The sequence below is a fragment of the Numenius arquata genome, chromosome Z, assembly GCF_964106895.1.
Source record: "Numenius arquata chromosome Z, bNumArq3.hap1.1, whole genome shotgun sequence".
Lineage (NCBI taxonomy): Eukaryota > Metazoa > Chordata > Aves > Charadriiformes > Scolopacidae > Numenius > Numenius arquata.
The window spans coordinates 65341002-65485180 of record NC_133616.1 but is presented as its reverse complement, the minus strand read 5'-3'; the positions used below and the strand labels follow the sequence as shown (position 1 = coordinate 65485180).

The following is a 144179-nucleotide window of genomic DNA, read 5'->3' as shown; positions in this document are numbered from 1 at the left end:
CAGAAAATTAGTGTGGAGTCCTACTGATGTACCTCAGACTTCTGGCACCTTCAGAATTGCATTATCTTTATTCATTTCAACCCACAGCTTTTATAATCAAATACTCCCTTTTCCAACAATAAATGTTAAGGGCAGGAAAAATGTACTTAGTATCTGTTGGAATTAGGGTGATAGAGGAGACAAAGCAGTGCCTAAGTAAGTTGCTGTTGCAGGTATTTTCATCTCCTGAAAAATAAAATCAGCCTTCTGTTCTTAATACCAAAGTTTGTGATCATATCAGGTAATTGCTCTTCCCTTTTTGCATTCCTTGTCTCCTTGGCAATTCTGTTTTCAAAAGGCAATAGTAGCTTCTGATGGAAATTTCTGGTAGTAGAGTATGATTACAGAGAAGAGTAGCGAGTATCTCAAATAACTAGTAGAAACTATACAGCTGTGGAGAAAAGTGTTACTGAATTCTTGTTTTGTTTATTTTTCTGCTGGGGAAGAAGTCTGATGGTGGCCAATGTCAAAGGTCAAGAATATATCTTCAAGAAACAGTTTTGTTAAAAAATAGAAGCCCTTTTAATTTGCAGGTAGAAATCCATTCTAAGCTTCCAGGTGCCTGACTTTTTTTGGTATGTATCCCCTCAGGACTCAGTGGTTCTGAGGCTCTGGGAAACTGGAGATACTTTTGAACAAAATGCCATATTGTTGTCCCAAGAAGTAGTTGCTCGTCTGCAACCAAATTCTGCATGCAGCACTTAAACAAAAAAAATATACTTGGCTCTGATTTGTCTCTTCTTTTTTTTTTTTTTTTTTTTAATAGAGCATAGGGTGAGGAATAGGAGGAAAGAGCCTTTCTTAAATGCTTGTTTCCTTCAGATATTTCATGCTATATACATGCTATGCTAAAACTCTGCTTTATTTGCTTGTTAAATAAACTTTGTCAGCAGTTTTAATTCTAGTTATGTTATTTATCTTGCCTTACTATGAAAGCTTTTAGGCTAATTCAAATGAGAAAACGCGACACTTCAATGTAATGAAGGGATAATATTTGGTTGAGTTCTGCAGCCACTCAGTTGACCTTAGATTGCAACAAAGATTTTCAGAATAGGTTTGAGAAATCTATGTAATAACTGTGCTCAGCAACATTAACAAACATTAGAATTTCATGTCATTGCTATCTTGGACTTTTTGGAGGTTTTTTTTTTTTGTAGATCTAATCTTGTCTCTCTGAATTTGCACATGCCTGAAATGTGCTGTCTTGCAAAGTCCTCGTGGTGACCTGGAGACTCATTCAGAAAGATAATTTTTTTATCTGCAAAGAACTGGGGGCAGAACGAATGCCAATGTCCACTTACTGTATAATCACTGTGAAGATTTCAAAACATCTGGTGAACAACTCTTGCTTATGCTATCTAATCTGGCAAAGAAAAATTTTAACTAGTATCTAGTGTCTGGTAAATACAGCATGTGGAAGAGTTGGTGGCAGCGGTGAGAAAAGGCATTTTTGTGTATTTTTTGCAGCTTTTCCAGGGTTACTTTATCTCAGGCATGCTCAAAGCTGTAATTGTTCATATATATTTATATTAATAGGCCGCATCTCTGTTCCAGAAGAAAGATGGGTTTGAGCTTTCCAGATCAGCAAACTTCAAACATGATCAGAAATTCTCTTGATATGAAAAAGATCACACAAAATAGAACCAGCTAAAGAATAAATGTGAAGTACATAAATGAACTTGAGAAGGGTTGTCCTCTGCCTGCTCTTCCAAAAGCAGTAAGAGACTACTCTTTCACCTAGGAAGCAAGCCATGTGTATGAGAAGCAACATCTGGTCAAGCGTGTCATACGAAGCACATGCCACTTAATGTCTAAAGCTTGTGTTGCACTCTGTCAAATATAATAGACTTTCACCAAATGACCATAAACAAGTCCTGATAATAGAAAACTTGTGTTCTACTGGAAGAAAACAAAGAAAAGTTGGGAAGTCTTTCTTAAAACAGAAACAAAAAAAGCAAAAAAAAGAAAAAAGAAAAAAAAAGATGACATTCTTCTGTGTTTTTGTGGATTACTGTGATCCTTTCCAAACAAGGAGAGTATTCCTCTGTCAGCTATAGGCCACAGTATTTTATATATGTAGAGATGCTAATAAGTACAGAGCAGTGGCTTCTTTGCAGTGTAGTTGATGCCATAAGTATGCAGAGGAAGGCAAGAAGTGCAATGGAGTAACTGCAAAAAGGCAGAGGCTTCTATGGAAGCACAGCAGTTCCCACACGTAGAAAAGAATACCTGGGAGACGTTGAAAAGTTCTGGAAATATATTCCCCACCCTTCTGCACAATGTTGTGGGTGCTTTCTACAGTAATTTGCTGAGAATGAAGTTCAGCTGGGACAGAGTAGAGTACAAGAGTAGATGAGATGATTTTGTTAAATGAAAATGGATGTGATGGGGTGGGGAAGAATAGAGAGACTATCAAACTAAGAACTTCTTTTAATAACACTGAGTGACTTCTGCATAAGGAACAGTAGTCACGAACCTTAGGATCCAGTGCTGCTGCCAGCTGGACTCCTGTCAATACACAGCAGTTGTTGTTGAAAACAGAATCTTGGCCAAAACGTGTGAAAAACTTGGTATATATGAAAGAACAGGACTGTAATGTCTGTGCTATTAAACTAGTATAATCCTACCAATTGCATGGCTAAGCCATCTTAAACTGTTTTCTTTCAGAAAAGTGGTGTGTGGGCAACTCATTGCTTATACATAAACAGCTGAATTGTTTGAAAATTTAATGTTGCATGTTAAATATTTCTGTTTCTCAAGGAAATCAGAGTGGAAAAAAAAAGGTTGAATTTGAGAGATGAGATAGCTCGGAGTAGCAGCATTTACATGCCAGCAACTTGCTGAGGTTTGTGTGATTATGGTTATGAATATGGTGCTGCATTTTTAAAGAGCACAAAACCTACATGCTTACCATAGCAACCTTTTTGCTACATAGTTCACATGCTGAAAAGACACATGGCAACTTGCTCAAGAAACTCCCACACATGCCTTTGCAATGTGACATTACGTATTTCAAAAGATTTTGTGGAGATTGGTCAAAGAAAAAAATCCCAGCATCTAAATACAGCCATTGGGTGACAGAATAGAAATGAGATTGTTTTCTATTCTTACTGTTCAACAAAAACTTATTTCTTAGGATCGCAAAAAATTGCAAAGATTCACTGACCTGGATAGCATTTGATTTTTCTGTTGTGCTGTATGAAAGTGGATAGCGAAGTAGCAAGTGCCTGATCTACTGGAGATGATCAAAATCAGCAGCACTTTGAAAGCACTCTAGATTAGACTAACTCTCCCGTATAGACAATCCTCAAAAGTTAAAGAAATGAAAGTCGTCTAATGGGCATTTAATTCTCTGGAATGATTGCAAACGGTTCTCAGTGAATGTCTTCAGGGATTTCTGACAAGTTCTGAAAACGGAACTGAAATTACTAGTTGATTTGATGCCTAGGGGCTGCAGTGCAGCAGAACTGAACAAATACGAGAGGGGGAATATCCCTTCCCTGAAGCAGATATAATTTGAGAATTCATCCTGATTTCTGTTTTTGAGAACTCCTGGGATCCCACACAGGCTGTGCAGGCTGATTGGCATGCAGTTTTACAGGGAAAGTGAGAAGATCTGCTCTTCAGTGGATTTCCCCGCCTGCCACCCCCACTGAAACATGAACAAATTTGAAGGAACACACCAGGCTGTCCTGCTTTCTGTCCCTGGCAGGCTGTCTTCTTGTTAGCCTCCCAAAAGAAAGTAGGCAGGGAGGGCAGCATAGTCAATGCTCAGAACACTTCAGGGAAGGCACCCCTGAAAGAAAGTGCAAAAACAACCACAGAAGTGGTGGCCTGGTGCCTCCTCCAAGCAAGTTTGTGATGATGATACATGATACATCTCGCTCTGGCTCAAAAGCTGTTTTGTTTTCAAGACACACTTTGCCAGCGACCAGCTGCTCCGCAAGTGCTGGGAGCCAACGGTGAGAGAGGCAGGCAGAGACATGCCCTTGCCGACAAGGACGCAGGACCACAGCACCCCAACAAGCAGATCTGCACAGGGCTGGGACAGCGAGGAGGGGCAGCCAGGGGACCTGTGGCCACGGCACCATCCCCACCAATGAGGCTCGTATGAGGTCAAATCAGGCAGCCAAGTCAGCAGACCAGGGTCAGCAAGGTGCAAGGCCAGGAAGAGCGTATCTGCTAGATGGCTCAGGCAAGGATCAAGGAGCAAGAGCCTGAGCTTAAACACAGCTCCTGAGCCAAGGAGGAAGAGGTGCTTCATGAGGCATCTCACAGCTCTTTCTTGCAACATAGCTGTTTCTACACAGGAGTTTCATCCAGAGCTGCACTGTGGCAGAGCCGACCTTGGAACACAGGCAGCTAAACTCTGAGGAGCAGGGTGGAAAGATTGTAGAGTCTCCCTTCCTCACACAGGGCCCTGGCATCATGCAGCATTTTCAGGATCTTCTTCTCACTGAATTTTTGAACTTAAACAGCTCCAACCTCATAGCAATATGATATTTCATGGGTTCTCTGTTATACTAATCTTTCAACTCATTACAGTACAGATTATGGACCTGGAAAACATACTGCAGATAGCAATGTATCAGGCATGCTAATAAAGTTGATTTCCTCCATATTCTCAGTTGCCAGTAAGCAGAATAAACATGTATTATGAAATGATATTCTTCTGACTTGCTTCTCTCAACAGGGCACTGCATCCGCAGAAAGTATTAGAAGTGGAAACCTCTTAGCTTTGTCTTGGCTGACTGCCTTGCCTCCAGTACAACGTGCTGCCAATGGAGATCTGTGATTCCCTGCTCCCATTCCTGCTGAGTCTGCTCTCCAGTTCCAAAAAATGAAAGTGGCAGAGACACAGTCCTTCTCTGAACTCTTCCCTTCCAAACCTCCTTCTGGCACTACTTCTTCTAGCAAACCAGGCAGCAGAAAGGGATGTGACAGAGCAGCTGCAGTAACAGGGATGGAGGCTTTGTGGAGGCTTGTGAAAGAGGCAACACTTTGCTCAGCCTTGACCCTAATGCTGTGCTACCATGTCAACTCTGTTTGTTACCATGTGAGCTTGAGATGCCCACATAGGCGGATATGTGCAACATTGTGAGAACCGAGTGTGAAATGCTGTGAAGTGTTCAGATGGAACATGTTATAAATGGGGAAAATACCACTTAAGTTATGGGAGGCAAAGACTGCTTATAGTCAAACGAGCTTGACGGTTCCCAAGGATGAACTCCCATCTTGCAGTTTCTTCTCTCCTACTCTCCCCTTTTGACCTGATGTAGTATTAAAATGATACAGAAAGTAGAAAGGGCAGATTTTGAGGGCATACTACACTGACAGCTCTGTATTTGTGAGGGTGAAATCAGATTTGATTTGAATTGGTCAGGAAAAAATATCCCTCTTCTTTTCCCTTGTAAATGTGTCTACCTATTATTATTTGATGTTGATTTTTTTTTTAGCTTTGGGTGCTGTGACAAACCGCGGCTGGCTTCTGACAGGCCTATCTAAATGCCATCTTCCGATAAATCTACCCAGGAGCAGATGCAGCCATCATGTTGGTGAGCCAACCCTTGTCCTGTCTTGTCTTGTGGCAAATGACAGGTGTGAGACTGCAAACCAGGCTGCGGACGGCGAGACAACCTCTGCTCTGAGGAGCTCCGCAGATACAGACCCCTTCCTAGCTGACGGGAGAAGAGGGCTGGGAAGCTTGGGACTAATGCAGGGAGAGAGCTAAGCACCCTCGCTATGTTTCTTTGCTCCCTTACTCCATCCACAAGCTGCTGTTCTGAGTTCAGAGCTGGAAAAGGGTAGAGGGAGGATTAATGCCGGACTCCTGGAGGCTGTCGCTGTGCAGAACTGCTGTGGTTTGTTCAAATCCCTTTGAAGTGCTATGCTTCTCAAACACCCTGAATCAGGGTTGGGTCCCAGACTGCCAATTTGCCCTACCCACACATAGCTACCTCCCTTATTGCAAGTATTGCGAAATTTGTGCAGCCCTTGTACACCCATGTGCTTTCTGATATCTGTGCAAAGAATTGTCATTTGGACTCTAAATGGCTTTATGCTCTCTGGGTGTTTTTTTGACTGCGTATGCATCTCTTCTTGCCCCAAATGTGCCAGCAGTTAGAGAAGACAGAAGCTGCAGCAGATGAGGTAGAGACAGTGCAGAGTGCAACTGCTGCTCTCAGCGGCGCTTCCCGGGACCTGGGTGTGTTGTGTCTCTGCAGATACCTCATCAAGGAGATGGAATATAAGGTGATTTAACTTGCATTGTAAGTAATCCTAGGTTTTTTGTTTTTAAAATATACAAGGTCAAGTGTTGTCTCCCTGGTAGTTACCTGCTTCAGTCACATACCAGTGAGAAGACTGCTATCAGTTCTTGAAAGTCTGGTGGGTTGGTCTTACAAAGAAATCGAAACAGATAAATGAGCTTTCTGACCCAGGGAGGTTTTAAAAGTTCCTCTGACCCTGGTGTCGAGAGAATTCTTTTCTGAGGCTGGAAAAAGCTCTCTGCGAGGAGCTCGCAGTTTAAAAGCACTGAAGCTGAACTCCTCGGACACAGCTGCTCTTTACAGGCTATTCTGTTTCACAGTCTTCCCTCCAGTACAGTTCAAGTTTCATGGTGATTTCAACAAGCCCTTACAAACAGCTGCTGCATTTTAACAGAACAGACTCCTGGTTTCTGACACTGCCCAGCTTTCCCTCTGAGTTACTGACAGAACAGCTAATTTATATTAAAAAAAAAAAAAAAAAAAGCACAAATGTGGTGTTTCTTCATTATCTCATTTTCAGAATATGATTTTTGGGACCAGTCTGAGCTAATTGAACCTCCCTCTTATGACACTGGAATTGACAGTATTTATAGCAACCTAATTTAAGTTTTCACTTCTCCAAATGGATATGCTGTTAATACTAAGTTTAAAGATTACTTGGATCTCCCAGCAGGCTCAGTTTTCTGGCCTAGAAGGCTATTGTAGGTGGTATTTAGCCAGCTGCTGGAAGACAACCTTGTGCTCTCAACAGTTCAGCTGGTGAACTGGCAGTAGTGTTTGCTTTTCTCCTTTCTTAGTCAATTTGCTCATATTAAACTTTTCTGGAATTTCAGTCTGTTGGCAGACACAAATATTTGCTGTAGGGCTATGGATTGTGAAGTAAAAAAATTATTTCTAGGTGTTACAATATTTAAATGACAGGTTTCTTCTCTTGGGTGTGCTGTGAGTGACAGGGAAAGTTTTGGCCTTGATTATGATTATGAGCATCCCCTTACCAACCACCTCTACCTCCCCAAACCTCTTTAAAAATGAGTTAAACTTCTTTGATATAAGTTCTGATTTGAGATACCATGTTCATATTCTCATGTTTTTCATTGCACCCAACACTTGCAGTAGGTAAAATAAACGCTAAAGTAATTCTTGGTCAACAGGATTCCCCGTCACAGATTGAAGATAGTTCAGAAGCTGGTCACAGTATCATCATCTGCATTCTGTTAATAAGTCTTGTCATCTCCCTTATGTCACACCTTGCTCTGGTTATCTTCCAGCTGTGACTGTAGTTTCAGAAAAGTTAGTCCTGTTGACATTTGATGATCTCAATCACAAAACGGGATATTTTCACAGACTCTTCAAAAACTTATAAAACAACTTTTCAGGTGGGAAAACAAAATAATTCCAGATTTTTCAGTATTTTGGGTGCAAAGAGACAGATTTTTATTAAAAAAAAAAAAATATCTTTGCAGCTCTTCAGTGTTATTTGTCCTAAAGCAGCAGTCATGCTGTTTTATTCTGTTTTCTTATGTGCTTCCACATTCACAAAGCGGAGGGAAACGGCCATTGTCGATAGTTTAGTGGTAGTCACCAAACTCTTGATAATCTTTACAAATTTTCTTCTATTCTGCAAGTGGCCCTGGATTCTGGTTCTGTGGCTTTTGAGAGAAATGATGCTGAGTGCTGTAGCTGAAACAAAACTTCTGGGTGTTGGCTAAGATTCATACTATGACCAGAGGTAAAGGATCAATATTTGTTACTCATGAGCTCTGTTGTTTCGATGCTTCCCTCATTGTTTGTGAGGAGACTACGTCTTACATCCGCGCAAGGTGGCTTACCCGCATGGAAGCCGTGTTGGTTAGGTAACACCAGTGGCCGGAGCTGCAGTGCTCAGCAGCGACAGATCACAAGACTCCACCTGGAGTCCACTGTGTCCATCTCTGGAGTCCTCAGCACAGGAACGACATGGACCTTTTGGAACGGGTCCAGCAAAGGGCCATGAAGATGATCAGAGGGCTAGAGTACCTCTCCTATGAAGACAGGCTGAGAGAATTGGGGTTGCTTAGCCTGGAGAAGAGAAGGCTCCAGGGAGACATTATAGTGGCCTTCCTATACCTAAGGGGGCCTACAGGAAAGATGGGGAGGGACCCTTTATCAGGGAGTGTAGTGATAGGACAAGGGGCAATGGCTTCAAACTGAAAGAGGGGAGATTTAGATTAGATATCAGGAAGAAATTCTTTACCGTGAAGGTGGTGAGACACTGGACCAGGTTGCCCAGGGAAGTTGTGGATGCCCCATCCGTGGAAGTGTTCACGGCCAGGCTGGATGGGGCTTTGAACAACCTGGTCTAATGGGAGGCGTCCCTGCCCATGGGAAGGGGGAGGTTGGAAATAGATGATCTTTAAGGTCCCTTCCAACCCTAACCATTCTATGATTCTATGATAGCCACTCCGCGTCTGTGGAGGACTGCCATGTCTTCCTGCGACAGTCCAGTTCAGGCCAGAAACACTGCTGTCACCCAGACTAACAAAATCCAGTTATATACTTCATTTCTCCCTTCATTTCACACTTCCAGTTGTTGTCAGGCAGATACGGCTGTATGTGGCACACACAGTGCTCCTGCAGAGTCCTAAACCTTGTCTTTTTTTGTGGCTGCAAAAAGCCCTTAGTTGCATCAGGCTCTGATCAGGACTGTAAGACAACAAGGTGAGATCGTGTAGGGCTGGGACCCTCTGTCTTTATTACTACTTTCTGCTAAGGACAGACATACTGTGTGTTTCCTAATCTGTCCCCATGCTCTGAAGGTATGTAAGGCTTACCTCTGCACAGGGATCCTCCACTATTTAGTAGTCTGGGGGGGGGCTGGAGGGAGGGAAGAAAAAAAGTCTAGTTTATGCTAGAAAACAGTCCACAGAGGAACTTGCTGCTAGCATAGCCAGAAATTAATTGTTATTCTAGTGTAGTTATGGCCAGAAATATCATTGCCTAGACAAGTTTAGACTTAGGTAGTTATTTCTTTAGGAAGACAGAACAGCATTCAGTAATAATTACATCTTTAAAACCAGTGATTTTAGTAACTTCTTAAGAAATGTAATATCTCTGACCTACGCTTCTTGAGGTGCAATTTTGGAAGTCCAGTGCTAAGATGAACTTGCTTTGGTTTTGCCCTCTTCCTCTTCACTCTCTCCCCCTACCAGCCCCCCCGGCCCTGGCAGATGTCATACACCTGAAAGCACTTGGTTACCTTTTCCCTCATTGTCTCACACAGGAAGCACAAAGGAAAAGGAAGAACAGTGTAAGGCTTTTGATACATGTCTCTTCTGAAGCAGACTGCTTTGGAACTCAGAATATACTGATTTTCATTTTAAATGGGATTTCCCTAAATGTAAAAGAAGTTTTTGGTTGAATTAATAAAATTTTAAAAGAAATCTGTCTGGGATACCATATTCTACATTGGTGTCAGACCAATAGAGCAGGCTGAGTTTCTTTGGATGAATGTGATCCTGGTGGAGTCTGCCTTTGACATTAATATATTAGGTGACAAGAGGTCGCAAGAGAAACAAGTGCAGTTGTTCCCTGTTGTGTTTGCCATCATCGGATCTTCACATTAATTCTTGGTTGTAGTCAGCATTGTATCTTGCTCACCAGCTGCCAAGGTAATGCTTTGCATGAGAAGAGGTAGAGGGCTGCTGTCTACAAGGGAGACTGCAGTAAAGATTTATTTTGCAATATGATACTTAACATCCTTACTACATACTTAATATGACCTTCATATTTCCTTTTAGTATTAACTTATTTCAGGAAAACCAGTTCTGCAGCAACTCAAGTAAATTTGATTATACCATCTTGGCTTTCAAACACGTTTGAGAGAGAGTCCATTTCTCTGTCAGAGAATACAGTAATTAAGGCAGAACTATTTATTTTCATGTCCAATTTCACTTTATTGCTAAGGACTTGTTTTTTCTTTTTGTTCTCTGTTACTGTTCTGTCAGACGCTTAGCTCCAAGAATCACTGAAGTGACTGGAAGCACAGCTGATCTTTGTTCTTTCTGCAACTAATTTTGTTAGCAGACAACAGAAACCTTCCCTTTCAAGAAATCTTGCAGGAGGATTTCTGTCTTCTTTTTGTGCTCTAGTGCTAAGCAACCATTCCTCTTGCATTGCTGGTTATCCTGGATTTGCTTTGGAGAAGAAAAAAACGCAGTCCCCCCTAGCCCTTCCTGTTTTCTTTGGTAACTATGTACTGAAATTTGAAAGACTCAGAAAAATTCCTTGAGATGGATACAGGGTCTTAATTAAAATTCTACTTATTTAAGAGAATGGGGACTTAGTATCTGCAACGACAGCAGCAGATGATTCAAATAAAGTTCAAATTCAGTTGTGTGGAGGGTGCAACTAAAGATGTTGTAGTTGGTTGATCAAATTAGACAATGCTTTTTGCTTACATTACAGGCAGCAGTTTCACTTATTCACAGAACACATAAAATAGCTAGTTTAAACAGACAGGATTTTCAAAGTTTAGGAAGTTGTGTCGTTGTGTAGGGATGCAAACTACTATCCAAGTCCTACAAGATGTGAAGCATCAAGAAATTTGATAGAAGTTAATGCATTCTCCAAGATGTAAAATTAAGCTGGTTATTTATGTACTGGCATATGGATTTATGAAATACGTGGACCTCTTAAGGCCAACATGAAGAAATCAGTATTTCTCCACAAACTTGCTCACCAGAAATGTGTGACCATGTAATTGTACACAAAGGCTAATATTAAGTCCTGCTAATGGCATTAAAACTTTGAAGTTTATTTACTGTGTTTAGAAAAAACAAGGTTTTTTCTAAACATCTGTTTTCTCTCCAATTACTTTGCACATAACATCATCCTGACAATTTATTTTTTTTTCCATATGTGGCAAATAGAAGCTAGACAGATGTTCAGATTTAATGAAATAGGCCCTTTAGTAAAAACTCTTGAGGACAAAATGTCCTAAAAAAGAACCTTGATAACTGATTTGCCAAAGTTATATTTACCAAAGTTATATTTGCCAAAGTAATATTTACAAGACTTTTATTCCCAATAAAGAGCTAATGCTAACTGTTTCCTGGGAGAATAATTTTGGTGTGTTTCAATTCAATTCAATTCAATTCAATTCAATTCAATTCAATTCAATTCAATGCAATATACAACCTGTGCATTGAAGTAACACATGATCAATGTCTTCAGAAGTGCAGATTTACACTGCAAAGGAGCCGGTCTTGGACTTGACTGCCAGAGGGGTACACAAAAAGTTGAGAATTAGTAGGAATACCTGTAAATTTTTACTGGTTTTACATGTGCAGCAGAATGCATCCCAAAGATGAAGACATGTTTATTGGATGTAGGTGTTTAGGACAGCACTACTGTGGTTGTGGGCTTTTTTCTCCCATGAAAGCAAAAGTTGGGGGTATCTGGTAGAGTGGAGATGAGGGAGGAGGGAATGAAAATCTTCGGCTTCGTTGTTGGGCTGAAGATAACTGCACAACTTATTTCCCATTCACTGCCTGGCCTTCATGTCTTAAGATCTTTAGGGGGGACAGGTTGAGGTGTCCTACCATGACAGGGAACATACAAATATTGAAAAATAAAATTTATAGTTAATATCATGTTGAGGAGAAATAAAAACATTAGTGGTAAATGTGGGCTGAGAGAAGAAGGTAGACTTCTTTATGTGTACATGAGAAAATGTTGGTGTGCTTTAATATTTACAAGGCTAGATTGCTCTGGCCTGAAAAGCTGTGTTATAAGCTAGTGAGAGTCTGAGGTATTCCAGATGTTGTGGCCTCCAACTCCTAAGGAACTACCAATGCTTTCTGAGTAGGCCTGTAGTTTATGCATGAATCATGTTAGGAGTCTATAGGCAAAAATTCCATCTTTTTTTCTCCATGCCCACCCCCTAGCTGCCTCTGAAAGGTGGTGTGCATTTCATTGCCACAGGTCAGCTAGAAGATTTCGTTAAAAAATACCTGTGTATGAAAGGAACCTTTGGAGATGTCCATTTTAGGATTCTCTGCAGCTGTAGGTGAACCATACTGTGACTTGGGCAGTGATTCTCAGGAAGTCCTGTTAGTTACCAATTCCCAGCTAGCTACCAATAACAGTGCATCAGCTAGCTAGCTAGTTTCGGTAGAGATTAGTACCTCTGTGGGAGTACACAAAGAAATCAGGTCCTTTGACCTGGCTTACTAAAGCAGCAAGGCATGCAGGATTATGCAATCGATCAGTCCATTCTTTCCTGTTTCAAGAGTTGGCTAATTTCAGAAAAAAATCACATTGGAGTAGAACAGTAAACCCAAACATTTTTACAAAACTTCTAGGACCTTAGCAGCTGTGGGAAGAGAGGATCTATTACTGTACTGCTGGTGGAAGGACTGTGGCATGGCATCACCCATGCAAGAGCTGGATCCTCAGCCAGGGTCTGTTGGTCAACCAGTTTTGTGGCCCCTCTGCTCATGGGGCTGCTTATCTGTGAGTCTTTGTGAATCACATAGAGTGATTGAGTGTTGAGTAATGTGTTTGGAGAAAAGTGAAGTGATTTTTTTGTTGGTGGTGGTTTGGGGTTTTTTTAAAGCAAACAATGATGTGAGCCTGACTGATCTGGATTTCTACATAGTCTTTTTTGCAACTGCAGACACATTTCAGTCATCGCTTCTAGACCAGTTTGTGACAATCAAGCTAAAACCACCTCTCTAAAGTTTAGTGACAAAGTTAGTAGCTGTGCAGATCCAGCTATATATGAACAGAAAGGGTGCTGAGGTTCACGAGCATCCATGACAACTCAAGTTTAAGCTGACGTTCAGCAGTCCTCTGCCTCCTGTCATATGATTACGCCTGTTCATCTGAAAGACTCAATTATGATCACAGTCCACTTTCCCCCTCTTTCTGCTTCAACAACTGTATTAGAACTTGCAGGTATTTGTAATGAAAGTCCAGAGATATGAAAGGGTTTCCCAATAGTATTCTTGTCTAACTGGCAACACTGTTTTTAATTAGCATGGATCTCCTTCTTTCCATCTCCAGTTTCATTTGTTATCACAAGGATTTTTGGTTTGGGATCAGTAGAATTCCCCAGGTAAGCTTGCAACTTGTTTGGTCTCTGACGTCTCAGGGGGAAGCAACTGTGCAAGACTCTAAGGACTGAAATTCTTGGACAAAGTTTCAAAGAGAGAAATTCGATAAATTGTCAGGAATTAAGGAACAGAAAGAAAATACCAAAGACAAAGTATGCAGGTAAATTCATTTTAGAAATACATTTTTTCCATCTTAATTCCTGCAAACATGTTGTCAGCAACCAGCTTTTTATTTAGCTATCTTCATTTTAGATAGACAGCAGTCTTCAAATGCTTATGGTATTTAGTACCCTTCCAAGGTAGTTGCCATGACCAAGGAAGTTGCAGTGGATTTGTAGGCAGACCTCAAACCCCTAAGCCAACATAAATGAAAAATGAAGAGGAAATTCCATAAACAGCAGCACAAAAAACCTAAAGACTTGCCAGGTTCAAAGAGGTTCCCTTGGCCAAAAGATATCTTGGGCCTATCTTTTTGATAGATATCTTTTGATATCTTTTTGATATCATTGAGCTATCTCAATGTAGGGTAAAGGTGGTATGAATAAAATTGATACACTGGTATGTTGATCCTTTAAAAGAAAAAAGAAAAGGTAAGCAGGAACTGGCATAATGAAAGCTTTGGTCCTGTAAGTGTTGTGCACTTCCCTGTTTATCCTGTTTGACCCTGACTGCCAAAGTTAGGTGTCAAGGATTTGCAGGCAATGTATCTGAATGGTTATGTCTTTTTGAAATATGATATGCAAATTCCATGTGCTTAGCAGAGATCTGCCAAAAGCTTGTTGGTAGAAATGTCCTCCTGAGCAGCAGGTGCCCTACAAGCTTAGGGGTCTGGTCTTGATTGAAATCTCCAAATCGTGCCCTGGTTTTGTGTGGTGAACTTGGTGGATGAGTTTCCCTTATGCTTTTAAACTTATGCAGACTTTGGGAGAGGGTAGGAATAGTCTCACTCTGTGTGCAGTGACATGCAAAACACAAGACACCCCCAATCTTTGCAAACTGGAATAAACTTATTTTGCCCTATTGTCAATATCTATCACCCAGAATACTAGTAATAAAGAAAATAAAACGGAGAAGGCAGCTCATACTTTTGATGATGTGAGGATGCATTGTGTCTGATGATCACACCTATTCTTTTCAGGAGCCTGTTGCTTTGGTGTGCTGCTTTTTGTTCAGTGCTCTGGTAGATGTACAATAGCTTGAAGCAGTCAGTAAGGTAACTGCAAAGATGAACAGATTTGTGTAAATAAATGTGATTTTGTGCACCTCAAATAAAAGCCAGAGAAGCACTCTGCTGTTACTGAAGGGAAACAAATGAATAATGTATAAGCACCTCCATTAAGTGAAAAAAATTGTACCTTAAGGGAAAAAAATACTCTAAGCTGTACTTAACTGTAAAAAGATGTATTATACAATTGAATGGCTCTGGGCTCTTAAATAATGACAAAACTGATGGAGTAAGGTGGTAAGTGTTCTAGGGGATGAGGAAAATAATGCTGAGCACCTTTGTGTCCTGTGAGCCATGTTCCCATCTCCTCACTGACAAAATCTGCTGGTATGAATAGTACTGCTATTTGCTTCCCTTCTCATAAAAAGAAGTGTAATGGGTGTCACGATTGATCTGTAGCTAAGAGCAAATGAATTATAATTGCAAGTTTGTATTATGGGTCTGGCTTTATATACAGATGCTGGAAGTCTATAGTGCACTGCCTTTCTACCTTAGTCTGCCAAGAAGTAAATATTGCTCCACTCTGGATCTGTTGACCAAACTGTGTCATGGGAAGGGGCACACCCTCTGTAGAGGGGAGCATTTTCAGATAAATTAGTTTTTTCATTGAGGACAGATTATTTAATGAAGAAGCGTTGTTCTCCTTCATGACTTAGAAAAAGTGAGGGAGACTTCTGCTGAATTGCAAATGAGTATGTGTCTGAAAGCTGTCCAGCGCAAGTACAAACTACCATTATTTAATTTGTAGGAAAATGCTAGTCTTACACATGCTGCAAAACAAGTATTGAGCTAACATCTCCAAGAATACCCCAGTCCTGTGCTCTTCTCAGTATACTGCAGAACCACTTTTTTAGCCATGAATACATTTGAAAGGCTACAGTTTATATTTTGTTTTTTCTTTGTTCCCATACAGAATAAAATCACGTGTTAAAAGCTGATGTGGTGCTGAACTATTTCCCCCTGTCCTCAAGAATTCTGCAGTTAGATGGCTTTCCAGCTCCCTGCGACTGCAGCAGCAAGGTGGCAGACCCTCTGTGCCGTCCCCTCATGCTGGGGAGCCACACAACAGCCACTGCTTTGATTTGCTTTTCCTTGATAGATGTTATTTGGTAGAATCTGCAATAGTAGTGGAGTTCCCTTCTGTCCTCCTGGGGGATAGACATGCACCCAAATACCTTCTCTCCTTTGGAAGATGTAAGAGGTCATGAAGATATAATGTGCAAATACACAAAAGTTTTACAGGACTTAAGAGACTGTTAATGCCAGCTGAGAAGATGAATTTATATAGTGAGAGAGGTGTGTTAATCTTACAACAAGGACAGGTGCTTTAGAAAGTTAAATCTTAAATTAAAATTATTTATTCCTTTAAGTATTAATTCTTGACTGATTAACATATGTGTATGTATATAAATATATATAAAAATTGAAGTTTGGGTGCACCATTCTCTATTAATTTTTACTCATTTTCTCTCTACCAATGTCAGGGCACAGCTGCATTCTCTTTGCTTATAGTACAATAAGGCCCACAGCTAACCATACTCACACAGGGCACCAGTTATTTGATGTTCTAGTATTCTCCTGCTGGAGTGACATGACTTTCCCAGAAGTTAGCATTAATTGGTAAAAAATCCACTGGGAGGATTTCTAGTTAGCAAGTGGGCAGCTGCTGCTGAAGTTAACCCTTTACAACTTGTGGAAACAAGAGAGTCCCTTTGAGAGAGGAGTGAAGAAGGAGTTCAGTTGTAGAGCGCTGACAGTAGTTGTGTTAACTAAACTCCCAGCAGAGCTGAGAGTGGATACTGTTGTTCACTAGGAACTGAACAGACTATTTAATAGAAATAGTAATAGTAATATAGTAAATTATTAGTAGATTATAGAATATTATGTCTGTAATATATAGAATCTATATATTATAGAACAGTAAAAATATTCAGAGTTGAAAGGCTGTAGCTGCTACAGGTAATACAGAACAGTCTCAGCATCTGACCAAAAGGTAAGATATATTTACTCTGTCTGATCCCATTAAACCATTAAGGGCTTTGTCTAAAGTTTTTTGAAATCTATTTAAAAGGTTATTATTAATCTAGACTGACTTTGTTTCCAGAATACTTCTATGGGGTTTTTTTTTTGTTTTGGTTTTAATTAATAACTTTTGAATCTTTCTGTAATTCTGTCTCCTGTCCATTCCCTGTTATGGGCATACTGGATATTTTTCCTCTGGTTGTTATTGCTATGGAACTGATAGGAACTGGCTGAATTGAAATGACTGTAAATTTTCTGTAGTCCAATGAATTTTGAACTTTCTTGGCTGGGAGGACAAGTGAGGTGTTGAATAACAAAAACATGACACCGGATCAGTTGATGTGCCACTGGTACCCATTCTAGACTTCTATGTGTTTGTCATTACTTAAAAAAAATACAAATGTCAAGTTTGTAGAAGTCTGAAGGAAATTAGGTCATCAACAGTGAAGCAGGAGCCATTTTTTGTGTAAGGTTTGAAAGGAGCGTCCATATCTCAAAATAAATCTTAAAATTCTGCATGGACTTTTTTTTTTTTCCAAACCACAGCGCTCATCTCTTGCCATTAATTCAAGGAACACTGAAATAATGCAAATCTGAAAGAAGGGAGAAGCACAACATGTCTACTACTTTTAGAGTGTGGTATAGTTGAAAACAGTGATGTTGCATAAATATTTCAGCTGCAAATCCCCATGTGACACTTTTTAAGTGACTGGTTAATGCCCAAATGGTTTCATGTTACAAATTACCTCTAAAATTGCTGAACCTCTTGTAAAAGAAATCACTCACAGCATTTTACATATCATTAAATTCTTGCAATGTTTTAAGTGAAAAGTAAACAGCAATAACACTGGTGATTTAGCTTTTTCCCTTCATTTAATGTACAACCAAGTATTCTTCTAGCCTTTTTTGTTTGTGTGTCTACTACAAAAATTCCTATACTATACCCCTATGTTATGCTCTGGGAGTTTACAGATATCCCATTTGACTGAGGGGAAATGAGGTTTAAAAGATAATTTTAATTATATTTTAGAACCAGGGCTCTCAAAAGAGTTTGGATGCCACTTAACTTGTATTTTAAATACCTCCTCCCAAGGTAGTCAAGCCATTTAGTGGAATACTCAGATCTGGATTTGGTAGCCAAAGCATCTTGGAAAATCACAGGGAGAAGTAACTCATCATACAAAGATGGTATAGTGGGCCAGCTTGTTTTGGGGGCCGGCTAGGAAGGATGATTAGAAGAAAAATGCCCAGCTATGCAAAGATGAGTGGGTAAATTGGGGTGGAGGGAAAGGATTTAGGCATTTAACAAGTACTTCTCCCTAATTTGTTGAGTGCATCACTCCACTCGTCTTGGAGATAAGCTTCTTCTTGTGTTTGATTGCCTCCTAAATCACAGATGAAGAAACAACTCCTTACTTCCTACTTCATCAATAATAGGACAACAGGTACTCAAATCCTTCTATGAGAAACAGCACTAAAATGATAGTTAATGCCCTTAATCTCTGAGTTTAACAACTCAGTTTTTATAACTGTTCTGTACATTTTCATGTCAAAGCTATTTTAACCTTGATCAGACTAAGCTTTCTATAACAATCACTCAAATTCCATATGGCCTAACTTTAACCAGCTTCCTAGGTTTGACCCATGTGGCATCAATATACAGTAAAAAACAACTTTAACATTGTCATCTTCCTGTTTGCTTATTGAAGTACATGGAACATAACATTCGATAAAAATATAAACACATCATTTATTATTAAAGTCAGCACTGTTTAGTAGAATTTTAAGCATTCATCTCTGTGATCTTTTAAGATAATCTGTTTTCCTGAAGCAACAAAATGCACAGTATGGCACATTCTCTCTGCTGATTCACGTAAATACCTGTATTTCTTTACAACGGGTGTGTTTCATACGAAAGTTTCTAACTATAGTACTGAAATCTGGAGTTAGGCATCAGTTTGTGTTAACATAATCATCACTCGGTATCTAGGACTGCGATAGAAAGGTGGCTCCCATAATCTGATGGGCCGGATTCTAAGACGGGACATGCCTAGTGCCCCTCAGGGCTGCAACAAGGCTAGAAGAAGCAATAGCCGTCAGGCCAGCAGGCTGGCCAGGTGCTGCCAGCTACAGTCAGGGAGCAGCACCGCGTGTCCAGGCACCATACAAACACCCGCCAGGCAGAAGCTTCTGCTCCAATAGTTTGCTGGCTGATGGGATACATTTTGGTAGTGTTCTTCTGCGGGTTATTACTGCGTTCAAATACAGTGCTTGGACAAGTGAACAGCAATCTAACTGGGTGTTGGCACAGATCAGTATTTATTTTCCTCATAAAGCCAAAAGTATTGGGAACCTGTTGTGCTGGAGACACTACTACTGTTTCTGAATGCCAGCAGGACAACGCAGCGCCAGGAAAGCAAAAGCACTGAACTTGGTAGGGCAACTTGTGAAACTGCCCATCTTCACTGCTGGTTCCCTATGGGATTAGTCTCCAAAGTGCAGAATCATTCCATTATTTCTGGAAAAAAAAATAAAAATTGTTCATTCTTTCTGTTATAACTTTTTTCTCCCTCTTTTAAAAATGCTATACCCCTTTTTCTTCCCCCTTTCTTTCCCACAAAACCAAGGTGGGGGATAGAAAAAGCCTAGGACTAACTTCACAACAGGCATTTAAAAATGGCATTAGTTCTCAAAATGTTTCTGGCACTTGAATCATTGAGCTGCTCTTTTTCTGTTTTACTTCCAAATCCCACTAGAAACAGCTTCAATTTTTTTAACATTACACTTGCATGGTGTTTCCTGATGCAAAAGTTCAGACTGTCTCTGACTCCAAAGAGGAAGGAGCAATGCACCATGTTGCCGAGGCTTCCCCTCATCTAATAAGGCAAGAAAGAGGCTGTAGGGAAACATGTACCTAGTACTTTCTGTGGGAATCGGAGACCAACCTTCCTGTTTTCTAGGGGAAAGCATCCTGTCACAGGAAGGATGAAGCTGATGGATGGGTAGTCATTACAGCATGTACCTGGAAAGGAGCAGGAGAAGAAACCTGCGTGCCAGTTCTTGCTCTAATAAGTATCTTTATATTTGAGTCATCTGAGCACATACAGAAAATTAGACAGCTGAACCAAACCACCCTGCAGAAATGAAAGATCTGTTTTCATTATGAGTGTGATTGCCACCCCACTATTGGGTTAATTCAAATGCTCTCCCCCGTCCACCCCCCAGCCCCCCACCCCCTCCCCCACCCCAAAAAAAAAGGGAAAAAAGAAAAGGAAATATCTTCTTTTTTGGCAGGAGCAACAAACTTCAAGTATATTTACAGATGTGGATGATGTACATTCATCCCTGAGGGGTTAGAAATCAAATCTCAGGAAAAAGTAGTATTTCCTATAGATCACTTTGGATAGATAACTTTACTGTTCTCAGTGACTTTCTCTCCATGGAAGCTCTCTGGCTAAATAGAGAGCTTTGGCTGGAGCTCAGGAACAAAAAGAAGGTTTATGATCTTTGGAAAAGGGGCCTGGCAGGCAAGGAGAAATACCAGGAAGCGGTGAAGATATGCAGGGGGAAAATTAGAAGGGCCAAGGCTCAAGCTGAGCTCATCTTGGCCACTACAGTTAAGAATAACAAGAAGGGTTTTTTTTGGTATGTAAACAGTAAAAGGAAGATTAGGGATAATGTGGGCCCACTGATGAATGAGATGGGCACCCTAGTGGTGGAAGACACGGAGAAAGCAGAGTTGCTGAATGCCTTCTTTTCTTCAGTCTTCACTGCTAAGGCTGCCCCTCATGAATCTCTGGCCTTGGAGGCAAGGGGGAGGGTATGGAGAGAGGAAGTTTTTCCTCCAGTAGAGGAGGACCAGGTTCGGGACCACTTGGCCAAACTGGACATTCATAAGTCCATGGGCCCTGATGGGATGCACCCGCGAGTGCTGAGAGAGCTGGCAGATGTTATCGCTGGGCCACTCTCTATCATCTTTGAAAGGTCATGGAGAACAGGAGAGGTGCCTGAAGACTGGAAGAAGGCCAACATCACTCCAGTCTTCGAAAAGGGCAAGAAGGAGGACCCTGGGAACTACAGACCAGTTAGTCTCACCTCCATCCCTGGGAAGGTAATGGAGAGACTCTCCAAACAAGTTGAAGAGCGAAGGGTTATTGGAAGTGAGCAACATGGGTTTACCAAGGGTAAGTCACGTTTGACCAATCTGATAGCTTTCTACGATGCTATAACTGGTTGGTTGGATGAGGGGAGGGCAGCAGATGTCATCTACCTTGACTTCAGCAAGGCTTTTGACACTGTCTCCCATAACATCCTCATTGGGAAACTAAGGAAGTGTGAGCTGGATGAGGGGACAGTGAGGTGGATTGATAACTGGCTGTGTGACAGGACCCAAAGGGTAATGATTAATGGAGCAGGTTCAAGCTGGAGGCCTGTAACCAGTGGTGTCCCCCAGGGGTCAATACTTGGTCCAGTCCTGTTCAACATATTCATCAGTGACCTGGACAAGGGGACAGAGTGTATCCTTAGCAAGTTTGCCGATACCAAACTGGGAGGGGTGGCTGACACCCCGGAGGGCTGTGCTTCCATCCAGCGAGACCTGGACAGGCTGGAGAGCTGGGCAAGGAAGAACCTCATGAGGTTCAACAGGGAAAAGTGTAGGGTCCTGCACCTGGGGAAGAAGAACGTCAGGCACCAATACAGGTTAGGTGTGGACCTGCTGGAGTCAAGTTCCGAAGAGAAAGATCTGGGGATCCTGGTAGATAGCAAAATGACAATGAGAAAGCAGTGTGCTCTTGTGGCCAGGAAGGCCAACGGAATCCTGGGCTGCATAGGGAAGAGTGTGACCAGTAGGTCGAGGGAGGTCATTCTCCGCCTCTACTCTGCACTGGTGAGGCCACAACTGGAATACTGCATCCAGTTCTGGGCTCCCCGATTCAAGAGGGACAGGGAACTACTGGAAAGAGTCCAGCAAAGGGCAACGAAGATGATTCAAGGATTGGAGCATCTCCCTTATGAAGAAAGGCTGAGAGAGCAGGGACTCTTTAGCCTGGAGAAGAGAAGGCTGAGGGGAGACCTTATCAATGCTTATAAGGATCTAAAGGGTGGGTTGAAGGAGGAGGGAGCCAGACTCTTTTCAGTGGTTGCCAGTGAGAGGATGAGGGGCAACGGGCACAAGTTGGAACATAGGAGGTTCCACTCAAATATGAGAAAAAACTTCTTCACGGTGAGGGTGACAGAGCCCTGGACCAGGCTGCCCAGGGAGGTTGTGGAGTCCCCTTCTTTGGAGATTTTCAAGACCCGCCTGGATGCAGTCCTGAGTAACATGCTCTAACATGCTCTAGGCAATCCTGCTTCCACAGGGGAGTTGGACTAGATGATCTCTATGGTCCCTTCCAACTCTAAAAAAATTCAGTGAAATTCAGTGAAATTCAGTGAAGAGTTATCTAGCAGAAATGAATTCACTTGCCATCAAGATTTTCTGACAGTCATCTTGCAAATTACTTAGAGCAATAACACACATGCAGCTTCAGGGTAGCTTCTGGCTCTGTTTAAGTGAATCAGACAGAGCAGGGGGATGGTACTCTTCATTCACAAGACCAAAATAACCACATCCTTTGCTGGGCTCCTTTGTGCAGTTGCCTAGTACCCAGCCTTGGTACTCAGCCTATTTGTCATAGACTCAGCTGAACTGAGCCAGAACTATTCAAACAACTGTGAAACAACTTGTGAAGCAATGAAGGTGAGCTATGCTATAGGTCCTTCCAGGGCAAATAGCGTCAGTCAAGGTGGATGGAAGTTCATATCCTGAATCATGCATTCAAATGCCATCAGCTAGTATCTGGCCACTTCACACACACGTAAGAGGTGTTTTCTCCACCAACTTGGAAGGTTACAAAAGGCCTCTGCATCTGACAATGTCTTTTTTACATCTACTAGGCAAAGATCAAAGGGGGGGGGGAGGGTGAAGAAAGCTTTTAAAAAAAAGAGAGAGACTTTGCCAAGCTGCTTGTCATTTAGAAAAAGCTTAATGGATAAATGTCATGGAAACAAGCTGTTCTACTGAATAAAACCAACACTGTTCTTCATATTTCTTCCTTCTTAATCTTTTAAATGCAGAGGAAAAAGAAGGCAAATGTTAAACAGCTAAAAGCAAATATTTTCTATGGTAGCAGTATAGCTGTCTGTATTTTCTTTGTCTAGTCCTCTTCGAATATTCTTAGAGCAGAAACCTGGCAATGGAAGTAGATGCTCACATGGGTGAAGGGTGGGCTACCAACAGATGACCTCGTGCTGCCACCAGACACCAGACCATATCTACATTGTCTGCAGAGATGGTCCATGTCTTCTCTGTGGCAGGTGTGGATACAGCCTCCAAAGGACAATTCAGACCAATCCATTGACCACGAATAGGCAGGCCACAGGCTGTGCCAGTTTAGAATCAAACTCTCTCTCTCTCTGTCCTATTTCTACCTTTCTGAAATATGTTTCAAAACTTACTTGGAAAGCCTACCCACTACTTGCCCATCTCTCTCCTGTTTCCTTTCTGCTGAAAAGAGTATCTGCAGTTCTGGAAATGCACATATTTCATGCTGCTGTATTACAGCAATTGCTTCAAATTGAAAATAAATACAGCCAAATCACTAGACACATTTTATAGGCTGGAGAAAACAGGGTGGCAAGGCAGGAAATATAACCCTGAATATGGGAGTTCTGGAAAAGTAGTCTATTTCTTATGTACAATTTTTATGTTTCTTTTCAAGCACTTGATAACTGAAATAAGTATGGCCTAATTTCCTACCACTGCACTTTCAATACTTGATTAGCTTCCTCTGTGTGTAGATTGTAACTTAAAAGTCTGAAAGAACAGGAACCCTTTCAGCTATTCCTTCATTATCTTCCAAAATAGCTTGGGAAATCATCGGAAAGCTTCTTCTCTCCAGACCTGATCAGGGATGATGTGCTGAGCAGCCAGTCAGAGGTGTTAGAGCACCTGCTGACCAGGTGAATTCAACGGACATAGACATTTTCTGGCACGTCTGTGGAAATGGCCTGGCAGCGGTGCCAGCTGAGCCCCCTGAAGTACACTCCTCAGAGGGTCCTGAGACCAGCAGCAGGAGGTGTTTCCAAAGCATATTAAAACCACAGATAATGCAATGCCTTTGATTCACCATTATTAGCCAAACTGACTGAAATCTCTGTTTCAAAGGAAGCTGACAAAGCTAGATGGCTTGCTAGCACATTTCAGTCTTCGGACTGTCTTCAGAACTCACTTGCTCGGGAGTAAATCTGCAGGTCTTTTGTCTCACCAACACACAGCATAAGTGAGACTCTGAACTTCAGTCAACATAGATATCAAGAAGGGCTAACCAACGTCTCTTTGGACTATTTTTTTTCCCCTCTCTCATTATTTTGGAAGTAGACTGATGTTTAACCACTTAGAAGCTAAGCTCCTAAATCTCATTGCCCAGCCAAAACACCTTGCTAAGTTTATTCCCCTTGAATCTTGTTAACTGCTGCTGGTGGAGTGCTGTCAGTTTTGATCTCGAAAGCAGGGAGTTGTCTGAAACGGTCCTGCTGAGTGGCACAGTGTTGTCCTGCGCTCACAGTGGAGCAGCAGACCTTGTGCTCTCCTCACAGCAGTGGCATGGCCAGACAGCATGAGTGGGGTCTTGTCATGCTTGAGATGTGATAGGAAAAGCATTTTTCAGTCCATACAACCATTTGAGAAATATAAGAACGTAGTGATACTGTGATGCAGGAGGGAGAGCAGAGGGAGTCCATTGTAACCCCCCAGGTTACATGCCGCTGCCCTGCAGAGGAGGCTGTGGCCACCTTCGGGTTGGGTCTTGTTATCTGCTCTCTCCAGTTATGTGCACCGGGCCAGTGGCCACTCAAGTGCTCTGGGGCCCACCTCACCTTTCAGATCAGTACTGGCAGCTCTGTACCAGGCATGCCAACAGAGGCAGCCACAGTTCCCAGTGCTCAGCAGCTGCTGGAGGAAAACGCACAGACCAAAGGGTTGAGGTGGGCAGGAGCAATGGAGTGGGTATGAGTGGCATGCACTCTTGAGAGACTTTCTAACCAAAGTGCGGCGGTGTGTGTTGGTGGTAAGCGGTGTCTGCAAAACCAGAATCTTCCAGCCCTGATTGTTTCTGCAACGTTACCCGGTGTGCCACAACTATTTGAAACGACAGGTTAAGTTTAGGAGTGAGTCTTAGGACAGAATTCTTGTTCTCCTCACATGTCAGGTTCATGTGCTGACCGTTGGACATTTCTTACTTCTCCAGCAGGAATGTGAGCTCAGATGCTTTGGAGAGGCAGAGCACTGCCACACTTCATTTTGCAGAGATTTTTGCTACTCAGCATGTTGTATAGTTTGGGTTTTTTTAAAAGGGCAATTCCAAGTGTGAAAAACTGCTCCTGAGGTATTTTTTTGTTTGATTTTTGCTTGAGAACACCTGAAACCTCATCTCTTGCAATTTTTCCAGAGGCTAGATGCCTGTCTTTTGAGACAATAATCTAGCACAAGATTTTTCAGTTTTTCTTCTTATTTCTATTACAGAGTTCGGAGTTCTTTGCTTTATTTCTGTGTGATAAGCAGCCCTCGTACTCCTGAAATAGTTCAACAACTTCCCCGTATAAGGTGACAGACAGTATTAAACATTGTGTCCCTGTTGTTCCTTGCCAGGAAATATTATTGCACAGTCTTTTACTTTCCATCAATACCCATGACTTTCAGATGTGGAGTGAGGTTTCATTTAAACCTTTTCTAAGCTCTGAAGCCTGTAGCTGGTCAATTCACCTACTTGAATATTTTCTTTTAACTTTGTTATTATTTCTGGTGCCACATGACGTTTGACCATTCATCTGGACTGGAGATGCTCTTTCACTCAAAGAGCAGCATTGTTGTAACCACATAGCAGAACAGGTGGCTCATCTTCAGACTCAAGATACTTGGAAATGCAGGTTTGGAAGGAAACAGGAGGTCAGAATAGACATCGTTTTAAAGTAGAATCTTTTACTCTAACTAAAAGCTTGTTGTTTGCTTCATGTATAATTGAAAACAGTCTGGATTCTCCTAAATATTTGAAGATACTAATGGGTTTAAATTAATCTGAATGCAAAGGAAGTCAGCATAAAGCATTTTATGCTTCACTTCTCCGTCTGGTTTGGTTACTTGCCATGTTAGATCGCAACAGGTTCATGTTTGTGGCTTAAGGTTTGTCTTGCACTGCAGCTGTGTTGAGTATCCTCCATTACACAGAGAGGCTTTGAAGTCCTCTGCAGGAGAATCTTCTCAATATAAAAGCCTGAAAATTGTTGACCTAATGGAGCTTCAACTGCATCACTGTAACAAAGTCTAATATACAGCAGTATGGCCTTGCTAATTCTGGCAGCTGCCTGCGTTTTAGCTTTCCCAGAGAACGTCTAACACCCCAGCCCAGACTGTGCTGCACCTGCTCCATGCATGTGCTCTACTGCCCAGCTGCGAGTAATTCCTGGCAGGGTCAAGTGTCTGCATGCAGCTTGGTGCTATGCTAAGCCCTAAGTCTTGGGCAGAGTTGCATAAATTTTCACAGTTCTCCTCTCCTGATTATTGCCATCATCTTCCTCATCAGGGTGCTCTTGAGACAGGGCTTATCTGCTCAGTGCTGTGCTCACTCTACAGTTAGTGGAAACCCTGTGGTTTCTGGACCAGAGTTGATATGCAGATGGTGAGGCACTCGGGTGGGTCAGGACCATACCTGTGCACACCTGACTGCAAAGTGTCAGCATCTCTTTCTCTTTATTCCCTCAGTCATGAAGAGGGCAAAAATCCTTACCGATAACCCTTACAAGGTTTGGAGAAAAAACAGGCTAACAAAGGTTACAGCTCAGTCTGTAGGTATGCTGATGCAGGGGTAGGTTTCTGAAAGTGGGACATAGCAGTGTTAGCTCTTTCTTCCCTTCCCCTCCGTATTTGGCTGCCTTTCACCACTTAATAACTACTTTGAGAGGGGTGGATGAAAAAGGCAAAAGGAATTTTAGGACTTTCTTTTAAAAAAAGAAACAGTATGGGCTACAAAAAATTTGGCAGATGGAAAGAACAGACTTGTCAATGAGAAAGCCTTCCTTCCGTAGATAAAACTTACCAAGAATTTTTCATAACTTTTAGTTAAGGGAAAACAGCTTTCAGACTTTCCATTTGCAGCACTGACATGAGCAATAGTTTTTATTCTGAATATTAGAGGCTCATATTTAAAGCATTTATTCTTTCATGTTTTGATATGCTTCTGTGTGCGGTGTATCAATTTGAATGTCCACACATGATCTGACATAGAAGAGTCTTATAAACTGAGCAGCAGTAGCCCAGTGTACCCGTTACCTGTCTTTGACCTCTAAAGATGACTGATTCAGACCCAGTCTGGTGACCCACAGTTTTTAAATAGCTCACGAGGAAAGGTATGGACTTCCAGGAGGTGTTCAGAGCTCCTAAACTGGGTGCTTAACTTTGAGATATTGAAGATCCTTCCACATCAGATCCATCTTTATGGAGCAACAGGAGGTAAAGAAAGGCTGTGTCGCACAAATCTGTCTGGGAAGATCTGCAGGCTTACACTAGATAATGATTTGCAGAATTAAAAACTGCAGAGTATTTCCAAGTATAATATCTGTGAATCTATTATTCTTGTCCTGAAAAAATTTAAATGTAACTAAAAAAATACTATTTAAATTAATGTACTTAGTTTCAAGCATGGTGGATAGGCCTATTTGTGATCTCACATTTTAGTCCTTACAGGCAAGGCATCTTTGCTAAGTGTCATTAAAAATTCAGGGATTACCAGCAAGACTCCAAAGTAACTGATAAATGGAATCGCTGTCTGGAATGCAGTGAAAAGGAGGAGCTCAATAGCAACCGAAAGCTGAATTTTCCTATCAGTGACACTAAAGCAAGAGGTGCATGAAGCTTTTGAACTGTAACATGGTAAATATGCCATATACTTTGAGGAAGATTCCCTGTTGTTTGTAAACAATCTTTCAAGGAAAAATCCACATTTTACTACACAGGCAGTTTCAGAGATCTGTCATAATGCTACTTTTTCCTTTTGGTGAGCTCATATGCTGAATACAGTGAGGGAGCTTAAGTTTTGGACATAATAAATCAGTAATGGAAACTGTCGCACTACAAAACTCAAACAAGGAAAGACTAAAAGGAGTTTTGTATCAGGAGTAAGAAAATAAAACCCATATTGCTTTGTGGTATCCTGAATATAAGTTTGTATCTGTTTTTTTCTTGGACTGAATTCACACGTAAAGCTTAAGTGCTTTTCAAAACTAGTTATTAGAATAAAAGAATCATCAGTACCAAAACTGCAGATAAAATATTTGTAGTGAGCTTTAGAGTAAATTAAGACATTGAACTGGAGTATTCCATGGTGTCATCATTTGGTGTTTGCTTTAAAAACAAAGAAAAAGGAATCCAAAAGAATGTGACAGATTGTTACATGGAACCCTGCTGATGGGGATAGTCCTGGTACATCTCACAGCCCTGCTTGCATAAAGCTCCTGCAAGAATTTAGTAGCTTCAGCCTCCTGAGTCCTACCGTGTAAAAGAAATTGAGAGGTCAAAGTTGTCAGTTTCTCTTTCACATCAGAATAAACCAGCTCAATACTTATAGCTATATCTTAATTCAAACTTAACTCTTGCAGATTAGCAAGAATTTTCCATGTGGAGCTCAGTTCTCTAAAAACCCAGTTTTACAATCCAAAGGAGGGAAAACCCAGGTCTTACAAATATAAAAAAGATGTTCTGAACGGCGAAAGAGATAGTTCAAGCTGACAAGACAAAAAGGACTGTATTCAAGCTACAGCAAGTGTATTTCACATTCAATGACAGGAAAAATATTCTAAATTATACACAAAAAATGGGAGAACAGACAAACAAAAATCTTCAAAAAAGAATTCTGAAACCTGACTACTAAATTCCAATATTATTAATCACTACTGCTAATCCTGCCAACAGTGTAAAGCGGGTGGCCTCATGACCACGCAAAATCTCATCTAGTTTAGGACTGGGCTAGCACAGTTTTAGCACAATATAATATCCACCTTTTCCTTTGGAAATGAACTTCATAAAAACAAAAGCAGAACTGCAAATACTGTGCATACTGCTTATTATTTCCAGTCACAAAATACCACAGTCTGTAAACAAGGCACTCCAAAGACATGTAACTGTCCTGCTCATCCAGAGGGGAAAATGCTGCAAAGTCATCATCTTTCTCAAGCACATAAAAAGTGTTGGAGAAACTCTTGACCTTTTCACAAACAAGCAATGCCTCTGGATGTAACATATTCATCAGTTACATATTTTGTATCCCCAAAAAAGGCAGACCCTTTATTTTAAATAGGCCTAAAGTGTCTGCTGTTTTTCAGATTATGTATTTGGTTTGGGAAATTTCAGGTGCTGGGGAGAACAGCTCTTCTGTCTTGTCCAGCATGGCTCTGCCCTGACTTTCTGCATTACTATCTTCCCTGCCTGTCGCTACTGACCAGAACTCACAGTGTCTCACGGAGCCATCGGCATTTCCTTCAATGTACACGTTAGTTAGTTCCAGGCAGACATAGTATTCCTCGGAAACAGCCAGCCATGCCTGCTTGTTATACATAGCTATAGTGTCACCCTTGTCTGTAAACTGGGAGGGAGACAGGACTAGTATATTTCATAAATAGCAAGTACTATAAAATATTTCATAAAGTCAAATAATTTCCTGTTACAATTAGGAACTGTGAATGCAAGTTGCATGTGCTGAGCATTGAAGTTTACCTAGTTTTGCTACTCTGGAATATAAACCAGGAGAAAAGTCAGCCAGAACGTTTTCAGAAACGTGTACACTATGCTTTGTGTATTTTTTTTTTAAGAAAGCAAGAGACCTTATTATTTGTGCATGAAAGTAGAGTACTACAGATCCCCAACTGCCGTAACTCCAGTCTACAGCAGGTTTTTTTACAAGTTTTTGGAAATATTGCTAAAAGTGTCTTGCTAAGCTTGACTGCATAGCAGAAACCATAAGGATTACCCAAATGTAATGTATACAGAACACTGTGCTGCCATCACGCAATTGTGTATACTATAACTATACTATAACTCTGTGTGCAGTCATTCACTCCAGAAACATTAAACACAAAAAAGGGAGTGGAGAAAGTAGCAACCTAACATCTTCAAAATTCAAATAGCATTAATGGGAGACTTCCAGCTTTAAAGTGATGCTTCTGTCTGGACATACTTACCTGGCATAATTATGAGACTCTGAATAAATGAACAGGACTTTACCTGTGCTTTTCGCATGCCAGTAGCTTTACAAATAGTCAGTTTAAAAGATCTTTGCCATGGGCATTGCATAAATAATTTTATATACATAAGTATATATGTATATATATTATCTATGTGTGTGTGTACAAATGCATGTTAAACAAAAGCCCTAAGAAGATTTAAAAAACCCATAGCATACTTCATAACTTATTTTCTAGGATAAACTATATTTCTAATTAATCACTTCAGAAATCGAAGCTCTCAGTGACCTTTTAAAATGACTATATATACAGCACACTGTTAGATGAATATTGATTTTTTTCCCCCTCCACTGCAAGCAAAGTTTAGAGAATTAGTTTTCATATTGAGAGATAATTATTGAGCTTCAATTTTGTTTCTTAAGAGTTTATAATTAGGCCTTTTGATTGTGAGCTTTTTTTTTAGTTGTTAAGTCCAAGTAACCAAGCAACTATGTGCAGAAATTAACCTTTTTTTACATTATATACTGTAGTAGTAACAATTTTTTGAAGTGCATGAATAAAAAGTTAGTGAAATTACAGGAGGAACAATCTAATATAGCAATAATAGGTGCATTCCCTGTGCATCTGAGAGGAGGAGGGGGGAAAAAAAGAAGAGTTTTCACTCATTTTGGCCTAAAACGTGTTCAGGTTTCCAGGACTCTGACATCAGAACCCAGATAACACTGGTTAGAACCATAGGGCTTTACAATAAAAGCTAAAATATTGACCATATGATGGCAAAAAGTCTTTATTTTGTGGTTAACTTATTCTCTTCTAGCTACTCTCTGATGAAGTTGGTGGTGCTGTGGAGGATGATCTTCTTCTTGACAAGGATCGTGATCGTTCAGCACTGTAGGCAACATGCTTATCATAATTTTGTATCTGAGCCTCGAGGAAATCCCTCTGTTGCTGGCTGATTGTCTGGCTAATCAGTCCAGGGAGAGCTTGAATGCTACCAATCAAAGTTTCCAGTTTAGTTTCCAGAGTAACAATTCTCTTCTCAAAATCTTCGCTTCTCTCATTTAAGTCAGATATCATGTCATACATGATGTTTTGAGTCTGAAAGTAGAAGGATGGAAACAAAGGTTTAGAGAGATCTTACAAATATTCTAACAAACAGCACAACTCCACAAGGGTTTGTAAATGCTTTTGCACTTCACACACACAAACACACACACACAAAAAAGGATACGAATATTATAACAATATCTAGTCTTGCCAAGTAGTTTTCATTGTAGATTCAGAATAAACTTTCTACTAAATTTCCTGAGTAGAAATGTAATATATTTTGAGTAGCACTTTTGATACCAAGGTCTAAATGAATCAGACAGAATACAAGACCTATTTTGGAAGTTCAGGTGCTTAGAAACGTACCATGCCAAGCTTTGTGAACAGTCAGTTATGTAAGCCACCAGAAGAGCAAAGCCTCCAAGGCTGTGATCCATCCTTGGCTTTTCTGTATTTCCTCTGGTTTTAAACACGCTCATTCTTCTAAGCAGAACACAAATGTTGTTCATTTGCTTTCTCCTTAAACTGACCAGGTTCTATTGAACTGGTTGTACTAAGAGAAGCTGAGTGGATTGTTATTGAAATGTAGTGCAAGAAGTAAAAACTCAACTGTATGCTTCTCTACCGCATTCCCCAACCTATCTTCCCTCTACAAAACAGTGTTTGGTTACAGCAAGGATATAGGGTGTACTTCAAAATGGCATAGTGGTCAGTAAAGATGTAATCGGAAATTTTATTTCATAGAGACTTGGAACTGGTTAAAAATAATGACTGAATTTCTCCCTCTGATAGATTGAGTTTTCAGATTAGATTTACACTAGAATCAAAACTGGATGTAATTCAGTAAGTAGACAAACTGGCTGAAGTTTATAAATCATCCAAAGGGAATGAAAATTAATTGAATGACTGAATGCCTGAAGTGTAAAGCACTTCAGTATCAGATAAGTGTCAATAACCTATTTCTCTGCCCCCTGTTTCAAGATGCTAGCATAATCCTTGAAAGTAAAGTAGTCTACATTAAACAGTATCTGCAAAGTCCTTATCAGTTGCCAGAAGCATTAGACTGTAATGAATTTTCAGCAACTGAAGTTGTCAGGTGGTTCTCTAAAGCAAAAGGGGAATGAACACTGAAGAGTTTAATCTTTGCTTCGATACACTTTAAATTGAGGAGGGTTTTGAGGTACATGAAGAGGTGTACAAGAAACCCTTTGGAAAAGCCTATTAATGCCTCTAATGTAGCCTCAAATTAAGATCAAAGTAACTGCTAAATACCGAGGCCTAATGTGAAACCTGGAACGCTATCAACTCAGCCCTCTAACTCTCCAGTTATTACTTTATATTCATGAAAAATTCCAGCAACAATAGACAAGCAGTTTGCAACTGAATAGCCTCTTTTACCTCGTCTCAAATGGCTTAAAAAAGATTAATAAAGCCTTATGATACATCGGTAAAGTAGGCAGCTATTATTCATTATAAAAACTTTAAAAAACACAGACCTAAATTTACTTGTCTAAAGTCACTGCTGCATAAGACAGCAGGAACAGAAAACCAGAATCTCTAATTCCAGTCTGCATGAGAGAGCCTGTGTACTGTGGTCCCTCACAGCACAGGTGCTATTACTGGATGGGATCTCCTTACTACGCAGCACTGCACTGCCACAGCCCACTCACAGCTCAGCATTTACCATGACCACTGCAGTCACTTCAGGAGCTCTCAGGATCAGCCTCTCAATTGTGAAATCCTTTTCAAATGTACAAAAAAACACCCAAAACATGGTGTATTCCAACTTTGGTGAGAGCCATAAACAAGGTGTTCCACTCAGTAGGTGTTACCATAACACACACACATATTCTCATTTTCTACAAATAACAAACTTGGTAACAATATTTGAATGTATAATGCATAACATTTTCACTTACATACTCTTACTAACCTTTGCCAGGTCCACCAAAGTGTTGGCTTGATCATTCAGTTTCCTTTGTTCCATTTTTACACTTCTCAATCTAAAAAGTGGAATTTTAAGTCAGATTTTTTTTGTGTATGTGTTCATAGTAGGATTTCTAAAAAGCATGCACAAAACTTACAAGAGCAAATAACTGCATGGACAATGCCTTGAGTACTTTGTGTAAAGTCAGAATTGGTCATGTGCCTACTACAATGAGAAGCATGCTTCTTCAACACCGCAAAAAAGGAAAGAGCAAGGAAATGTGATGTCCTTGAGAATACCATTTGCCATGGTAAAAGTTGAATTCAAGAAGGGATATAACAATTTATCCAGACTATATGAAAGAAAGCCAAAACATTCCTCAAAGCCTCAGTATCGTGACAAGTAGATATAGGAAGAAACATAGAACAACTGGCTTTTTGTCATTAATGTTGTAGCAATCAAGAATCTTCCCATGCCTACATGACTAGATACAGGTATTAGCCCTGTTCTGTCGGAAATGGATTGGGTTAGCAGGTGTTTGAACCTGATGGAAATACAGTGATAAGTGAGTTTCTCATTACTTTAAATAGAACTTCCATCTGACCAGCAGCTAAATAACCAGCATACTTGCCAATACATTTGATTTTCTCACATAATTTGTGAATCTAAATATGATTACCTTTTAAACTTACATTAGACATTCCTTTTCAATGGGCTACTTAAACTACAGCATTGAAAGACTATGAAAGAAGCAGCAAGGGTAATTTTTTCTCTTTGACGCCTACCTATCTGCATTATTATTAGTTATGCACATTCTTTAAAAGATATATACATGACCAATCTTATGTGAAACAAAGTCCATGATTTTCAGATTAACTACTAGAGGAGTGGTTTGCAGATGGGATTTTCACAAATAAGCAATTTCTTCCTTAAGTACAAGTCATTTGTTCAACATTTCCCAACAAAGAAATACTTGGACTTTCAGTGACTTCTCTGGTGGCTATTCTAACCAGGAAATAGCATGTTTCGAAAACAACGTATCAATTTATAAACAATGCATGATAAGATACCACGCAGACTACTAGTATGTCAAGGGCCAACCAAGCTAACCATTTGGTTAGCTGTCAAATGAAAATAAGTTTGGCAGCATTTTGTGGCAGGTGGGTTGCTAAAGTGTACTCTGCTTATTTCTCAGTGATGGTGTTACTTAGAAAGCTAGTTCAAAGAAAGCCATCTTGGAGATATTCCAAAATCAGAAAGTTTCTGCTCATATCTTTAGATACCCAACATTTAATTTCATATCTAGGCTAACCATCATGAGAAAATAAGTTGTCAGGAGTGAAATATCTTTTAAAACACATGGAAATAACTCTGTTAAGGTAGAAATCATTGTTCACATAAAATTGACATTCCAGTAGCTTGTTACTGGAACGCCACACGCTCGTCTTCCCCTGGAGGCTTCCTTCAGAGCACAGCATAAATGCAGACTGTAGGAATGGTGCTTTCAGAGACTCTGAGCTGGAGCTATTCTAAAGCAAAAAATATGGAGGAGTTTCCAAGGTATGAAGTTATATCATTAAAGTCTCAGAACAGAGTAATTACTCAAAGGTAAGCATGTAATGATTTGACTGTAGAATGATAACTCTAGTGTTTTGGTGAGCACCTCTCAAATAATTTGCAGAATATGTTTACTGCTTTTGTAAAGATTCATTGACTCATCTGTTTGTCAGATAGTATTTTAATTTTGAAATGCCACGAAATCCATTGTTATTGTAGCAATACAAGTACCAGCTGACACCAACATGGTAATTCCTCATGGTAACCAACCCAATATCTATCACAGACTGTAAAAATGTATCTCTGGGTAGTGGCAAGTCTTTAGCTGCAGCAGCCGGATTTAAAGGAAACTGTCAGATTTTCGTTCCTAAATTCATTAAGAGAAAATATGAAACATCTTGATTTTATGAACTTCACTTATCACAGCAAAAGATCATGATTCTGGATCGCGTTTCCATGGCAGCAATCAGACCACTGAAGTTCACAAATAAAGACTCTTATTTTTTGCATGCAGACAGTGGTAAATTCTGCAAATTTAGAAAGGAACAGCTTATACAACTTACTTCCGAGCTCTATTTGCATTTTGTTGAAATAAAAAGACAAAACAAAAGAAAACAAACTGTAAAATATACTAAAGCAACCAAATGAGTACAGTGGGCTCGATTCAGCAGGTGGGAAGTCCTAGGGAGTTGCTACTTCTTTGAATCAGTAACTGCCTAAGGTGGAGTCTAACTATCTTGCATTCACGATGAAGGAACCTGCAATAGCTTCAAACCTTCCCATTAACTATCATCTGTAGACTTTCTTATTCATACAACACATAAAATGCCTTTTAATAGTATCGTTTAGACTGATGATTTCACCTTCATCTTATTTAGTCTGAAGCAAAAAAGACCCAGATCAGCTAAAGGCAGTTTTAGAGCCATGACTGTGAGTTTGAGGCTGTTATGATCTGCTCTGGTTTCTGGCCCTGAAACTTCACTCCTTTTATTTCTGTCTCCAGTGAAACGGTTGGAAAGGTGAAGGAGAGGGGTGAAGAATCCAGAAAGCTGGAAAAGAGCTGTATACTACCATGAGTCACTTGAGAAAAGTTCAAAGATGCAACAGGAGAAAAAATAATTTGCACCCACAGCATAGCAACTCTGCTACAGCTGGAAGAAAGCAAACTGCTACAGCAATGTTTTCATCCATGGCACATTCTTCAGCATATTGAGAAAATTATCCTTTGTTTCTTTTCTTTTATTTTTTTTTTCCAGAAGTACAAAAGTTTTGGTAATGGGATGCAAAGCGCTAAAGGACAGAGGGAAATGCATTATTAACAGAGCTGTTCAAAGTTTGGCTGGCACAGCTAGGAAAAAATTACTGCTGCCACCTTCTTCACCCCACCTGATTAATGAATTTTTAAGGCAGGTGCAGAACAACACTTTATATCCTGTGAAGTTCTTCGGGGCTTGAATGATACATAAAGCTGCAGATCGAGCCTGCTGTGCTTTTTAAATTCTTTTCTGAACATAAGCACACGCACACACATACACACAGATGCACACAGACACACACAAAATAAATAGCAAAGTTAGAAAGTTAAGGAATAACCTTTGCAATCAAAGACTCAAGTACAGCAAAGGATGCACAGGACATGCCGTCCTCTACCCCAGAACCCCTGCCACTCCTTTCCACCTCCCAATCCTTTAAGCTAAGCCGGAAGACTGTACTGGGAAAATATATATACTTTCTATATCCACATAAAAATGCCGTGACTTTTGTCATTTTTTTATTCTTTCAATTATTTCTGCAATAGCACAGTAACATTTAGCCCTGCAAGTCTGCTAAATATAATACAGTAATCAAGGTTTATAGAATACTTCATACCTTAAGCTTAGCTACCCATTGCTTCAAAATATTGCTATGAAACAGAAACAATGATTGTTAGCCTAAATTTACTAACAGGAAATATGACAACACGGCCCTCCTTTCCTGTCTTTCCTGCAAAACGATACACAGGTGTTCTTTTAATGATGGATGCTTCCCTCACATCTCCTCACAGGTTGTCTCAGACACAGAACCACACTCAAATGTTAGCAAACATCGGTTCGAAATTAAACTTATGTAAGTTATCTACATATCCCCAGTAATTCATGGAAACTAATTTCATAGGCTGTACAAATGGCTGTCTCAGGCCAGATGAGGACATCGAACAGAGCAGACAAATAGTGGCACGGGTCCTGACCATCCCTCAAGAAGAATTTGTGGTTCCTGGAGACAAAGGTCTCTTTTTTTCTCCCATGTCCAAGGAAGAGTAACTGAATCATTGTGCAATTCTGCTGGTTTTGATGTGCTTTATGACAAACATGTATTATGAATTTTAGAAAAATACTTACAGTCTGGCAATACCATAATTCATCTTAATCCTACTACTGGTTACAGTTCTCAGGCTTGTTTTCAACCCCTTAAGATTTCAGTAGAGGGGAAGAACTCATCTGAATCATGCCAGAGGAGCTCAAAGGTCACACAACAACTGTTGGCATATACTCCCGTTTTCTGGAATGGATGTCAGGGGTCACAGCTGACATACCAACATTTGATTTTATGCACTGAGAATATATGGTGGAGAGAAGCAACTAATTGTTCTTGGGCTATACAATGATGCTTTATGCATATTCTTTTCATTAAACACTACATGCATACTCATAGGCTCTTTTTCACCACGTCATTCTGATTTTGAATTATTAAAACTTCTACTACAAATGATACTTTTTTCATTTTCTTCTATTGTAGCATGTATCTTACTACCTGTAAGCAAATAAGTAACAACAAAAGATAGTCTCAGTGGTGAAAGACAAAAAAGTGTTAGATAATTCAAGAAGCATAGGAAACTCTAAAAAAAAATATAAACAAGTTTGATTTGCCCCATATTGGACATACACAGCCAGCATGCTTATTTATTTTTTTGTAAACAGGTAACACAGTAAAACCTTATTTTTGTCATACTCTTAGAGAAAAATCAACCTCAAGAGCAATGTCCTACGAACGAGGAGGGAAAGAGTGGGGCGAGAAGAGAAGGCAGGGGCAGGTCAGGACACAGGGATTAAGAGTGACTTCGAGGGAGAAAGAAACTAAGAGAACAAACACCTGCAAAGCAAAACCAAAGTAAAATAGTACTTACTGATGAATAGCTTGCAAGAATTTGCGTTGATGTTTCCTTACTTTCGCATGGTCTATCTTTTTAACCAGCTTTGTGTTTTTATAAATTAACCATGTTTCCCTGAGTACGTTGGCCGCTGCATTTTTCACCTGTTTAATAAAAGAAAAACACCAGGCTGACAAAAGTGGTGTTATGTCATGTTCTCTCTTTTCTGGTATAAACTAAAGCACTTTAAGCCCGGGCCTAACTGTGGTAGTGGGTCTATCAAGAAGCTGTAGCACTGAGGACAGAAAGCATTAACGGGACCAAGGGGACGGCTGAGCAATTTCCATTATTTATAAACATGATATTGGAACCATCTCTCTTTGCATTGGGGAATAAATTGTCCCTCTTTAAAGAGTTAGCATTGTTTGGTGTTTATGGCAATATAAATTACAGTGAGGAAATACTAATGCATCATCTGTATGGTAATTAACTAAACATATTTAATAGGATCATAAAATTTCTTTCTTGTTCTATGGTAAATACCTCTTGATTCTTTCAGCAATTTAAGAGTCTTTTAAATTTCCAGAGCTACTTCATCATATTTTTTTTTATTTACATTTTTATTCTTGTTTCTTTTTTACCATTCTCCGAGGATAAGAAAAAATATCTTGTCAATTAATGTGGCCAGTGTTCTATTTCATAAGTGCTTTGAACGTTTGTTAAAATGAGCCTTTCTATAAAATGTTAAGGGTAAGAGTACCTACAGTTCCTTCTTAGGCCCTCTAAAATTTTCAAGAATGCTTGAAAACAACAGACAAAGAATTTCAATGCAATGTTGATTAATGACAGAATCACTAGCTTATCTGCAAAGGAAAACTGTCCTTATTATTTTTCTTTATATTCTCTCCCTGCAACTTTATATCATGTCAGTCATTGCAGGGTCAGAGCTAAGTCAATGCCTAGGTAAAGGCATTGCAGGAATGCCATGCAGCAGCTCTTCCCAGCAAGAGTTCCCCACCTTGTACCTGTAGAAGTGATGGAGAACCTTGGTCCTGACTTCAGCGGAAGCACAATCACATTTTAGAGACCTCCTCACTATCTCTGCCTAGTCCTTGCGTTTCCACAAAGTAGGCCTATCTTCAGGCTATGAGGAAACCTCTCCAGTATCTGTGTAACTGATTAGTGATCTGATGTGCATCTCAGATTTGTTTGCTTGGTTTGATTTTCATGTGCTTTGAGTTTCATGAGTTTAAAGTTGCCAAAGCACCACTTGGATACAGTATTAGACTGATACTTAGATTTATATAAAGGATAACTGAATAAAATAAACTTTAAAAGGCACAAAGGAAGACCAGATTCAAAATCTGGCCAATCTTTACAAAACCTTTTTTTTCCTCCTGAAAGACGTTTTAAGCTCAGCCGTCAGATTACACAAGAAAAGTGCCTATGTTAGGAGGGACAAATTGTTGTCTGTGGTCTAGTATCAACAAGACCTTAACTAGGTCTATAAGACCATAATAAGAGTCTAGATCAACAATCTCATATAGACATCTCAAGTCAAACACCCTTTATACCTATATAAGAACCGCCTTCCCACTGATGCTTAGTCTTCCCTCACCATGACCGCTTAGGGAAGATACAGGCTGTTAGTGGTGACCAGCATAGAAACGAGGGAGCCAGCACAACCAGAGCAGTGTGCTGAGGTGTCCTGGAAACATGGCATGCACAGACAGGACACGGCTCTCCGCAGCAGAGAACCTGTCATAGAGCAGCACTGCACCACTGCATGGAGCTGTGGTGAGGCTCCCAACCTCCTTCCTTCCTAGAGAAGAGCTGTGGTTTCCAGCTCAGGCATTGATATCCCTCTCCACCCATCAGTAATGATGAGCTCTGCTGAGTTCCTGTTGTGAGCGTAAGGACCTTCCTCTCCTTATTGGCTCTTCTCAATAACAAAGATTGAACAAGTTGAGGGTAGCTCCTACTCATTTTCTTGTTCTCTCAACACTGACATGTCTTATTTCAATAAAGGAATTCTATTCCCTTATTTGCTGCATTCTTTCATCTTCCAAGATGTCATTGTAATCTAAATTTTATTTTATACGGAAAAGTTTGGGGTTTTTTTCTGAATTCTAATGATTTCTAGAGGGTGTTTTAAATACAATCTCTTCTAAAAATATTATTATCTACTAACATCTTTCAAGCCACTTCAGTCCTGTGCACCACTAAGTGAACACTGTGTTGAGTACACCAAGCAATTGGAAAGGCTGTCTCAATCACAAACTGTGACTATGTCTTCTTCTCAAGAACGTTCGCCATAGCTTGAAATACTTGTACATATCAGTCATTTCACCTATTTTAGCTACAAAAATTTTATATATTCTTCTCATATGCTGCATGGCAGTGTTTTAATTTAACATAATAGTCTTTAGTTTCACAGCATTTAACTGTTGGTTATACCAGTTATCTTCCAGCTGCAAGGACCATCTACAGAAGAATATTCAAATCCTCAAAATCTGCTGAGAACTCACAGTTGCCCTCAATCCAGAGAAAAGCTCAAGGCATTCGATTCCTCCTCCTTGCAAAAAAAAAGTTCAGTTGGAGAACGGAGCAGGAGACTATTTAAAACAAATGCAGAAATAAATTCTCACACATTTCCTTTTCAGTTGTGAATATAAAGTGTGACTTACTCTTTTAGTTAGCTGGGTGTCCATCATGAAATTATGCACATGTTTTTCAGCTTTGGTAAGTTCTAACTTCCTTGCCACCACAGCTACCACCAGTGCAGTGCACCCAGCACCCTGAAAACAATAAAACAAACCCCCAAGGTGTTACTATTGCATTTTGTAGAGATTTTAGTGGAAGTTTCTCCTTTGCTGTAGAAGCATGGCAGGCATCAGGTGATTCATTCCTGGTAAATACAGTGAACACGCTACAGCTATTTCAGTTCAGAGTAATAGGAAAAGTCAGTAATTACAGTCTGGTAAACTGTCAAGGCATCAAAATAATTAGTGAGCAGTATCATTTAAAAGTTCTGCTTTTTTTCCTGCAGGGGTTGAAAATTTGAACACATCCCATTTCTATTGCATGAATAAAGAGGGTGATTGAAATAACTTTTAAAACCCAGAATATTAGTAAATAAATGCAGAATACCCTGTTTTTAACAATTGTCTCAAGGTTACAGCACTTGCTAAAGAGGAAATAAGATTAGATTAGTATTTAGCATACAAGAAAAGAAAAGTTTCTTAGGATTTTCTTTAGGGCTTAAAAATAATAATAAATATAGTATGGAATCGGTTTAGTATACTTCCTTGTTTTCTGAGTCCTTCAACAATCTTTTCCTACAGTACTCCTGCTTATCTTATTACCATTTAAAATAGCACACTTACTCAAGACCATTTCTTCAAAACTTCAATGCAGAAAATATCAATGTTCTAATTTGTGCTGTGTATATGTATGCATATGCATATATATACATGGACATCTGTGTTCACAACAGGCCAAAGCCAGTAGGTGCCTGTCCCTTTGAAATGACAGTGCCTTTATCAGCATCACAAATTCAAATGTCTGTTTTTTGGGGGGAGACGAAAGGAAAGGAGGCTAAAATGAGCCAGGTAATGAGAACCAGCGTCTATTATACACATCTAGAGGTATCATTTACTTTACACTATTAATAAATTCTGCTGCCTTAGTCTTTTTTTTAATTATTATTATTAAAACAAAACTTTACAGGTTCTTTTTTAAAAAGTAAAAAAACCACATTAAATATACAAGACTGTGTTTAACTTGCAGTCTCACCCCAGTGCAGTTGTTATTGCACCTGTGTCAGGTACTCTCCAGTATAAAGAAATCTCTTGTTGCTTATTGAAGCTTACCACATTTTAATTCACAGACCTTTCTTCCACTATTTCTGTATTTCTCCCATTAACTTACTCTAGTTCCCCACCTCTACAGATGCCTTGCCCTCTCCAGAAAATACAGAAGAAAAATCTGAATATAGCTTCCAAAATACAGATTCCATTAATAAACACATAGTAAATCAACTCTTTGGAAACCCTGATTCACATAGTGTTCTCAAAAAAGTGAATCTGCTCTCTCTGCTTTCTTACTGAGTCACCCAACGAATTTTGTGAAAGTCTCCAATTTATTAAGTCTCCACTTCTCTAGCAGATAGTTCAAGAAATCCATCTGCTCCAACACAGACACCTAATTCTCTGCAATTAGTTCTCACCTATCAAAGCTTCTGTCCCCAACAGCTCTCAACATCCCCTTGAATAAGTCACTTGTAATTTTGCTGCTTCTCTCCTGTCCTCAATACTAATCTTTCTAGCTTTGCTGTTCTCCCTCCCTCTGTTCTCCAACCCTGTGTAGATAGAATTTCATGGAAATTTACCCAAAGTCTTGCACTCTCCTTGAGTCGAGTCAAATTGTGGCTATAAGTTCCTTTGCTTCTCCAGATCCCACTAAGAGTTAAAAAGGAAGAAGACAGCCAATGCAGCTTAAGGCTGAGCACTTCAGAAATGCAAGCCTTCTGAGAAAAGACCTGGGCAGGAGATGCTTTACCATATACCCTACCTCCCCAGAACATAGACAGCTCTCCTTCAGTCTCCTTCCTGTGAAGAAGGGCAGGAAGGAGGTACTAATATGCAGAAGACCTCTGTGGGTAAATAAATACATAAATAAACTACCCTATACAATGGCAAGAAGATGAAGAGAAAGGCAGACATCTTGTGGCCCAATATGCAAGGATAACCAGGGCCCGATGTTGATTTAATGACATAACTTGAGTTCTTGCCTACTTAGAGCATAAATGCTAAAATGGAACAAGATTATTAATGCAGACACCACTGGCAAAGGAGCGAAAACCAGCTGTTGATGCCAAGTTACCAGGGGAGTGAAATATTAGTTCCCCTTTCCCCAGCCCCCTACCCCACCCCAAAAAAAGGCTAGAGGAATGGTGACAGACAAAAGAAACTTGAATAATTTGAAATTATTCCAGCCTTTGAGACTAACTCTCATGTTTTTTCAGAGTGGCACAGCAGTTATAAGGGTCAAACGCTGTTAAAGAAATAGTGGCTTTGTATCTCACATGAAAGACACTGCCTGCAGCAGCAGAATATTGTCACCGGCAAGCTCCGACAACCACCTTTATGGTGTATATGCACTGCTACCTTCCTTATATCCAGAACAGCTTACTGCAAAGGCCAGATATTCTAGACTCAGATTACCCCTCTTGGTTTTGTGGGATCTCAGGATATCAAAATGAGCTCTTTTAGCATTTCTGCAAAAGAAGGAAGTATTATACTATCTGCACCTTTGCAGTACCTTGAAGGAAAACAAATTACACTCATTCTTTACACAACTAACAGCTTACAGGAATAAGATTGAAATTCTACTTAAAGTACATGACGCTAATTAATGTTTTATGTTACAGTGCTCTGCATTATTATATGACTCCCCTAAAGATCTCAGCATCCTCAAAAATACTAATAAAGTGAGAATTAATCTGAATTGGAGAAATGAAATAGAACCAATACACTTACTTTAAAATGATAACATAAGAATCAGACTTACCATGTTTTTGAATATTTTGATTCACATGAAAATTAGTAACATGAATTCAATGAATTCATGCTCATATGCTCAGGATTTTTTCTTATATCAATACTAAATGAAGCAGCTACTTTTTTATTAAAATGACTTAGGCTAAGTAAAAGCACCACGATAATTATTTCAACTGCAGGAAGGGATCTTTTGAGAATAAAACTCTCAAAAGTCTTATTAGATTACTGCATTTTGTAACTTCAAACATCATTCTTTTCACATTGTTTTGAAATAAATAATAAACTAAACCACTGCTTCAAGCTCTTGCTTAACTTTCAGGGGAATTATGTATCATACAAAGAAAATGAAAAAGGTACAAATGTATATATTTTCAAGAATCAAGGCAGTAACTAATTCTATATGGAATTTGCACTCCTCAGCCAGTCCCCTGTCCACCTCCTGCATTACAGAGTTATTGTAGTGTATTTTGGCTTGGTAAGCAGCCTGATTTTAAGGGCACTTAGGACTTCCATTATGTCAAAATCTGAGTAAAAAGAGAATCAATATTGATAACGTCCACTCAGCTCATCAGTCCACTGCAGCTTTAGCTAAAGATATGTACATCTGTATATGTAAAGAAAGCCACCAACTTCTACCCCATTGAACAGTCCATTCAAATTGTGGCTAAAGTAAAAGATGAAAGAGCAAGTTTCGGATTACAAAGAATTAAAATGCATCAGTTTGGGCTAGTTAGTAAATGTTCATAACTATGTACATCAGAACTGTAAGGTTTGACTCAAAACACTTTCACACGGAAGGGTAAAAATGGCAAAAAAATTTAATTAATTTACATTTTCAGCAGTTTCAAGCAAATTTGAAAAACATATAATTCAGTGTTCATAGTTTTCAAAATTACAGTATTATATTTTCTATGCAGAAAAGTTTTGTATGTGTTCCCATGAAATGTAGCATTAAACAGCTACAAGCTGTGTTGACAATTTAGACACAGCTATTAAAAAAACTGAACAGAAATTATTACAACATACATGTTATAAGCAACTTGGGCAAACCAAAGTTAAAGTTTGAATATATTGTTCATTTTCTCCATTTAATGGAAACAGGTAATAACAGAACTAATCATCCATTAATTTGATTTCCTTCAAGTGCTATATGAACAAGGATTTGCCAGGAACCACCAGTTTTAAAAGCTCATCTACCTGAACTTTTCTGTTTTACAGAAAGCACATACAGGCTGAACAAACTGATCTACTAAACCAGGAGAAGCCCTTAAAAGATCACAGATTTAAAAATGGGCTTCTCTAAAACAACAAGACCAGGACTCCGCTGATGAGCTGAGCAATGCCTGTTTTCTCTTCAGATCTCAGCAAGGATCTGAAGACGAAGCACGTGAACCTCATCCTGAATGCACAGCATTTGTTGCTTGACATGAAATGGTGTGTATTAGCCTTCAGGAAAAGCAAGAAGTCTGAAAACAAATATATGGCACATCCTTAGTCTTTCAGTTGGGCAAAGCAACAAACACCAGACCACACAGTGGCATCAGATCTCTGATGGGGACGTAAAACTTGCATTTGTGAGCAGTACAATCTTGAAGCAGAAGTTTACAGTCAGTTACACTGGACACCAGTTGCCTTGACTGTCAATTTGTTTAGCTGCTGTCCTGTATGAAAACATTTTTGATTTATCTGCAAACAACTTTAGGACATTCTTCATCTCTTTAATTCTAAGCATGCTGCTTCTGTTCAGGAAAAGAATGATGCCTTAAGTTCAAATGATCATGCAGGTAAGCAATAGCACATGAAAGCCCTTCTTTGGTACCCTCTTTGATGCCTAGAATCCAAAGTAAGTTGCCTTGGTAGAAATAAAGTGTATGTGAGTATTTGACTCACATATATACTTAGGTACTTGTTAAACACTAGGAGGCTAATTATTTTCTCAGTTACACAAGCCTAAATGATGACTGATGCTCCTTAGAAAAAGGAACGGCGGAACAGACTAAGCTAACGGAAAAATGTAAATGTCAACATTCACTGGCTTTTTGACATCAAGCCTACACTATTTGAAAACAGCAAGAGAAGAAAGGTGAAATTCATTGTATTTTAAGTTATACTTTAAATTTAGGTACCGAACAAAATGCTTAAACACGCCCTTCAGAACAAAATAAATATTACTTGGTGTTATCTTTCACTTTACCCGTAGGCATCATAAAATGCAACCTTCCCTATCCACAGTCTTGGCACTTAGTTCTGAATTACTGCAAGCTTCCTTTCATCTGCTATAACAAAGCAAATTCTCTCTTTCTTAGCCATATCAGAGATTGCTGAAATGGTTATTTTCTTTACCTGTTGTTTTTACTATGTTACTCTGCTCTGCGTCCATCCATTCCCTTCTCTGCAGCATCACATATAGAACACTTGCCCTCAGTTGCAATATGTTATGACTCCAGGCTCTTCCACCTTGTCAGTAAGGAAGCAATGGATTTGAGCCCTAATAAGCCCTTTCAAACAAAATCTTTTGCATCATCTCTTGACTTAGGAAAAGCCCCCGGAAACATGTACAAAACTAATACAAAGCTTTCTTTCAAATTCCTCCCCTTCTTTTTTAGGATATTACTTACTACAAAGCCTAGAAAAACCATTGAAGGTACTTAAGATTCTGGTGTGTCAAGATCAGTTTTTTTGATCCTACATAATGCTTCATTGTTCCCTACTCTTTGCTATACAGAGATGGTAAATTGTTCAGGAATTTGTACTACATATTTCTACTGTCTTTATACAGTATCGATAGGATCAGGTGTTAGAGTTCTGAAGTGCTACAGGAATATAAATAACAATAAATAAATAAATAAATAAATAAATATAGTAGGTCTGTATTAACCAATTATACCATACACATCATAATACTAGACCTGACTTCGTCTTTTTGCTCCTTCAGATCCTGCTGTGGTTTACTGAGATTATGTATCAACGTACTTATTATATACTATACCAGCTCAGATGCCTTTAGCAGTCTAATCACAGAACTCTGTCCTTCTCTTCACTGATGCAGCCCACCCTGAGCTTTCTGCTGTTATCATCAGAACCACCAGACCAAAGCCGACTAACTTCAAGTTACCACAGAGAGTTTTATATTATGGTAAACCACAGTATACGTAGCCGTGGGAGCTAAAGGGAAAAAGCTGGTGTTGCTCAAAGTATCCGATGAGGGTGAGGCTATGAAGTTTGGATCAAGACCATGCCTTTCCCACTGCTCACGAGTGCTGACAGTTCACGCTGGTGCAAAACACAGTGATTGCAAAACTGCAGGATTCTGGCTTCCATGAAGTCTAGCACTGACATCCAACATTCCGGTAAGGGCCCGGTTTTAGCGACAACCAAAGAGAGGTGCTTGCAGCTCTGCAGCTGAAGGGTTATCTAAGGGAAAGAATGGTTAGCACTGGCTGCTAACCCGCACTGAAAACAGCATTTGGTCAGCAGAGAAAACCTGTACTCCTCTATAAGTAAACGCCTCCAGCATTTCCACTTGGTTCTTTCTTTGGTAAGGTTCCAAAATACCTTTACAAGACAACAATGAACTGAGCCATTTCTGCAACTTCCTGGAGGTCATATAAATGCCTGGAGGGTGCTATTGGTGAGAAAGGCAGCAACACTGTGTATCAATGTCTCAGCTGAGTCTCCTGGCAGCTTTTGTTTACTGGACTGGAAGTGAAGTGCAGTCTTTAGTGCTGTAGTTGTCATAAAAATGTCCTGCTATACTTGCCTGTAGCTGAAAGAAGGCAGTTGCCACATTTCTTGCTCATTTGCCTTGGGATCCACTGAGGGAGAGAGAAGGTCCGCTTTGCAGACATATGGTTCTGGTGGGAAATTTAGCTCTGCACCAGAAAAGGCGCAACATTCCTCCTGCTGCTCTGCATAAAATGAAAATCCTGTAAGAATTTAAACAGGTAATCTGTTCATCTGGCTCTCTAAAGTTGGACTTGCAGGACCACCAGGGGAGGGGAAAAAAAAAGTAAAAAAAAAAAAAATTTGCTTGAAGTAAAAAAAAAAGTCTCCAAAACAAGCAATGCAAAAGTTGAGGGAGGAATTCATCCACAAGACAGACAGAGGCTAGGGAAATGGTGTTGTATAAATGCGGCTTTGCATTCGTCATTGTTTACTGGGAGAGATGTGTAACCTTGCAACACTGAAACAAAATAGGATGAGTAATAGGACAACAACTATGCCATCTCAGCCAAAAAGGTGACCTAAAATAGTTCTGCATTATTTATACTTTCATATATTCAATATTTGCCTGGCCACTATTGTCTTCAGTGGAGTCTGCCTGCACTATAGCTAGAATTTTATTGCAACATTTAAACTTCTAATCTAGACAACAGCAGATGAGCAGATTCCTTCTAATTATTCCATATGGTTTTTGAATGTTGCAAAAATAAAAATTGTGAAGAGCATTAGCGGTCATATACAAATATGAAATTTATTAAATACTCTCAGACAGTAATGGGTAGTCATAGCAGGGGTAAAGTAAACTCCTTTTCTTGAGAAATGCAAGCTGGGTACTGGGAAAGGCTTCTGAGACAGCACAGAAAATGATAATTTATAAAATGAACACAATCTCTCTTCTGCAGGGGAACCTGTAAATGATAGTAGTGTTAAGTCAGAGAAGCGAAAGAATTGAATGCACCCCGGTGGATAGGCTCCTGAGAAACCTTCAATGGTGGTAACAGCTACAAGCCCCCTGGAGATCAAGACAGTTTCTGATGATGTGCAAAAAACCTTTTTGCTGAGCAAGGTGGTGAAATCTGATTTCACTAAACAAGCAGGCTCAACAGTATACAACGCTGATGGGAAACATAACTTTAATAATTCAGGATGATGGCTACCAATGATGTTCTTGTCCAACACCTGTGTCGTAAATACAAAAGCTTCATGAGAATACCTGTAAAAATATATTTAAATTGTTGTATTAAAACTGATGTTATTGCAGATGAAACCAAACCAAATTACATTTTATTCAAAACAAAGCAGAAGTGTTGCTGTAACGGTTGTCAGATCCAGTCGTATCTATGTAAACAAAGATATCATGGGACAATTGCTGTTCGTTCCAGCCAGTAACTGACTGCCTTTGAACTTGCTGAAATGCACCTGTAACTCCTAGCTAGACCTAAGTGGGAAGCAGTTCCCCTGTCCTCTGACACTTCAAAAAACTTCCCTGCTCTACTGGTACAAACTGGAGACCTTCTGAGGGAGGTTTTTTCCTTAATTTTTCTAATTCTAAAAGTGGGTTACACTTTCCGGGAAGGTAGAGCTTCTGCCATCCTCTCACATTTCAGATTACTGACCTAACCACTGCTGCTTCAAGGATCACTCTCTGGGGCTTCTCAATTCAATTTTGATGATTTATTTCTCTTCATTTGAAAATTTCATAACAACAAGCTATACCCATAAAAAAATCCCAAACTATGTTTGTTTCTTTTAAAAGTTTCCATTTTGGCATTCTGGTGTGCTGGAACAACAATAGTAGACAAGCTGAACAACTCCTGAGCAGCCCAACCTTCAGTAGCTTCCACCCAAATAATTCAAGCATCATTAACTGCCTTCTCCACATTACATTTCTGCTTGACACACTGTCCAGTTAGGTTGTATTATGTTAGAAGGAATAAACACAATCTGTTCCGAATCCTGACATCACTTACACTTATAATTGAATTCTCAGAACCAACTGAATTAAATTCTACCATATATCTGAGACATGGACCTAAGATGCTACCAATTTGCGTGAAAAACTTTTAGTATTTCTTCTGTATTCTCAGGGAAGTAAAAATTGAGTTGTGTTCCAGATTTTGGAAATTCTTCTAGTAGGCTTTTCAGCCACAAAACTATTCACCACATTGCTCTGACCTTTTGCTACCAGATTCAAGAAATGATAAAAATATTACAGATTCTTGATCAATGTGCAAAAGGTTCTAGGTAAACCTTTACATAGCAATACAATCTACTATTCTTTTACTGTCATTACAGAAAATTGAGTTGCTTCTACCAGTTCAACCATCTACCCACAAAGCAGGATATTAGTCTTAATCATACCTTTTTGGTTCTCTGAGTGTAACTCAAAATACATTGCTGTGTTTCATAAAACAAAATATTTGTTTCCGCAACTCATTATAGAATTAAACAATGTAAACAGAAGTTTTCTGTTGTGCTTTAGGCTGAATCGGCCAATGACTGACAACGGATGCTCTCCCCTCACTTCTCGCTTCAAGGAGAGGAGGAGGAAGGATAAAGAGATTTACAATTTTAGAATGAACTAAACTAATGAAATATTAATAATAAAATAAAAAAGAAATAATAAATATGAAACCATATCGAGCTCCCAGGATGACGTCACCAGCAGGCACTGGTGAAGGCCCAGACTGGACTCAGTGATACATGGGAACTGGATTACAGATCTGGAGTCAAGAACGCTCAGATTGGGATCAAAGGCAGATGAACAGATAGGGTCCTCCTTGGATGTTGGCCTTTGAAGAAAGCAACAGACCCTTTGACCCCTCAGCTTTTATACTGAGCCTGGGGCAGATGGGATGGAATACCCTGTTGGCCAGTTTTGGGTCACCTGTCCTGTCCACTCCTCCCTGCAGGTGGGACCACCCTGTGCTTTTCCGTTTCCAACCCTCCAAGAGGGAAAATAACAAAATTAGCTGACCTTGGTTGTTATGGCAATAAGTATAAGCAAGAGCCTATAAATACAAGCATACCATTCCTTGGCATCAACAATAAACACAAGTCTTATCAGTCTGAGAACAAACAGTTTTCTGCACATACACTGTTCATTTCAGAGAGTTAGGAGAGGCCTAGCTAAGAAGCAAAATTACTGAACAGAAAACTGATTCTGTTTTACTTCAAACCAGGACATTTTCGTAAAAAGTCCCACAATGTTTTAGGCATTATTATGCAAAACAATTTAAGACCTTTTTGTACTTTATCTGTAGAAAGTTCTATAAGATAATTTTCATATTTCTTTGGTCAAATCTGATGTTTACCTTCTTTTTCTCTTTTTCAGGAATCATCCCAGAAAATCTGCAGCCAACGTTAACTATGCAGTTAGAATCTACTTTTTTTCCTCTTTTTCTTACAATCTATTAATTATTAAATTTCAAAGATGTTACAGTTCAGATTTTGCTACCAACAAAAATCATATTGTTAAAAACTATACCACTCTAGGTGCCATGTTCCTCTTGTAGATAGTCCTCTGTATTTGTTAGCAAGTCCAGGCTGAGTCTGAGATAAAACTGTATGCATGAACACCACAATTTAACCTTAGATGAAGAGTCCTCTATTCTCAGAAACATCGCATCCTTGTCATTTCTTTCATGATGCACAGGAAAGGAATTGTAATTCTTTTTAACTAAATGCAGACTTTCACAAGGTCAGTAAAAGCTGCAGCATGAGAAGTTTTATGATCAGATCTCATTAATTTTTGATTCATGATTTAGAACTAGTAAAAACTAGCAACCCTAAGGCCAGATTGTGACATTGACTCCATTGCGACTACCCTACATAAGAATTCTTCACCTACATAAGTGGTGTTCAAACCCTGTAATTAAAAGATGCTATTTAGAAAATTTCCAAAAGAAATATATAATCTTGTCCACCTCTATGATGTAAATTTAAGAAAACATTCCTAGTTTTATGATTCTTTCATAGGCTTAACACTGTCTCTGGAGCTCAATTCAATAACAGAAGGATTGAAGCTGCACTTTCAGCATTAGGGAAGCAGACAAATACTTCATTTAAACCAATCTTCATTCAAGCTATAGCCAACCACCCTGTGCATTCTGTGACAGGATTGCAACTCATCCACTTTATTGTAGCGACATAGGTTTGCGCTACTAGTTCTGCATGTTTGCCTCTTACTGTTGGCAGTTGGCTCTGCAGGAAGATTCTGCATCCTTAGCTTTGCATCATACAATAAACGAACTAGCTAACTATATAACGCAGGATGCAAAAGGAAAAGAGTCCTCAAACCTTGCAACAGAACCTTGTATTTGGAGTCAGAAGAATGGATTGTGATTATTTTATCTTGTGTAGATAAGCTTACAAAGATCTGCAAAAATTATCCATCTCATGGTCAATAATTATGCAACTTCCCATACCTTCTAACACTTACCCCCTCCTTTTACTTCTACCAATTTCTACATATCTTCTTTAAATTTTTAACGTCATTACACTCCTCATAATGCAAGGAAAACCTGCAAACCACTCCAACACACTAACTACAAAAAGCCAGTAAGAAGATGGAATCGCTGCCTATATAAGCAGCTCCACTTAGCACCAGTTGAGCTCAACCTGCTGACCAGGATCTGAGCTTGGGGGTGTAGTGATAATCACAGGCTGGTTTTTGTTTAAATTTTTCTAATACATTAATCAGACTTCTTTGCTGGCTTACTTTTAATGGTTCTCAAAGCTTTCCTCCTTTTCGTATAATCTTAATACGTTTAAAGTTTTTCATATTTTCCAGCAGTGGCCATTTGCACAATTTAAAAGATGTCACTTGAACCAGTGCCTCAAGATAGCAATAGCTGCAGTTTCAATAGCCAGCACAACTTGGTGCCATCAGCAGACTGCATAAAGTCTACTTCCCGGGCTGGTGCTAAACACAGAGTTCAGCCTGAGCAGTCCAATTTCCATCGCACAGCAAGCAGTTCCTGAGGCAGAAGCGAGAGGACAGACAGGGCACCTGGGCTCTCCTTTCACTGGGGTCAAGACACTGAAGGAGCCCTCCATAGGCCACCAGTTTTGCAAAGCCAATATTAACTCTTCAGTGCTCTGTGTAGCTACTCCTGTATTCGCAAGTATTTATTCTCCCTTCCACCCTTTTAAGTCCCCAACAGGGACCTTATCCAAAAGCAAAAACTCAGTGGTATTCGGTATTGATCACACTACTCCAACAATATATTTGCTACTTCAGATGCTAGGAAATTACATTTTCCCTCTTAAAATCACATACATTGGTTTATTTTATTTGTTAGACTCATTCAGTAATTATTCTGGTGTATCCATCAACCACTCCTATTGAAATAAAAATCTGTAAGTCTGTTTTTTTAGGATCTTTTCTACAACAAACATTCATTAGTTACTGTACAAGTTTCATAATAGTAGCTGGTTTTAAAGAATATATAATTCTTTTCTTATAATTCTATTTCAAGACCTATAAGCTTTTTTGGTATTGCAGGTTAGGCTGGGAGTTAGGTCATTGTTACATTCTTTTTCATACTTTGTATCTTTCAGGTCCTTTATTTAAAAAAAAAAAAAAAAAAAAGGAAATAAAAGAGTAATTTCAATATCTGACTTTCTCCCATTGCTTCTTTCTCCCATATTTTTTTCTCACAGATGATGTTTGCCAAGGCCGTATTGCAGATGTCCTTAAAAATGTAATTAGGGGTCAGCTTTCAGTATTGTTTTACCTATCATCAACGCTAGCTACCTGGCTTGTTTTTTGGTTAAGAACACTTTCTGTCTCTGGGGGCATTTATCCCATGAGATTCTGATTGGAGCCTTCACGTTTCCAAAGCAGCTGCCGATTTTTTAGTCATAAAAAACATTTGAAGACATGAAGATGAGTATCATCCATACATTTTACAAGTCTAATTTTCTACAGAATCTTGTTTTACTTGTGAAAAAGAAACACTATGTGTGCAACTGGTACATATTAATCAGTACTTTAGTTTTCCACCAGAGCAATAGAAACAAGTGCTACAAATAATTTTACATCTGAATTCAAATGGTGCTGTCATAAGCAAAATTACAAATATATCTTATAATTTCAGCTTCTGTGTGGTTTGTTCCCAGGCGCACAAAATAACATTTGCGATAATCTGGAATCTGCTTTTCTGATTTTATTTTTACCTTGTTTTCATCATAATAAAATCATAAGCCTACCCACAGCTATTACCAAATAACAGTCCAGATGCTGCTGTCATTTGCACTAGCATAAATGCTGTAACAGTGTGAAACCCATAGATTATTTTTATCAATACTACTATTCTCATGACAATTCTGCAGAGCTTTGAAGGTCCCAGATTTCTGCTACTGTAAGTTTTTTTCATAATGAAATACCAAAAAGTGCTGAACAATCTGAGTGAACAAAATGATCTGATAGCTGCACCTTCAGCTATTTGCTTATTTATAAACAGTGCCTGGGAAGAAGGAACACTTTATAACAGGGTTCTGTCCCCATTCTGCACATCCCTGTGCCAATATATACTACTTGTCCTCCTTTTTTCCTAATGAACTCATGACCACATTTTATTCTCTCTGGCATCAAAATCCAGCTCAGAAAGAAGAGTAAAAGCAAATACCCCAGAAGATGGCAGATTTGAGCTTAGACAACAGCCTTTAAAAAAGCCTTCTGAGTCATTCCACTGTTTTCAGCCTGTACCTTCCAACTGCATTGCAAACTCCGTATTTAAGGAGATAAGCATTTCTCACCACAGGGAAAATGTACTTAAGTCTTTCTCAATAAACATCAATGACCTGAAACCTGTTAGATGTTTAAAAAATAAAAAAAGGCATTTGGAAAAAATTCTTACACATTACAAAAATGCGTTGATCTATTTTACTCTTAGGACACAAAATACACTCTTATAAACGAAAATTTTACCAAAACATCTGTTTAAAAGGGTCAACTATTTGATACCATTTGTTTTCAGCCATAATCCCAACACATCAGTTTTAACAGAAGGTAGATATTGGAGCTGCATTACTTATGATCAATGCGAAAAATTCAGAAACAAATATGTATCTTACTGTTATATACAGCTTATGTGATGCTCATTCTGCCCTTCTCATTCACAGGAACACTTACACAGGAGTTGATACAAATAAAAGTGGCAGAGTCTGGAGCTTTTTTACTTCTAATTTACTGCAGATATGTGAAAATTTGCCAGACATTGTAATACATCCCCTTTACTCCCTGCCTAACTCTGATCAAATGGTGCAATACAGAAAAATTAAAACTAGACATACTGAATATGGACTAACAATTGCTGCATTCTATCGATGGTAACAAAATCTCTTACAGTGAAAATTGCACTACATAAATCCACCTAGAGCAATGGAATGCTATGTATAGTATCTTATTAGACTTACAAGAAATAGTGTAGAAAAAAGTGTAGAAATAGACAGCGAAAAAAATGCTTTCAGAGATTGGCCACCATCATGGTTTTTTTGTTTGCAAGTAACTTAATTTTAAGAAACTAAAGTTAGAACTGTAGATTCATTATTAGTACTGATCCAATTACACATGTCCAAAGATAACCAAGATGATATGATGCCTTAACATTTAATGAAAGACTCTATTGAGATTTTGAAGCTGCAAATTATCTCAGGGTGGAATTTATTTCTCTGTATTTCACCACACAGCTGCTAAATTTTACCTAAAGAAGAAGAAAACCCTCCACTCTGTTACCAGGAAAGAAAGACCATGGGTATGGTTTGAATAAGTACATATATACTCTACAAGCCAGCAAACAAATATTTATTTATGACTACAACAAGTTTTGGGATTAATTGCAGCAAACTAAATCTCATATCCAATGAATAAATTCAGAAACACTCACCATAATTCCAGTGAGTAAACAGACTCCTTTCCCACAGTATGTATTAGGTACCATGTCACCATATCCAATGGATAGAAAAGTTATTGAAATCAACCACATTGCTCCAAGGAAGTTGCTAGTAACATCCTGTTGATCATGGTACCTGACAAGAAAAAGAAAACAATTTCTTTATCATGAAAACTTTTGTTAAGATTTTGTGTTTTCAGAGAGGAAACTCATTAACTAGTCATAGAACCATTCTTATATTCTATAGTTATTTCCTTTTTAAAAGCAGCTATAAGGAATTAAATAAAACTCAAATACGATGACATCAGCAGTAAAGAAACAGAAAGTAGAAAAATAACACCAGTAGTAGAGATAATCAAGACGGTTTTAAAGCAGTATTCTGTTATTATTATTATTAAAATAGATGAAACCTCTTGTTTTTCAATAGAAACTCTTCATCAGGGGTTCTAGTCCTGCTAATCCTCTGCAACGGCATAACACACCAGTCTACTATAGTTGCTGCAGTCTGAGGCAAATATGAAAGTCAGAAAAGGATGTGTGGGCAAGCAGACTGAAGAGCACATCTCCACCTCCCTGGCCTAAATATAAGTATGCGACTGGAAATCTAATCATGAAGTATCATGTAAATGCTGACTTAGACAACCCTAAGATCTTCTCTCACCTTCAACATATTCAAGATAAATAGAAAAGTATGCCACTGTATTTCTCATCATCAAAAGATAGAATAGACTATTTCAGTTGGAAGGGACCTACAATGATCATCTAGTCCAACCGCTGGACCCCTTCAGGGCTGACCAAAAGTTAAAGCATGTTATTAAGGGCATTTTCAAAATGCCTCTTAAACGTTGACAGGCTTAGGGCATCAATAACGTCTCTAGGAAGCCTGTTCCGGTGTTTGACCACCCTCTCAGTAAAGAAATGTTTCCAGTCTGAGCCTCCCTTACCACAACTTTGAACCATTCCCATGTGTCCTGTCACTGGATCTCAGGGAGAAGAGCTCAGCACCTCCCTCTCCCATTCCCCTCCTCCGGAAGCCATAGAGAAGCGATGAGGTCACCGCTCAGCCTCCTTTTCTCCAAACCAGACAAACCCAGAGTGCTCAGACGTTCCTCACAGGACATGCATTCCAGCCTATCCACCAGCTTTGTTGCCTTCCTCTGGATGCATTCAAGAACCTTCTTACATTCATCCTTCTTACAATGTAGGGCCCAGAACTGCACACAGTACTCCAGGCGATGCTGCATCAACACTGAATATAGCAGAATAATCCCCTGTTTTACCAGCTGGCCATGCTGTGTTTGATGAATCCCAGGATGTGGTTTGCCCTGTTGTTGGCAAGGCAGGACAGACTGCTGACTCCTATTGAGCATGCTGTCAACCAGCACCCCCAGATCCCTTTCTGCAGGGCTGCTGCACAGCCACTCCTCTCCTAATTTATACTTGTGCCCGACATTCCTCTGGCCTAGGTGCAGAATCCAACATTTTGACTTCTTAAATTTCATCCCATTAATGATATCTCAGTGCTCCAATCTATCTAGATCCCTCTGCAAGGCCTCCTGTCCCTCAAGAGAGTCAACAGCAGCTCCCAGTTTGGTATCATCAGTGAACTTGCTAATGTTGCATTCAACTCCTGCATCCAGGTCACAGAACGGGCCCTGGGACTGAGCCCTGAGGAACATCGCTGGTGACCGCCAGCCAAATGTAGCCCCATTCACTACAACCTGTTGAGTTCTGCCCTTTGAGCCAGTTCTTCACCCAGTGTGGTGTGTATCTGCTCATCCCACAGTTGGACCACCAGTCCAGAAGGGTGCTGTGAGGGACAGTATCAAAAGCCTTACTAAAATCCAGAAAAGCTACATCCATCGCCTTCCCTTCACCCAATCAGTGGGAGATCTTCACCTTAAATATAGCAAAACCTCCCTTTTGTGTTAAATTGGATATTAAGTGTAATTTCCTGATGTGCCATTTGTTGTCTTAGTTTTAATATTCTAGTGGAATATGTTCATTTTCTCCTTCAAAGAAAACAAGTTCAGATGAATAATCTAGTCTTCACATGACATATACACCTAATCAAACGGGAAGCTCTAAGGACACATTTTGGGGCTAAGACTTGTTGTCACCACTCACTCCATGGGGGAAAAATAGCCTAACGTAGGTGGAATTTTGCTCCCTGGATAGAGTAGCTCTGCAACAGAGACAATCTGTGGCAGCCACTGCAGCCTCAAGGTTGCAATGACCCCTGCAGCTGCTGTGAAGCCCCAGGTTAGCTAGCTGTGCTGTTGGATCCTCAAGGGTATTATTTTAGCCAGTTCCTAAATCCGTGTCTCACAGTGGGTCACAGAGGACCATTAGGGAATTAGTTCACAAATGCGTAAGCAACCTGCTTTCTACAACTGAAATAATTGCTTCAGTTCTGGACCACAGTTTCCATGACGGAGCAGGAATGCAGAAGGAGCACAAAGACACTCTCAGGAAATTCCCTATTCTCTCACTTGCAAGATATTAACTATAAATATCCACAAAATGCCTTCTTCAAAGTCCCACCTATGCAATGATGGTTACAACAACCTAAAAACTCTTCGGATATGAGACTACAGCAATCCCTCCAAACAAGTCTATTCCACATTTCGCCTGTACTGTTCTCTCTCCTGGTGTCGGTATTGTCTTTCTTGTGTCCTTTATACAAGCTTTCAAATGTTTTTTTCTTCTGCATCAAGAACAATGCAGTAACAGCCCACATTTGGAGCTCCAAAGGATGACAGTGACACAAGTACCAAGACGCACAATCGCAACAAGAGTAGTAAGAAAAACAACAGTAAACTTGATTTAACTCATGACCATAGAGCTCTGCACAACAAAAAGAAATCTGACATTGCTTTTTTTTCCAGTCTGTAATAAAAGTTATAGATTTTAGTCTTCACTTAATGAACTTAGCAAATAACAGCTGTGAGATATATGGATGCAGGGAGAGAGACATACTCATCCCATCCATGAAGCAAGAAGAAAGCCTACGTATCATGCAAGTCCCTACAGAGTACCATGTAAGTGATATGACCCATAGACTTTGGATGAGCTTCAAAGGGCGCTAAAGCCACAATACATATTCGAAGGCTAGCAACTCAGTTAAATACCAGTAAATGCTTACATAAATATTCAAAATTTCAGACCTACATGGTGATAATTATAGAAATCTTGATATGACTGAAAACAGAACATTCAAATGCAACTCAGTAGTTTCCAAAATAAACACCGTTTTCACATAAAGAATCAAAACCTCTTACTTAAGCCTTGAACAATACAGGAAAAAGACAATGGAGTCTTTATCCATTTATCCTCCTTTACCCATGCCAGAAAACATAGAAGCCAATCTACACATAGATTATTTAACAAAGGTGACATAGGGTTAAATTTTAAAAAGCACAACAGTAGTTTTTCAAGTTTCATTGGAGACATGGATCTTAATTAGTAAGGTCCCCTAGATGAAATATTCATTAAAGCCATCTGCATCCATATTTAGAAGCACACTTCAAGGACCTGTTCAAATGTTTTTATCTTGTTAGCTCAGTGCTCTTGGATTTCCTACTCTAAATATTTCATCTGGTTGTGATTTTAAGGTTATAGTTCATCAATCAAATGGTGCACTCAATTTAAAAATCATCATTGATACTTATGACTTTACTGCAACTAAGAAACAAAGGATACTTTTGGGCTCGACTGCTCAAGCATGGCAAAGCATGCAAATTAAGACCTAATTTCATCTTTCAACAAAACTAAAACCCTTTTTCTCTCACAACTGTGTACAGGGAAAGGTTAAGGATTGAATTCTCAAGTTAAAAATTTGTAAGTTGAATAGGGACAACCTAAAAGAGGTGGAGGGGTGGGATGTCACTGTCCTGATAATCCCATCGTTTCTATGCCAGATTTATGTGATAGGTTTTGTCCTGTTTTTTTGCAACCTCACTCATAATTTTTGAATCTCTGCTACATGCCTACATCCTTCTGACTTTCATTAAGATTATAGTTGTGCCAGCTTCCAAGTGCTCTGCTATGTCATTAGGCACCACCATCACTTAGGATTCAAGCCTGAATGAGCAAAACCAGGGGAGCCTTTGGCCACCCTGTGTCCACCATGAGGCAGTAAATTATTACAGCTATACCAAAACAGGAAAAACAGTTTCTTAAAAAAGTAGAAATTGCAATGTCTGATTTGTACAGCTGTTTGAATGGCTGAAAATGACCACTGGAGGCATTCATATTGCTTTGTTTTGAGGAGGGGAAAAGAAACCTCCCCACTGCCTTTTTGACTCGCTTTCAAAGTTATCACAGGCCTAAAGACTTCTCCATTTATATAGGGAACGGTAAAATGAACACAGCAGAAGTTAAACTTTCCCATGTTTTTCCATCAGCGCACCTCTAATGCGTTGCACTGAAGTCACCAGAAGGCCTGAGAAAAGTCATTCTCATCCCTGTATTTTTCACTTTGCTATTGGGACTATCATTGCCAGAGCCAACTGAAATGGACGTTATAGTGAGGAGAAAAGCTATTCACATGAACAGCTGGGGCAGAGCTGTCTCGCTCGCTGTCAGTCATCATCAGCCACTACAAACATCTCCTCCTTCCAGCTGGACTGTGAAAGACAGCTTGGATGCAACACACTCCAGAATTCAACTGCATTTTTCCTAAACTATCCATTCACTCTGTATATGAGAGTTCTGAAATCTGACAGGAAAATACTGTACCATGAACAGCTCAGAAAGCCAAAAGCTCAAAAGTAAAGCAAGAGAAACAAAGATTTCCTTTCAGTGGTAAGTTCCACACAAAGCAAAATCCAGTCATCACCACCAAAATTCCAAAACATACGCTTTTTGCCATTAATCTTCAGTTTGATAAAGGTTTTTGTTTTTTATAAAGATTATGATTTTTTAAAATTTAAATCCCTATGAAAATATTAAAATATTTAAAGCCCACTATTCTAAGTCAATAAAAACTTGGACTAAAAACACAGTGAGTCACTTGAAGATAACAGCTAGTATTTAATTGTGTTAAAGCTGCAGCTATAAACAGGTTGATTTTCTGGATCATGTCCAACCTCACACAGCAGCAGAATAAAGGGTCATTTAGAAAAGCTGTGTATTCCCCCGAGGTAGGAAAATCCTTGGCTGCAGTCACACAGGCATAAGTATTATTTATCACTTTTCCTCTCCTTCTCTAGGAGGAATGTGCTAGCAGGCAGGCGGTGCTGCAGCTGGAACGCGCTACTCACCAGGCAATCCTCATCCTGTGAAACACCACTATCTAGTTCTCACCAACCACCATATATAAGTCCTGAGACTACTCTAATTTAAACCAAAAATAGCTGAATGATTAGATTTGTGCAAAAATAGCATGGCTCAATTCCTTCCCAAGCCAAACTGAGTGGGAGTTTTACCATTCATCTCAGGAAGACATAAATATATTTCTCAGCTGACAATACTGCAGTGGCTTGGGCTGTCAAAGCAGTATTCCAGATTCTTTATCAAACAGCAGTCCTTTTCTTCTGGTTTCACCAACAGTATCATGATTTTCAGTACTGCTTCCCTTCAGAACTATGTTCATAGTTGATGACATTTCATTTAACTGGTAAAACATCTACACACAGTTATCGCACATTGACATCTTGACATCTAAGACACATTCCTCTTAAAAAGTGATGAATAAGAAGAAATCAAGCATAACATTAAGCTTGACCACTGGCACATTAATTCACGCTTAGCAGCTTCATTTCAGTTTATCTTGCCTCCTTTGACAGCCTCTGACAACTTTGCCATCTTTGGTTTTGCTTTCTTGAGCAAGTCAAGGAAAGAACTAAAAAAAGTTGAAAAGATGACCCTTTTTGTAGGGAAGAAAATGGCCTGCTTTTGCCATAATCATGAAGAAATTCATGCAATGCACTGCAATGGCAATCCAGGCTATGTTTAGTCTTGTCAAACCTTAAAAACTTTTAGACTGATAACAGAGGGAAACAGGCTCAGCCCATTAAATCAGAAACTTGTCAAGACTCTGCTGAGACACTGATTGATCTAACCAGCTATTAGAGCTCTCCCACAGCATCAGGCCATTCTGTTACTAAGTGCCTTTTTAGTCTTAGTTAGATGGTAGGTACTGGCAGCTTTTTATCTGTTAATACAGTGATGATAATAGACAGGTCTTTTTATTCCTTCTCACTTCCTTCTGTTTAAAAGAAAGGGAAAAAAAAAGAAAACCACAACGGCACTTAGAAGGAACAGCTGGGCTGACTCCCAATCTAATTAAGTCAATGGAAGAAATTTTGCCTGCCTTGCAAGGTTTAGGATCAGAAAGGTGGCTTGAAAAGTGCATGTCACTCCTTTTCTTTATTCTAACATGCCTGTTGACGTTCCCCAAATATTTACGAACAGCAGCAAAAATGTTCTTGTCACAAGAAATGCTTCATGAAAGTGCAAAACATCACGGCAAAATGTCCGGATTTCATACAGACACACTCACATCAGTAGCAGTTCTGAACCCAACCACATGTAAGGGGTGCGAGTAAGCTGTCTGGATTGCTTCTACAGGGGTCAAAATGTTCCTGATTTTTCTATTAAGAGTATTTGTGGACTATTTATGGAAAACTAATAAATCCAACAGAGAAATGTTAAGTATCATTACATAAGTAGCATATGTTACTGTTACCTAAGATGGATGGAAAAAATAATCCAAAAGAAAACAAGAGGACAGAGGAGAAAGAGAAATCAACACAAAAATAGAAGGGTGAGGTGGCATGTTTTAAGAAATTTTATTGTTGTTCTTGAATATAAATTGCAGTTTAAACACAAGTATGAGGACATAAAACTATTTAAACCCCTCACTGCTGTCCGATACCTACCTTTCAATGTCTGGATACTGGGTCACCTGCCAGCAGAGAAAGAAGGACCCATTGCCATTTTTTCAAAAGGCACCACACTTTCATTTGACCTCCAGTCATGAAGGTCTTGCCTTATTTTCCTGGTGCTGTGAAGAGCTGATGTTCTGTTAAATCAGTATACCTGTCTGCAGCTGTGGGAGATGGAAAGTTTTTCCTTCTTTGCAAGAAAAGTCATTCAGCTACAAGCATAATCTGAAGATATGAAAGGTGCAGAAGCTCCTTAGCAGCTTTTTTTTTTTTTTTTTTTTAAACCTGTATTCAATAAATGTGTAAGAATCTGTTGAATCAATTCTACAAGTATCAGGAAATTGGAAAACCTTTACATTTCTGACAGGCTGCAAACCACTGAGAGAAAGAGCAGCAAAGATAGGAGTGCTCAGTATCAGTGTAGACACAAGTACATCTGTGAATAAAATGATAACTAGTGCATCAGAAGGTCTTAGATTAGATGAAAACACTAATGTGTCTTATGAAGGTTTTAGAGAGTTTGTTCAAGGAGAATTTTTTCTTGCCTTGATTAAGAAACACACCCATCACTCTCCAAACCCCACTTTTGGGGGTTATGCCCCAATATAATCATATTCTTACTCCCACTGTGTTCTTTTCAGCAAGTTCAAGCTATCTTGTTTTGGATATTATGCACTTCATTATGCAGTGGCATAAATGAAGAAAAACCTTATCTCTACTGAAGTCAGCAGCAAAGTTCCCATTAACTTCAGTGGGACCAGGATATCTATTCCATTTTTTTTTTTGGCCAGAGTATGCATGGATCAACCCTTGAAATGTTTCCATTTCGTGTTTCCATTCTTATCCATTTCAGAATTCTTACTTTGCCTTTGTCTTCATCTCACATTTTGGATGCCAATAAAGCTTTGCTGTTATGACTATGCATATCAAGAAACATCCTAATAAAATTGCTAAGCTAATTAAACTAAAAAGAAAATGTAAAAATTTATGTTTTTTCTCCTCAACATTTAGAGGCATAGTAATAAAAAGAAATTAAATGCTTCTTTGGGGATTTAAACTTAGCTATAACATATATTTACTTCCAACATGCTTCTTGTGACTCAGCAGAATAATGAATAACACTAAAGATCATGGAAAGTTATCTTAAAGTCTTAAGTCCACAGTCTTAAAACTAAACCTTAACTCCTACAGACCTGAATGGGTTCTGCCTACAGCAGGGTTTATTAAACACATACCCTGACTGCTCTGAAAGACAACCAGGCTCACTGTGACTAAACATGGCTTATTTTAATAAAATATGCAAAAGAGAAATTGAAAAGAAAGTCAGGCCACTAATACCTTTCTGTGTCTCAGAGATGAAAGCTGGGACTAGCAGTAGCAGTTGTCATGAAGTTTATATGGCTGATTCTTCCCATTTCAGAAAACTTACACTAATTATCCTTTGTGCAAAATTTTGCCCATTGGTAAGTATTTGGACTAATACATTTTATTATATTCAGATAATCTTCTTTCAGCTAGAACTAGCTTTCTCGTGCTGTGGAGCAGGCTTGGGGATTCAGCTTTTCCCAGCCCAACCGAAATTTATTTGCATTTGATGTTATTCTGTCTCCAACAAAAACAGTTTCCATGTTTCACAGGGCTGCCTTCAGATTTTGAAAACTCAACTCTCTAGCCTTTCCCAGCTCCTATATCCATGTCCAGCCTGTGCAGAAAGCTAAGTGTGCTTCATATCACTGAAGTGCTAAGAGGCAAACTCAGGCTGTAATGATTGTTGTTAGCTGCTTTTGTTAGCAATCAGCACTAAAACAGTAAGGTCTGGAACAATCTTTATTCATGAACTTTGGCACGTGTACTACAATGTGCTTCATAATTCCATCATCATATGCTACTTTTTAGTCTTCACAAAAACACACTAGTACCTTTTTCAATGCAAAGTACAGCTCTGCTCCAGGGATGGACAACTGTAGCACAAAATACTTTATTGTCATACAGTCTTCTACCTCATTTTTTGGAAATGAAAAATCATATTTTAATTTTTTATAGCTGACAGGCTGCCTGCATGAAGTTAACCATTTTTGTTACAACTTAACATTATTTTGGTGGTCTTCACCTTCTGAGATTTCAGCTCCATGTGTCATATTTTGCTTAGCCTGGGTGCTCAAAGCTCTGACTAAAAACCAATGAACTTGAAGTCCTCTGTAACGACATGTATGTTTAAAAATAATTCTCTTAAATTAGACATCCAAAAGTCGCATAACACCAAAATTCTTCACTTTGCCAAAAATAGCGGTATGTCCCGAAGCAGCAAAACAGCCCTTTAAATGCCTCAGTATCCATACGTGAAGCAACATGGATGGAAAAATGGAAAAATTCTTAGTGAACAAATAACCTATCAGACTTCCCACAAGGCACAGAAAAAAGAGCTGTTGATACCCTTTCTTTATCAGCTTAGCAACAAGTGCATTCGCCAAGGGGAGCAAACTTGCTTTAAGTCTCTTCTCAAGCGCAAAGTTAACTCACATCAACATCTTAATCTCACTGCCCTACCTGTCAGGATACAGATTGTGAAAGTATCTCAGAGTATCTTTTTGAAGCTATTTCAACTTTAAATTGAATTCAAAATGGAGAGAGCATGACTCCTTAACCTATTGGAGAGAGAGAGATTTGCCGAAAAAGTTTAGGACAGGAACTGGAGAAGGGAACATGTCCATTCCAATCCCTGATAAACCACTGTTTTGAGTAAACAACAGCTCTGCTTTCAAAGCATAATTCAACAAATAATCCAGAAAGTACTGGAGCCACAAAACAATTACCTAATAGAAATAAAACCCGAAATATCCAAGATCTTCTCTTTCTGTAGTTCTGTATATCAACTTTATCAAATGAAGTTCAGTAAAAGAAGCTACTATAAATACACAGTTAAAAGAATATTATAATGCATTAATATAAAAGAAGTAAACTGCAGTGACATAAGCAAGCTCGAGGGAAAACTTTTATTTTTCAGCACTCCATTTTTTACTCTGATTTTAAAAGATATGTATATATGCATGTATATTTCCGTTCTGCAGCCATATTTCTTTACACCGTATAATCTTTGAGATTTATCAATACAGTAAGAATAAATCTTATTTTTAAGGTTTAATTTTTCAAAGTCTGTAACAGCATTGGTTAAAGCTGTGTTATGATAGAAATATGAATCATTCCAAATCAAAGAGTTTCTTAATGAGCTCTACTGTGAATCATTCATTATATTCACTAGCAACTAATGCCCTTCTAAAATTTTCCCCTATCTTGCATATTGCATTTTCTCTGGAGATACTTTGTTACTATTTTATACACAATCCCCCTCAAAAGGAGGAAAGGTCTGTATTTTGTTCTTCTTTTAAGTTGAGAACATCAAAATCAACTGATGTCTAAAGAATCTGAAGTAATTTACTGAGAAAAGCTTCAGAAATAGAATAATTAGAATTAATCATTATGCAGTTAAAATTAAGCCCACCCTTTTTTCTGACATAAAATGGCAAAACTAGGTACAAGTTAGCCTTTCTTTTCTCCTGTATGTGGGAAAAGGGAGGAGAGAAGAGGAGGAGGGGAAATTATACAGCAAAGATGATGTTGAATTCTCGGAGAAGACTTTCTGACAAACTGAGCACTCTAAAAGGTATTTTTCTCTCATGCAAATAATTTCATTTATCATCATGCAAATTACTATTTTTTAATATGTTAGTTTTCTACAGCAGAAGCCTGCCATAAACAGGAATGAAGTACAAGCTCACAGCCACAAAGCCTGACTTTTTTGGTCGAAAATTAATGAGAATAGCAACAAATTTGCCAACATATGTAAAAGCCCGAGCCAATTTCATTTTCTGTAGAAAAAAAAAACAAAATAGCCTACAGACTCTTCAAAATATTCAAAATGTTCTGGATAAACTGGAGAATAAAACCATGTTATATAGCACAGCATTTTATGAGTAACCATTTTACAAAATCTAGGCAGAATTTTTTTTAAACTAGCTTTGGATCACAGCAGAAGCCAGCAGTCAGCGTAAAGTGTAAAAAACGTCATGAACTACCTCAGACTCGGAACTAGGCTTACACCCTATATCATGGACACTGCTGGAGCCATATGCTCAACTTAAATCAACTGAAAGTGTAGTTATTCCTCAAATATATTTTAATTCCCTTTATGAAAAGGAAAGGCTGTATTGAGTTTAGCTCCTGTAAGTCACACTGCTTGAAATTAGACAGATTTTACTGAATATTTATAAAGACAATTCCAAAACCAAAGTCTGTGTACTTTTAAGAGTCATCTGAAAGTTATGCCAGATTTCACTAACAGTTCGTTACTGATGTACTGGGGACAGTTAGTACGTTTAACATTATGAAACATAAAGAAGTATAAAAACATAACTATATATTGCTGTATAGCAAAGGAAACAAGTAAAGCACTTGTAACATAAATATTTTCCACTTATATTTTTATGTATGAAACTTCAGCATGAGGTTGTCAATATTTAGAAAAAAAAGCCTTCTCCCTTTTTAAATTCTGTTCTTTTCATCAAACCAATCAGAAGGCTAGGACAATCCTTCAGGGTGAATTTTTGTGATGAGTCTACAGATGTCCACTTACTAGGCATCAAGACACGTTATCCACACAAAAGACATTTTTGTGTCTCTCTGGTACCACATGCCTTACAGTGGAGTGAGTGCATACATAGATCAACTACAGGACAGACTTCTACCACAAGTGTCTCAAGGCAAACACTAGTTGAGAGAATACCATAGTTTCAGTCAGGCCATCAGAAATTTGACACAGCTGTACGTAGTGCTTAACTCTGGTGATGATAATAAAGGAATATCATTCTCATTTGTTTATACAGACCTCTGCAGTGCCAGATTTGAAGACAGAAGTATTGTCCAGATAAATGCACTCAAAAAGAAAACACTTAAGAGACCTTCATTGTAGTATGTTAAAAATGCCAGATGCACTTATGGTTTTCTTTGCTGTGTTTTAGGCCTTGGCATGTTGCCATCAGATTCTCTGATACTGGGAATGTGAGATTATATGAAGTCTGACTCTTCTACTTTCTCCCCTACTTTGTCATTAAAGAGGAGACTAAGATCAGGCCTCTTAGTTTTGCTAATTTTGGACTTTCAAGTTCATTTGTTGTTTGCTTTCAGAACTGAATAACTTTTGCAGGGATCAACCTCATTTTAATGACAAACATTTAACAAAAAAGAACAGAAGAAAAAAGAAAAAAGATCTTGCAGTATTTTCTCTAAAGACCATGCACTTCAGACAGAGTTCTTTCTACTGCTGAATTCTTTTTACCAAGACCATTTTGTTGCCTGGTATCTTGGCCTTCATTCAAGGCTTTCTGACTTTTCATTTCTATCAATTTCAGTAAAGCAATGAAGAAAGGAATGAAGCTTTGTGCTTTGAAGGAATTTGAGCAGGTGACATTTTCAGCAAGAAAGAGCAGTTACATATTGTCACTCTGTGTTGTACTGGAGGGGAGAAGTCTGGATGGAGTGGCAACTGCACTATCTACACTTACTGCATCTGTCTTGCAGTCTACATGTTGAACATGTTGGAAAAACCCTTTAGTAAAACAAAAAATATCTAATGCCTATAGACTGCTCTATTGGTAATTTCTATGCAAATCATATAGTAGACATGTGAGATATCTGTGTGACTTTCATACTTAACTCTTTGGCCATGACTCAGGCAAGCAAGCACACTATCAGGGGTTGTGCTTAACTAAGGATGTACACGATGGGAACAGGTGATTTTGGGCATGCTGTCTGTAACTATACTGACTTGATAGGAAAAGTAGATTTCATTCCGACTTTTACTAATTATTCCTTTTTCAGATTGTGGGATGGTTCATAAAGGCTGTCAACATAATTAGTATTAAATTGCAACAAAGAGTAGGAGCAGGAAGATGAAATGTTAAGCAAACTTGAAATCTAATTTACAGTGCTCTCTTGGCCCTAGAAACAAGACGAATTCACTGATGGGACAAACACGAGGAAGTGTATATGCATGAGCAGGTCAAGCTCTAGCAAGAAGAATGCTGCCTTAAGGGAGCTATTAATCCTCCTCCTTTCACTTGCTTGGCAGAATTGGCCTTCTGCAAGACTTTACATATACAACAGCAACTGAATCCAGTTGAAAAAAATTTAAAAATCACAGGCTCCAAATGTGACTGCAGAGTTGTGACTTTTCTGATATCTTAACTGTTCCAGCTGTCCTTCTTCATAAAAAGTATCTGAGACTGTAATTTTAAAGCATCACATAGGACAACAAAAAGAGACTATTTTGGTGGGGGTGTGGGGGGCCCCTCATGTTAAATGAGTAATGACCACCAGCTTACAGCTCAAAGACACCTTATTCCATTAGCAAAAGTCCATGACATTAAAGAATAAACAAGTCATAGATCCTCAGAGAAGATGTCTGGTTTGAGAGAAGACGAAGGGGACTAGAAAAAGAACTGAAGACGTGTGTCTCATTCCAGTCAAGTGGAGACCACCTTATACCTAAACATACAAAATATTCATTATAGAAATTAATAAATAAGGCATATTTAACATAGACGGACCAATCTTCCTGTAAGAATTCAACTACATTTGAGTGTTTTATATAACTTAACCTTTATATAACTTATAACCTTTTATATAACTTAAGGAAAGACATGACTAAAAGGAAAATTATCATTCATCTTTAAAAGAAAAAAACCTTGAGTTTCTCTAGATTGCAACTTCCGAGTTCAAGAAATTTAGTCATGAGTCCCCCAAAGGTGCAGAGGACAAAGACTTCCAACTATATGGATTAGAAATCCCTGGGAAATACAGGAGATCTACTTTTGCTTTTCCATGCCACCCAGCTTCAGTCAGTTTCTCCTTTAGGTTCAGGTGTTTTGACTGAAGAGAAGTAGGTGCAGAGATGCAGTACGGCCACACAGCCTTCTGCAGGGGATGGTCTATGTTTTCTGAATATCTTTCCCCAAAGCATGAGAAAGCAAAATGTAAGCATACAAAATTTAACAGCATTTCCTACATTTTCACACTCCTCCCCTTGCTCCTCAGAATGGGTATAGCTAGATTGCATCTTTACCTGTACAATAACTTTAAACAACATACAAGTATTAGCATTGCAATCATAGTTTAAGGGTACTTTTTGCTGGGTAAGTTCAAACCATTTTGCTATTCAGTATAGGAAACCACACCAAACAATAACAGTGAGTATAATTCTCTGCATGGAATAGACACAAAGAGCTTAAGTGACTTTGTTCAAGGTCACAACAGAACCATAGGATGGATCCTCTATTTCATGCTTTAACAGCTAGAACACCTTCTATATCATTAAATAATGGCATTTTCCACTAAAAAAATCAATTTTTTAATACTTTTGTGAATTTCTAAATTTTTTGTATACATCAAGCATACTTTTGTTGGCATACTAAAAGCTCCATTTTAATATTCTATACTACCAACAACATTACTGCTGGTTACCTGAATAACAGCAAAGCATTAGGGTGGATCTTATTAAAAGCATACTAACATTATTATAGTCTAAATTTTTATTTTGCTTTGAAAGAAAATGAAAACGAACTAACAGAACGTGTAGTTCTCGGTGCAGATGGTTGTGTCTCCAGCAGACACTGAAACGTCAGGCCACAGCATCTGCTTCTTGGCCGATTACCTGTGCTTCATCTCATTTTCCAAAAATCAAGAGAAGTTATACTCTGTGCTATCAGAAATACAATCAGTGAAGGACAACAGTGTCCTGCTGCAGTATACTGATTGCGTCAGCAGGTCTTCTGCCTCCCAGCACACAAAGCACAAGGAAGGTAACCGATGTGAACTGCTTGCAAGCAGATTCAACTGTTTGAGCAAATACCATTCTAAAAGCAGTATTATCAAGAATTATCATGCACAACTTTTGTTAAAAGCTGGCAGACTTGGAAAATGAAGAAAATTAATGCTGCAAGTACTACTGAGAGCTGACAAGTGCCTTTGGTGTTAAATGAACTAAATGTAACATATAATTTGCTTTTGAATACCTTGGAAAGAATCTACTGTGAAAGACTGCAATTTAACACCAAAGTTTAAACAGTTGAGGTTACAATTTTAGAAGCTCATTAGTCTGAAGGTGTATGATGATTTTCTGAAAAGATGAATGATTAAAAACAAAGCCAAAAGGAAAAGACATTTGGGCACAAATACTTGATCTTAATTCAACTTCAGGCAACCTCTATGATTTCAGATTGCAGGGAACTTTTCAGGTTACATCTACTGTACTCTTTAAAGTACAAAATAGCATAAGTGATCACCATTAACTCAAGGAATTAGAACATCATCTTTCTGAAACTCAGTGAAGAGATAAACTGTTTTTATTAGAAGACTATTACTTAATGTAAATAATCTGCAAGGTCGTTTCCCACATATGCTATTGCATGCCCAGAAATATGCAGTCCACCCCCTGGACTGACAGTAAGGTCAGAAAGGAAAACATTCTGGACAGTTCTCAGGTCAAGTCAATTAAACTAAGTATCTACAAAACTGATAAATTTAGGTTATTCAGTAACAACAAAGAATGCAGTGGCCAAAGGAGAGAGGACAAAGATTAATGTCATCCCTCTGTAACCACCAAAAGCAAGCCTGAAGCAGCAAATTGATGGTGCACTTGCCAAACAGTTGCACCTGCATCAGAGTAAACATTCTCCTACCACCACCCCACTGCAAACCCAGCAGTTGGTCTGCAATGTTTTATAAACACATGTTTAAGTTTCCCCCTCGGATATACCGAAATCAAAACAAAGCCATTGACACTTCTGACATGATGATTATAAACCAAAATACTTTCCATGCTCCTGCATACTCTTCTCCAGAGCTGGACCGAGAGAGCAGCTTCTCCCCTTTAGATCACATGTCCTATATCTATCCTATACCTACTAGAGCAGTGTTAGAAAACAAGCCAAAAAAGGAAAACTCGCTCAGCCAAAATCCTCCTCTCCCCTCAATCAACATCAAGCTGCAATGGGACTAAAATATTTTCTTCTTCAAATTCTCTGTTTAACACTTGCACAGTCAGCTAGGCCAACAATGTCTTTTGTCTCCTTGCTGTTTTGTTTAATTTCAAAAACATCCAGACAGCATGAGACAGCTTATATGCAGCAAACTAAGGGCAGAAAAAGCATACTGGCTCACAGTCCTTTTTACAAACAAAGACGAGGTACTTCAGCTATGTTCTTTAATATTATTATTTCTTATGTTCATGAAAAATGTCATAAAGATAATAATTAGCCACTGTTTCAGTCTTACGAAAAATGACACTTCCATACCACAGAACTGCTAACTGCTAGACAGTTCAGCACCAGTTATTCAGCAATACCCATTCCTGAACATAGATTTTCATGGCACAAGCTGCCTGATCTTGTGAGAGCATGAGATCACCAGGTCACAGCTTGCACCTGCATAGGTTTTGATCACAGAGCCCCAAATTTTTAAATCTTTTTAGTCACATCTCTACTTAACTGTTTGCTCTACTCTGCAATGACCAGAAGCATATTACTTTGAAACCGTCCATTTGTATCTTTGTGGGTCTGCTATTGATCCTAAGAAAGAAACACCCAACCAAAGATACAAGCATGAAATAAAATGGAAGTTCAGCGACTCTGCTCAAGCAGCAAGATGCAAATGTTTTATTTTCTACAAATGTAGAACATGTTCCAAAATGGATATGCATAAGCTAGCAGTGGGTAATAATCACTACATTTTGCTCTAACTAGAAGGATCCACACCTCCTCTGCTTGAGAGGGACAGTTAGTAGCTCAAGGATTCAGGAGATAAAACTCCCAATGTGGAAAGGTATAAAGTCCTACAGGAAAAAAAAAACAACAAACAAACAGAAGGCCAGACAGGTTGGTTGGTCTGGCTGGGGACTAGGAGGATCATCCATCCATCAATGCCAGCAGCACGGAAAGAGGCGGAAATGCAGCAGCACAAAGGACAGTCCCTGTGAGCTGTGGAGGACAGACCTTCACCCCCTACCTCACGCCTGCCTGGCCAGCAAGGCCTCTTTTGGTGTCTTAGTGGGGTGGTGACTGTCCTAACGTTCAGCCTAATCCTTCACTAAATTCCAGTTAGCTTTTAGGTGCATTATTTTTAAGTAGTAATTGCTCTGCACTTTCAAGCTGTGTATGCCCTGCTTGCACAGTCTCTTTGCACCTGCTGAAGATGCCAAAATAATCTGTGCTAAAAGAGGGCTCACAGAGCTATAGGCAAGGAAAGCAAAGCATAGCTGTAGTAAGTGATAACCCCTAGATTGCAGAGATAGCTCTGGAAAAGCTAGGTTTTAGTATTCTTATACAAAAGTATCCCTTCTTACATGATCTTTGGAAGAATACGTTCAATTGTTCAGCCCACATAACTCTCAATTCCAATTTTTTAAAAATTTTTCTGCTTTGTACTCCAAAGTTGCCTACAACTCAAAATATTTTTAGCGCAGCCTGTCCAATGAGACAAAAGAAATGCTACGTAACTACATTTGTATCTACTCAAGTTCACAATTATTTAGAATAGTCTTTAACATGCTCATGGCCTGCTTTATTATGTCATCATAACAAAATAAGCACTGGAGACCAACACATCATTGCAATCCTAAAACTAGGACACAATCTTGCAGTCTTGGCATACCTACAACATGAATCCCATTCAGTTTATATTAAGACAATCATTTGTTTACATTTCTAGGTGATCACCATTATCACAGAAGACTACATAAACATTAATAAAAACCTTCTGTCCTACAAGTAGATCTTTAATCACTCTGTCATTTCATGTTTATGTATTACAATGCGTTTTATTGTTTCAAAGATAGCATACTCTGGTTTTTACTGCTATTTTCACCTTGTAAGTAGTCTTTTGCAAGTCAAAGTTATTTGTAAATATTTAGTGAATTAATGGCATAAATACGTCTTTTAAAAACAACAAAAAAACCCAAAACAGCTGTTTTATTTGTTGTTCTTGCCAGACATCCTTCTCCCTTTGTTTCTTTCTCACACAAATGCATGCTGAGAAAGATATTCTGAGGTGATAACATTGCTTTTCATGCACACTGATGCCAGTAACAGCAGTTACAGATTCCTATCTTTTCTGCCATGCATCCCTATTTCCTAGCATTGCAAAACCTATTTTCAGACCTGTACACAATTTCTTACAACTAATATATAAGTTTGTACCCAAGACTTATCCCAACAACTTGGCGTGATTTGCATGATTACACAGTCCGGATGCAATCATTTTAGCTCCATCAGCAAAGGCCTTGAAGTCATTGCAAGTCTACCAGCTTCCATAGGTTTTGCATCAGGTTCTAAACCAGGCTGTAGCCCCATGACAGTGACACCATCTATTACTGTTTCTGCCCTTACCCTATTCAGGGACATTTGGTACTCTGGGACATTTGAGTACTTTTTACCCTTGTTGCAGCTTTCCACTTATCAGGGACTGGTCTCTTTTGCTGTCAGTGTATCTTCTTCTGCCAAGCTTGGCAGCAAAAGAGCAGAGAAAACCCCAACTTAGTGCCAGGCCATTCCAACTCACCCAGATGACTGTCTGCAGCACAGTGCTGTCTGGAGTACAGCTGACTGTCCCTACTAGACAGTAGATTTTAAGGTCCCACCACCAGTCTGGCATGAACATAGCTTCTCCTCCGCAAGTGGGACCCTCACCTCAGCCTTCTCCACTTCGGGCAGTGAGTCTCCACAGGGAAATCAAGCCAGCTAGCAGGACACTACTCCTGCCTGGGCAGTGATCACAGCGCAAGCTGTAAACTGCCACATCAACACATGAAGGCATTCATCTTCATCTGAAATCGCCAGTTTTCAGAAGTGTTTAGCTCCCCTTTTTTCTTGCTAGAAACTATTACATTCATTAGTACTGCAATATCACACGTATACAAGTGTTATTCTTGGATACCCCTGTGCTAAGCACAGTGCAAACACAGAACAAAGACAGCCCCTAACCCAGAAGCTTGCCATTTAAATAATCCAGGATACTTGTCCAATTCATGTTGTCCTGGTAGATTCAGTTATCCATTAGCATACTTCAGTTCAGTGAACCACTCTTGCGGAAACCCATAGGAATTTTGCCAATAGATTTCATTTAACACAGAACCAGGCTAAAAAAGAAATATTGAATATCACTCTGTTTTAGAGAAAAATAGCTGCAAGTAGACTCATGTTCTGTTTTCTAATTCAAGAATGTTCTTGATTGATCAGCCTACAAGCTCTGAACTAGTATAACATCACTGTTTTTGGAAGCATGAGTGTAGGTGATAACACACACCAACACTTGCACAGCTAAAAGATTAAGAAAGTAAGTCACGTATCATGGCCCTATCTCCAAAATTCATTGTTAGTGAGCACTGCACATCTGAGAAAACTGAGATCCCAGGAATGCATACACACACTGCTGATAAGGATGGGGGGGAAAAGAACAAGTTTCTTTTAAAAAACAAATGATAATTCATTCCTCCTGACTCAGTTACCCAAATACAAATGTCTGAAACATACCACAAATATTAGAATGTAGGGTATTTTTATAAAAATATATAAAATAGATAAATATAAATAAAAGTGAAAAAGGTTCCTGGATTTCAGTCCAGAAATACCCATTGAAGCTTTACAGAAATAATAGTATCAGGGTAAGAGAATTCCTGTGTTTTGGGCCAAAATAGGGAACAGCCTTGTCACTTTTCAATGAATTTGGAAGGCAAAATGTCCTTCCCTCTACCACTTTGTCACTTTCCTTTGACTAAAAATCTTTTTTTAAAATATAAAACAATTTTAAAAGAAATACTAAGGGTAAGTTCTTTGCAACAGATGCGTGCAACTTTTGGTCTGACTCTTCAGAGAGAGCTGCGTGCAAGAAGTGTGCCCATCTCACAGACTGAGCCAGGGGTGTCGTGTCAAGGTAAGCCTCACTAATCCCTGCCGTAAGCATCACTCCAGTTTGGTACTGCCTGTTTCCTCAAGCATTAATTTCTTACAATCAGGTATACACATGAAGTCACGCAGGCAGAGCTATGCCCTTTTCCACTCCCACTAAGAGAAGCAAGCTGCCACTTCTAACCTCAATATGGATATAATATCATAGAATCATAGAAAGTTTAGAGTTGGAAGGGACCTTAAAGATCATCTAGTTCCAACCTCTCCTGCCATGGCCAGAGACACCTTCCAATAGACCAGGTTGCTCAAAGCCCCATCCAACTTTGCCTTGAACAATTTGAGGGATGGGGCATCCATAGCTTCTCTGGGCAACATGTTCCAGTGTTTCACCACCTTCACGGTAAAGAACTTCTTCCTAGTATCTAACCTAAATCTGCCCTCTTTCAGTTTAAAACCTTTACTCCTCATCCTATCACTATACTCCCTGATAAAGCGTCCCTCCCCATCTCTCCTGTAGGCCCCCTTTAGGTACTGGAAGGCTGCTATAAGGTCTCCCTGGAGGCTTCTCTTCTCCAGGCTGAACAACCCCAACTCTCTCAGCCTGTCTTCATAGGAGAGGTGCTCCAGCTCCCTGATCATCTTCATCACCCTCCTCTGGACTCACTCCAACAGGTCTGTGTCCTTCATATGTTGGGGACCCCAGAGCTAGACAAAGTACTCCAGATGGGGTGTCACGAGAGCAGAGTAGAGGGCAGAATCACCTCCCTCAACCTGCTGGTCTCGCTTCTTTTGATGCAGCCCAGGATGAGGTTGGCTTTCTGGGCTGCCAGTGCACATTGCCAGCTCATGCTGAGCTTCTCATCAAGAAACACCTTCAAGTGCTTTTCCTCACGGCTGCTCTCCAGCCATGTTCCACCCAGCCTGTATTTGTGCTTGGGATTGCCCCAACCCACATGGAGGACCTTACACTTGGCCTGGTTGAAGGTCATGAGGTTCGCAGGGGCCCACCTCTCAAGCCTGTCCAGGTCCCTCTGGATGGTATCCCTTCTCTCCAGCATGTCTACCGTGCCACACAGCTTGGTGTCATCGGCAAACTTGCTGAGTGTGCACTCAATCTCACTGTCCTCATTGCCAACAAAGATGTTTAACAGCACTGGTCCCAGTCCTGATCCCTGAGGAATGCCACTCGTCACTGGTCTCCCCTTGGACATCAAGCCATGGACAGCAACTCTTTGAATGTGACCATCCAGCCACTGCCTTATCCACTGAGTGGTCCATCTGTCAAATCCATGTATCTCCAATTTAGAGACAAGGACAGCATGCAGGACACTGTCTAATGCTCCGCACAAGTCCGGGTAGATGACGTCAGTTGCCCTTATCCACCAACGCTGTAACTCCATCACAGAAGACCACCAAATTTGTCAGCCACAATTTTCCCTTAGTGAACCCATGTTAGCTGTCACTAATTACCTCCTTATTTTCCATGTGCCTTAGCAGAGTTTCCAGAAGGATAAGCTCCGTGATCTTGCTGGGCACAGAAGTGAGACTGACCAGCCTGTACTTTTCCATACCTCAATATAATTCAATATATCTCAATAATATTCCAGAAGGGTGGCGATGGGAACTTTCCACTCACTGGTCATTGGTCTCCAGCATGACACAAAATTAGGGCTCTCTGTAATTGCTGTTAATTTTTTTTGCAGGTTTAAATATCAAATGTTTCCATAGGGATTATGGGCTTGTGTACATAACTGAGCTGTACTGAAAGAAACACTGCTGGGATCCTTTAAATAAGCAATTTTAATATAAGGCAATTTCATCTCTGCATAAAGAAAACAGCGTTACATTACCTGATAAAAACTAAAGTAATCTGTAAATGTGTAAAGCTATGGGACCTTCTGGTAGTAAAGATTTGCCTGGCAAGCTGTACTCCCCATATATATGTTAACTGTATGGGGATCTAGCACAGCTATATCCCTAAGCAGAAGTTCTGCACATAGGCTGGCCACTAATATGATGTCTCTACAATACTTATTACTGATTTGCTGCAAGTCACTTACCATCTGAAGAACAGCTGTGGCAAAAACTATAGCTGAATTTGAACTTTTCAAGGCAAAAAACTATCCAGGCAAAAAACTATCCAAGCGAAAAAAACATGAATGTATTGAGACAAAAAATTAAAAAGGGGAGGAACACAGAAAAGGAAAATAAAGAACATATAAAATATTTTAAAAACACCTTTCCTCCATTAAACCACTAATTTCTTTAAACTGTGCATTTTCCCTCACGCTATCTCCTGTAATTAACCTTATAGACTTGATTTTTTAGGACTGAATTGTAAATTCCCAATAAAAGGACTTCTTTAAGGTCAGAGTTCAGTCAGTGTATCACCCATTTATTAGCACTGAACTGACAACCATGATCCAAAGTCCTCACTGGGGCCTGATATCCAGATCAAGAAGAAAAAGAAAACCAGTAGTAAAGCCTAAATCCCTATTTCAGGCTGCATTTTTCAAATACATTAAGCTACCAGAGCAACAAATTATATTTTGAAGTGATAAGAAATTGATTTCTGCTTCAGTATGGTCACATTTTCTAAGGACTGCTTTTAAGGTATTGCTGTAAATAGTTTTGACTCCTTTTGAAGCAAAATAGAACAGTTTAAGGTGTTGGTTAAAATAGGGAGGGAAAAAAAATTAGCTACTACATTTAAAAACGCAAAGACCAGAGGATGTATCTTTGGATCCGGTAATGAAATAATGATAAAAAAATCCAATAAATTGCTCTCTTATCTGAAAGAATTCGGAGTGGGTACAACAATTCTTGCTGAACACAAGAAAGATCATTCCCTGAATTATGTTTTACAGATTCAAGATTAATGAAGGAAAAAAAAAAAAAAAAGAGGACGTTTTGTCCTTGAAAGCAGGTAAGTACTCCTTTGTAGGTATTCTCATTCTCTTCAGACTTCTGCTTTTCTTTGTTCACCATTCTTCTGAGACCTTGGAACTATACCTGAGCTTTTCCACTTCATTCTGTCCTCATACAACTGTTATATGTATAAATCTTTTGTAAATAAAAGGGAATTTAACCTAAAAAAAAAGTTTTCCTGCTCTAGTTAGGTGACCCTGAAAAACAGATATAAGATCTTTTTTAGGTAAGCAAGAAGACTTTTTTGTGCTTGTTTTTTAACTTTTTGTCTTTTGCACTCCCTTCCCCCAAGTTGGGTCTGCTATTTTTGGACTAGAGAAACACCAATCTATCTTGGCTTGATAAATTTTTATGATGGGATGACTGAGTTACTGCACCAGTTATTGTTACTTTCCATAGCTATTAGGGTAATTCTAGAAATCAGAATTAGCCTTAAACCTAACAAAGAGAAGAATATGTTCTTACTTGTATTCCCAAAATTCTTTTGCTGAGAATACACAAACACGTTGTTCCAAAGGGAACGAAAATATGAATTTAAAAGAATAGCAATCAAACTCTACATGAATTAGAGTAAGTTCTTCTGCTTCCTCCATTAAATGGACATAAGCTGTTTTGTCACCAGGCAGCTGAAGAACACATCATTTAGCTACCAGTCCTTCTGAACACAGCTAGCAAACTGATTTTTTTTATTTGGATCAATTGTTCTTTTTTGGATCTAGGTTATGTATATCAGACATCCACTGCTGTAGTTGTGTGATAGACTCCCTTGTTGCCTTCACTGCTTGATAAAACAGTATATCTGATGTCTACTGGTAACATTTGCTACTAAAATGCAACCAGTTACACCTGGTTTTAGCTATGAGTTGCTTCGAGATGTAAATATTATAAAAAAGTAACCTAACAAGATGATGATGGGTCATCTTTGATCACTGTTGTGTTGAATATTTAAGAGTTAACTGTTGCCACCACCGGAGAAACCTGACTGCAAGTAGCACATTTTACTTTCAGTGAGCCGAGAGAAGGTAAAGAACTGTGGTAAACAGCCAGCTCTGTCAATACACAAACATTATTTGATCTATTGACAGTAATTAAACATATTAGCTAGAAAAAAATAAAAATTATACGTTGTTGCTTCTGAGCTTTTGGGGCTAAAAATAGGTTTAAAACTAAACACCCAAGCTTGGTTTGTTTCTTTTGTTGTTTTGTTGTTGTTGTTGTTGTTGTTGTTGTTGTTGTTTGTTTGTTTGTTTTTTTAAACTACTAGCAAGAATCTTCACGCTGGCATTGCAGAGATTGCCAAAGGCAATTCCAGAGTGTGGCCTTGGGATTATGCATGCAGTGTACAACCTCAAATAAGATCCTCAAGCCAACCAAAGAAGACAAATACATACTGTGAGGAAATTAGATAGCTAAGAAACACTTTTTCCTGCATGAATTACAACTGAAAGTCTCGGTGCATCCACCTGCTGGTATCAAATGAATCCTTAACATTTGCCTAGCAGTTGTTATGTGTGAGCTGCTTATTGGAGGCTTTCTGACAGCATCGTATTTCCAAGAATTAAGACAGATACTTATTTATTTGTAGAAAACAAGAATGAGCAGAGAGCAGAAAAAGATTTCACCTTCACACACTGACAGATTTTTATTATTATTATTATTTTATTTATTTCTTTGTTTTTGCTTTTGTTAAAGCAAGGAAAGAATACTGAGCAGAAGCTGACAGGAGGAAGAAATGCTGACTAAACAAACCACTCAATCTGAACTGATTTCACTGGCAGAAGTTAGAGAGAGGTACAAACAGAACCAAGAACGGTGCCAAAAAATGCGCTCTCTGGGGAAGCAGAAAATCCACTTCTGTTCTCAGTTCTGCTGCTGTAAATCCACAGTAACTCTGGCCATGTGATATGAGCTGTCCTGGACATACAACAGTCTAACGTGGGCACATGTGGCTCATGTTGCCCTGATACATGGGCACGTTACAGCCATGTGTGCATTCAGAAGGCAATGTTCTTTCTTCCTTTGCACAGGAAAAATAAAAGATCAACAACTTCCCTCTACATAACCTAGAAGAGCAGCTCACTTCTCCCAGCAGAGACAGGTCTTCTCTAGAAGAGCTAAGCAAATTTGTCAGACATTTCAATGACATAATGCTATACATACTAACTTTTTTTCTCTGTTTTTGAGAAACCAAATATTTCTATCTAAACTGCTATAAACAACTGGTGACCATGCACAGAGCTATTTCGGTAACAAGATCAGTTGCTGCAAAAGTAATCTGCTTACAGGGCTCATAATTCATACAGAAAAGTAACATATTCATAAGCATTCTAGATCGTGTGCTCCAGAGATGTTATAAACACAAACATCTATTGAGTTAGACCTAATAAAAAATTTAGATTTTCATTATGTAGCCCACGTATGACAGACAGCAATACACTGATGCTGGCAATGAGAAGGCAGATATTAAAATGTATGTAATGTAATCTTCCCCTCAAAAAAGACATAAAAACCTGAGCAATAAAAAAGGAGTTTCTGGCATTATGTACAGAGCAACACTTTCATGCTTTCCCCACCTTTTCCTCCCAAACTCCCTCAGCCAGATTACTCTGCAGCCCTGGCAACTCGTTTATACTCAGCTGGCTGTCCACCATCACTGCCCTCGTGGATGACCTTAAACTGCAATCCTGGAAAATACCTTGCTCACCAACCCAAAGTGTCACTTGCTATAATTAGCATTCTGAGAGCTAGCAATACAGCCATTAAGGCACTGAGAAAGACACATGTCCTGCCTTAGTTCAGTGTATATCAAGTGATCAGTCAGATGACCATCAAAGCAGTGAAGTCTTTATTCACATGGCCAACTTGCCCGCTTCAACCCATAACCTGTCTACGGGGTTTTCCTCAGAGAGATGGATAATGATGCTCTTTCATGTTACCCTCCTCACTATGAAATGCGGTGCTTCCAAATCTACCTTCCTATTCCCAGGACAGCGTGCAATGAGCAAAATCTGACTGCAAATAGAAGAACAGTGTCAAAATCAGGCTGTCACCCAGCAGCAATAGCTTCTGCTAAGCACACACAACTTCACAGTAAGGACACTGCCTACTGTGACTTCTCCTCTCACTGAGGCCATGGAATAGCATGAGAATGTTTCATCCCCATTCCAAAATTTCAATATTTTAATCTATTAAATCTTATCACCATCATGTTGTTCCAATTTGGATGGCCAGCTAACGGATTTAATACACTGAAGAAATACTAAAACCACTGGTGCAAAAACTTTACATAAAACTACTATATAACATAAATTAAAGCGCTTGGTGCTAGAGTGATGCTGAGAACCACTGAACACCAACGAATTTCATTCGTGTAAATCCTCCCTCATCAAAACAAAGCCACCGGAATGCTGCCTAATTTCTAATTTCTGTTAAATGTATCAAAATTAATTAGGATTTCATGTATAGTGTCAAGCAGAATAGCAAATACTCCTTCTAATGAAAACATCTATTTTCAAGATCATTTTGTGTATATAAAATAGTCTATTCCAGCAAATAAACTCCCTCTAGTTAAAACTGAGAAAAAAACCACTCTTAACTACTGACCAAATCAAAGTCATTAAGGTGTTGGGAGACATATTCTGAGGACTACGACCTCTACACAGCACAGAATGGATTCAGCAGCAGTATTTGTCCTCTCCCATGACAAATGGCGATTGTATCTGTCTCCAGCTGTACAAGAAGGGATGTTTAGCTTCAGATGGCAGAGTGTTAAGAGCATTCCAATGCATGGGGTTTTGGGGTTTTCTTCTGAGAGATTTTTATAAAATTTACTTCTCGATGAGCTATAGATCTACACCTTTCTAGTGGACTAACTAGTAACTGGAATCCACAGCCAGTTATCACTCTTTTGGCAAAGAATTTACATATTCCTTCAAGAGAAAATCATAGGCAAAACACACAAAATTGGCCATGCAGTTACCATGAATGACACAAATATCTTATTCCCAAAGCCAAAATATATCCCTTTTAGTGTTTTTGAAACATAAAATTAACAATTTTGTTAAATGTGAAGGAATATAATCTTGCACTGGACTCCACTGACAGAAGGTAATTATGCTAAAGACGTATTAATCTGATAGTCACTTTGATATTCAACTTGCTTTTAGTTGTGTTTTGTTTCAGTTTTAGAGGAGTCAGTGGCTATCCAGCTTACTTTCCAAACCATTACAGTCACTTTAAGGACAGTAACTGCAAATTAATATGTGGGAAATCCATTACTAGTTTAGCAGACAGTTGAAGAAAATTCAGCCTTGTTTGCAACCCTGAGTTCAGTGTACCAACCAAACAAATAAGCTTCTTCCCAGGGTCACAGTGATGCAGAAGTGCCTCATTTTCTAAAAAGAAATAAACAAACTCACAAAATCAAAACTTTGTGATAATGTTGTCTTCATTCTCCCTGACTGGAAAATGGATGAGGTATTCTTTGCTTCTTTTACTTTTAGTATTACTTATACACTATACATCCTCATCCTGCCATCTTTATACCAACAAATACATATGTTTTACAAATGTGTATCAGATAGTAGTTAATATTTTTCAGTAATTTTCACTGTGAGAGACACAGGTTTTATAAGCTTATTTTGAAAGTGCATCTATTGAAAAGTTAATAACATGACTATTTAATGCTACTTTTTAATAACAATAATACTACAGATAATTAAGCAGTTATACGTAAAACAGTGACAGCAATGGATGCTGAAGTTACTCAGAGCCACTTCACAAATGACAATTCAAGAAATGCCTGAAGAGACGCCCAAGAATTCCTGAGCTGTAATTCTGTTGACAGAAAACTGGTGGGAACAGAAGTGAAGAATGTGAAACAAAGAGGAGAGGCTTTGTAGAAGTCAGTTACATCTAAATGAGAACATGCTTATTAAAATACAACTATTAGACATTGAGTCAATATCTAGGGTGCTCTGCCTGCTCCCGCTATGGGGAATATTTTGAAACTATAACATGTCATGTTAACCTGGCATATTCAGAACACTTAAATGATTAGTCTTGCCATAACATAAGGAAACAACATTGACAAAAAGCATCTACTGTAACAAACTACATTCTACAATTCTGGCAATTTAACAATAAAAACTACAACGTCAACATGATCTCTACACTCATTTTATCACATCAGCTATTTTTCTTTGTAGCAAATTGAGAAGTAACGCAAGGAGTAACTTCCACAAGTAACATAACCTTAAGAGTTGGTGTGCAATTTGTGTGCAATTTAACTGCTGATTTAAAGCTGTCACAAATAACTCCCCTAAACTGCTTATAAAATAGACAGTCATGGAAAGGAAGAGGAAAAACAAAATGGTCAACAACCAGCAGCAGAAATTCCTTAAACATGTTGAAGATCTTCCAGCTTAATTAAGTAAGGAGAATTTCATTCCAGGATATAAGAGCTGTCCCAGGCATTAAATGTTCCATAGAGAATAATGCGAATCATCTCCTTAGAGTTAACATATCTCACGTTCCTAAGCAATCCTATCCAATCAGAAGTTAATTTATTTTTTGTTAAAGTATGTTCAAGAAATTAAATTTCAAGCTGTCAGCACTGATAGCCATTTATTCTGCATCTACACTGAAGTCTGTAGGAGAGGAAGGTTAGAAAACTGGCTGAAATGAATGAAAGTCTGCCTCTCAAATCCACTTTTTCTGATTTCTAGTGGAAGAAAAAGGAGTTATACTACTGTAATTGTTCTGCCTGTTCCGCTTTTTTGTTCTTGTCAACTCCCCAACAGTATTTTACACTTTTTTTTTTTTACAGCACAATAAAACTCAAATTGAAAAAAAAAAACAAACAAAAAATTTCCGTTGGAATTTTACATAGGTATTTTATCTACCTTATTCTCAATCAATTTAACCTACAAACAAAATAAATGAAAGCTGATATCAATGCAGAATATCAACAATTACTCTTAAAGACATTTTATGGTATTTCTCCACTGTGTTTTAGCAAACATACCTGAACTTGTATCAAAACACTGAAATCAAATCACAATGCTACAGTTAACAGTGTGGCACAGACCTCTCTCCAGAAGTCCTTCACATTAAAAGGCAAAGTATTCCTGACAATCTGTGATATAGAATACAAACCAGTCAACACTCAAAATATCAAGGACCTGGAAGCTCCACTTCATTAAATATTTAAGTCCCCTGGATCCAAAATGGAAGAGGCAAAACAAGAGAGAAAAATAGAAAGACAGACAGAAAGAACTAAACAAACAGAACAACCTTACCTTTCACAAGCTCGGACAGTCCATGCAGCAATTATCCATAATGAGATACTAAAAACCAACAGTACAGTTCCTGGACATATTGTCATTAGAGTCTTCATAACAAAACGGGTATTGAAGTTTATCTTATTTAATGCTCCAATGCTTCTAGATGAGGCATCAGTGAAAAGTTTGCTATGCAAAAGCATAACTCTGGCAATAAGATATAGTCTTAAGAACATTGGTATAGATAAAATAATATCCACATCAGCTGTTGTTGTGGATGGAGCGTAAGAAAAGGCGAGCCGGGCTGTCCATGTGAATGTATAGTTCCCAGGTATGGGATGTATAGCACACACCAGTATTTCCAAGCAGATAAAGAAAATACGCTCATAAGTCATGGCTATTCTCCAGTCATCTGCTCCGTTGTCCACCATGAACAACTGAAATAATAAAATATAAGGTTAACTTTAGTACATCATTAACAAACCTTGTTATAATTCCATTTTAAAATAGCATTGTTTTCAGAGCTGCCAATGACCACTAAAAAGAAAATTACATTACTACATCACTACAAAGTGAAATATAAATCTGGTTAAAACAAAAAAAAATCCACTTTTTTTCATGCATTTTTTTAAAAAGGGTATCTGAAACTGAATTTTCACATATTATTTAATAAGAATTACTCATATTTTCTGACCATTTCTGATAAAACAAAACTCTGGACCAATTAAGCCTTGTCCCTTCAAAATCAATTGCTTACTCCAAGTTCATAAAATTGAGAAAAATTTAAGAAAGTGTTTTCAGAATATGCATCTAAATTACAAATTGAAAATACTTCCTAAGATGCAATGTTAAGCCTGCCTTAGAGCATATCCATGCTTCAGTCAGGGAGATAATATAGCTTCTATAGAATTATCCAAGCTTTTGTCAAGCTTCAGGCACCAATACAGATCAATGTAGGATGCAAAACCAAATATGACACCGCACAAAGACTCAAAAATATATCTCATAGTGAAAATTTGAAAAGCCAAGGCCAGTAAATATGAGAGTAGCCCAGGTGATGTCTACTAGTAGCTGAAAATTAAATGCACATGTTTGTTTTTACACAATCAAGGCCTTCAGTTTGCCCCCCAGAAACAAAGGTACTGAAAGACACTGTTTAGTAAATGATGTTCCTGATGATTTCCTAAATAAATATTTAATCAAACAGTATTTGTCACTACTAGAGAGTGGCAGTATGCACGAGGTTGCAAATAGGCAATTTTTCAAAGAGGAACATAACCCATAATGACAAAGAAGATACAACCTCAGTGACAAGAGAAGACCTTCTCATCACTTCAACTATAGTTCGAATCTAAACAAAGCTGTTCAGTAAATAGGTAAGAGGAAATAAAAATACTTCTGCAGGATTTTTAAAATTAGATTATTGAAAAATAATGGCTGAGAAGGAAAATTACACAACGAATGTGCTCCTCAATGTAAGAAAGTATTTTCAGCATGCTATGTACCATGTACAGAGCCAAAACCCCAGTTACTCATCTGCATTGCTCGTTGCCCCTCTCCATTTTTCAAGAGTTTAAAATACAAGCCTGATCTCTTTTTGTACGTTGTTTAGAGATCGAAAGCACACTCTACATCCTCCTCCCAATACGTTGTTTGTCTTTCAGAAAAGTCCTCCAGTCATTTACTTGGAAAAGTGATAACCACAAATTAACTTTATTGTAGTTGAACTGATACTAAAAGAAATAAAGTTGTTAACCATACAAGAAACAGATTTCTGTATTTGTGGACCTGTTTTTCATCCCTTTATATTCTTTCCCTCCATCTTACTGTATTGGGTGTTGGTGACAAGGTTTTGGTCACTGGGGGGGCTGCAGGGGTGGTGTCTGCATGAAGAGGTCAGGGACTGCTCTACCACTGCCCACTACAGGACATAACTGAGCTCATCTGTGAAGCTGGTGGTCCTTCTGTGAAAGAATATTTAAGAAAGGGCAAAATGCTGTCCAGGCATTGAGGAGTGAAGGAAAAAAGGTGTGATAAAGAACCCCAGAAATGCTAAGGTCAGAGAAGAAGAAGGGAGAAGAAGTCCTCCGGCACTGGAACAGAGATACCTCTGCAGCCCCCAGAGAGGAACATGACGAAAGAGGTATTTCCCTGAAGCCCGTGGAGAGGACCACGCTGGAGCAGATGCAACCCTACACTGCAAACCATGGAGGACCCCATGCCAGAGCAAAATGGGTATTTCCTGAGGGAACGGCCAACTGCAGAGAGCCCACACTGGAACACATTCTCCTTGCAAGAACTAATGCCCATGGAGGAGGACCCATGCTGGAGCAGGTTTAGCCTGAAGGGCTACAGACCATGGAGAAGACCCACACTGGAGCAGGGGAAAAGTGTGAGGAGGAAGGAGCAGCAGAGAGAAACTGTCATGGACAGACTCCCATTCCCCATATCCCCTGCGTCACTCATGGGTGAAAAGAGAGAGGAGATGGGAATGAAGGAGAGCTATTGAGCCTGGGAAGAGGGCAGCGGGGCAAAGTGGTTTAGTTTTTGCCTTTGTTTCTCACCACCCTACTCAACTTTTAAGTGACAATAAACTAAATTTGTTTTCCCCAAGCTGAGCCTGTTTTGCCAGTGCCGGTAATTGGTAAGGGTTCTCCCCATCTTTATCTCAACTCCCTAACTTTTTAATCTTATTTTCTCTTCTTGTCCTGTTGAGGAGGGAGGGAGAGTGAGAGAGTGGCTGGGTGTGGGTCTCACAGCTGGCCAAGGTCAAGCTGCTACACATAGGTACAGTTCCTGCCTCCACTGCAACACTATTAAAAACAAAGAAACACAGTGCTGAATTAAGCTCAAGAAACACTCAGTGAATTATGTAACTTAAGCACATACGCTTTCTTTTACTAGCAAATATACTATTTGGTATTAAGGGCCAAACTTTCAACATACAGTAATGTTCAAGTGTATATGATTCTTGTGATTAGCCTGTAAATGCTGTCAGTCAGATCACAGGAGTGCTAAATGAGTTATGAAGAGATTCAGGTATTTAGAACACACAGAATACAGATGTATAGTAACCAGCTTGACTGAAAAGGAGATAGATAATATCAAATATCTCAAAAGCTGTGCGGGTTTCCAAAGGAAAGAATAAATTAACAACAGAGGTAAATATTTCAATTCTCAGATACATATCAAATACATGTCAAACTGGTAGTATTTTAAAATTTCTTTTAAAGATTCAAAATCTCCTGAAAAAGCAATGGTCTTTTGTCCTCCCTTTTTACCTACCATCTTCACAGATTTCAAAAAGAATTCTATATGCAGAAAGACAATTCAAGAAAAATGATACCTTAAGCACTGATTCAATTTAAATGATGAGAATAGAAGAACGCTGAGTTAAACTTAGGCATTAAAATTTGATCTTACAATTTTCATAGAAGAAAAGGTTATTTAATCATTGAGTTTTTTAAAAGCTTTAAGATGTAATTATGGAATACATACTTGTTAACTTATTCACCTGTCAGCAGAAGAAATCCTAACATGCTACAAAGAATGAAGTTTCTCAGTAGCGCTCAGTAGAACGGGTTATGTTTGCAAACACAGGAGATCCCTATCAACTTCCTTTGTCCTCAGCTGTGCCAATTTCTTCTACAGAAAATAATATTTTAAAGTGATAATATCTTCAGCTACCATATAATGAGATTTAGGAGGTGAAAACATGGAAAGTAGGAAACACCAGAAGCTACAAAGTACCACAAATCCAGTACAAGCATTTCTGTTTCATAAAAATATTAACATTTCAAAATCATATATATGAGGAAGATTTCCTTAAAATTCTGTGTTTCTAAATTCAAGCTATGATGGATATGAAACACTCTGGAACAAATATGGGCATCTAAAACAGGTTGTGAATAACAACTACATTGGAACATACTGAAATGACACAGAAATTAATACAGGATTTCATGCACATTTTATATACTTGCAATTATGCAATGTACTAAACACAAGTTTCACTTTTAATTTGGAAGATACAGACGTATTTGTGCATGCCTGCATGCTTGGCTAGGTACATTTTCCTGTTTGGAAAGTGAGAAAGGTAAATGAATGAAGAAGAGAAAGAACAGCTGAACAGCACAATTTAAAGGGTATGTATAGACCCTCTCAGCTGCTTTCAGTCAATCCTGTTATAATAACCATGCATTAATTTCAAGACACTACTCCTCATTTGAACAGAGAATGACGACAGCAATAAAAAGAGAACATAATGAACGAGTGAGCAAACTCTTCCTATAGAATGGAGTCCTGCGCCCCACAGAGAAGGTCAAACTCCAGTCAAGGTCAAAGATGTTACACCTGTTTATAGATTTCAAATTTCTTATAATTATTCAGTGTTGAAATCTAATGTAAGTAATGTAAGTATGCTGCAAGGTTCTTCAAATACAGAAGTCTCATATACCTTTACTAAGTCTCCACTCTATAGAAAAAAATTTAAGTTTATTTTCACCTAAAATTATGTAATGTTTTTCCAGCATGTTGTGTGTAAATGTAACGTAAATCAATCTTTAACTTTAAATAAACTTGGTATTTTTAATGCCACACAGAAAAAATGTGAAAATAAATATCCTAACAGAGATATTTATATAGGTAAGTGCATATCTACATAACACTTTTGTTAAACATTCATGTAACAACAGATCAGGAAAAAAGCAACACATTCAAAGTAGACTGCACAAAATGACAACTTAGATCAGAGACTTCCTGAAGCTACTTAAACAAAAGGAGAGAAGATAATTTTGTAAATAATTAGTATATCAAAAGCAGGCTATTGAGCATGTTGGTGAATGCAAAGAGTAAGGAAACTAGCCATTTTCTAAAAATGCCTTTGCACTCCAAGTAAAAGAACAGATCAGAAAACTGTATCACTACGTTGCTGTAATACAGTGAGGATATGTTAACACAGGAGCAAAAAGGAAGCAATAAACAGTGATGAAGTAGCACCAGCTGTACCCCTGGAAGGATTCCTTGCAGAAGGGGATTCAACTGTACTCACAAACATACTGTTGCAATCGTTTAATTTAAAAACCCAAATTTAAAATGGTTAAATACTGGAGTGACTTAAACCTTATAAAAGAACCGACGGGACTATGATTCAGAGTAGCAAAATACAGCCTCTGGAACTGCTGATTTACCAAAATTTTTGACCAGACATTTTTCAATAGTTTGTAGTTCCCAAAACATTATACAAACAAAAAGGCCATTACGGTACTCTGAGGGGAAGAAAATACTGATTTTTTTCTCACTACTCCAAGGAGCCAAGTTATTGTCCCACAGCACCCCATTAAGTACAAATGATTTAAAACCATATGGTGGTGCAAGATAGACATCTCAAGCCTTTAACTCAGTTCCCCCTAACTAGGGGATGAAAAAGACCTTCTTCTGTCATCAAAACGCACATAAACAAATGGTCTGTAAGTTATCTAAAGGACTGTCCTTGACCTTGGAGAGCCTGCAGGAGTTCCTGAGGGCTGCTGTACACCTCAGCCTAAGTACAACACCACAGAGCAGAGACTTTAGTGGGTTTAGATCATACAGAAATGGGTTTAGATCATGAGGCATCAAACACCTTCTGCGTGCAAAGAACAGAAGGCACAGAACACGTTTTTCATAAAAGTACATGAGGCCTCGGCTATCTCATATTTTCCAGAATGTTACCCACATCCAGAGTTAAAACCAAACTTTCTAATAGGTCATTAGAAATTGGTCCACAACCTCTTGTGGATATAGCTCTCTACCAAGCAAAACATGCTTAGTTCATTCAAATGGGGAAGATAGACTGCTCTATCACTTATACATGTACACATGCACATGTGCCCTGCCCAGTTATAAAAATGCCAATTTAAACAGAGGATTGTAAAAGTCTGGTACGTAGCTTCAGCACAAAAATTATTATTTGCATAGTATATTTATTTAAATTTGGCATCCCTGTGCAAAATGAGTTTTTCATAGTTATTGGTATTTTTACATCAATGCATGTAAAAAAAACACATGTTAATGTGTGCTCGTGGCTAAGCAGGCTCAAAATACTTCTCTCAATGACTATGTTTAAACCTTAACATCTCAGGAAGGGATGCGTAAAAGAGGCCCAGACCATTTATAGTCTTTGTGAACCACATTTTCAGAAGTGCAGCATCAAAAACTTTACATAAAAATACATCTGAATAATACATCTTAGTTACTTTGACAGCCAACACATAACCACAACCATTTAAAAAAACAAACGTGTTAAACAACACTCTTACCAGGTTTCTTATGTCTTGTTTGTATGGCTTTTTTTAACCTCTGTCTCTTAGATCATTATAAAAAACCTACCCCAAATAATCCATGAGATTTTTTACAAATAAAGGACACTTACGATCACCGAAACTAACACAGGGTTAAATTCTGTTTAAGCACACAAGGTTAAATTCCGCCAAACCATATTTCCCTTTTTTAAATTATATATTGAGAATACTCTTTTTAGCTTTCTCTCTCCAAAGATATTCAGAGGCGTATTTTTAGATGGTACTGGCCTGACTTTCACCTCCATCATTCATCTCAAACTGTGAAATAGTTTAACCCTTCAACAGCCTACAATGCCGACAGACCACTATAGGACTCAGCAATTGCTGGGACATACGTAATTTCTTTTCATATAGGTCTCTCCATATATATGTATATGTGTGTGTGTATATATATATATATGTATATATGTGCTCCAGGGATCCAAAGAATGTGAGATGCTCCTAAAAATGTCATTCTTTCTACCCAGTAACTTTGTATCCAGCTAATTGTATTAAGAATTAATATCCAAGGAGTATGGAGGAAAAAAAAGGACATTCCAAGATACCAAGATTTCTTTCCCAATGCTATGGAGAAGAAGAACCCCCTGAGAAAAATGTAATTATGCATTGAGCTAAAAAATCATTACAAGCTTATAAAAATATAACAAAATCAAAAGAATTAGATAATGAACTCATTAATAGAAAGGGCTGGTTTAAGAAAAAAAAAGATTAATATCAAAAGAAAAGTTTTTTTCACTTTCATGACTAAAAAGATATTTCACAATAAAATCTCCTAATTTAAGTTGTTTTGGACTTTTGCTGGAACAATCACAGCTGAGATTCCTTAGATGTGTAATCAACAGGGACATATTTAGTTATATGTGTTTATGAAACTGTGAACTAAAACCAAGGTCCAGAAATAAAAGTCCCCCACTCAGGGTTACTATATTCATTTGAGATACCCAGTAAACCTATCAGTAAGTGACTGAATTAAACTGACTGAATCAGGAGTTTCTACAAACTCAGTATCCACGACAGGTATTTCTTCATTTTAACAACATTCTTAATTTAACGGCTATTTCATTATACCAAAATATCAGATCCCATCCTCTCCAGCTGCCTAAAACACAATGCGAATAAGCTCTTTAAGTTACCACATGTAGGTTTCCATCCAGCATCAGCAGTTCCCAAAAGCTCTTGTGACTGGGGTTGACAGTCAAAAATGTTCTCCAAATGGATACAGAAGGAGCATGACTTAATAAAGCTCTGAATATTACTGAAGTGTAAGACGAATAACAGAAAAAGAACAGTTGAAATAGATCTGCATAAACATGCAAAACAAGAAAATAGGACCAGTTCACTAAAACAGTATTAATCTTGTTTAATACTATTTATTATTAAGTTATTTAAAAAGCAGGGAAGACATAACAAAGAAAATAAAAATAATGTGTACATTATTACATAACAGATATCTTTACTAAAGAAGACACTGGGTAACCCAGAGCAATCCAGAACAGCGGCTTCATCCAATTGACAGGGACGGAATGAAAAAGATACGTAGCTTTCAACCACCGTTTTTTTTTCCCTCAAGAACTGAGCAAGGTTATTTGGATGTAGTCAGCCCTTAGGAAACATTTCACCACCTAACCTAACCTAACCTAGCATAACCTAGCCTTACCTAACCCAACCTAATCCAACCTAACCACAACCTGTTAATAACTCAGCTCCCATCGGCTGCCAATCCACGCTAACCCGTGCTTTTGCTGGCCTGCGCTAGCTCACTCTCCCTGCTAAGAGAATGCAGCAGGGCATGAGCTATACCAGCTTTATTACATCTAAAAGGGAAAGCTGCAAAGAAATAGTGAATTAATTGCTGAGGTTGCCTTTGCACTTCCAAAAACGTAAATAAACGACCACACTGAACAAACTACCATGCTGATAAAATAATCACAAAACAAACCAAAACAAAATATCTTTGAAAACTTCATCTGGTCTTTTAAGTCTGCAACAATTGCTACGCTGATCTTGGCAGTACGGGGATGGAAACACTGATTTCAAAGTTGGGGATGAATTTAGTTCTGCACTGAAGCAGAAGTTCCAAAACTTTGCATATAAAGAACACAGTACATCTTCCTGCAAAATAACTGTGCTTTTTTTATAGAACTAATCTTTAGAATGAATTTTTAAGAAACCTAGTGGTCTTTGCTTTATTTTTCCCGATTTCAAGTACCTCAAGAATAAAGTAACTCTGATTCTACAACCTTCTTGCAGAAGAAAAACTCACTGGGGAGAACTATCTACATTCAATGTTTTTATGCTGTTAATTTTAAATTATTATTTTACAATTCTTCATTTAGGATTTGTTTTTCTTCATTCAGTACTAAAAATAATTTGTTCTACAGATCACTGCATGAAGAAATGCCATCTCCCAAAACGGCTGCCATCTGCCACTGTTCCCAGAGCGAGAGAAGCTTCGCTCTCTTCAGGGATGATCAGCTTCATTACTCCTAGGAAAACTGGAAGCAATTAAAAAAAGGATGTATTTTCTGAAGAAATTGGCAATATTTTTGCAAGCGAATAGGGGAAACAGAAGTTAAAGGAAGAAACACCGAATCTGAAGCTAGATAAAATGAGCTAACTCATTCATTCTGCCAAAGGAGTACACCAGTGACTCTAAATTTAGGAACTTGTTTTTAAGGAATGACTGGTACCAACACATCATATGCACAAGAATTTGTCTTCTTAGTTACTCCTTTGGTGTTTACTTACAACATGTATACTTCAGGTATTTTGGAAAGTTTGCATGTTTGTTTTTAAGCTGGGTAAATATTTATTTAACTGACCATGGGTGTATACACATTAGCACAACAGGAATTATAAAGTCCCTGTAGTGTTTTTACTGTCTCAGGAACACAGTTAAACTCGGAACTCCAATTAAGGACATGTTTAAAATAACTCCAAATACAGAAATCCAAAATCTAAGTGTTTAAGTGTTGTCCTAAAGCGTGACCACTTAAATAAGGAAAACTAAGAATCAGGCAGCAGGAAAAGTGCAGCGGAGTTAGTTATGCTTGTATATTTAAAAATCCTAACAAACATAGTCACGCACTAATCCTAAGTGTGTAGAGGCATTCGGGCAAGAACTGCCTCTGTAATTTCCCCTGGCAAGTAAAACTGGGAGGGAGGGGCAATAAAGCAGGTATTCACTTAGTACGTTTTCGTCCTGAAAGCTTAAAATAGGCTTTTGGCTAAACCATACAGCAGGTAAAGTCTTCAAACTGCTCCAAAGATTAAGTTAAAATATCTTTAAGAAGGGCAATTTCAATATCAGGTTAAATAAACTTAGACACGAGTTTCTTTATACTGTTTTACTTGATCACTACTATTTATGACTGCAGCTGCTTCCTCAGAAAAAAAATTTCAAAAAGCTCCCCCAAAACCCAAATCCCAGCATATTCTGTCAAACACCTCTTAGTTCTTGTTGCTGTCTCATTAATTATTTGAATGTTACAGCTTCATCAGATCTGTCTAGTTTAGAGCAGCGCTCTCAGTTAAAACATGCTCTGTCCTCAAAGCTACTGTTTTTTAAAGTCTGCAAATCAAATACTTGAAACAAGTTTGCACTGAGTGCTGCCAACCCCCTTATCTTCCACATTTTAAACATAAAATTGCTATTCAACCCGTTTTAGAGAGTTTCATTTTCACAGCCATTATGCTCAATGGGACAGTCCATGGCAGCAAAAAGCCACGTCCAGCAGTTAACACACATACCAGCCACAACATACCTGCTAAAGTCACAGCTGAAACACAAGAACTATTAATTTTGGATGAGCTGACATCTCTGATCACAGGCTGGATATAAAAAACCTGTTCACCTTTTTTATTTTCCTTCCAAGCGCCAAATGGTAGGGGAAAAGAATGGTCTGCCAGCTTACAGCCACACTGCTAAATTTCTCATCTGGCTCCGCTGCATCCCATTCTGTTCCTGGGAGGTAGGCAAATGTCTATTCATATATGGCTGCATCTAAAGATGGAGAAAGAACATTGTCCTATCTGACAACCAAATCTGGAAAGCAGACTGGCCATGGTAGTCTTCTATCAATTTTTTTGTTGTTTTTACACATTTTATCATTAAACTAACTTAAAACTATATTGAAGCTGATCTGGGAATATATCAGGCCCGGCACTGGTCTATCCTACTGCAGAAATCATAACAGAATGCAGGTTACTGGCTTTTACCATGAAGCCCAAACCTGAAAGAGAACAAAAGGAGGGGCTGGGCTTAGTGCAAAACCACTTTACCCAGGACACCATTCAGATGAGGATCGTGTTCAGTAGTAGCTGTCATGGGGTGCATTTTCAGCTACGCTGGAATTTGGGTGGACGAGAATTTCTCCTGATTCAGCTCATTCCCTATGCAGAGGCCAAGAACAGTTCTTGGGCAGTATCCCACAAAGGAATCTACAATCAAAGGAACCCATTACATAGAGTCTGGATGTCATAGCTGCATGGCCGAAACTGAATTTTACAGCTACTGCAGAGAGCAGCTTTGTGGGCAAAGGAAAAGTGGGTAAAGAGCATCCTTAGCTTATTCATAAATCAATGTCTGTTCAAGCATTTCTAAGAATTCTTGAAAAGATATGTTAATAATGACAAAGGTTCAAAGCTTTAGCATATAATGAGGATGCTCTAAATTGAAAGGCTGTGAAGATCCCACTAATTTAGACACTCACAAATGCAGATTCTCCTCTGAAGTCAAAACACACCTCAAATGTGCATGACTGGTGTAAAAATGGTAACTGATGTTGTATCAGAAATGCAGTGAGAATACTTTCGAAAATACTTCATTAAACCTAGGTGCTATCAGTGAATGCTCAGTGATCATTATTGCTAGTTACATTTACTATGTGTTTTGGGTAGGAAGCAATTTATTTTGTGCTATCTAGACACACCTGAACATTCTTTCTCCAGTTTCCCAGTGTGAAATCAGAGTTCTATCCATGTGAATTTTGTGAATGCGATGGTACAGACTGAATGGGTTACTGTGCAATTTTTATTTTTAATTAAAGACATGCCTCATTCCCTGGCTGCAACAGATCTTATTCTTTAAGAGCATAGCAACCATCACAAAACAAGAAATACCATTTGCCACCTGGGATGAATCTTTGTTTTGTTAAGAGACTGAAGATGAATCATTGCTTCATAATGCATTATTGTAGGGAAAGACACTACTGTAAGAGGTCAGGGGCAGGGCAGGTGTGAATGTCTACATATAACTGTAGTAATGCCACAGAAGTTGCAGTGCTATGAAAGCTGGAATAAACAACTGTAACAGCAATAAAATGCTTCACAAAGATTGCCAACACTATTTCATTAGGAAGTACCGTGGAACACTGCATTCATTTTACATTGTGGTGTTTGGGACATCCGCTGAAGTAGGCGGATAATTCTTGAAAATTATAGACATAGCTGGATTGCAACAACAGTGTCTTATTTACATGACAAATGACTGATCTGAGCATAAGACTAGAAGATAGGCAAGGTTGAGCTTCAAATGCAGTTACAAAGCCTTCCCCAGATTGCTTCCACAGAACTTGAACTCTTGGTCTCAGTGTTCCCTTGCGTAAAAACATCATTTAAGGGACAGAAAAAAAATTTAAGGATTCATCCAGGTAATTCCCTTTGACAATGAAAACTACAATACAAATGCTTGTCATCCATGCGTTTCCTTCTCTACAGGCTGTCTTACACCTACCATCAAACCACAGAACTGATGTATAACTGTTTATGGAAGACACACAGCTACACTCTAAAATACTGTAAGCAACAATATTTATTGCAGACTACAGGTAAGAAAGCTCAGGAAGCTCTTTACCCACAGATAACAATAAAATCTATGGATATGAGCCTATATATATTTATTTCTCAATTCTTTTTTATTTCAAATATGCTCTTTTACAAGTAAAAGCTCCTCCTTTGCCTCTGGTAACTTCTTCTGAATGCCCACATTCAGTATCAAGCTAGGTCCCTTCCCGAAGATGCATCTTTATCAGCAGCAGTGGTTTTGCAAGACAAATTATACTTAAGAGTTATGCCTGTACAGCCTTTTAATTCACTATTTATGACCCTCATGGCTCCTGCAGCCTTCAGTAACTTTGTAGTATGTATTCAATTAGAATTCGATAAACAATTCTGTTGGTCAATCACATAACACAGAACCCAGCTCTCCCCTATTTAACAGGATAGCTCAACAGTAGTAATATGCATAAAAGTTTAGAAGGTGCCACTTTGACAGCATGGATTTTTCTTTTAATAAATATGTGTCTTTACAAAAAAAAAAAACCAACCCACAGCAAATTGCTCTTAAAAAGGCTAAGAGTAGCAATTTTAAAATATAAAGATATTTAAGGCATACCCTTTGGTTTTCCTATATATGGATTTCACAGCGGTATTTCCATCTGTCATGAAAAGGTTTAGTATTTCCTCAAAAGAAATTTAATTCTGAAAGGTCAAAATGAATGAGATATGGCAGCACCTTAGAAGATGCATACATGCCTCTTCAGAATTCATCCCTCTACACTTCCTCACGGAGTATCTAATGTTCACACTCTTTTGTTTTTAAAATGTCAATATTAAACTGTATTTATTAAGGTTTGTTTTCACACAGAAGGTGCACAATTGCAGGGAATGTTCAAGAGGGAAAAGCTGAATGAATTAGTAAGTTACAAATGTGTGATTCCCAGCAACTAAATTAAAACAGTATTATATAAAATATTTATGTATGATATTAACTGAGCATTTTCAGTTGCAAAGGCCTGGGTTCAGATACACTAGTTTAAAGAGTAAAATGTTCATCTTTTACCACTCCCTTTACACAAAAAATTCTTTCTAAGCTGTTAAACATGTTCTCATGACAATTCACATTTTTCAATGTAATATAGTTAATGTTATCAAAAAAAAAAAAAAAAGGCATTAAAAAAGTGATATTAAATTCTAAATTTTTTTGTCTTGTCCTGATGTGTAACTTTTTGCCACAGAACAGAACTGTGGAAACTTCATCACAAAATTACTGTTTTTTCTGTATACTTTCCAGTTTATTTTCAGTTAATAAAAGAAATTTTGTACAATGACCAATATCTCCAGCTTACCTGAAAGCTAATTACAGGATCAATTACAGCCTCTTCTCTTAGGGTTAATTTATGTCTTAAAAGGAGCTTCATAGGCTCAGAGCAGTAATTCACCCTCTAGTAAAGGAGTGTGACAACAACTTTCATCATCGAAATCAAGAGTGAAAACAGCTGATTGAAGTTGCATAGAAGCTTTCGAACAGCTTTTTAATTCTCCCAAGTCCTAAGCAGCAGCCATTCCTGTTCTGATCTTTGCTCAAAACAGACCATAAATATGTCTCAAATCAAATTCAAAGCACAGATTACTACATTTAGTAGATCACACACAAACGAGAACCAGAATCACAAAAGCATTAATCTACACTTGTCAGTCTTGGCACACTCTCACTTAAAACTCAAGCAAACCAGAGCTGCAGTGAGTACCTGACAGAATTTTCTGACTTGAAGTCCCCACAGTTGAAGGATCTGCACGTACAATACTTTCACATTGAGATGTGCCTGCAGGATGCCTCTAAGATCACAGGCAACAGTGTCTCTCTTGATTTCAGCTAAATTACACAATCTACTCAAATCAAGAATCTGATATCTAGTTACAAATGTTCTCCTCCAACAGGGGTGATTACAAACCTTCTCACACTTCATTATGCATTACTACGTCTTGACAAACTTCTAACAGCCGCATTAAAAAATACTCAGAACAACGGTGCATATGAATAGATAATCCTAGGTATCGCCAGGCCAACCATTCAGTGTCCTGACCATCAGGTACAATCTCCTCCTACGTCCTAATGGAGCCTGTCGGAAATAGAGGCACTTTCTACATGTAACATTAATGCAAAAGGCCTCAGATCCTTTTGGATGCTGACCAACATTCAAGGATTTTCTAGCCTGCCTTCCATGCCACATGCATTACAGTGCTGTGTTTCAGAGACACAGGGCACCTGTAACTTTTCCTAGATCAACAGGTTCTGCAGATACAATCTATCAAAAGTGTACTGAATGGAACTATAACTAAGTATTTTCACAAAAATACTCTGAAGTGTTAATTTGACAGATATGGTGTCCTCGGATTCCTACATGATTTTCTCCTATTCAATACACATATGGAATGCTCTGTTTAATACACATATGGAATTCTTTGTTTAATACGTATATGGAGTAACTTTTGAGCCTGTACATGAAGTTACTGTATCCTCGATCAAAACTGCTACACAATGAGTTTTGTTGTTGCCGGATCCAAGGCCTATTAAAATAAATAGAAAAAAAAAAATAATAAATCAGTACTTCTCAAAGTACAGGATTCCAGTATGAATAAAATTATCACTCAAAGTTTATTTCTTGATTCTCGCCTGTTATTCAACAGACTTGCTCTCTGTGCTCTTAATCTAACTCATTTGTTTCTGCAGCAGCAGATTTACAGTCTGTGTGTGCAATCCCTGATGTTTTAATGTACCTAAGCAAAGGCAAGTGAGACTCAGCACACAGTCAACACATTGCCAGCATGACAGCTAATGAGATGCACATGTACGATGCCAGTGAAGGCATAACTATAATATAGACTTAAAAAATAAATAATTTGGACTGCAGAATACCCATTACTTCTTATGACAGAAAACTATAAGGGAGTTTAACTTCAGATTTGTTCATGACTGCAGAATTTTTACTCCAGAACTTTCCACTGATGCCAGTAAGATAAGGAAACTCCCGAAAATACTGTTTACTACTATCATAAATTATGGAATTTATTTGCACAATAAACAGGTCAAGATATGTATTTGTTACCATTCTTTGCTGTTTCCTGACAGTGCCCGTACCATTTCTTCCAGTTTTCAGGAACAGGGGAAACAAAAAAGATTCCTTATTCTTCAGCAAGATATTTCAGCTCTCAGCTGTGGTAACTTTCCATAAAGTTAATGAAGACTGAAAGTGTTTCTCTCCAAATCCACCAGTAGCACATTATATTCCCTCCACTTCAGAACCATCTGGGAACCAAAGCTGCTTTTTCCCTGGAGCCCCGGGACGCTCTGCTTTGAAAGAAATGGCTTAACCTTAACCTTGGAGTTTGCAAGACTTTTGACCAGCATTCTACCTAAGTATGAACTAGCAACACATTTTAGAAGTGGTTAGAAATCTCAACTGACATACCAAAAAAAAATAAGATTTCTATTCACTTTTACCAAATTCCAACAATTTTTGTCTTTCTGCATGAGTGAGAGCATCTGTATCAGGGAGAAGGCAATGAGGTTCAGATCCTGTCCAGGAGAGCACAGGTTAGCATTACTCAGGTTACTATTATTCAGGAAGAGACAAAAGATCTATTTTTCAATAAAAGTAGAAAAACTGCCACTTTACCATGTGACCTGCCACCCAAAACTTTCTTAAATTCTACTTTATTTGTTGATCTAACAGCAAATTCCACTAGAGAAATGTGGAATGGAACAGTAAGTTGTCTAGGAACTACAATTTTAACTGTGTTCCATGCTGCTGCTTTAATTATGTAAAATAGTATTAAGTAACAAACTGTTTATGCATGAAGTGGATAATTTATACATGAAAAATTATTATGATAATTGGATCATTCTATCTTCTTAGCTCTTCCCTCCTCCACCTCTTCAAACTCTCATCTGGAGTAATAGACAGAGAAATACCTGTTCTAGGCTGCGGTAAGGATGAATTACATTTTTCCCATTGATCTTCCAAACACAGGGCACTTGCTCTGAAGAACTGAATCAACAAACACACAAGCTTGGAGAGACAGCAATGCATATTTCATTATCTCCCAAATGTGGTGGTCTTAACAGCATGATAGGCATCACAACAATGGACCAGAAAGAGGACACACACATTTGGGGTTGTCACTATCCTCAACTCCAACATTGTTACTGTTGCTCATTAGGGTTTTTTTCCAGAAGGGGGAGGGAAATGAAGGAAACTTTCTTGTAATTTGTATCATCTTTTCTAGAAATGACAATGTAAGCTATGAATTATCATTTAAACCCAGCTGGTTTCATCTGACTTTTATTACAATCCTAACACTAACTCACATTTATTGAATTTAATAACAGCTTACACTTTATTCTTAGAGTTATACAGGAGAATGAATACACTGCGATCACTGGATACCTATTTGATGAAAATATTCTAACATTTCCAGTACTTCACAAGATTATGTAGCATCCATACAGTTATTCCTGCCTAAATCCTAAATGCGTAAAACTCCCTTCTGGAGATTTTGGTCTGTCAGAGGCCGAGCTCCGGACAAGTTCCAGGGATTCAAAAAACAAAGCCGCCGTGTCTCTTAAGAGGGTCTGAAACATGCCCGGGGGGTTGGATGTGTCGGCGGGCGGCGGGGGAGTCACCGGGCGGGAGCGGGCGTGGGCGCGGGGCCGCCCGCACCCTGCGCGACGTGCGGAGCTGTCTGCGGTGCTGAAAAGGCGGCGGCGGTGGAAAACACCCCACCCCCGAGGGGCCAAAGGTGCTCCAGCTCTTTCACCGCACACCAATCCCGGTCTAACCGGGGGAAGGGACGACAAAGAAAAGTAATTTGTCTCACGTCGATAGAGCACACTCGGCTCTTGGGAAGAATCCCTACAAGTCTTTATAAACTTCCCTTCCTACTCCCTTAAAATGTTCAAATGGTCTGGGACAGGCAAACCCTAGAGCTTGGTTTAACTCACTGGCTGACTGTTTTCAAAGCAAAATAGATGGGCAAGGTCATTTTCATGGAAAGACTAGAGTCACCTGCTATGCTGCTAGGCACTGCCCCACAGACTTGCTTGCAGCATGGCTGTTTGGACTTCCGACCAATAAATCAAGGTCAAAGACTACTGAAAAGAATGAAAACGCTGATTTCCATTTGCAGGCATTTTAGGTCACTCAGAGCTTCCAAATATTAAATCTGCAATCAGTAACAATTAAAAAACTGTCATCTTTTTATTTCCCAATATGTTTTGTCCCATGCTTTGTAGAAAAATCTACTTATGTTTAGGGTGGTTTTCTTCCACCGGAGCATGAAACATACCACACCCCAAGCAGAATACATTGACCTTTTTCTGTTCTATAGAACAGTTTTTCTTCTCTCATTGCATTCCTGCTTATTTACACTGTATCACTGTTAAAATCTAAGTAGGCTTCAGAGAAGGATTAGAAAGTAACACTCAAACTTGAACAGGATTGACAAATAGCTGGTGCAAACAGTCCTCCAGGACATAACCAACCATCTGTGGGCATGATTCTACAGACGTGATTCATTCTACTGCACATAGCAGGCTATCTGCCGGAATTAAAGGCATGTGCCTTCAAAAAACAGTCAGCTTTAAAGATTATTTTAAAACCAGCATTTTCTTTAGCCTGGAGAAGAATCTTACGTTCCTAAACCAAAGTATTCTAAAGGTACTGTTGTTTTCAGATGTCAAGTGTAACATAAATTTGCGACCACAGACGAACATAAATTTTGCTCTGCATGTTCTTCATTTTATTTTTTAAAACTCAGGTGTGTGTACAAAACCAGACTGTGCCTAAATTAAAAAGCTAGCAGATATTTAACAGCTAAGAGCGGTACTATGCCCTTTCCTTCTAACAGGCTCCTTCAAAAAGAGAACTTCCTTTTTATTTTCAACATGAATGTCAGAGTCCCTTGAAGCTGCAGCTCACTCCAGGCCCTGCCATGACTGTTGCAGTTTTTGGTGTCTCTCAGACTGAAACATAGCGTATTGCTGTTTTACAGGCAGGTATATTTGTGTTATGTACTGTCAGGCAGCACTGAAAACTACACTAACCTTGATTAAGTCACATGATTGCATAACTCCTTCCACGTAATTGCATACATGAGGAAGTTCTTTAAAACGATCAATAAAAAAAAGAAAACTAAAAGAGAATTACAACTTTAGTTTTTTAAAGATTGTTTTTTCTGATCAGTAACACACTCCGAAGGGAATGAAAATTTGTAACTATCTACTTGGAAAAAACCACAACCAAATCTTGGAGTAACTACTTAGTATAAGCTGATGCATACAGGAACCTCTAACTCTTTGGCTATCTTGCACAAAATTTTCCATTTAAAGTTTATGGAAAATGCATATGGTAATCCAAATGTTTACAGAGGTTTTTTTCAGCTTTGCTCTTCATGCCTCAAGTACCACTTGTGGGAAGATAGACCAGAGAAGAGGGCTCCCACGTTGCAGCAGCACCATTTATTTATTTTTGTACAGATAAAGAAACCTCTTCATCAGTACTCCAGTAGTTTTTAGAGATGCTCTTTCACTAGAACATTTGTTTATTGAGTACAACATCATTAAACAGCTTGCAGTACCTTTGATATGAATGTAGAAAAATTGGGTTCTGAGCCAGGAATAGAAGTTTTGCATGTGCAAGGACTGCACAGCAGGATCCAATTTGGCAAAGAGTCTTCAGTAACATAATACTTCTCTAACATTACCCTAAGTAGGAGACTATGGTACCATTTCACATTGAAACTACAGCATTCATTTGCACAGAAACAGGGCACTATGCAATTCTTTTTTTCTTTTTTAATCATCGGTACCTGTGGAAAAGTCGTTTTTGCCCTTGAAAACTGTCATTTCAGCTTTTAGCTCAAGGTATCTTTAATCTGAAAAAGCAAAAGCACTGATATATCTGTGAGTAAGGTATTTTTCCCTTCAAAACTTTGAAATATATCTGTTGTATGTTTCAGTTGAGCTGAAATGCCAAATTATAATTTCTTGGTCAAAAAAATTACAACTGAAATTAGAACTAAGTCCCTCAGACAGAACCCATGACAGTATTTGTGAGACTTATTCTACAGCTTTATCATTATGTTCCTCCTACCTTTAGCCCTACCTTTCTTGACAGTTTTCATCTGTCACATTCCTAGTGGCTGTGCAGCACTAAATGAAATAAGTCGAACATAAGTTTTTCCCCTCCTCTTAAACATTCTCCTAGATTAAGCTCATATCTGAGACAGTGAAGATTACATACCTCGCACAGCGAAGACAACATACCTTGCACAGTGAAGACAATTAACCTTGCCGTCAAGATGAAACGCACAGCATGAGATTTAGTCATTGGGAAATAAAAGACTGTTGCTGCACATCTGCTACAGAAGACGGCAGGCATGTCACCGAGAAAGTGTGTTATAACCTCGGGGCTAAGCGATCCTATAGCACAACCGCAGGCGACAGTCCCTAGTGGGGAGAGCTTCCTGGCGCGTACGCACCCGCTGTGTTTCTCTCCAGGGCTGAGGTCCATTCACCAACTTGGGCAGGCACGCAGAGATCCCTTCTGCTTTTCGAGCCAGCGGGAAGTGCCGAGTACTTACCACCACCGCGCCCTTAGACAAACCGCCTCGCACCCCGAGCTATGCCAGCAATGCTTGCTCACCATGGAAGGAAACGTTTTACCTGGATTTCCCTTGCGTGGTACACGATGATGAGCCCGAGCAGGATGATGGTGGAGAGGCTAATAAGGCATTTCAGAGCAAGGGAATACAGCGACTCCTGCAAGAGAAAAGACACCGCCGTCCCTCAGAGACCCGCACACAGGGGCTGCTCCCGTCCCGCCGCCACCCCCGTCGCGGTCGCGGTCCCGGTCCCATGGAGGGCTGCCTCGCCACACGCTGCCGGCGGCAGAGAGGGGGCCGGCGGCAACCCGCCACGGGCCGGGACGGGCGGAACGGGGGAGGAGAAGCCCGGCCGCTCTGGGCTCTCCGAGGGGCCGGGGACCGCCGGACCGGCTGCCGGGCCGGCAGTGAGGCGGCGGGTACCTTGGTGTAGGCGCCCCAAGAGAGCTCGGTCTCGATGACCATGACGACGATGCCGAACATGCCGAAGATGAGCGCGTAGTCGCTGAGGCGCTTGCGCTTCTCGAAGAGCGCCCGGCGGTGCCCCAGCTTGTAGCCGATGTTCTGGTTCTTCTTCTTGCTGGACTTGCCCCCGCCGTTGTTGGAGCCGCCCGGGCCGGGGCCGGGGCCAGCGGGGCCGTAGAGCGCCAGGTTGTTGGAGTTGTTGTGCTCGGGCTTGGAGACCACGATCTCCGGGGCGGCGGGGGTGCCGGTGCCGGTGCCGGCGGCGGCGGGGCTGGCGAGCGGCGGCTGGAGCGGCTGCGACTCGGAGTCCAGCTCGTGTAGGTTCCTGCGGGACGAGCTCAGGTTGCTGAGCGGCCGCATGACGCCGCCGTTGTACCTGCAGCTGCTCATGGCTATTTCGGTGAAGGGGTTACTCTCCCGGCGCTGCTGCTGCTGCTGGTGGTGGTGGTGGTGATGGTGGTGGTGGTGGTGGTGGTGGGTGCTGCCGCTGCTGACACTGCTGCTGGGGCTGGCTGCCTGCTGCTGCTGCAGGCTATGGCACTGGTGGTACTGGGTGTACTGGTGAGGCTGCCTGGACGCGCCGGCATGGCTGGAGGGGGTGAGTTCGCTGACGTTCAGCTGGCTGCCCTGCCGGGAGGAGGCGGCGGAGGAGAGCGGCGAGGAGTGAGTCCGGAAGGCGCCGGAGAGGGGCGAGGAGGCGCGGAGCAGCAGGGGCAGGTTATCCCCCGCCGTTGCCGCCGCAGCCCCCTGGTAGGCGCAGTTGTTGCACTGGAGGCATGGGCTCTGCTGCTGCTGCTGCTGGAGGAGGAGGCTCTGCTTGTCCTGGCCGTGCTGCTGCTGCTGCTGTTGCTGCTGCTGACAGTGCGGCGGCGGGCGCTGCTGCTGCTGCTGTTGCTGCTGCTGCTGCTGCTCGGGGCCGAAGCCCGCCGGGAACTGCCGCGGCGCGTCCATGCCGGGGCCGTTAAAGCCGCAGGAGGACCGGGCGGTGGTGCACCCTGCGCAATGCGTTATGGTCGGCAGGGGAGAGTCCTGCTGCCGCCACGAAGGGCCCATCCCGGCTCCCGTAGAATCCAGCCGCCGCGTCCGATTGGTCGGGCGGACCAAAACAACGGGCATCACGTCACCTGGGGGGGGGGGAAGGGGGGGGGGAAGGGGAGAGGGGGGGGAACACCGGCCGCGGCGTGAGGCGGCGGAGGCGGCGCAGGGTCCCCCCGCCGCCCCGCCCGGGGATCCCGCCTCCCGCCCGCCCCGCGCCCGCAGGTAAGGGCTGCCCTCGCCCCCCGCCCCGCCCCGCCGCGGAAACCCGGGGGTTCCCGGGGGCGGGGAGCGCGGTCGCTCCCGGGATCGCCCCCTTCCCGCCCCCCCCCCCCTCCCCGCCTTCCTCCCTCCGCCATGACGGGGCTCCCCCGGCTCCCCGCCGCCGCTCACATCTGCGCCGTCGCCGGAACATGGGCGCCGCGCCGCGCTCCCGGAGCTGTCCAGCGGCGCCTCCCGCCCGCCGCCGCCCTGCAAAACACAGCGTGGCGCTGGGTCTCCCCTCCGCCGCCCCGCCGGGCCCGCGCCGCCCGCCCCGCGGCCTAGGGCCGTGGCCTGCGGCGGGCCGCCTTGGGGCCGGGCTGCGGGGAGCCCTCCCTGGCACATCTCGGGCCTGTCACGGAGCGGGGTGGGGAGGGGGGGGGGTGACGGGACACGACGGGTTCTACCGTCCCTCTGCTCCCTCCCTCGGCTGGAGAAGGGAGAGCCGGGCGCTGGGGCGTGAGGCCGCCACCCGGGACATGACGGGGGGGGGGGGGGGGGGGGGGCGGGGGGTTTAGGGGCTGAAGACCTGCTCCGGCGGGTTGGCAGGAGCTTTTTACCGTGAAACGGGGGGGTCGGTGTCACGGAGGAGCAGCGTTCCCCTCCGGCTCCGCTTCCCCGGCCTGCAGTGCCAGCCCAGCCCTGAAGTTGGTCGCCTGCTACCGTTTTGCCTCTCCCCCTCCCTTTCCCTCCCGAACTGTCACTGAGTAATTCATTCCCGCAGCTCCCTTTGGCAGAGTAATGTCTGCACCAGGTAAAGTCTCTTTTCTGCATTTATTTAAGGGAAGAATCGTGAAAACGGTAAGTGGTTTACCTTGTTACATCTGTGCCATTCTTGTCACCTAGGTGAGATTGTAAGAGGGCTTTCTTTTTTTTTACTTTTTTTTTTTTTTCCCCAGTCAGGCAGCACCGTCTTTGCATCTTGATAAATCAACTGCAAAATGTGATAGTGTGGAAGGTATCCTTACATCTTTAACTTCTCACTAATGTTAAAAACAAAATGCACTAAACCCTTTTAGGATAAAAGCCTATGTCCTTATAATTTCTGTGTCTCACATGACATCCAGTTTCCTTTGAAATGCTACACCCTTGAATGGCTTGCATTTTAGAAATATGAGGGAGGCACTGTCAATAACAGGTTTTAAATATGTTCTGCTTTAAAATTTCAATGACTTAATTCCTGACCAAGGTGTACCTTTTAAAGTAAGTACATATTGCACACACAGAATCAGGCAGTCCTCACTAATGTAGTGAATACCATGCTTGTACAATATAGATAGATTATTTGGAAGGTGATTAAAAATCTCTGAGCATGTTTACATAGCATACGTTATTTTGGAAAAAACACCCATAAATAGGAGTATATGAGATGTACAGCATCATCATGCTTTGTGATAATTCAGAATTTGTTTAACAACCCAAGTTTGAATAAAAATCCACACACATTCTTGCGTGAATGATAAAGCACTTTCCAAATACATCAGTCTGTGTTTTTAAATGACTGTAAAGTGTATTTGGATGCTCTCCGTTGCACTCAGTTTCCCTAAGCACCAAAGACCAAGAAAAAAGATGCTTTTATTTTTAAGAATGAACAGGCTGGTTAACACAGCTTCAGATCTTCCATTGTTGGTTTGAAAAAACACGGTGCTGTAATTCCGTCTCACTGGTCCTATTTTGCCTGTGTTTTCAAACTTGAATTGCATGGATCTTAGAAAATGAAAATCTTGGGGAACCTGGGCTTTTATCACTCTGTAAATAAAAGTGTTGCACAAGTGTGCTGTGAAATACATGTTTTCTGAACTAGTTAAAGATTTAGATAGGTCTAAGCTTAATTTTTCCTTTTCTGTTCGTGACATGTCCTTAATGTTTGCTTAAAGATACTTTCTTTTAAGTGTTCTCCTTAACAGAAGATAAAATCCTCAAGACCTAATTTACCATGAAAGGATTTTTTACAAATTTGTAGATTTTTTACGTTTTGTTTAGAAGTCACCAAGGCTCAGTCCTGTATTTTCATCCAATCTGGTCATGCAAGGCTTTATTAGAAATGTGAAGAAAAAATTGATCTTTTTCAAGTCTTGGGAGACTAAAATATATGATAGCTGTGTTCTATGTGGGGAAATGATTGCATCTATTTTTCTAGTTCATATATAAAAGTTACAACTCCCAATTTTAATGCTTCTGCTGCTGCTATCCTATTTATTTGTAGAAATAGCAAGGACAGTGCTATTACTAGCTTTTGGATATTTCATCTACTTGCTTGATTGTTTCACTATGCGAATAAACAAATGAGTATTCCCGTGTTTAACACAAGAGGTCATACTAATCACACAGCATGTTATAAAACTAATCAGCTAGGGGTTTCAGTTCCATTGTGCAACCTGGGATATCTCATCACGAATTCAAGGTCTAAAATAAGAATGATTGAGAGTTTGCATTTTCACAGCTAGAGAGGTAAACCTTCCTCTCTATGACACTGATTAATGAGCTGGGATAGAAAGGTGCTATTTAATCTAACATCTTCCCCTGTAAAATAATTTTAAAGTTTACTTTTAAAAATGAGTGTATTTGTTTTCAGAAATAAAATATATTCTTCACATGAACTGAATTGTTACATTCTTTTGTGTCACAAATAAATTAGCACAGGCAGCTCAGAACTGCTAAATCATACTAAACTGGTAACAGGGAACCTCTATGAAATAAACATTATCTATTTGGGATTGGGGGCTTTGTTTTTTTCCTACCTTTTCATTATATACTGGATGGAACTGCTCTTAATGATTGTCATAGGTCCTGCTGCTGTTTTGCCAAAGAGGCTGTTTTTACATGTGTTTGTGTGCAAATGCATGTGCACACACACCTTTATATAAAGTAAGAGAGACTATTACTGCAAATCTCACTTGATGATGATTATCGGAGATGTTTGGAGAACAGTTTTTTTTTTTTCCAAACCCACTAATTGCAAGAGCAAGATAAATATTGTTGAACAAAAACGTACCAACAGCAGGACAGGAAGCTCAACAGACACAGGAAAAATTAGATTTCTGAGAGTTAAAAACCAGTATGAAATATTTGAAGTGACAGCTAATGGCTAGTCATTTGAAAAGCTCAAATAACAACATCCAATGGAGATGCAACACCTATGGGCTACAACAAAAGGTATTAGAAAGCTATTTTGGCTGTTATCCTATTTCCCCTGCTCATGCCAGAGTCCTGTTAAAATCACAGAGAATTCTGCACTCATAAAAGTGTCAAAATACAGAGAAAGATAGTAATGAAAAGGAAACTAAAGGAAGGGGCCGGGGCAGGGAGGGCTGGGGGGAAGTGTAGGACATTCCATTCTGTAATAGTAGTTTGAACTCAAAGCACATTCTGCACAAGACCTTGGAGTTTCTGGAAAGCGCTAAAGGAAACAGCCTTGTCCAGCAAAAGCAAGCAGGTACACAGCTCAGTGAAAGAAGAGCCACATTATTAAAACCAGAGGTAACACCGGCAGCAATAGGGTATCATGAGATCATTCAGGGGTATCCATGCAGCAATAAAAATTCTTCATGAGACACCACCAAATGACTGTAGCACAGCTGCCAAGACGATGGCGTGGAAACAAACTATATGAGCCACATGTGTAAATTATCTTTTGCATACCATCTGGCAGGGCTTTTACCCACCAGATGTCTCTGACATTCACCCCAGCAACTTCAGTTGTCGCCTAGTTATATGTCTTAACTGGGATTCCACCCCTGCTGGACCTGGGCTTATGTCAAAGACCTTTTGATAATGTTCCACAGTACTTGGGGAAGAGAAGAAATACCAAATAATGACTCTATGCAGATACTACAGCTACGTATTGGAGGGAGGCATGCTTTACTGTTTATACTTTCAATTTTATATTGTTCCACTAACCTGCACTTTCTTCTGCTTCTCCAGCATATTGCCAATGAAAATGCGTATTCAGTCCAGTTCAAAACCTTAATCTGGGACATGTAGTATAGAAAAGATAAGGACACGGGACTGACAGCTCTAAAATTGTAACCAAAGTTTTCAAAAGTGGGGATGTCTTAATTCATGGGGATGCAGCTTTAAGAAATATCTAGAATTGCTGCACACCTTCCCTCCAGTCAAGGGGCCTTCCTTAACGGATGGAGTTTTTTCAAATTGTTTGCTAACAGCGCTTTTTATTAATGCTAAACATGTTGAAAATATTGGATGGGGTCCACAAAACAGCTGGGAAAGGTGTTTCTTCCCTTAATTCACTTTTCTATCCTTTCTGGGTATTTTTATAGTACTTGGAGATCACACAAACGTAATGACTTCCTTTCTTGCCACTACTTTTTTGTCATTATCAAGGGATACTGCCACCTACAAGGAATTTCTTAACTAATTGTATTAGCATTAATATATTTTGGCCAGCTGATAGAGGTGCTCACCAGATGACTATTAAATTTTTTTTAATCCGACTTTTTATTGTTCTCACAAATTGGTGTCATTTTGTAACAGAACTTTAATTCAGTGCAATTACTGTAACAATAACATCACGCAGTATCTCTGTTTTGCCTATGCAAAAGCACAGAGTGACTTTGAGAGTGTGTGGTGTTATCAGGTGTGAGAGCTTACTTTTAACTTTGTAGAATGCAGTAGTTGAAGAATTTTGACCCGTTGAGTCCAGTGGAGCAGTATTTACATCTAAATATAAAATCACACCTTGCGAATTTGGTAGTGTGCAAATTAAATATTTTTTTTTTCCTCTCCATAAAATATGTAATTTCTGATTCATGTAGCAACTGATTCTAAATAATTAGAATTATTTCATTTGCCCATGTTTGAAAAAGAAGTATTTTTTTCCATTGGTGCTTTCCACCAAGCTTCCATTTTACGATCAGAACATAGTTACTATAGATTTGCACTGACGTTGTGTTTGGAAAATTCATTCTATTATTAATAACATAATCTCTTAGTAGGCTGTAAAATGTGAAGAATGGACTTTGCTTTTATCAGGTGACAAATGTGTGGGGTGTATGATTAATTTAAAATCTTAAATGTGTTGTAGGTTCTTCTAGTCAGTAGCCCTCCCAGTTCAAAACCTGATAAAATGTAAGGTTGCTTCTTCACTTGTGTTTACTGGTACTTTTTTATTTCTGCAGTCCGGATACCCTGAAAGACTCCACAACTTCCACAGCACATTCAAATGTCACAAAAGTCTGTTTGTTTGTTGCTGTCGTGACCATACCTAAAGCCTTCTGGGTACGTTCATAACACACACAGATGTCAGTGTACGTTGTGGCCCTATTGCAGAAATCATACCTCTAACAAGTCTGGAAAATTTATACACTTGCAGGACAAATGGAAGCAGGGAACAGATGAAAGCCAATGTCCAGTTTTATGTTACCTGCCATCTCACGTTCTACTCTATATACACTTAATTGTATTTGTGTGGTTGTTTTTGTAACTTACGAGATAGCTGACTAGAGGAACAAGTTTGGGACAGAAGAGTGGGGCAGTCACTGAGGGAAGAGCATCTCACTCCTTCCTTCCCAGCTAGGTCTGTTAGCAGCACCTTCTTTTCTCCGCTCCCCTCCACATCACCCTTCCTTCTCACCCTTCCCTACTGCAGAGGAGGCAGGATGCTTACTCTGATGGTACCTGACAGCATCTCTGGGTCAAGTGATGGAGGACAGGGAAGAGTTCTGCAGCTCAGCTTTTTTCAAATAAGGGAGTTGTTCAAGCAATCTGTGCTTTGGCTTGATAAACTCAGAAACTGAACAACAATTTGAAGTGATATTCTAGAAAGTGCTGGGAAGTTTTATAAAATTTTCATTCTCTGAAGTGTAATTCTTCTCACTTTTCTCCTTTATCCCCTATATTTCCATACTACTCAACCAAAAATTACCTGTGCTTCTGAGGAAAGGACTAGGCAGTTTTAATTATCAAAACTAAGTTTAAGGAGAAAGGGCTTAAGACTTTTCACATAGCCCATAAAATCTTATCCCATTCAGTAAACATTTCTGTAGAATTAAACTTCTTTCTTCCAGCTGGGTAAAAGCCATCTCTACAACCCAATGTAGCTCTTCTATTAGCAAAGTGACATTTTAAAATACATATCACTGTAGACTGCTTTAAAAAGTTAGGATAGCCAGACCATTTCTGAAAGGAAAAAACTTTTTTTTTTTTTTTTAAATTCAGTCTACAACTTCACACATTCAAAATATATTCTACATTAGAGTGGTCTGATGCAGAAGTGGGAAATACATGGGCAGTATAGTTTCTTCACTCCTGATGAGTATTTTAGATTCTTTGTCTTTTTGGAAGATCAAAACCAAGTTTGCAATTGAAAAGCTCTTCTAGCTGTAATTATGACATCTGTGCTGTAACTATTATAAGGTATGTCCTAGAAGTTCTTTCTCAGACTAATTTTCCTAATACTAAAAATGTATAAGTGTTCAAGCTGGTCCAAACAAAACTAGTTTTTCTGTCTCACAGAAGCCTCTCCTCTGGAGAGGAAAGCCACCCATAGGGCATGGTAGGAATCCGTTTTCCCCTTTGCAATCATTACTGCAAAACTAACAAGGCACATAGGTAAGAGATCTTCCTGTACCATCTCAGTAGACAACAATGCAGATGTCAGACAGTGTTGAGAGCAACAAATCATCAAATTGTCCCATACTACTCAGTAATGCATGTTCTTTATAAGGACAGAATTCCAGTATTCAGCCAGCCATGTTCTCTGGAAGGTGGAGATGCAACATCCACCTGCACCTCCACGCACCTCGTTTATAGGCACCTGATTCCCACTGCAGAGCTCAAGTATGTGGATTAGAGGGGTTATCAACCAGTATGCAGAACTTGAGCTAGTCAGGAGTATGAACTGAGGGTAGGGACGCAACCTCAAGACCAACACTTAACCCATGACTCTCCTATTCAGGAGAAGGCTCTCCTGATGAGGTAGGAGCTTAAGCATTTTCTTTTAAACACCATCAGCTGTTGTGTTGTCCTCTTAAATGTAAGCCAGATGGGTCTGGGTATTTCGCTCCACATAAACACAGTGGGGAAGAAAAAGTAATTCTCTTTTCTGCCAGCCTAGGTGGACTCACACACATAACTCATCTTGGAGAGCAGGTCCTAAAAATCAAGCAGTGTCATAGTCGGGGCAAAGAACAACCAATCCCTTCCCTTGCAGTTGTCTACCCATGAAATGTGAAATGATTCTTCATGTGAGACAGAATAAGAGTACACAGGACATACGGATCTAGCCAAAAAACAGTCAATCTCTTCTGAGTAGGAACAGGAATACCCCCTAGGAGATGGAGAGAGACCCTTTCAGAGACCCCTCTCCAAGAGCAGTGCACAAATACCCACCAAAGCCCCACAACATCTACTGCTGTCCCCTTTGGAGGAGCCACAGGAACCGGTTGGCCATCTCCAGACCTTCTCATGTTCAGGCTTCTACAGGTGCTTCAGCACAGTAACAATGTTTGAATGCTCAGGGGAACATGCAGCACTTTGAACCCCAGATCTTAAAGCTACTTTCAGAATTGTCATGAAGTCTCGAGGCTGAAATGGCATTTGCTAGAAATTTCTAACAATCTCTACGAGTTTATTCTGACATTCAAGAGTCACTTACACTTTACAATACTCCAAACTGTGGTCACTCTTAGTCTTGAGTGTGAAATTCAGCATTTCATCTCTCCTGTTAAATATGTAGGGAGAGGATTCACTACAAGCTAATGTCATCATACTCATTTGTTGTTTGATTAACATGCAGTTATCAATTTGGGTAGGTTTTTGTCCTGCTGCTCTTCCCATGCACGTGCTACGTAACTGACAAGTTGTGAAGCTGCTACGTGACTGCTAGTTCAAGCTGATTTTAAGTGTCTGCATGTGCTCTTTACTAACTCTGGAGAGCCGCTTCAGCTTTGGCAATTTGTTTTTTGACTTCAATAAGCTTTTTTTATGATTTATGCTTCATGAGCATGTTTTACGTAACAGAAAAAGGAAAAAGACTATATTTAACACAAAATAGCCACAATTTTATTTATAACGTGAAATGCAGCATTAATTAAAAAAAGCCACATTATAAACGTTTTGGCTATGTTTATTCGCAAAAACTGCCTAGACTGCTTTTACTCTGATCTACCAGAAATTTACTCTTTAAACTCCTGAAGAAAACTTACCAAGTCAGTATTCAATGGTAGCTAAAAGGCAATACCACAATTGTCCTACTGAAATGTTCCTATATTCTAGACCTAGTGGCCAGTTTTACAGAATTTGGGAGTTTAGTTCTACTTTGTTATACTTTTGGACTGCCATGAATGAGGACAGGGTATCTAAATTTGCTAGGAAATGACATGACTTTGCAGAAAGTACACTCCAGATTGTATTTGCCTGTTTACATTAGCCAGTGCTACCATGCAAACAAAAGCAATATCAACAAAAGTAGGTAAGATTGCAGAACTCTGTACTGTGGTAATTCCGTAAAGGCTAGAAGTAGTAGCTAGATGAGGAAAAAAAAATTACATACTGCTAAACACATTTGCAATGCAAGTTACACTGAACTGTCACCTTTTCACATATCAGGTTGAAATTGCAGTTCCCACAAAGCTGGATGATCATTTGGGATTTTTTTCCTGGTGACAGATACAACATTTTCCACAAAAAAAACCCCCAAAAAACGGTGCCTGTTTCCAAGCTGTTACATGACAGAAGTAAAGGATCTGAAATTTTGTTGGTAAAAATAAATCAATAAAGACCATCTCTGCTTTCTCAAACAATCAGCTATTATTCAGTGATTCCAGTTCTCACTCTTTTCATGCTCCCTTTTGTGCGTGAGGGGATTAGAATAGAATTCTTTGTATTTCTCATTCTGAGCCTGGTACATTTGTTAAACAAAAAAAGTCACAGAATGCGGTCATGCCTTTGAAGTCTGGCAGCTAAGACCTGAAGGTGATCACCATCGTTTCTGCTCCTGCACCAATGAATAGCTGTCTCTCCAGAAAAATAACCAAAAGGGTGGCACAAGAATGTACTCAGAACACCTTGTGCTGTCCCGTGGGGCTGGATACTCCAGGCAAAGCCAGAAGGGCATTGGAAGTTTTCAATGTCCTGGGTGACACAGTCTAACTACTACGAAATTATGTGTTCATCTATTTTCCTTTAATTGCAACAACGAAACTACTTTTTTTTTTTTTTTTTAATTAAATGATACTGCATGTTGAGGGTTTCTGATTTCATCAGGGATGAAAAAGAACTCCTACATCTGATTTGATGTGAACCTAAACTTCCTAATTCCCCCGCTCAAAAATAAATTATTCACAGTTTTACTCCTTCTTTGTTCAAACTTTGTTCACCTCTGTTTCAAGTGTAATGCTTTCATTTCTACAGGCAAGTATTTACACAGACCAAATGTGTGTGCCAGTGAATGTTTGCTCATGTCTTTCTACAAAAGTATCTCTTTGCAGATGTAAATGTATATTTTGTAGACATAGTCTGAATATTTGCTTTTGAAAACTGCCCTAGAAGATAGTGGTGGATGTAATTGCAGAATCTAGGTCAGGATGATAAATCTACAGCAAGTGAAATACAGGAAGCACTAATAAAAAGCGATAGAATTATGCCTGTCATTTTCTAATGAAATGTAATGGCTTACATTTGCAAAAAATGTGGCTGCTGTATGGTAGGCACAAACTCTGCCAATAAGTTTGCATCTACACTTGTACCTGTGTAACTTCAGGGCTGCAAACAGACTGGGAAGTTAGGTGCTAAAGCACTGGAAATAGATGCAAAGTTCCCACACTGGAGGAAAGAGTGGCACTTCTGCCTAATACGAGGCAAAGCGTGAACTTGCATGAAAACACCCCTAGTATGCTCACAAAAAATTTGTCAGCGGCGAAAAGCCATTCAAGTGGATCGATATTGCTTATTGGTCTCTGATCTGTAATGTGAAAGCAACTCATGAGAGCGGAGCTAGAAATGAAAATAAGACAGCAGTCACTATGAAGGAGTGCTGGAACTATAGAGATTAAATATGTGAGGTGGAAAGAATGGTAATGAGGGATAAAAAAAGCTGCAATTCCAAAATAGATGTGACAGCAGATGTTCAAAAAAAAAATCTGAGACTTCAGGATTGAAAAGTGTAATTACAGGAATGGGAGGTGATGTTTTGGCCAGAAATATGACATACATACAAAAGAAATTGTCTAAATGTGATCTGCCACCAGCACTGAATTCCTTACAATGCAGGAACGTCAGTAATTAAATGCCGATGATAAATTCTGGGAACAAATCTTATCCATGTAGAATACAAATATAATTTTGGCCTAAGTCCTGAACAATGAAGGTTGGCTTGCTGATGTAAGATACATGCTCTTTTAAGGGCAGTTCTACCAGCCAGAAGATCTTGTTGTCTTTACAAACTAGATCTAGGTCTTCCACAGGTGGAGGAGCTGGCTGGGATGTCCTCCCTCTCATGCTCAGCTTTAGAAGGCAGATAAGGCCCATGAGCACCAGGACTGCCCCTCTTTGTAACCTCTGGAGAGAAGGCAGCGCCCAGGCTCCAGGTTTAGATGAGCGTCCTGTCCCTGACGGGAGCTAATCAGAGATTTGGTAGATGGAGAGTGTTAAGGACTTGGCAGTAGATACAGGGATAATCCGTTCTCCTTGCTAGCGCTTAAAAGGGCGGGAGAATGGGGAATGCATTCAGGCTGACCTTAAATGCCATGGGTGACAGGCATCTGGTGACCATGTGGAGGGAGGGACAGGCATATCTCTGCTGCTGGTGGGAACCCCTTTCCAGTGCATCTCCACCATGCAGCAGGCTGCCAGGGCGTGCGCACCTGTCTGGTCTCAGCTCTGCCCCATAGTACTTTTGGCACTGCTAGCTGTGAGTTGTTTGGATCTCTCTTCTAAGGTCTCTTATTAGAAATGCTAGATATAAATCTAAATTGATACCCCAGCTGCCTTCTAATCCCTCTGAGATTAAAGCTTAGACCTACCAAGACAGTAATTTGCAAAGGTTTACATTTTATGAAAAAAGAATCCCATTATAAATTTTTAATATTCTCATTTCTGATATTTCATTTGCTTGCTACTAACTTTTCTGGTAAGAGAGAGAAAACACAGGTCCTGTTCTGTTTTTCTGTAACATGTATTTTATTTTTAGGCCTTTTTATTTAAAACACTATTCTTACGACATTGTGAAGTGCAGATATTTAGAAGACCACTCAAAAAAGTGAAGAAGTGAGGAGGGCATGTAGTATGTTTTTTCCACAAGTGTTTTCTATGACTGGCCAATGGAAATTACCCCTCTCTCAGCTTCCTTTAGCACTGAAGTGCTCTTCTTGAAAGGGAATGTCCAGCGCAGCACTTCAGAGAAAAAAATATCGCCTTCAAAGTTATTAAGCTCTTCTTGTTATTCTTCATCCTATTACTTACGTATGCATCTTTGGCTGTGACTGCATATGGAAGCTGTTCACTGAGCTACCTGCAGTAATGGGTAATATTCCTACCTCAGGTGACTTTGTGAAAGAAGGTTAAAAATTGTCCCTTTATTGCTACATTAAAGCAATAGTTTCCTAAGGTTCCCAACTTTACATCATTTGTTGAAGCCAAGCTTATCTACAAAGTCCAAGCAAAGAACTCATAATTAGTAATGACCAAACCCACCACAACATCCTTTATCCTGTTAAGGCATGTGCAAGGATTAACCCAGTTTACTTTTCAGGAGACTTACGAATATTCAGGTTTTTCTAAATGTGCATGTAGCAGAGCAGTGCAGTAAAGGGGACAGATTCGTTTCTGCTATAACCAAGGCACCAAGCAAGTTAACATCAAACTCTTGGGAGGCGGCGTGCCAGATCTTTTGAAACTTCTTAGCTGATGTATTTTGCCAAACTGACAATTAGATCAGGTGCTTAGCAATTCTGAAAATTAAGCCAATTAGTATGATACTAACAGATTTAGTACTCTCTTAAATCTAGTACAAGTTTCTGTTTTCAATTGTAGGTAGGAGAAGGGTACAAGTATTCCAGGCCTAAAGAAAAAAAGTGGCACAGTGCCAGCGCAAGCAAACACAGGTGATTTCCCTGGATGTAGACTTTTTCTAAAATAATATAAACAAGACAGTGTCTTTTGTAAGGTTGTGGAGAAAATGGATACTGAATATGTGCTTAGTGAAGCATCTGAGAAGAAAGTATTAGGTTAATCAGTAGTTTTGATTTTGGATGGCTATTTTTTGTGGTGGCATTCATTCTCTTGTAGCATTAGATTATTACATAAATATAGACATCATATTAAAAGTAGATTACTGGAATTATGCTAATTCAGGGAGGAGGGAAATATATGAAAAGAGGCATTAAATATTGAAATCAGACGTACTGGAAAACTAGAAAGTACTTTCTCAGTACAGTATGACATTGGATGCAAATTAGACATGCTAGATGAGAAGAACTTTCAAGGAGAAGGCCAAGAAATTTGTATCTGAAATTTGAAGAACTGTTGTAGCACTTTTGTATTTCTGTGTAAAGAGATTGCATAAATATGTTTATTGCATGAACATGTTCTTGTATATGCTACTGATTTATGTATGGATGAATGAAATGGGCAATGAGGTTCAAAGCATAAGATTATCTCTACTTCTTACAGAAAGCAAATCCTTAATTTAGGTTTATATAGTTGCCCGATACAATATAGCCTGTTAGGAATCTCCAAAAAATAGAATTATTGGATATAATCGTGATACGTGAGAAATGATAAAGAATCAGAGAAGCACAGAAGACAGTTGGCACTAGAAGAAGAAAAAATTAGAAGAGAATCCAGATTAGGAACTTGACAATAGCTCACAAGCTTATCTTTGAAACTGTATTTTCTTATTTTTAGAAATTAATTTGAAATGGTGCTCACTTAAGGTAGGAAAATATTACGTATCCTCAAACACCCTCTCTCATTTCAAGATCTGCCTGTTTTGAATAGCTGCTCAGTAATTTGCGTATTGTTAAGTTCCTGATTCCAGAAAATTTCCTAGTAGATGGACTTCTTAATTCTGGTTTACATTAATTATGTCTCACCTAAGTATATCTTGACAATAATTGCACAAAATGATGAACACTATTACACTAGAATATAAATTATATAACTCTAGCGTTTAACCAGTGAAACTCCTCACTACTGAATACCTGCTCAGCTCCACAGAGCATCCCTTAACCTCTCTGACAAGAACCAGGGGTTCAAAAGCTGTGCGCCACATCAGCAGTAGTAATAAATGCTGTATTTCTCAGCACTACAATAGTTCTTGGGTATCTAGCCACTAATAAAATCCAGAACCTTTACTTGATTATTACAACTATAAACTTTACACAATACGCTGGAAGATTTAGTCATCTAACTATGAAATTGAGAAGCAACATGTGAACCTGATCTGGCCAGCAGTCAACTGCCACCTGAAGGACGATGGCACTTCACAACAATAAGCTGCTACCATGCACTAAACAACACAGATTCCCAGATCCAAACTGTTTCCTAGGGCACAGTATTCACCGCTGCTCGCTGCAAAATGAAGGGGAGGTGGAAAAAGAACAGGACACAGTGGTGCCTGTGCCATGTGTCACCAGTTCAGCACATGCCCAAGATGCAGAACAAATAGGGTCAATATCTCCCTCTGCTTGATGAGCTTTAATGTGCATCTCTTAGCTCAATGCTTTAGGCACTAACCTAGACGGTTCTCTGAAATGGGCCTCTTAATAAATACACTCTAAACACTCAGTAGTACAGGGACTGGAATCCAGGCTTCCAAGCCCCAAATGACGTCCTCAGCCATTAGTCTGTCAAGCTTTGCAATGGCTTTTTAATTATTCTGTCCAACAGTAAGAGTAATTGAGAAAACCTTGCCCTATATTCTGGCAATTAGAGAATCCGGCTCAGAGGGATTTAAGATTTTTATCACACAGGAGAGATCTACAGCATGGTCTCTCTCATGCTCGGGGACAGTCCTAGCCCCTAAAATTATTTAGTAAGTGAATTTGTGGGAACAGGTGGTAGCACCTCTGCTTTGGAAAGGGCAGTAAGGGAAGGAGAGAAGCTGTATAGCAAGTTGCAAAAATGCCTACCGGAGTTGGCCATGATGGTGAGAAAGGTAGAAGAAATATTCAAGATCAGTGTGTTCTGGGAAGACGTAGACATGAGCTGGGGGCTTAGCTGGTCATTGCATGTAACACTTTAGTCATGGCCATCCTCAAAACCAAGTGACTTGATAATTTGACTAATAGAGGGAAAGCATCTCTATAATTAAGTAGCAGATGTGATCTTACATCTTTCAATAAGCCCCCCATAAAGAAGAGATCCAGATGGACAGTTTGAATATCTATCCCATATTGATTTGTCAGTAAAAGAGGATATGGGAAAAACAAATTAAGCACGGAGTATCAGCCAGTATTTACCTGTGCATTTGGTGATTCAAGATGAAATAGCTGGATTAATGACTGCAGAATATATAACATCTTGCTTAAGGCTACATCCAACACCAGACAGGTAGCAAATGGCTGATATGATGCCAAGGGAAGATAAGTGACACTACAGACCAGTAAACCTGGTGTCAGGACTGCAAAACTGAGTAAGGACTAAAGTAAAAGATAGAAGTAACACACACACAGATCGATACGACTTTGGGAAAGAATAATTTTTTTTTTTCTTCCCCTTCAGGAGGGGCCCTATCTAAAAAAGTTGGTGTGTTCCTTTGAAGAAGTCAACACAATTTTGTTAACAAGGGAGAACCGTTTAATACAGTTGGATTCAAAAGGCAGTTTCAGAGGACCTTGAAATCAAGATATCTTTGCAGTAAGTAATCATTACTTTTTTTCCACCACTGTATAATTTTTCTTAAGCATTCAAATAGATTGTTATGTGGCAAGGCCACGTCACTAAAATTTAATAAAGCATTTCGTTTACTGCAGAATAGCAAGTCACTTCATCAAAACATTTCAAACCCATTAATTCTAACAGGGTTTTTTTTTTTTCTCTCTGTGCATATAAACTTTATGTTTGTAAGTAGCTTTGTAAGTAAAACTTACAAAAAAAACCTACTTTGTAAGTACTAAAAGGATGCAGAGCAGCCCTGGTAATCTTACTGTTCTTCCACCAAGACCCTACTGTAAATAAATAAAGAAAAATGGCAGCTGAATATGAAAAAACTTTGCATTAAAATACAGCATACCTTTATTTTGCCTGTCATGAGGCAGGAATACCCCTGCTGAGATGGGTAGGTGGCTAGTCAGTGGGCAAAGGGAGAGGCTCCTCCAGCAAACCATTCAGGGAACCAAGTCCTGAAAAATCTTTATACATCTGATTCTAGAGGATGACTATTCACATGAGTGACTTAACTGGTTAATCAGAGCAATCATATTTTAAAGTGAAACATAAATAGCTTTTTATCAAAAGTGATAGTTTCATCAAGGATGATACACAGAGAGGTTCCTCCTCTTTTGTACAGTGTACTTTTTTTCTCCCTTTTCCTGCCATCCTGTGTGCATACAGTAGCAATAGCTTAAGTTTTATACATAACTATATGCAACTGCAGACTGATTTAATTAAAAAAAAAACACCAAGGGGTGGGAATAGGATCCTTGAGTCACTTTTTAACTGACAGCTGGTCAATACTTTTCATGCAACATTTTACTTCACCTTTCCAAGAGGAAACTTATGCCTAACATTTGTTTGCCAGGGGGGAGAAAAAAAAGTTTCAGATTTTAGGGGTTTATTCCTTTTCCATTGCACTCTATCTATCTTCTTCAGTAAATGGGATTTGGGAAGCAATTTTAGCTGAGAATATTGATTTCAATTATATGAAGAGGGAAGATACAGAAGGATTACTGAAAGAGAAAGAGGAAAAGAGGAAGAATGTTGAGAAATGCTGATCTTACCAAAAGAGAAGCACTGCTGCAGTGGAGATACTCAGTTAATGAAAGATAAGCCAAATCCTCTTTGTATATTAATTTCTCCTTTGAATTCTCTGTCTTTCATCTAACGGGAGTAGCATTAGCAATCTACACAAAAATAATCATGCTTATCTTATAACCTTGTAAATGTAAGAAAAATAAAGTAGAAATGAAGAAATTGAACTTCAACTTTTGCAGCTGGACTATTTATATCCAATCTATAAATATATAGGACATTGTTTTGTACTCCCTTTGTTTTATTGTACTCCCTCACATGGCTAAGCCAAAGACAAAAAAAGGGTCTATTTTAGATTTAGTTACAGCTTTTGCAGCACTCAGTATTGTGAAAAAGACAGCTTTCTACTTCAAAACTGCTTCCCATAATATTTGTACTTTGCAGATGAGTTACAAAAGCTTTGATTTTAATTTAGGGGAGCAGAATTGAAAATTACTTGAAGCATCAGAGAACTGGATAATCCTTCTAGATTTTTTCTTCAGAAATTGAGTTGAGAGCTGGATGACACAGTGGTTTTTTATCCTATAATATGTGTAACCATACCTTATGTTCATTTGCTTAATTCTGGTCTGCTTAATTGGTCTGCTTCCTGATAACTGCTTTGCTAAAGAACCTAATCTTTTTGTATCTTTTGAACCTTTTTTTTTTTCAGAAATGGCTTAAAAATTTGGCTGCCTTATTTCTTGATAGATATACTTGCCACTTTAAAAAGGGCGGAGCTTCAGAAGCTGCTGAGAATTCAGCCTCCGGTATCAGGCCTTGTAAATGCTTGAAGTTGGGCACTGAAAGCAGTGGTTCCAACATCGTTGCAGGCTTGTGAAAGTCTTGGACTTGTTACCTGCCCTATGTAACTGCAGCTGATGCAGGGAGAAGTATCCATCCCTATATAAAATCCCTATCTGAATTGTGCTTGAGCCTACTTTTTAGTCCCCTGTTTTCTGAAGTGTGTAACCCAAATTCCTCACCTCAAAATCAAATACTCAGTAGGATCAAATGCCTAGGAGAGTAAGTGGAAAGATACTAATTTCAACAGATGCTGGATCAAACTTGTGCGTACAGTAGTATCACCTACTCTAACCTCTCTGTCACATTTAACACACTACGTCATTGAGCCAATTCGGTGTCACAGTGCTGCGTATTGCAAAAACCTAACTTTCAGGTAGTGGAACCCAGCATTAAGCACCTAGGCTCCCGGTGCAGAAGAAAGAGGAGTTTCCAAGAGTTAGCTAATAGGTAAATACAAGTGTAAAAAATGTACTTTCTATGTGGCCTGTGAGGTGAGTGCCTCTCTGCACTTTGTTTTCAGAGCCTGAAACCTCTCCTGAACACACGTCAGTATAAAAGCAAGCCAGAAACAGGAACAGCATCTTCCCTCCTACGTCATAGCCTTAGGATTAGAAACTCATCTCCTACCTTTTGGAAACCCTCCCAGACTAATATTTTACTGTCTGTATCTCCTGCCAAAGTGTTGAATAAAGTCTTTGAGGAAGAAAAAGAAGAGAAAAGGAGCGTGACTATACAGCCTACAGGCTACAGCATTCAGTAAGGCAGGGATTCCTGATGTCCAAGACTCTGATCTTTGCTGTTTTTCAATATGGAGCATCACCTCCGTCTCCTCTTCCAGCTCTGTTTTGAAGAAAGCAATGTCTGTGGTTAGGTTTCATGAAAATAAGTTTGCACATGTTGTACAAAAGCCTACCAGACCACTGCCTCAAAGAGACTGATGTAGTAACATCTAATTTCTGTGTCCATATGAGATTATGTGTTAACTGTTCAGCAAAGATAAGACAATGCTTCCTGGAGGAAGAAACCTTTAGAGGCAGAAGCTAAAATGATTGTGGATTAAGTAAATCCTGCGGATTAGCACTGAACAGACCCCGGAAGACCTCCCAGGTGATAGTCTTTGTGAATACTTACCATATTTTGCTGGTTGCTTTCAGGTGGACAAGGAGAAGAGAAGGTATAAAAAGCCCTCTCATCTTATGTGTCTATGTGTTGACACAGCAGCAAAACACAGCTGCAGTTTTGAGCTCCCTTGTGTCGCCATTTCTTGGCATGCCTACATTGCTCCAGTGATTCAGAGTCTGCCTACATTTCCCATGTGACTAGTACCTGATAACAAAGAAAAGGCAAAATATCATATCCATGGTTCATTTGAGGTCTCTTATTTGTGATTCATTAGCAAAAGCTTTAGGTTTTAGTAAAAATATGTTTTTTGAACTCAAATGAGATGGCTAACAGCAGCAATGATTCTTTGTTGGTGTAATATCCTCTGCATTGAATTTTAAGTATTGGTGTGTATTTGACTATATGTGTCTGTCTAACTGCTGTTTTGGTTTTTTTTTATCTCATGGCAGTTGTAGATCTGTTAATGCAATAGATACAAATTGAATAAGCAAAATTGTTGAGAGCACTTTACCTTGAGCTAGGAAGCACAAATTTCTTGTCCAGCCAGCTCAGGTATGTCCCACAGCCTTGTTCCCTGCACTTGCAGTCTCAAGGTGAGGAGTAGGAGGAAACATGACCAAGTCTGTCTGACCCCATTAGTGTAAAATTGCCCTAATTCTCACTGCTTTCCAAAGTTTTTTCTTAATCAAGCAGCATCCTCTTCCAGTCACTTGTGATTCGTGGTCTGGAGTTGCCTTTCAGAGATAGAAGACTCTCTCTTTTTGGAAGAAAAAAAAAAAAAAAAAAAAGAACTGACAAGAATAGACATAAAAATGTGGCTTGGAACACTTTTTTTTTTTTCCAGAACTTGGATGCAATGCCTCCTCTGCCTAAAGTAGTTCTCAGGGAGGGCCCAGATCACCCTGCTCCAGGCTGGGGGACAGATGGCACCCTCAGGCTTTCTTCCTGAAGCTAGGCCACAATTTGAGAAGAAACCAAAATTCACTGGATCAGAATGAGTTAAGATTCCCTTGTTTTTTCTTTTATAAGCAATTACAGCAAACACATTTAAAATTTTCAGTACACGAAGAATACCAGCTTGAATACACACACTAGCAATCACTGAAATTGACTATCCATATACCATATATATTATCAGCTGTAGAAATCACTTTTTTGTGTTGGTAAAAGAATTGAATCCTACCATCATCGCCAAACTGATTAAAGTATGTTTCCTGTTTCCTTTTCTGTATAGTTTTTGTGACTTCTGCTGTGTAGTTACAGGGTTGCCACTACCACGGGCAGATATGTTTAACTATAAACATGTGGAAGCCAAAGAAAATGTTTACTTAATAAAGCTTTATAAACAGACAGAAGTATGTAAAAAGTTGGAGCACCAGCTGAGTATTTTATTTATGTGGTTCTTTGCAAGAAACACTGGCAATACAGGTTAATAGAGCTGCCTGTCAAAGGCTAGAAGTACAGGCATTTACAATGCACGTAAGATAGTAGTGTAGCCATTGTTACAGCAGAGACTTGAACGTCAGTGAAGTGATTTAGCAAGAGAAATTTTGCTAGACATTAAGACAGACAGTGATGAGGTGAAATTTCTCTTATTCTGTATATGCCTTTGGCTGAGCAAGGGTAACTGTTATCTTTCTGTTTATATCTTCTGCATTTTCTGGCTCAGCCTAGATGAGCTCAAAGGAAGAATTGCATTTATTCAGAATTATGCTTTCCTGTGCGTCCTTACCCTGTGATTTCTCAGCACTCCTCTTTACGCCAAGTCTCTTAGAGAAACTCTGGCCCCAGCACACAGCCAGAACAAGCAAAGTGTGCTGTGTGTGCCCCGACCACGGACGTTTACCTGGCATTCACACAGAAACTCTCCTTTCTTCTCAGCCATGTTCCCCCTCGATTCACGGAAACAGAAGGCCTTTTACATCATGCTGTAAGAGCATTGTAGTTCCTGTTTTCCCTTCAGCTACGCTAGCACAGCCAGGCATCTTTCTGTACGTGGGCCAGTCCAGTCCCACCTTCCAGTAATGCCATGGCTTACAGCCTGTAAGCTGGGAAAGCAGTGCAGTTACATTGCTGACGTCTCGAGACTTGGGTGGCTTGTCCCAAGTGCAGTGTACAGCCTTAGCACGTCAGAAAGCAGAGCTTGGCTACCCCAGTGAGTGGACAGGCTGCTCCCTTTTCTCCTTCTACAGTAAACTTACTAGAATAACAAAGTTACTGAAGGTCAGGAAGCCACTTTTCAGCCTGAGAAAATGCTGTTTCTTTTTTCATCCCTATTTGCACATAATTAGACATGTTAGTGAGAATGCTATGGTTGAAATCCTGCCTGTTGTACCTATTTGATTAATCACATTATGCACTAAACCTTGGGAAGGGCTATACACTTGAAAGCGTAATTCATTACATCTTGATATAATCAATATTCACAGTTCTCATTGATTTAAGTCAGTTCAGTACCTTTCATGAATAAGGCTGGATTTGACCCTAAATATTTGCCTCCAAAAATAAAATTGGTTGTAAATAGATTAAACTCAGAATCATCCAAGCTGTAGACCCCAGGATAGATAAATATTTAAAGATGCGATTTGTAATTGTGGTCTACCATTCCCCTAAACCATTGTGAAGTGATAAAAATGAAACACTTTTGCACCTCAGTTAATTTTTGGCATCCTTCTAAAGTGAAAAGGAAACTAAAATGTTTTGGAATTTACTTTGATAACATAGTGAAAAGAATAAATATTTCCAAATAGATGAGCACAGGGCTCAATAACTGTCAGTCCTTTTCCATTCAACATAATCAGGCTCTGCCTGATCAGAAGCAAAAAATCAAAACTTCTTTGCATAGCAAGCTCCCTTTGCAAGCAGGTAGCACCATGCCAAGCTTCCAGAACATCCCTGAGCTGCTGCATGCATTTTATACAATTAAAGATTTCATTTTTAAGAGGTAGCATTCTGTTTTCTCAGATGTCTGTGGCTCCTGCATTTATAGAAGACACGTCTCAGGTTTCATTATTTATTACTCTGCCATCATTCACCCTGTCACCTATTCAGCCATATAAAGCATCAAATCAAGCATGTATGAAGGTAGAGAAATCTTCATATTATCTGTTGATAAATAAGTGACATAAGTATTAACGTAGAATGGAAGTATTAACATAATTGACAGCCTTATATGACAGCCTGGTAGCCATCCTAGTAGGAATGCACTGCCCTTTAGTGATATTCTAAAAAATTTCTCAAGTAGGTGAACACTAAAACAGTGTCTGATAAAACATGTAGGTACTATGCTTGATTCTTTTTCTTAAAACAAATGAAGAAAAAAAAAAACCAAAAAAAAATAACCAAAAACCAACAAAGCACAACTATTATACATCAAAGTCAAGCTTGTCCTAATACATCATACTGCAAACCCTCAACCAGACAGGACAAACCACTACACTCTTGCCACCATAAGATTCTGGGGGATAGTCACATCTCCCGCTACATGCCTACAGAAATGGTCTGGGGTTTGCATTTAATATTTGGCCAGACTGTATATTCATGTCTACATACACACACACTTACCTTTCTTCCCCACCCCTTTTAAACAAGATAACTGCGGTTGGCACTAGACTTGAGAGGGATTTGACACCTGAAGCTTGCTCTGACATTGTTAGACTTGCATTATTTTCTAGAAGGGATCTGATGTAGTCCTTGAGCAATTTTGCGTTCATGAAACTAAGCTACCACAGTGCTTTTATGCGCAAATATTTCTACATCTTCTATGAAATTACTTCATTTAAAACAAATTAAAGAACAGAAGAAAGGTTCTCGCTTAACACAGGATTCCTAAAGACAGTTGCTCAGTTTTAATGATTTTTCAGTGGCTGACAAACATTTCAGAAACCAAATAAAGGCCTGGAACAGGTTCTGTTTGTTGTTAAAGGTGTTGTTTCATGCAGTCTTTCCAGAGGTGACCCACAGCAGAGTCTAGCCTTCCCGCAAGGGCTTGCACTACCTCAGACCCCTGTTATGCAGTGAACAAAAGGTGCTTGACATTCTCTAGTACCCTTCTAAGAGATGTACTATATTAATTCAACTGAGTAAAAGAGTGGAATACAGACTGTGCCTCTAGCTCAAGTACAGAGCACAGTCGAGGTATTTCACTGAGTCACAGTCACAGGAGTTTCAGTCAGCTGGATTGAAACAGTTCTTATTATATTGTCATTTGATTAAAGCCAAAGGTGGAAAAAGATTCAGGTCAAACTAACCCTAAAATTAACCCTTTTTAGTACAGTATCTCATGCTGTTCTCGCAAGTTGCATTCTTGTGGCCACACATCAGACTAGAAGAAGCATAGCAGCCTAGACCTGGCAATAGTAGAAAGAAAGGCATCACTCACTTTTGGGGTGAACTGGCCTGATGCCTTCCCAGCAGTCGAACATATATATTCTAATATATTATTGAATATATATATTGAAATATATTATTGAAATATATTATTAATATATTATTGAAAAATAGATAATAAGATTATGTTATTCCTTACATGATAAAAGAAACATGCAGAAATATGCACTTTTAGAAAAAATCAGTATAAGGTTATCCACAATGAGTTTAATGATTTGCCAGTACTTGTGTTATTAGTCACAAGTATTCCAATGCTCACATCTGTAGCCCAAATGCTTTCAGTACATGTGTTCACATCTACAGAATAAGGGATGAGAGCTTACAAATTGTCTTATAAATCAAGTCTCAGGGTATTTTAATATTCCAGACAGAATCCAGAATGCCTTTCTCTTAAGATCAAAGTTATTGAGGAAATTAGACAAACTTAACCAAACGTTGCCATTTGGGCAACGAAGAAACATTGGGAAAAAAAAAAAAGAAAACCAGCCAGCTTCTTAAGATTACTCCAGAATATCCACTAAGTCAAAAGAAAATGGCTTAGTGTTGGGTTTTTTTGTTGTTGATTACAACAGGAAATAACGTAACAAATTCTACAATTCACATTTATGGAAAGATAAGAATTGGCATTTTCCCTCTGAAAGAGAGATACAAATTATGTTTCTCACTGAAAGAGAAACCAGGGTTGACAAGGACATGGTAAGAGAATACTCAGCTTTCAGAAATGGCATAACCAGAACAACAATTTCTGCCCACCTTCTATGTACAATCCAGTCTTGCTCTCCAAGCCTCAATGAAATACCAAGATAATTGTTGTGAGGTTTTTATATGCACTTGTTTAATGTGTTTGTGCAATGGAAACATGGAAATAAGGTGTTAGGCATCACTACCTGTACTACAGAAGGGCTGGATTTTAAAAAAAACATTGTTAGATAACTCTTACGTGATGAAAAGCCAAATTTTGGTAGAGACAAAAGTCCAGCTTCTAAACTGCATATATTAAGTAGCACTAAGCTCTTGTAGTACCAAGATCTTATACTGCCAGGATAGCAATTACAATAGGGCTAGATGGGCACAAACCATGGCTGAGGCTGGAGACAACCCTGATATCAACAGGAACTTATCATATGCAGGTGAAATGGAAAACAAAACCTGTTTATGTATGTTCCTTTCCCAGCATTTATTTACCCTGACAGCCAAGAACAGAAACAGCTATTACAACTCTCTTCAACGCATCTCAAACAACTTGTCTTTAAAACATGGCTCACAGCTCTCCCTTTCAGCCCGTTGTTCCTCTGAAATGGTGCACAGAATTATATCGCACCTCAGCTCTCAAAGAGGTGGGCACAAACTTGGGCCTGATCCAAGGAAGTGCAAGTGATTCCTGTAACTCCTTGGAGGCCACTTAAAACTGTATTGGTTTCAAAACTTCAATGTCAAAGCCCTTGAAACTTGTTGGTGGCTTTTCAGGTAGAAAAATGACAGCAGAGCAGACGGGAACTAAGGGAGTCCAGTGTAAACTGACAAGTTATTTTTATTGGCAGACCATAAAGTATACAACTATATGAAAGCAGAGACTCCACTAAGATTTTACTGTGGGATCAGCCCTTACTTAAGGATTAAATGTATTCCTGAATAACTTCTTTCCATTTCCCCAAATAGTTTTTTTCAGTAATAACCCAGCTTTGTTCCAGCTCTTTCCTGGAGCACATATAATAGAGTTTATGTGATAAGTCTCTGTGACTGGATTCATCAGGCTTATATAAAGCTAGCAGTGTGCCAAAGAGCAATCTAGCCAGCACTGGCTTTCTATCAGAGAACACTGGGATGAAATGTCATCCAGTCAATTCCCTTAGCCAACTCCTTCTGGCATTCCTGACACCAGTTTCTGTAACCTAAAAGCCACAAGTAAGGGAAAATACATTGCCCTCCAACACAATCTCCTCAAAGGCTAAAAAAATCTTATCAAGACTTGTAGATAGACAGTAGATGCAATACCTCCTACTTTATGGAGGGTGTTGACTGCCTCTCATGACCTTTCCGTAAGTGTGCTGCAGAAATACAGTCTAGGTGGGAGCTACCATGAAACAAAAATAGAACTGATTAGAAAAATCAGTCAGAGTAGTTCTTAATGATTCACGATTAAATTGTGAAAATATATCAAATAGGTTTTCACACTAATGATCCGAATCCTTGAGTAGACAGTGCACTTAATAAATTCGTGTGTGTTTGAAGTGGAAAAGATTGCACTCACTTTGGCAGATAGAGAGCATTTAAAATTGTCTTGACAAGGAAACAGTCTGTGCACAATATTATGCTTCTGTGGGAATAATCAACTACAGAAGTTCAACTTGAAGAACATCTATGCAGCAGCTTTGCAGGAAAGGAGCTGTGGATGAAACAACTCACAGACCAAAGAGGCTTGCCAACTCATACTTCTGAAATATGGCATCATCTGAGGTATTAGTAGGACTATCAGTAATCAAGATAGACTTAGGAACCAACATGAGTAAAAGCCTTTCTAATGAGAATACTCCGCTCTTAAGTACCACAGTTTAGAATTACATTAGTGGAAAGCTTCCAGAAGAGACTAACAACAACTGGAAACATAAGGGGCAGGGTGGGTAGGGGAGTCAGACATGACAGGAATATTTATTTAGTCTAGGGACTACACTGCAATGAGAAAATTAATAAACATTTCCCTGTTTCCTGGATGTAGAAGGAGAAGCAATAATCCTGAATTGCAGAAAGATTAGATGTCTTTGAATTTGTGCATGGTTAAGGGCAAGAATGGATTATCTAGGAAAGATTATAGCATCTCCTAGAAAAAACTTTTGTTAGGAAACTTTCAGGCAGAGTTCCTGAGGTTGGGAATGAACTAGATAAACTTAAGGGTCCCTTCTAGCCATATTCTTTGTTGTTCTATCTATAAGAGCTGAATATCCAGCTCCTGCTCTCTGCTAGTGTTAGAAAAGCTCATGACATATTCTTGGCCCAATGTATACAATGGCTCACCAGCTTAGATTATTAATTTCCTGCTGCGGAGCTCCTGTACACAGTACATGCCATTCTTACCGCAGTTAATAATGCTCTCTCACTGGCTTCTCCAGCAACACCACTGAAAACCTATGTTTCCTGACCTACCTTGTGTTTGTCTCGCTGACACATTACTGAAGGGACAGATTCCTTTTCCAAACCCATGGTTGTTTGGCTTTTAATTAAGACTTATTTTTAAAAACTTCCAGTAGTGCTCCAGCCATAGGGGTTTTTTTCATCAGCAGCTCTGTGGTGGTGACACAATTTATAAAGTTCCATCTACTGGCACACAAAGACAGATAGTTCTCCCTACACAACATTTCAGGACTCTGGTGTTATGCCAGTGCTGTGTGATGTAAACGTGAGCAACATTGTGTTTGCATGCGCATTGGAGCACAATATGCAGTGCAGCACAATGCCATGTGTCAGCTTTTGTCTGCTGATGGCAATAATCACTTGAGCCAAATGCATCAATGCATGAGAACAATGGATTTCTCTTTTTTTGCTGTTTCTAATTTAGTGTAACAAATGGTTTTCATTTATTTCAACTATAGTTAGTTCTGGTAATAGAGTTGGACTGATACCCACAGAAAACAAAGCTGTGTGTTCTCTTCTCTGTTATTGCTGCAGAAAAACAGCTTTAAGACACAAAAACTTAAATATGATGTAGGTAATCTATTTGATGAAAAAACACTTAAATTCTCCTCTCTTCCTGCTATCATCACAGAATTGTCTTCAATAACACTTTTTTTCCCCCCCTCTATAGGAAATCGCATAACATTGCTGAGAACAAGTTCTGATTCTAATTTACAAGAATGATCCATACTTTGGCTGAGGGAATGACAGTGTCCACTACTGGTAAAATTCTCTCAAATCTCATGCTTGTCATCCCCTCTGATTTTCATAGCAATACTAGATAAAGAAATTTGTCCAGTTACTGGTGAATCTCCAACCTCACTGCTTCAGAAAAACATTTAAAAAGTAGTGAAAAATAAATACAGACATCTGAAATCAGCCTTCAGCATGGAGTTGCCAAGTCTGAATTAATAGATATTAGAGGACAGATTACTTCAAAAACCCGACTGGAACAGAGTCTTATATGTGCATCCCAAATTGTCTTAATTTACCAAAGAGGAATGAAACTTAACAGATCCATAAATCAAGATAATGGGGTGATACTAATGGTACAACTGTTCCTTTCTGTCTCTAGCTCACTAGAAACTGCTACTCCCCAAAGAGGAGAACCTGATTGCAGTAATCTTGCTGCATATCTTCTCCATCCAGGACTGTGGTAAACCTCGTATGTGAAAAGCATACACAACTCCGAATGCATAAAAATGTAGAAATAGTTTGGTTGTCATATGGCATGCCAAAATCTGTCTCAGATTTACCATGCAAGGCTCGAGTTTGTTTTCATGCAGATTTTCAAAGACCTGGTTACTCCACAGGCACATCCTTCTCCAGGAGTCCTCTAAGACCACTTCATTCTTCTGAAGCAAGGCAAAGCCCATAGGCAAAGCAAGAAAGAAACAGAAAGATAAATACTTCTCTTTGAGGCCTTCATGGACTGAACTTCTAGAATAGTTCAGTTCACTCTTGCCATATTGCAGAATTTTTCCTGTAGAAGCTCTCCTGACAATAACCATGGAAGGGGAAAAGAAAAGGACATGCGCTGTGCAATTTCCCTCAGGTAGATTCTTCTGTACAAGCACAGAAGAAAAGACTAAACCTCCTTGCAATCCACCAGACATTCTTGACCTACAAATCCAGTTTGCTAAGGTATTGCCTAGGTAACAGTTGCTTTAGAAATTTCATAATGCAGATTAACACTCTGGGCAACCACTTATTCAGTAATTCCAAACCAAATCCTTAGCATACACCAGTGTTCCAGACCCCTTGTAATTTTCCTGTGAGCTGCATAATCTATGAACATGTTGGCACACAAAAGTGTGTGCTAATTAATAGATTCATTATCACATTGTGATACACATCATCAAATTTTTACATTGTCTTTGATCCAACAGTCACTGGCAGCGTTACAACGCACGGTAAGTAATTTAAGTTATCATATTATTATCCTTCTATGCATGTTTAAAATTTGCATAGCTGCAAAACATTAATTTTGTTCACAGTTGGGGTTTCTGTACACTGATGTCTCACTTGAGCAGTTTAAAGCAAGAACTGAAATCTCTTTGCCAAAACTTTTCTTCATTTATTTTCAACACCCCTGAGTGACATTTTAGTTGCCTTTAAATACTTCCCCTTCGTAATGAGCAGGAGGCACTGCTGATTTCAGATCATAATGCCTCTCTTCTTTTTTTTTTTGGGGGGGGAGAGCAAATTATCATTTCAGCCAGTAGAACTGACTGAAATTAATTAATATTTTAATTAATTATTTGCATGCATCAGTCAGCAACTAAAGTAGCAATTAAAATGCCAGTATATGTTCATGTCTTATGAGTGAAATTCCATATAAAAACAATTAAGAGATGCAGCTTTTCTGCCTGAGAGCTAAGTGCTTGATCTTTTACTATTACGGTGAACAAAACACCTCCATCCACAGGTCCTCTCCACCCCCAAATTAGAAGGAACACCCATGAAAACTGTGTGGTCATTTTGCCCATGACACAGAGTAACTGTTGTGCTCTTGCCTTGGATCTATATGTTCTTTTAGGAAGACTAAGGCCGGTGAAGCTCCCTGGAAGGAGGGCAAAGGAGAGAGCTTTGCCTCAAGCCAAAGCACCATCTCAGGGGGGAGATGTTCCAGCAAAACAAGCATTTGCCTGGCAAGACAACGGTGGACAGTGAGTCTTCTACAGACCCTTTTTATTTCTATTCTGTCCTAATTTGTTGGTTTATGTTTTCTTTATTTCAAAAGAGTTACATTTCTAGCTTTTTCAATGAAAAATGGGGTTTTCTGATTTTGAAAGTCTTTTAGTCTTCCATTGGGAGTTCACTATAAGGAGAAGATCTGAGCAGATCCATCTCAGAGTTTGGACCAGGTTAGCATCCCATCCAAATGTCTATAAAGCAGTATATCTTTGTTGTTGGAAACAGTCAGATGATACTTCCCCATCACCTTACAATTTAATATAAAACATGAACATCATACATCGTCATGGTCATCAGGCAATCTAAGCACGGGGTATTGCAAGCACTTGAAACAGGGTCAGTGCATGCTGCAAGAAGTAGACACTGAAGTCTACTGAAGTAGTACTGAAGAGAGCAACAGCAAGGAATAAATGACTCGTAGAAAAAGAAATTGGACGAGGAATAAATCAAAATACAGGTTTTGATTTTTAGTGGCTATAGAAAAAGGATTTATTTAGGGACTCTGTTTTGAGGGTGTTTTCCCTTTTATAGTTTTTAAAACAGGAGAGTTCTCTTGCTGCATCAAACAGAACTAGCAATACATTAATCTTATGAGCAAGGATCTGCTTAAATGTGATACATATTTTCATTCCAAGTTTGACCTGACGAACAACTGTACCTTATTCAAACAAGCATAAAGAAAGGAGAAAAAACATAAGGGGAAAGAGAATAGCATGACCAAAAAAACCAAACCCAAAATACCTCTCTCTACCAACAGGACAACGGAAATGTTAATTTTAGTATCTATAGTTACATTAAAAGCATGAGATAAATGCTTCTGGTTTACTAGAACAAGAGTCATGAAAATAATTTAGTTCTACTTCCACTAAAAAAAAAAATGTGGGAAATCTTACATGGCAGCATTTTGAGACTTTTGAGACCAATTAATACATGTTACATTTCATACAACATATATATTCAGCAGAGCTAGCAGGAAATCACCCTACTTTACTGACATTTCCAAATTAATGTTTGTCCCAATTCAGATCACAAAATGTTGGTGTTTCCCACAGAGGGGAAAGTTCTCAAAAAATTTCGGAGGAAAATATTGAATATATGCAAATTATTAAGGACTGCTAACACCTTCCTAGTCCAAGCAAAATAAATTTATACTTTTTTGTTTGTTTGCTGTTACTACATGTAGAGAGAAAATTAAGTTGTAGACCTCAAAATCATTTACCAATTTATCAAAATCAATATCAGAATACCAGCTGGTAAACAATGTCTTTCAGCCTTTCCTCATATGCTTCCATCAAAACAGGATGAGAATCAGTGACAGATGCTTACTGAAGCAATTGCTGCCACGGTTTAAGATGTTACTGCCCAAAGTGAGAATTCAATTCCTAAACCAGAGCCAGTGGAATAAATCATGCTCTTCATCCTTCTCAGAGTGAGGTCAGAACCTTGGTTAGGTTAATATGGTTTTCTTTGTCTCAAAGGTAATGACGAACACTATAAAGATCCTTTCCATCCATTTGTTTAAAGTTCTGGCAAATATACAGTAGCAAACAATCCTAGGAAAATAGCTTTCTAATCCACTGCATTTCTGACATGAACATCTAAGTGAGGTTTGATCATCTAAATCACGAAAACACAAACACCTAGAGGAACTTTTAGCAGCATACTAATGAAACATGCCGCAGACTAGCCCTTTTTCTTTTCCTTTTTCTCTCATGTGCTGTCTCCTGCTTCCCACAGGCTGCTGTGAAGCCTTGCACATGCACGCAAGGTTGTGGGCTCCTTTTATCTTTGGCAACCCATCCAAAGCTTAACACAAATGCTGAAAGCAGTTACATTAACAGCAAATGTGACTTAACAGTCCAAACTTTCCAGCACACAAACTCCTTTCTTTAGTGAACATGAAACAGTGGATTTGAGCTAGCCAAAGGTCTGGACTTGAGAATTAATTGAAAAAGTAACAGCAGCCCTTGCCAGCCTAAAGCTAATAAGCCGTACAGCCACCTTCTGTGCTTATTACACTCCCTCTCCTGAAGAGAAAGAGGATGTTTAATGTTTGCTAGGGACACATGGCATTGAGCCGCACAGCTTGTATCCCGTTACTTCACTCCACTTTCAGCTAGTACCAGTAGCTCCATTCTGCTGCCTCAAGCCAACATTACAAAAAGGGACAATCAGGGAGCCAAACCCACCTTGCAGCAACTGCTCACCCCCAGCGCAGCACAGAAGGGGGACAAGCAGATTTAACCCCCCTTACTTAATGGTGTTTTGGTGATACAGCAGCACAGTGTACAAACATCTAGTGACTACAGAGCACCGGCACGGAAAGCACCCCAGGGTTATGGAAACTAAACTGTGTCCAAGGTAACCAAATCTCAAATCTTGAGACTGGTGCTAAGATTTATTTATTTATTTTATTGCTTTTATTGCTTAGTCAGATATAATTGAACTGGTCATGAATAAAAAATCCTAACAGGACATGACAAAAACCAGAAAAAAAGGGAGTGATATTAGTGGGTACACATACTGCAGTGACACAGCAACTGACTGTACACAGGTGCTACAGGCAAGGTATTTCTTGATATCTTTCTAGAGCTGTGACTACCTGCTGAACCTCTTTTGGGCAGGTCTTATGGCTAAATGTCCAGTTGGAGGTGGAGGAAACTGACTGCTGTCATATTGTTACATTGCAACTCTAAACTGTGGGCCGATTAAACTTAAATGGTGGCCACTGAACGCCATGTTTGTTTAACAACAAACTGTTGGAAATGGAGATATGCTAGCATTGCATTGCAGAAAGGGCGCGAAGAAACACAGGTTATTCTTAATGATGAAATAAATTATACTTTGAAAAGCTAGAGGAAAAAGCTGGACTGGCCACACAAACGAGAAATTAAAGTGAAGTCTGCAAGATTAGTTTGTGTTTTACTAACAGTCAGGATTAGATCAACAAAAGTAAATATATGTATTAAAAAATCTCAAAAATGTCTTTATGAAGTTTTTGCAGCAATATCGGCAACAAAATCAACTGTTAATCAAAGCCAAAAATTCCAGTTATGCTGTCCTTAGAGCTTCTTTTGAAAGCCCCAAATAAGAGACAATTATCAAACCTTAGAGAGAAACTGCATGGCTTTTGAGGAGTTTTAAACATATATCTATTTTCTTATAGTAGGATAACATGCTTTATTTTTGGCTTTTTTTTTTTTTCTTTTTGGTTTTCCAAGAGGGTTCTAAAACACAGACTTTTTTATCTGTGAGAGTTAAATGATTCAAAAAATCCTCCTAGTGATCAATGGTCAATTAAAAATAACGCTAATATGTATATCCATCAGCTACTGATATTCTGCTGAATTTCATTTCACTTTTCCCCATGAACATGAAAGAGTCCAAGCTGATTTGACATCTGGCTTGATCTGATTAGAGACTGGGCCTAGGTTTGTTTAACTTGGCTCTGGTTTTTTTTACAAACCTGTTTTTTATGTGGAGTTGGGAAGTAGTTTACAAGTAAGAGCAAGAAGAAGTGGGTCTGAAAAAGACCTGCACATCTCCATCCAGGATAATAATATACAGGAGATACATGTGAGAATTTAAGCAAAAAATACACACAACTCTAGCCTATGCAAAATGGCCTGGTAGGTTTTTTGTTTATTTATTTTTTTGTTTTGTACAGGCTGTTTTCATTAACTAGGGCTTTATTTCCAGGATGGTAAAGATGGGGTGCAGCCCAAAGCCTGACACAGCCTGCCAGGCGTCATATCAGCCACCGTGAACACAAAGGTGCATGAAGGTACCCTATGGAAAGAAGCCTTTTCCCAAGAGAACTGCAAGACAAGCTGCTGGATTTTTGTTTATCTTTGAAAGCCACCAAACTTAGGTAGCAAAACAGATAAGAGGAAAAGACAGAGTTTAAAGTTGCAGGGAGATCCTTTGCAGCCACAGGGGGAGCTGAAAGAAATGCTAAGAGAGCACAGGGTGTTACATCTTGACAGAGAGGGAAAAAAGCCCAGAGTTATGATAAATGTTCCTCATGCTGTGCACTTTGCTAGCTATGAAGCCCTCCTATTGCTCATCATACTAATTTTATCTTTTCCTCAATTCAGAAAACTATATGTGTCCCAAAGAACTACATACATTTTCACGTGTTCCCACGTTACCAGCACAGTGGAGCTCATATCTTGGGCTAGGATAGCTTAGTGCAGCAGGAATACAAAAATAATAATAACAATGCTGATATTCTTTACAGATCCTGTAGAATGCAAAGTTTAAGGATTGTCTAGCAGTTAGTGTTCCTATGGGAACTGATTTCTTGGTTAGTCACACATTCAATGTATTTATCTCACTCTGCACTTAAACATGAAAACTGTTCAGTGACTGTGTTCCAGGGCTACCTAAGTTGCATGGAAAGAAGTGTTCAGTTTATTAGAAATTAATCCACTGCAATACGTAAAATGTTGGTTTGTTTTGTTTTTTTCTATAGTAACACATTAAATTAAATCAGGCTACAGTATTTTCTGATGAAAGTTGAGTGCACTTGTAATTCCATCAGCCTTAAGGAGTGACAGAGCAATTACACTTCCAAATTGTGACAGCCCCTGCAAGGCTGCAGAAACAGTAGTGCCTAAACTGGTGCCTAACTAGCCTACGCTGTGGAAAATTCCCAATGGCTGTTATTTCCTATAGAAGGGATAGAGTTTTTCTCCTCTTACTGATCAGGAACAATTTCCTTTCCATAGTAAGATAAATTAACATCACTTCACAAATGACATCAGACAACAATGAAAATTCCTGTAGGTCTAGGATGACTTTTATGTCAGAACACATATGCATTCATCTGAAGAAGTTCTGGTATTTGCCTGCAACATTTGGTACAGACTTCACTTGAAGCAGGGTTAGATTTAAGTGTTATGAGTTTCTCTCATAGGTTGTCCTCTCACATTATCTATCCTATTGAGTTATGCCACACAACTGAGGTAGAAGCAGGGGAGAGAGATGAACAGGCTTTGATCTCTCCCCAGCCCAAGTGCACTCTTATGTAAAAATTATTTTTCTCCAAAGAGCTAAGAGAATAAATTGTCACACGCTTTTGGAGAACCAAAAAATTGTTCATTTAGAATACTGTTTGATTCTTCTTTTATAACAAATTACATCAAGTATTTGTGGATCCAAGGCAAAAAATGAACCAGGACTCAGGTAGCATTTTTTAACTTCTCCATTTCACTAAGAGATTGCTAATGCTCAAGAATTTTGCAGAGATCATCCTTTTCTCCTCCATAAACATTTTCTCCTCACTCTCACAATTTGAATAAATAAAAAAATATATATTACATATATATATTTCAATAATATATACAAAAATCAGGGTTTCAGACTCCCTGTATGAAAATCAAGAACAACACTTAGTATGTTTACATTTCATATATGTCGTAGATTTTAGGCATCCTAGAAGAAAATAATCACTCTGGAAATTTTGTTCACCTTTTATTGTTTTGAAATTGTTATAAAACATAATACCTGTAACATCCTCCATATAGATTACCTTTTTAAACTACCCCTGCAAGTCTCAAATCATCATCCAAGGTACACTGCAATAAAAGATGTTAGTAAAGGGTGGGAATGTGGCCCTTATGAGGTATGCATGTGTAAGAAAAACATATTTGTTTTAACAGCATGCTCTCTGAAAAGTGATAAATTGTTGTTGCAGAAAAGTAAGGCTCTTGTGTCTCATTAGGCTACATCAAAAGTGACAACATACAAGGTTCTTACAGAGCTAATGGCATAACAGCAGATCATCCACAGACTACACCTGCTAGCTACTGGGAAACTGATAAGCAGATGATCCCTTGGGATCCAATTCAACAGTAAAATCTACCAAACTAATGACAAGAAATCCCACAAAAGATTACTGAATACCCGAATGTTTGCTGATACACTGCAAAACCAGGTGAGCAGAATTTAAACTGGTCCCTTGATGATTATTAACTGCAATATCTAGTATAATCTGGCCTGAATATTGACTGCTTGACAGAGGTTAGACAACAAAACTTATCTTCCAGAGCTGACAGCCCTAGATCCTCAGCGTTTCTGCGTACTCCTGCTTTCCTCTGTTTCTATTCTGTCCATGGGACATACAGGAGCTTTCAAGTATGTTGATTATTACAATCTTTAATTTTAAGAAGCACAGAAAATAAACAAGTGAGATTTTTTGCCAGATAACTAAAGAAATGAACCTACAAGAGGGCTTGAGGGCAGGGATGGAGATAAAGAACAGAATCACTTATGCTCAGCAGTACCTGAACATGGAGTGTCAGGAGGGAAACAGCAGGAAATCACACTTTTACTTCACGTTCTACTTTTTAGAGTCATAAGTAACAAAGGCAGTTGACTAGCGATCAGAAACAATCCTATTTTAACAATCTAGGACAAGTACAAATGCCTTGATCTAAGTGACAATAAGAAATTGGCAGGACTACAATTTTCTAATGTTCATGGTACAAAAATGCAGCGGGGTGGGGGAAATGGTATCTGCCACTAGGCTCACGGATCAGAGAGAACTGACCATATCAAATACATACAGTGCAGTACATTTTGTCATCATCTTGATGACCTGTGGCAGACCTCGATAACCACAGTGACAATTTCACTGAAGTATGTGACATGGAATTAGCATTATTTTGCCTCGAAGTCCTGGGCCATTAACACATTTGGGAAGGGAGGGAGTACTTCATAGTACCTGTCATATTAACATACCTGTTGCTATAAAAAATAATTTTCCATTAGCAAAGGGCAGCACTGATTCTTTATCCTATCCAGATCCCACTCCCACTGAAGTTGACAGAATAAGCAGAGGCACATTATTCTCATGCGGGGTAAATTTCCAATGATGTGCCTCTCTGTGAACATTATTTCCATTTAACATATGACCACCTGCTGGAAGGTATCAATTTTTTCATGTGTTTTGAGAAAGAAAAGCAAAATCACAAGTCACAGCAGTTTTGAGTCATGATTCTTCAGAAAAGAAAGACATTGTCATTGGCTCATAGAAAGTTTTCCAACACAGCTGCTTTTCCTGGATCTTTGACAGGAGAGCTGTGCCTCGGAATTGTAAACATAGCTGCTGCTTTGGCCATCAGAAATTTGGTTCAAAAATATAAACACTTTTGGATAAAATAGGCTTGGACTGCAATTCCCTGTGAGTTATTGAAAAAGATGCATCTACAACTGGAATCCATTCTTTCCCAAATGCTCAGAAACCACAGCAACAGTAATCATTTTCCTCAAATGCTTTTAAACTCACTCCAGCCATTGTTCAGTGATTTGTAGGCTCTGCAGAAAAGCAGATGGTGTGCTCTGACCGTTGTTTATTTTAGCAGCCAATTTTATTCCACTGTTGTTTCATATCCTTTCTCCTGCTTGTTGCATCTGCTCATTTCTTCAGGTTATACTTGAGTAATTCTTCTGGGCAAGGGCAATTTCTGTGTTGTGTGTGGACAGTGCCTAATACAGGATGGCTCTGCCCCTGGTGCAGGTCTCTGGGGGCAGAAGTTAGACACTAAACAATCTTCTAGTGCCATGTGCTGTCTTGGGCCACTTGAGGTATAACTTCAAGCTCACTGTAATTTTTGCCCAATTAAGAGACCCAGTAGACAGAAAAGTGTTCTTCATCTAGTGGATTTCAGGAGAGAGAAGGTATCTAAGAAGCCACAGAAATAGTGTGAACAAAGATGCACTCAGCCTTCCTCCAGAAAAAAAAAAAAAAGTGAAAGGACATGGGCAAAGGAAGGAAAACTGCTGACAGTCCTGTTGATGTTACAAGCAGTAAGAAGTGATACTGAGGCACTGTATACATGCTCTTTAGTATTTGATTCTCTGCAAGCCAAAAGATAACAAAGGTCCACTGATCCTCATCTTTCTTGTTCTAGTGAAAATGCTATGACTTGCTCTGAAAGTTGGCTCAAAGAAACAGAGAAACTCATGCCAGTTACCCAACTGGAGGCAACATAAACCTTTGGCTACACAGACTATTTTGATTTGAAGTGGCCCACCCACAGAAAACAATGGATGAGTAATAGGTAATAACACCACAGTTCAGTTTCCAACCAGTAGAAACAAGTACATCTTTTTTCTGGGTTGAGCAGTTTTTCCTAAGCAAATTATTTCTGGAAAACCAAACCATGACTTTTTGAAATGTCCCTGTTCTATTATTCAGCTCTCTTTTACTGCTACTTTTCAATGCCATTAAAGAATCGGTGCACAGACGAAGAGGAGATGCTGCCTTTTGATCAGCCTTAATGCAACTCATTTGCTTAAAAACAAACAAACAAAAACCCCACACCAAGACATCAACTTTGATCAGCATGTGCACTATATTCTGCTACTGGACACCTCAATCTGTAGGTTCTCATTTTCAGCTGTGCAGTCTGCCTATGTAACTACATCACACTATTGTGATGAATTGCCATTGTAGGGATCACCTGTTCCATTTGTACATTCTAAATAAAGAAAAGGAACACTTCTGAGTTGTTATTTAAAATGTAAGCTCTTGGTAAATTGCTGGATCAAATGTGCTGAACGTGTAAGTGGACTTGTCCTGTGTCTGCCTACGTACTTTCTGTAGCATCACTACTCCATGAATGGACTATGAAGTACTTCAGTTCTGTAGCACTGCCGCCTGGAGATTGTCCCGTCCACACATCTGACCTTGGCAGCACATTGTTACATTGCTCCTTTACGAGGAACCAAGGAACAAGTTCAAGGAGAAATGTGCATTGCGTTGCGAAGCAGCAGCACAACAGTCTGGTAGGTGAGAAATGCCAGAAGCAGCTAAAGCAGTAACAGCTGCCCTGGGAAGAACAGAGAAACGGGTCACTGTTGTAAGCCAAAGCACATGTCTGCATGGGTCTCCTCCCCTGTCAGAGCCAAAATTAGGTGGTACCTTCTGGCACAAATGCACAAGCACCCACAGTGCCTTGGGAGAGGGCAAATGGAGGGAGATGCCAGATGGCAAATCCAACCAAGATAAAACACTGCAAAAGCTACCCGAGCTGTCACCAGCCAACAGACAAACTCAGCCGTCTCTCTTTCCCCACTTTTGGGGGGGATTCGAATATTTAAATTGTTTATAGTTCAGAGCCAGCATAACAAAGCCTTAGTTGCTCACAGACATGTCTAACAGCAACACGAAGAGTAACAAAGAACTTTATTGTTAAATAACTCAGCTACGTGAAAGCTAGTCAAGATTATATAGAATAAGTCACTAAAGCTCCTTCAAGCACGAGAGACTGAAATGACGGTAATCTAAACAGAAGGAATATCAACCAGAGTACGAGCAGGAATACCAACAATTAGATGAAATTTGAACACACCCTGTAGAAGGATCTCAGAGACTTGTCGAAGTCTGTGTTCATGCTCTCACATACACAGTACTGCTATCACAACAGCTGTTCCAGAGATATTGTTGAGCAAATGGAGCTCCTGCTGTAGGCTGAGCATTGGAAGCAACAGCTTCCACCAGAGGGTATATCGTAATTTAGAAGGTAAAGAAACATGGTAGGAGATGTGGGGTGAAATCATTTCATGCGTAAGAGAAGGACTATCCATGCTGAGCTGCTTGATGAGAGGAGAGAAGGCCACCACCTTCTTTTCTGATTGATTTTGTACAGCTTAAGCAAAGGCAAGACCCAAACTGCTGAACGCCACCTGCACAGAGGTTTGGTGACTGAAGAATGCTAAAAGCTGCAGTGCATGCAGGCTAAGAGGAAACTGAGCAGAGAGGTTCTGAATATCTAAACTTTGGGCTCAGACACTTTTCAAGAAAGCCAAGTACATAAATCCTTTTTTTTAAACATAGCCCTCCTTTTGAAAAAAAGGAGTCACTATAGGATGTCATGAGGTTCTGTGGAGGTTTTAGGGTTTGCTTCTGGTCTGTGGTACCAAATTTAAGCCAGGGAAAGTGCCATAGAGAAAAACAGAACACACTAGTGTAAAAAGTGTTAACCGAGACCAAAATCTGCCCCACAATCAGAGATACCTGTAGAGACTGGATGTTCTTTGACGCATTATGTAACACATTGCAACAAAATATTCAGTTGCTTCCAGGACTCTGAACAGTAACAAAAATAAAGTTATTTTTAAAAGAGTCGAAGCTATGACTTTTGGGAATTATGCTGAATAATCTGACTTCTTGTATATAAAAATGCATTATTAAAAGTAGCACTGGATCACTTTATATTTTGTTTTAAAATAAATGTCCTTTAACTTCTTTAACTTTTTTTCTGTGAAGGATATAAGGATGAGATAAGAGGAAGCTGAAAAATTAACACCAACTCTTTGAAATGGAAATTGCCTAATAAAAGATTATCAGTGATAACAGATGATTTGCAGAATGCGATAATGCATCATAGAAAAGGTTTTTGAAATGCTGACACACACAAGCCTCTAAAATAGATTTTTATTACTATGGCATGTCCAAAAGATCTTGTCTTCCCTTACAGCACTTTTCAAGTAAATCTACACATCCTAAGATTGACAATTTACCCAGTACATTCCTAAAAAATAAATTATTTTCAAAGAACATATAAGTGCTGCAGGAGGCATGACTTCTGCAGTAAACAGTAAAAAATGACTGCTATTGTTCTCTGGACTTTGATTTGTAGAAAATTTTAAGTAGTAAAACATGGTTTCTAAAGTATCTATAAATTTTTGGAAATTCCAGATTATGCTTGGACAAATTAAT

The 144179-nt window shown here is 39.2% G+C and overlaps 1 protein-coding gene across 1 annotated transcript; it reads right to left on the bottom strand.

Moving 5' to 3' along the window:
* Positions 1-28486: 28486 nt before the first annotated feature.
* Positions 28487-105512, bottom strand: KCNN2 (potassium calcium-activated channel subfamily N member 2). The gene is made up of 9 exons (XM_074165962.1): positions 105491-105512; positions 104021-105186; positions 103659-103754; positions 83832-84250; positions 54756-54897; positions 40267-40377; positions 37616-37743; positions 32902-32971; positions 28487-31019 (listed from the first exon to the last, which is right to left on the bottom strand). The coding sequence occupies exons 1-9, from the start codon at positions 105510-105512 to the stop codon at positions 30735-30737; spliced, it is 2439 nt and encodes an 812-aa protein (XP_074022063.1). The 3' UTR covers positions 28487-30734.
* Positions 105513-144179: the final 38667 nt, after the last annotated feature.

Bases quoted from the DNA above. Each gene is read 5' to 3' on its own strand.
- KCNN2 (XM_074165962.1), bottom strand. From the start codon at position 105,512: ATGTTCCGGCGACGGCGCAGAT. The intron at 84,251-103,658 runs GTAAAACGTTTC...TTATTATTTCAG, and splicing joins ACCACGCAAGGGAAATCCAG to TTGTTCATGGTGGACAACGG. The intron at 31,020-32,901 runs GTTAGTAAGAGT...TTCTACTTTCAG, and splicing joins CTTTGGTGGACCTGGCAAAG to ACTCAAAACATCATGTATGA.